Source organism: Schistocerca gregaria, chromosome 1 (genome assembly GCF_023897955.1).
Source record: "Schistocerca gregaria isolate iqSchGreg1 chromosome 1, iqSchGreg1.2, whole genome shotgun sequence".
Classification (NCBI taxonomy): Eukaryota; Metazoa; Arthropoda; class Insecta; order Orthoptera; family Acrididae; genus Schistocerca; species Schistocerca gregaria.
Genome location: NC_064920.1, coordinates 1004001778 through 1004145956, shown reverse-complemented (window position 1 = coordinate 1004145956; position 144179 = coordinate 1004001778). Strand labels below are relative to the sequence as shown.

Here is a 144179-nt window from a genome sequence, read left to right as displayed (position 1 = left end):
TTGGGTTATATTCATATTTACAAAATCTTCATCAATACAGTAGTGTTTTCACACATGTGTGCGACGAATAGTGTATCTGTTTGCGTAACATATGCATCATAAACTTTGCCATTGTGCAAGTGTCACTGACTTTAAGCCAATTCATGTTGTATTCACTTTCATCCTTTAAAGTTGATCCGAATTGCTGTTTAAGCAAAAAGAAATTCAATGATCATTGTCAATCACTTCCTGTAAATCAGTCAAAGATTTTTGCAAGAATCAATGTGAGTACCGTATATGGTTTAATTCACTCGTTGAATCAGTCATGTTTAGGTAAATACGCGCTTAATGACACGGTAGTTTATATTCCTGAAAAAAAATTCGGTCAGTAAACGTACTAATAAATGACTATGGGATCCTTCCATAAGAGGTGTACTTTAGTGAGTATCACGTAGTAAAATAAATATATGAATTTCCTGTAGGTAAAGGAAAATGAATGCGCTTTAGTTCCCATAAAGACAAGAAAATCGCTGTGTCCACGAAGACAGCTGCGTCGTACTGCTTCACACACAAATCTTCAAAAACTTATCCACTTTGCTGAAAGAGAAAGAAAAATCTCATACACTAAAGTATGTTTTCCTGTAATCGTGAATTGTACGTCGTACCGGTAGTCGAGTAGTTTTTGTTTCCTGGTCGAGAACATGAGCAGAGAGCGGGAGACTTCGTATCCGAGCAATTGTTTTATGAGAGTCGCATTTTCTTAACTCTGGTCCAGACAGAACGACATAAAATTGCATAACTTATATACTATCCCACTTACACAAATACATATGTCCATGTCCTCACAGTATCAAGTAATGAGTGCTAGATTTCACCTAAATTACTTCACAGGATAAAAACATTTTTTTAAATAGTGTTAATGTTAGTGAATTCATAAGTTCGTAACCATTAAACACGACCTTCGTAAATGTAGAATACGAATCTTACGAAGGCAGCCTGCATGCATGGTACTACACAATTAGCCTGTGTAAAGAATGAGATTCTATAACGACAGCAATTTTTATTCGCTACGTAAGCAGATTATTTATTTCGCTGTGGCTGATAAACATTTTTCCTCCACAATGACCTATGTACAAAATTTACGTTTGTTACGATGGAGAGCACACAAACTCTTTATGCCAAGCGTGAGATAACGGTTTTTTAAATAGGGCACATACCAAATAAGTTTTTCTTTCTCCTTTTTTATTGCCTACAGGGCGAATCATTTCTCATTAACATCTATCAGTATTCATACACACGTATCGTTTTCATTCATACAGCTTCATATAATTAATATTCACCTTTCTTCTCATAGAACAGCTTCAATATAAATCGCAAATCATCAAATAATACTACGTGGTGGCATCATTGGCTCACACACAACGAAATCCTCATCATCATCATAAAAACTACCTTATAAACTAAAATTCACATTCATTCTTTCACACTCATTTCAGCACAATCATTCACTCATGCTGGCGTATAGTATAGCATTCTGGTGGCTCTCAAATTCATCACAGTTATTAACATAATAAAATCTTTTTTCTTGTACATAGTTTCCTGTTCTAGAAAATGCCTGTTTAAGGAGTAAGTTTGGTCGCTAACTTCGTTGTCCTTGGCTAGTAGTCAAATTATTCGTAGCATAGTAAATATAACGTAGATTAAATAGTTCTTGGATTGCATGTAATGTTTAACGTAGATTTGCTATAGTTTAATGCGTTATGATTCTTTGCATTGACTAACAATTAACACTAACATTTTAGCTGTAACTAGCACATCCTTTCTCTTTCTCTTACTTTACATACTGCTTTAAGTGGTGGTGGGCGTAAAGTCCTTTAACTTTCTGTGTTGTAGGGTATGCTAATAAATAACATCCAGGGTGAGGAATATCGACGATCCGGTATGGACCTGAGTAAACTAATTGCCATTTCTTAAGCAAACGTTTTAGCCTCGTAGATTTGGGATGGGTTGTGAGCAATACCAAATCATCAATTTCGAACACACGTGTCGGTCTGACCCGTTTATCAAATTTTTTCTTCCGGAGCTCCGCAGTGTGTGCGTAATTCAGTCTTTTTAGAGTCCGGCCTGATGCCTTCCGGCGTGATGATGTGTCCAAGGAACTTAATCTGTTGTCGGGCGAACCTTGATTTTTCCAAATTGATTGTCACGCCTGCATCGGCGAATTTAATCAAAATTTGTCTTAGAAGATCGACATGTTCTTCCCAGGTGGCAGTCGCCACAACTAAATCATCCACATAGGGAGTGATTTGTGAAAGTAAATCTGGCCCGAGGACGTCGTCAAGCGCCTCGATAAAGATTCCTGCACTTATTCGTAACCCGAATGGCAAAACACGGAATTGGTATGATCGTCCTTCGCACAAAAATGCGGTATATTTACGTGATTCAGGATGTAGAAGAACCTGGTAGTAGGACGATCGTAGGTCGATATTAGTCAGAAATTTGGCGTTGTGAAATTTCAGGAGTTGTTCGTCCAGATTTACAGGGCAAGTATTTACCGGTATAATAATTTTGTTGATTTCGCGTGCATCGAGAACAAGACGCACGCTTCCATCGGGTTTCGAAACTGACAACAAAGGGTTGCAATACGGCGAGTGCGAATTTTCTATGATTTTCCAACGTAGCATTCTGTTAATTTCCTGCATAACCGCTGGTTTTTTAGACCACGGTATATTGTAGTGTGTACGACAAAATGTTAGGTGGGGTTTGACATCCATCTTGTACACATACCCACGTATGATACCAGGTTTATCTTGAAAGACTACTGAAAATTGTTGAAGAAGGTGAAACAGATTCTGTTTTTGCAAATCAGTTAGATGGTAGGCTTCGGCACACTTTTCCCACAGAGTTTTACTATCAGCATTGTAAGAAGAATTGCAATTGTTTGTCATAGAAAAATTAGTGATGGGCACAGATTGTACTTTCAAGTGACGTACGTCCCGATAAGAATTGTTGTTATTAATTGTTTTAGATAAAGGTATCAAAATTCTTTGCTTTTCAACCGTCAATTGACAGATACCATTCCCTATGTCAATCACTGCTCGATAATGATTTAAGAAATCGATGCCGAAAAGACATGGAACTGTTAAATTATCCACAACAAGGAAATGATAACGAACATACACGTTGGAAACAACAAAAGTTAGAAGAGCTTGTAATTTGACATTTTTTGATTTGTTTCCAGTGGCACCGATGATTCGGCAGTTCTGCACTGGAAACGTCGGAAGTTTAGAACCTTTATCTAGATCCAAGTACAGGGAACTAGAAATCACGGTTGCTGAGGCTCCAGTGTCGAATAACACTTCTACAATGGATTTCTCTAACGATAAAACAGCAGTTGCCTGAACCGTTACCTTTACTTTGTCGTTATTACTAGACTTATTATTCTCGGCAAGAAGGTCATGTTCCGTAGTGTGTCTGTCTTGGAATCTCAAAAAACAATTTGCAAGATTATTTGCGCCCGTGCTCACGTTCTCGACCGGGGGTTGGGCGCTTACGCCGGTCTGCTCATGTTTTCCGCCGCGTTATTAGGCGACGCATTTTGGTCATCACTTACCTCAATAATATTTATCCTTTGTTCATGGACATGTTTGGTATTCGGTGGAGTTTGAATACCGCAGTCCTGATTATTAGCATTGTTTGTTGGTACAAAGTGTCGTGCATTCGGAAACATATAATTGTAGTTGTGTGGTGTATAGTTCGGGTTTACCCACTGCGGGGGTGGATAACTGACTCTAGAATTTTGACAATTTGAATTATTCTGCTGATATGGCGAATTTCTCTCAAAATAACCAGGGTTGTATCTTCCATCCTGACGACTGTTTTGATTGTTGTTGTTTCGGTTACGGTTGTTGTTGCCTCTGGAGTACTGATTGTTGTTGAAACTACCATTGCGTCTGTTGCCATTACTATTACTTTTTCGGTAAAATTGACCATTACCAAAACTGTTGTAATTGTTGGAATTTTGGAATCGGGGATCGCAAGATTGCTGCGAATATTGTGTGAAGTTGGGCTGTTGTGATTTTTGCCCCTGATTTTGAGGAAGCGGGTTTGCATTCCACATGTTACCGCTGTTGTTATTTTGATTGAAATTATGGCAATTGTTTTGGCGAGAGTTGGAATTAGCATTATAAATATGTGGAGTGTTCCCTGAATCTCCTCTAAACACAAGGTCTACTTCATTCAAATAATCTAGAAATTTCTTGATGTTAGTTTCCGGAACACCAATTAATTGTGTCCGGTAATGCAGGGGTAAATGACTTTTTAAGGTGTTAATCACATCGGCAAGATCGGCCGGTTTTGACCAATAAAGTGTTTTGTCCAGGTATCTTTCAAAATATTGACGCAAAGTTTCTTTATGAGGGTTGTATGGTTCGGGATTGTGAACTTCACGTCGAAGTTGTTTTTGCTCATGTTCTGACCAGAATTCCTGCAGAAAAGCCTCTTCAAATTGCTTGAAAGTTAAATTTTGCCTTTTTATTTCAGCTCCCCATCTGGATGCTCGCCCCCTCAACAGATTACTTACAAAAAAAATCTTTTCTGCATCTGACCAGTTGTGCGGAAACATTCCGTCAAAAGACCTAATAAAAACAATCGGGTGCACCGCTTGGGTATCATCGGAACTGAACGTTGGAAAATAGGCATGTTTAATCATGTTACCGTCAACAATACCGGCAGGCACTATAGGGCCTGAACTATTGTTCCCTGGTGAAACTTCATGGCACAAGGGTGGTTGAGAATTACTGTTTTGTGCGATCACTGAGAGCGGCTCTGTTTGATGTTTTTCGCTCGCAAGTGATTCGCTGTTAGACTGTTGAACAAACTGCACAGTGAAATTAGGCGGTGAACTCGTTGTGAGTGGGGTTGTAGGCGGAACAGTAACTACGTTAGAATCGGGAGTTAATAACTGAGAAATTTGGTTTTTTAAAGTGTTGGTCTCGGTTTGCACCTGCGACATGGCCAGGTGTAAAATCTCTTTTGTAGCGGTTTCTACCCTTTGCTCAATGAGCTTGTTGCAAATACCACATTCGTGCACTAATTTTTCTGCAATGTTTGCGTTACACTCTAAAGAAAGCGATTCTGTTTTTTCCTCCAAATGGGAAATTTTTTCTTTCATTTCTAATTGTTGTAAGCATACTACGCTAACTTGTTGAGTAATACCTTCGATATCCATCGAAATTTTATTTTGTGAGGTGGTTTGATTTTGCACGAAATTCTGAACTAGATCATTGACCTGAGCCTGAGCGTTCGTGACCTGATCCAACTTGGTTTTACATGACTGCATTTCGGAATTTGTCACTGTTTGATATTTAACAAAGGAATTTTCGTGAGTGTTTACACGACAAGACAATTCGTTGAAACTTTCGGTCAATTGTGTCGTTTTTTAATTAAGTTCTGAGATTTGGTTAGCCTGTTTTTCCAGAGTAGATGTTACCTCAGAAGACAATTGATCGATTTTGCTGTTTAATTCTTTTGTACTCTGCTCCTGTTTATCAAATCTAGTGTCTAGTTTATCAAACCTTTCATTAAGGATGCTATCCATACTTCGCGTAAGAAGTTGTATTAAAATTCCGTACTGATTCGGATCAATGTTTGGATCATTGTTCCTTTCACTAGAGTTGTGCAAATTAGGATCGGAGTGGGAAATCCCTAGTTGGACACGTCTTCTATCGTTTTCCATAGGGTCAGGATTATTGGGTGTGTCACCTGATGAATTACTTTCGTTACTTAGTATTATTTGATGTGATACACCTGCAGTAAATTCCATAGATTCTGGGCTGGAAAAGCCTAGGAAAGGGGATGCTGATGATACAGTAGCATCATCATTATCAGTTTGCTGTTGCTGTTGTTCCATTTTTACCAATAATTAACAAACGTGAAATATACAAATAGTACACCCAGAATGGCGATGGCTTGCAAAGTACAAAAGATAAATAAAATTTAAATAGTTAGACGGTAATAACTATTACTTGATAGAATTTCGAAAAATGTCTGAATTATTATTGTGGTTGTAACCGTATTCGCGTAGCTAATCTGAAAGTGGTGACATGACGTAACAAACAGGATTGACTCATAACAATGACTTCTGCATAGCTTACTGTTGAATTTCAATGTTACAATAATAGAAATTCCATTGACAAAGGGTATGATTCTTGTTTAGGGAAAGGCATGGGAAATGGGAATAAAAGTTAGCATAGGCGGGAGGCGCACGCTGGACAATGGCATAGCAGAACAAATGCTTTTGCACTACTCACCGCGCTGCGTTGAAGCTTGCAGAAATCTTGTTAATCCTGAAACAACGTTAGCTCTCGTTTTCATATTGGGCATGAAAGAGAAAATTACAGTTTTTTAGCCAATGTACAAGACAATAAATATTACTACACGTATGATTTTACTTTAATTTGCCCTTGTTAAGTTCATTCCAGTAAAATCCGAAGATTGGCGTCCTGTAAACGGTCGCCAGTGTGATGTCCAGAATTAAAAAAAAAGGGAGGGTGGTAATTTTTTTGTTTTTGTTTTGTTGAAAGGAAAGAAAGAAAAAAGGGTGAATAAAGGTGAAGGGAAGTGGTTCTATTTTTACTGGAATGAACTTATTGATGGACATCACAAAAATTTATTTTACCTATATTTTTTTTTTACTCATCGAAGAAGACAACACAACACATATAAAAGAAATCATCACACTAATATTATCCACAGAATGATCGTTTCACAAGACACTTTCTAGCTCGACTGACTCTTAAGACTGAACAAGACTCGACTGACTCTACTCTCTCTCTGGACCACAGCCTCTTCACGTCCCTCTGGACCAGAGATTTCAACTGTGATTAGCACGCCGATTATTTAATTAATCGTACAGCCGCTGGGCGAGCGCTTGGCGCGTCATTTAAATGGGGTTAAACGCACACCGCGAGAGGCGTGGGCTAGCGGTGTCTTACAGGTATCGCCACAGTGTCTATGATGTGATGTACATAACATTCAGTGAAAGCAGTGATATCCCCCATCAGAAAAGCCAAACATCATGTTCATATTTGATGATGTTGCTGTGAAAAATTACGATAAAATTCGAAAATATGTATTTCTGTTTCGGTCATCATAGGGGGTGTTGTATTTTATCTGAGTCAAATATATACTAGAATATCAAAACAGTTGGTGAGGGATAACAGAAACCTCATTACAGCCTTCAAATAAGACAATTTGAATTTACAACATATTTACCAAGCATATGTAGAAACTGATATGTCATTCACTGAATTTGTAAAGATATGTGAAGATTGCTGGAATCACAGTAACAGCGCAGGATTCTTGCTAACAATAAAACAAGAAAACTAGTGATTGTAGGTACAGACAAAAATTTCAAGAGGTTCTTTATATTTCTCTATGAAAAGAGGTATACATAACACCATGGGCAAGTGCACAATCATTTCGACCACTCGACTTGAGAGGATGGGTATAGATGGACAGAACAATCGCTTGTACATGGATGGAAAAATTCATGCTCTCGGTCATTAAGGTGGGAATGTATGCACGGAGCTACTGATGCATTGTCAGACCCCATATGGGAGTGACCAAACATTAAATGATAAGGTTAATGTAATTGAAAAGAAAGTAAAAGACTAAACCATAAAGGTCGATGCAATAGAAAAGGATGTATATAAGGTGTAACCTGCACGGAACTCTGCATAGTATACAATAACATGTTGATTACGCATAAAGTCATTGAGGCATGGAAGGCTGTTCAAGAGATGTGACAGCTGCTGATGTTAGGACATTTGGAGTGGATCAAACACTAAGAGAAGTCTTTAAGCCAATTAACTGAATCTCTTGGGCATCTCTCTGCGAAATTACTTGATGATGACTTTCATGCTATTGCCAATTTCATTAACCATCACAGCGATGCTGAGATAGGCAGAATATTCGGCATTATCAGCGTAAAACCATACTTGGTGTGCTCATAAGTTTAACTGATAACACAAAATGACAGAGGCTAACAAGAAATTGCATCTGAAAATTAATGGTAGAAAAGAAATTGTGAAAATAAAATCCAGTGCATACAATATTGATGATTTAACCCAAGTTTTAAAACAGTCTGGAAAAGGGATCTAACTACATGCAAACATCAATACACTTAAATTCGAGATAAGGATGGTGAATGCAAAGATTGATTTTAACTAGAAAGGTTCAGTGGGATGACTACTGGGTTTCACAAAAGGATAGGTTTTGTAGAAGAATAATAAAATAATTTCTAGATCTGATCAGACAGTGGATCTTCGTCAGTACGATCCATGTCGATTGTAACATTGCAACGAACTCCTAACCTCAATGACAGTCTGAGTCATATCGTTTATGGATACTTCCAGTCAGCTGGATTGGAAGATAAGATTGTTGAGACTCCTACCAACGCTATATGAGTATACCTTCCGGTGACAGTTCAGACATTTGACTATATAGAGTTGCGTTTAGTGACCAGAATAATCAACTTATCGACTTTCATGATGAGGAAATCATTGTGTGACTACATCTAAGACAGGATGGACATAAAGGATAAAACTAGCACACTCAGCACAAGGCACAGCACTTCACAGCAGAACCGAAAGGTGTGCGAACTATAGTTTCTTAACTCAGTGGGTCTGTAACCCTGCTACAACGCCGCTCAGTATAGCGATTACAGTAGAATATGATGAGCAAATTATATGTCAGGAATACTTCTCGTGTAAACCTTATGCTTCAACCACATTTAACAAAAACAACGAAATTAGGATTGTCATTCAGCACCAAGACGCTTTAACCCTCTCATGCAAGAGTTTCATATATTTGTATGGGGTATTTAGGAAAAAGGATGGTTCTCTCACAGTGGGGCCATAGCTTAAGCAGAATGCTTTAACATTCCTATTTCAAGAGGTATGATATGAAATTAAGGGGGCTGAGACTGATTGCATGCATAATGAAGACATAGCATCATCCCCTAAAACATATGTCTCTAACATCTTTAGCTTTGGGGGTTTAGAAAATGCAGTATGTTTTTCAATGAGCGAGTGGGTAGAGTAGTGGAAGTATACAAGAGATTTACTGCCTGCATACCTCTAAAACTACTTATGGCATACATTGAGGACATGTGGCGAATTGTTAGGAATGCTAAACAGGAGCTTATTATGATACAGAGTGCGACAAATAACAACTCATACATTCAAGAATCCCAAGAGGAGAACGAGATCATCACCGACAAGGTAATACGGAAAATGACTCACATAATTGTACTGGACAAAAAGCGTTTGAAGCTTTTAGAAGTTCTCAATGCTGGTGCATATCCGCCATTAAGCTTCTGTTCATTATAGCTTTTTGAATACCCATGTTACTGATGGCAACCAGACAAACATGGGCTATTAAAACTTCTGTTTAATCGTAGACAACCAGACTCATCATACTTGCATTTCAGACTGACAGAAGGGAAAATATAACAAATGATTCCACTGTATTTGGAAATTACAAGTTAACTAATGTCAGAGTCTACTTGAAATTGGGATTCTGTCTGTATGACAATTTACTGCTGTAGTCAGATGAAAATGTATCTAGTCTAGAATTTGACATGCATGCATAGTTCTGTGGTTCTCACTATGAAGGTGTTGAAGAGGAAGGATGTCCACTCACCCCACGGAAATCCGAGAAGCTGCCACCAATAGTTGGAATAGACTGCTCAAAATAGAACGAGATAATTAAAATAGGACTGATAGAGGTACAAATTTGAATCCTCTGAAATTTTTCAGAACACACTGCACCATATGCTCTAGTTCTACATGACTATGTACTTTCTTAGTACTTTTTGTACTGATTCCACCCTGGTCACACTTTGATAGTTACATAATATGCAACGCTCACTATACCTAGATTGAGCCTTAACGTTTCCCTTTTCAGATTTTCCAAATGGTTCAAATGGCTCTGAGCACTATGGGACTTAACATCTGAGGTCATCAGTCCCCTATAACTTAGAACTAATTAAACCTAACTAACCTAAGGACATCACACACATCCATGCCCGAGGCAAGATTCGAACCTGCGACCATACCAGTCACGCGGTTCCAGACTGAAGTGCCTAGAGCCACACGGCCACACTGGCCGGCTAAAGAGATGTGGTAATGAGATTCATTTATTCAATTCTCACAGATATACAGATACAATTGAGTTCTTGAGATACAGTTTAATTCTTCGTTTCACAACAGTGGTACAGTTTGGTTCTTGAGATACAATTTGATTGTTCAGATACAATTTGATTCTTTTTCACGACACTAATACTATTTGATTCTTTAGATACAATTTGGTTCTTTTTCACAATTTTTTCTTCAATGAAGAGATACTTTTTATGTACAGATTATTACTAGTGCTAATAACTATGATTAGAAAAAACCCTCCCAGTCCACACAAGAGTAGCGCTGGTTGACCATTTATAATTTTTGGGGCACACAAGCATTAGCCAATCAGACTTGGGTCACTAGTGGCAGGTGAAACTTAAAAACTACTCCATTTACATGACATGCAGGTGCTGTTTACAGGTGTACACACTTTAAAGAGCTATTTACAAGTATGCATTCTGTTGACACACATTATTTTACATAAGTTTTGGTGTATTTACATTTTCACTGCACATATGGTGTGCAGTACCCACATGTGGGTGGCAACTCCCAATGTGCAATACGCATACATTTTGGATCTAAGACCCACAAACTCCACAACTGGCAACCCATTCGCCTTGTGTTTCATAAGGCCGATAAACTTCTTGTTCTGTAGAACAATACTGTAAGGATTATCGTGCACAACCATGCCAGTATGCGTGGTGTGTATATATTTTACACGATTTTTGGGCTATTTACATTATCACTGCACACATGGTGTGCATATATTTACAAGCACACATAGTGTACATCTATCTTACCTCTTTGGTATGCATATATATTTACACTAAAATGTTTACACTTTGATAAATGGATCATACCATTCCACATACAATTACTACTCTCTCTCTCTCTCTCTCTCTCTCTCTCTCTCTCTCTCTCTCTCTCTCTCTCTCTCTCTCTCAAGCAGTCTTCAGTCATAAGGATCATTGCAGCTGCATGACACATACTATTTGTCTGCCTCTGGGTGGCAACTCCCAATGTGCAATATGCATACATTTTGGATCTAAGACCCACAAACTCCACAACTGGCAACCCATTCGGCTTGTCTTTCATAAGGCCAATAAACTCCTTGTTCTGTAGAACAATACTGTAAGGATTATTGGACACATAGGAAGATATATAGAATCATTGGCGCGGCACCTGGTTACTACATATGATCACAGCCCTTCATCCTACAGATGAAACTGTCTGCATCTTTATGAAGTAGCTTTGGATCAGTGAAACAAATTTTCACAATGGGATCGGTACATGTGGAGTTTCGACGCCCCTTAGCGTTTTGATCCAGACACAAAGTTCCCTTTTAAGTAAACGTCTGCTGACCTAAATAAAAACTAGTTATTGGTGTTCAATAAGAAACAAACATTGGAGTGAGAATAACAGTGACGACAGCTCATAAGAGTGCAGCCAACAATAGTGATTTAACAATGCCCAAACCTTTGAAAGTTCCTGATGAAAACTCAATACTCTGAGGATCGGGTAACTCCATTATCGCTCCCAGTGGGCCATGAGCATTGCGAACGTCGTTTCAGATTGTTTTCATCGATAGCTAGAGATAAGCTTAACTGTGAAACTGGTGTACCTATGTATGGGTGTGAATAGTGCCCCTTCATGTCCATGAAATACTATACTTGCTACTTTTCTAAGGCTGTAAAATGTAAACAGGCTTGTTTGTATGTAACATAATTTTCTGCACAACCCATTTAAATTACAAAAAGCTAATTGGCTGAATAAGTGCATAAGAGCTAGATTCAATTGGTTTTTAATTAACATACATCATCACACCTTGAAGAGTGCCTGTTAGTTGGCTCATTCACTTCCTCAGAATATATTTTACTTTCTTCGTGTTTTGAAATATTTATTTTAGTTCTACCTTTGGGACCTTGCACGGATCAGTTGTCATTTGTATCGATTCGGATAACTCAGCAAACTCTTTGATAAACCACTGCGTTGGTGGTGTCTTTGATAAGACAGATGGTCATCGCCCATGGTGCTGGAAGGTTTCATGGAGAATGTCAGTCCATTCTTCACAGAGTCCTGCACTGAGGAGAGTATCGATGTCAGTCAGTGAGGCCTGACACAAACACATCATTCCAAAACATCCCAAAGGTATTCTATAGGATTCAGGTCAGGACTCTGTGGAGGCCATTCCATTACAGGGACGTTATTGTCGTGTAACCACTCCGCCACAGGCCGTGCATTATGATCAGGTGTTCGATCGTGTTGAAAGATGCAATCGCCATCCTCGAATTGCTCTTCAACAGTGGGAAGCAAGAAGGTGCTTAAAACATCAGTATCACCTGTGCTGTGACAGTGCCAAGCAAAATAACAAGGGATGCAAGCCACCTCCATGCAAAACACGACCACACCGTAACACCACCGCCTCAGAATTTTACTGTTGGTACTACACACGCTGGCAGATGATGTTCACTGGGCATTCGCCATACCCACACCCTGCCATCGGATCCCCATATTGTGTACCATGATTCGTCACTCCACACAACGTTTTTTCCACTGTTGAATCGTCAAATGTTTATGCTTTTTCCACCAAGCGAGGCGTCGTTTGGCATTTACCAGTGTGATGTGTGGTATATGAGAAACCGCTTAAACGTAAAATCCAAGTACTCTCAACTCCCACCTAACGGCCATAGTACTTGCAGTGAATCCTGATTCAGTTTGGAATTCCTGTATGATGGTCTGGATAAATGTCTGCCTATTACACATTACGACCCTCTTCAACTGTCAGCAGTCTCTGTCAGTCAACAGACAAGGTCGGCCTGTACGTTTTGTGCTGTACGCATCCCTTCACGTTTTCACTTCACGTACGACCCAAGTGACACCCAATTGCCTGACCACATTCAAAGTCCATGAGTTCCACAGAGCGCCCTCATTCTGTTCTCTCATGATGTCTAATGACTACTCAGGTCACTGATATGGATTACCTGGCTGTAGGTGGCAACAGAATGCACCTAATATGAAAAACGTATATTTTTGGGGGTGTCCAGGTACTTTTGATCACACAGTGTATCTAACCCTGATAAACCGTTCAGGCGTCATCCCAACCTACTACAAAAGAAAAAAAATTAAATATAGACGAAATAACTTGTTAATGATTCGTGAGGAGGCGCAACATATCTCGATGTAACGTCTCAGAAGATATAAGGTTTTTTAAAACACTGTATGAGCAATTCAGAAAACAATGAGCACTCGTGTACCTGATCGAAATGGCAAGTAAACTTTCCAACAATATAATATTATAACAATCGCACAGATCTTTTTGAGTTAAGCTCATAGATAATTATAGACATTAACAACATAGCACAAACATGAGTACCATACAAATTACTACTAATGAAAATTATACAGGTCAGTCATACTCTATCACATAATATTGACACCACATAACTTGTTACCCAGATAATAACAACTTTGTAATTGATTTTATATTATTTAGATAATTAATCCTTCTTCACAATTACAGTTAATTACCTATTCCAAAATGTGTAAAACGTTCTGCAGTTAATTATTTTTGTAAAGCAGTTGTCGACTCTGGCCGCAGATGTATTGATTACTAAGGAAACAAACAACAGTTATGTTCATCTTCTTATTAGCGATACCTCTACTAACAAAGTTTAAATATAGTATCTTGCACTAGATCAGAGTTCTTTGATAAGTAAATCTTTGGTTTGTAATTGTCAGTATTTTTTAATTCTAACCCCAGTGTTACCTTTCAACACATTACATAAATAGTAAACTTTGGTGAAATACTTCTCTGCTTTCTGTTTAAAGACTTGTCATTTATTTATTTATATTATATCGCTGACTTGAATGTGCTTGCACTTGTTATATATCAGATCATTAAAATTTCAACCTTTAATTATTTTTTTCTTTTCAAAGTTCGAAATTGGATTTCACTTTAGAGTAGTGGGTAAAATGATAATATGAGGACTTGGTCCTAATTTTAGCGAATCAGATCCTTATATCGTCAAATGTTGATGTGAGTGAGTGACCACAAATCTAATTATTTAATCCCCACACTGAACGAGACAGATTTGAAAAAAAAATTAAAGTACAATGTAAAACCTACACGCCACCACCACTTCTTAAGCTTATTTTAAAATCAAATTTTCAGAAGTCAACCACTTCAGGTGTTGACTTCTCACATACCCACTACAAATCTAATTGAATGTCACTCATTACTTATTACTAGTATATGGTAGCAGTTGGGTTTTCTGTCTTCAAATGGGTCAGCCAGAGCAATTGAATCTCTATTGTTACAAACAATGAGTATGGGCTAAATAGTCTGGTAATCACAATTCACTTTCGCTCTGTTTGTCCTTGTATGTGATCCTACGATCAAGAAAAACTCGAGAATGACGCTCCATTATTAAATAATTCCACAGTATACAACTAGTTACTACCTTGTAGTAACACCGTCCTCCACAAATCTACACAAATAGATTACACTCAACTTAGAGCATGCTTATCCCAAAATCTTCAAACTATATGCAACATCCAAATCCTTTGGCATGTGCAACCAACTCTTACAGGCAACAAAACCGGACCTCGTTATACACAATGGCGGACATTAAAACTTTCATTTACAGTCGTATTTACGACACACAAGTAGCTGTCTTCAACCTAACACAGCATCAGCGTACCAGCGACCCTACACTAAGCCTCTCACTCAAAGATCACTTGACCACAGGTCAACTACAAAACAAAAATACGATAAAATTCATCAGTTCCGCTGACTGTGCCCTATTATCATTACTGCAACACCTAACCTTGTATTTAAAAATCTAAATCCACTCATAACAAGCTTACGAAATCTTTCCAACATAATTAAGGGAAAATCTCCAACTGTCTTGCTGGTCTATTCGGAATTCTCATAGCAAAGTATCAATGGCGATATACCGGATGATCGAAATGTCAGTATAAATTTGAAAACTGAATAAATCACAGAATAATGTAGATAGAGAGGTACAAATTGAAACACATGCTTGGAATGCCATGGGGTTTTATTAGAACCAAAAAATACAAACGTTCAAAAAATGCCCGACAGATGGCACTTCATCTGATCAGAATAGCAACAATTAGCATAACAAAGTAAGACAAAGCAAAGATGATGTTCTTTACAGGGAATGCTCAATATGTCCATCATCATTCCTCAACAATAGCTGTAGTCGAGGAATAATGTTGTGAACAGCACTGTAAAGCATATCCAGAGTTATGGTGAGGCATTGGCGTCGGATATTGTCTTTCAGCATCCCTAGAGATGTCAGTTGATCACGATACACTTGCGACTTCAGGTAACCTCAAAGCCAATAATCGCACGGACTGAGGTCTGGGGACCTGGGAGGCCAAGCATGACGAAAGTGGCGGCTGTGTACGTGATCATCACCAAATGACGTGCTCAAGAGATCTTTCATGTGTCTAATAAAACCCCATGTCATTCAAAGCATGTGTGTCAATTTTCACCTCTCTATCTACATTATTCCATGGTTTATTGAGTTTTCAAATTTATACTGACTTTTTGATCACCCAGCACATAATTGTCTCTTGACCCACATGCAGTAACAAAACAGTAGTCTATTTATTTATTTATTTATTTATTATCAGTCCTGTAGATCATACAATTTGTACAGCAAAACATATCATGATATAGGAAAAGTCATTTTGAAAATAATGTTAAGATGGTGTATGATGAGAGATGATGGTAGTGGTGCATAACTCACATAGCAGAATATATAGATAAAATATAAAAAGGTGGTGACAGATGACAGTGGTGGTACATACTGCACATAGCAGAATACATACAAAAGATACAGACAGAATATGAATAACATACAATAATTAAATTATCTTACTAAGTAGAAATACCTACAAGTGAATAGACAGCTTCTTACAAGTAATTAAAATTTTATGATACATACTTCATATAGCAGAATACATATATGTGATACAGACAGAATATAAATAAGACACAATAATTAAACTATCTTACTAAGTAGAAATATCTACAAACGAATAAACAGCTAATTATAAGTAATTAAAATTTTGTTTCAAGAAATTCCTTTAACTTAATTCTCATTATTTTTGGGTTTTTGCTTGTTTTTATGTCTGTTGGGAGGTGGTTGTATATTTTAACACCCATGCACTTAACCCCATTCACATACAATTTTGTGTTGTGAGCTATAATTTGTAATTGGGTTTTGTTTCTGGTGTCATGTCTGCATTTCTGTGTAGGGATTCCAAGCGCTGTACTTTAAAACAAGCTAGTTCCATTACATAGAGGCATAGCAGTGACAGGATTTTAACTGTTGAAGCAGTGGTTTACAGTGTGCAGTTTTCTTTCTGCATTTAATTATTCTTACCACTTATTTTTGTAACTTGAAAATTATGAGAGAATCAGAGCTATTTCCCCAGAAGATTAGGCAGCAGCTCAAGACAGACTCAAACAGGGCATGGTACACTATTTTCAAGGTATCTACACTGGCTGTGTCTTTCAATGATCTTAAAAGATAACAGGTTTTATTAAGCTTTTGTGACAGTGCCGCAATATGTGGTTTCCAATTGAGAGTGTTACTGATGGTAAGTCCAAGAAATATGGTGTCCTGCCTATTTGTAATGTCATCTTTGCCAATAACTACAACTACATTGTAGGGGGGAAGGTTGTGTCTAGTGTGGAAGTTTATACTTACAGTTTTTGAATATTTATGAGTAGTTTATTTGCTTCAAACCAAGATTGTAATTCACAAGTAGTTTTAATTGACTGCATCGTGCAATGTGTCACCTCTACTGGTTATCGAGATATTTGAGTCGCTGGTATACAGAAAGGAGTTAGCATTTGGTATGTGCTCTGGGAGATCATTTATGAAAAATATGTAAATAACAGAGCGTAGAACTGATCCCCGAGGGACGCCATTTGTTGTATGTATTGTATCTGACCTGCAGTGCTTGGATGTCTTTGATTTTCTTATTTCTACATTATGCTTTCTTTCTCTAAGGTAGCTACAGAACCAATTGTGGGCTACACTTCTAATCCTATACTTCTGGGGTTTCATAAGCAGCAGCTTGTGGTAAAACATGTCAGATGTCTTGGACTAATTAAGAAATATACCAACAGCAAGTTTTTATGGTCAACGAAACTTGAGCACTTTTCTACAAATGCATTCAAAGCATGTGTGGTGGACCTATTTTTCCGAAATCTATATTGGGAATGTGTGATTATTTTGTTATAATTTAAAAATATTTCTAACCTAATTGACATACAGTATTCAAATACACTTCTGGAAATTGAAATAAGAACACCGTGAATTCATTGTCCCAGGAAGGGGAAACTTTATTGACACATTCCTGGGGTCAGATACATCACATGATCACACTGACAGAACCACAGGCACATAGACACAGGCAACAGAGCATGCACAATGTCGGCACTAGTACAGTGTATATACACCTTTCACAGCAATGCAGGCTGCTATTCTCCCATGGAGACGATCGTAGAGATGCTGGATGTAGTCCTGTAGCTTGCCATGCCATTTCCACCTGGCGCCTCAGTTGGACCAGCGTTCGTGCTGGACGTGCAGACCACGTAGGACGACGCTTCATCCAGTCCCAAACATGCTCAATGGGGGACAGATCCGGAGATCTTGCTGGCCAGGGTAGTTGACTTACACCTTCTAGAGCACGTTGGGTGGCACGGGATACATGCGAACGTGCATTGTCCAGTTGGAACAGCAAGTTCCTTTGCCGGTCTAGGAATGGTAGAACGATGGGTTCGATGACGGTTTGGATGTACCGTGCACTATTCAGTGTCCCCTCAACGATCACCAGAGGTGTACGGCCAGTGTAGGAGATAGCTCCCCACACCATGATGCCGGGTGTTGGCCCTGTGTGCCTCGGTCGTATGCAGTCCTGATTGTGGCGCTCACCTGCACGGCGCCAAACACGCATATGACCATCATTGGCACCAAGGCAGAAGCGACTCTCATCACTGAAGACGACAAGTCTCCATTCGTCCCTCCATTCACACCTGTCGCAACACCACTGGAGGCGGGCTGCACGATTTTGGGGCGTGAGCGGAAGACAGCCTAACGGTGTGCGGGACCATAGCCCAGCTTCATGGAGACGGTTGCGAATGGTCCTCGCCGATACCCCAGGAGCAACAGTGTCCCTGATTTGCTGGGAAGTGGCGGTGTGGTCCCCTACGGCACTGCATAGGATCCTACGGTCTTGGCGTGCATCCGTGCATCGCTGCGGTCCGGTCCCAAGTCGATGGGCACGTGCACCTTCCGCCGACCACTGGCGACAACATCGATGTACTGTGGAGACCTCACGACCCACGTGTTGAGCAATTCGGTGGTACGTCCACCCGGCCTCCCGCATGCCCACTATACACCCTCCCTCAAAGTCCGTCAACTGCACATACGGTTCACGTCCACGCTGTTGCGGCATGCTACCAGTGTTAAAGACTGCGATGGAGCTCCGTATGCCACGGCAAACTGGCTGACACTGACGGCGGCGGTGCACAAATGCTGCGCAGCTAGCGCCATTCGATGGCCAACACCGTGGTTCCCGGTGTGTCCGCTGTGCCGTGCATGTGATCATTGCTTGTACCGCCCTCTCGCAGTGTCTGGAGCAAGTATGGTGGGTCTGACACACCGGTGTCAATGTGTTCTTTTTTCCATTTCCAGGAGTGTATTTTTGAGAAGGAAGATAGCATAGCAATCGAACTATAGTTTGCTATGTCCGTTTTCTTTCCCTTCTTGTAGATTTTCTCTGCCTCGTGATGACTGGGTGTTGTGTGATGTCCTTAGGTTAGTTTGGTTTAAGTAGTTCTAAGTTCTAGGGGACTAATGACCATAGATGTTAAGTCACATAGCGCTCGGAGCAATTTGAACCTTCTTGTAAAGGTATAATTTTAGCAAGTTTTAGCTGGTTTGGATATGTTCCCTTTAGAAACGAGGTATTCATGATATTTGAGAGGGGTCCACTGATGTAATTTGAACACTTATAAAGCAAGAAGCAGGGTATCATATCATGCCCTGCAGAATAAATCTTTTCAACTCTTTTTTAACAATATCTTCAATTTCATACGGTGTTGTAGGAGACAGGAAAAAGGAGTTCTGATGAGTATTGTTTTTGAGAAGAGTGTGTACAGTGTTTGGAGAATTAGTCATGAGATTTGTGGGAAGAGTGTACAGTATTTGAAGAGTTGGTTAGGAGATTTGTGGAAATTTCTGAGAAATAGCTGTAGAATTTATTGGAAATTTTATGTGCATTTTCAGTCTTTTATCCTTCTATATTTAGTGCGACTTTATCCTCTATCCTTAACTTTCTACCAGTCTGTTCATTTACTATACCCCAGATGCTCTTACATTTGTTTTATCATTCTGACCTTTTTTAGCCCATTTGATAAGTCTCCTGTATGTGCTTTTGTAATATTTATTGTATGCCTTGAACTCTTTGGATTTGCCACTGTTCAATTCGCTCAGTCTGTGCAACAGCCTCATCTTTTCTGATGAAGTTTTAATACCTTTTGTGACACAAGCATTCGGTTTTTGGTTAGTGATAGGCTTTGTTTTCCCTGGGAAATGGCTGTTAAAGTAATATCTACAGAAAATTCTCATATTTTTTATTTGTAGTTGAACAACTAAATACACTTTGCCAGTCTTCTTTCTTTAAGCTAAGTACAACGTTATTTATATTACTGTCACTATAACTTCTACGCTTAATAACTGTTTTTCCTATTGTGAGTACATTGAGTGGTGGTTTAAAATGTATTGTTAGTACACTGTGATCTGAAAAACAAACATCTATAATTTTTACATTGCAATCAGTGTTAGTAGCAACTTGATCAAGACAGCTGGTTTATCTCTTTGGACATAAAACTTTCACATTTAAGTTGAATTAAACCATAAAATTTACTAATTGCGACTTTCAAGCTGTTTCTACAAGGAAATCAATGTTGAGATCACCATATATTATTATATATTTTGAGTTATAGTGCAAAGTTTCTGAGGAAGACAGAAATGTAACCACTAGATAATCTATATACACACATTAAATACATATTTAGGTTGTCAAGTACTACCCCAGATATTTCAATGTCTTTGTCTAAGCAATACACTTCACAGGGATGGAAAGGTTCACAGCTAATGCTATTTGTTATGTAGCTACAAGTTCCATCTATTTCCTAGAATAGTGGTGAACTAATCTGAAGTTTTGAATACATTGATAAGGTAATTCTGACTCTTTTAGCCAGTGTTCACTAATACACAGTAAGTGCATGTCTCACAAAACATTAGTATCACTCGTAAGAACTTCAAGTTCAATTACCTTTATTCCTCAATCCTTGTACATTGTGACAGTATATGTTAAGGTTGTCACATTCTTCTATGTGAGGAAAATTTATGTCTGCTGTGTCCTCTTGCGAAAGAGGTGACTTTACCATAAAAAATCTTCGTTATTAGCTGACACTTTTTTTTATTTTTCTTGACGATCTTTTCAGAGATATTGAGATCTTGCTGCTTGAAGCTGTTCTTCCAACTGTACTCTACAAACATGAATTTGATGCAGTAGAAGTATGTTATGATCACATAGACTTTTCTTGTCGAGCTGTTGTTTGATTAGCGATATCCAAACATTTGCATGTGTAATAATTCGCCGCAATTTTCTTGTGTTTTTGTAGGTGAAGTTTTCCTATCTGCTTCTTCATTAATTGCAAAGCTTTTTCTTCTAATACCGGTAGTGCAGTTTCATTAGGCACAGGTGCTTATAGTGCGATTGATGGCGTGGTGTTTATGAATAGTTTGTACATTTCTGTTAATAATGCGTTAGCAAGTATATGTTTTCTTCGGCGGTTTCTGTGCATTCCATGGCGAGTAAAGTAGCTTCTTTCTTCGGAGCTAACGTTTAAGAATTTGATATGTTTGAATGCTTTACAAATTCTTCCAAACCTCCCTGTGTGTGCAACTTATTTCAGTATTTACACATGAACTTTTTATAAAGTCTTGTCTGTATGGAATGCTAATGACGATCGTTTTTTGTTGCGAAATTCTTTCCAACGTTTGTTGCAATGCCCTGACTGAATTTTTGACTCATTTTTATATACATCATTAGCTCCAGAGATAACTGCACAGACATCATTTGGGTGTGGGTTGCAGTCTTCAACCATTTCCTGGAGGGGAGCCCCGGGTCTTACAGTTCCTGTAACTAAAAATTCCGATTGCTTATTCACATAAGAATAGTGGCCAAATCTCGACCATGGCTATCAGAGAAAATGCAAACTTTTGGTTTTGTTGCCTCTTCTCTCAGTAACTTGTTTTATCTTTCTGGCCGTAAATCGAGTTTTAAGCCATTTATTTCTAACTCCTTTAGAGTTGCTCTGTATACTATTTGTTTGCTTATGTTTTGAATCTTTCGGTGGACGCCAACATCTCTAAAAACACTTGACCTGTTTGCGATTTATCTTCAGTTTATTCATTACTGATTCAATACCTTTAATATAGCTTTTAGCCATTAAGACTTCTTCTTGCAGCGCATCTGAGACGAATTCTTTAGTACCAGCGCTATACTGCTTGATTGCACTATCTCGTCCATTGCACTGAACAAAGTCACATTCAAAATGCAGGTTTATCACTTGTATATTCTTCATGCACCATTTATGGATTCATAGATGTGTGAAAGAGCACAAACGAATACCACTGTAAACACGATTTTGACAGTTTATGCACGCTAAATTGTATACAACTGGCTTTTATACATAACACTTTACTGCTATTTGCGTACCCGACACCATCTTGTCCCATGTCCTACGACTCAAGCTCACATACTGCTTCTTTTCACAGACATAAATCTAGACAAACATAGGGCGCTACCATTATTCTTTAACAATCAATCTATAATTTCTTGTGGTTGTCGTTTCGTTGTATAGCGGATAGCTCGCCCAGGATCTTCGCCGCTTCTGAGTGAATTCTTGTATAGATAGTTTGCTTTACGACATTTTGCTGCCGTCAAAATAGACTGAAACGACCACGTTATTTACGTAACGACACGAAACTGTTCAAAATTAAATTTTGAGACTTATAGGGGAAGTGCCAATTAGTTCAGAACCACATTCCTCCTCGACACTGTCACTATGAGCTCTGGTCCGTGGACGAGTCACTTGAATTACCCGAGGACATAATTGTACTTTCAATATTACTCACTACATTCACTTACCTTTTCCATGCTTGTTTAACTTCGTGATGTACAACATTACTACACTTCCGTGGCGTTATTCGTGCCACTGCTTACTCCAACCGATTTTGAATTACTGGCACAGTGCAGCTTTTGTTATTTGTTGCCGCTTAATGTTTAATATGTACCCAAATCATTTCGATGGCTCTTAAGTTTTAGAGGTATGGTGGAAGCCTAAGAATCCTATGGCCACATTCTTTAGTTACTTCTTCCACACATGCTCTTGAAACTGCGATTTATTGTTTTCACTATTTCTATGAGTTCCACCTTAAATAATGCGTCCACACTTTTTACATTATGGCGTTTCAACCATTCAACAATGTCGGGTGTTTTCGTTGCCATCGTTTGAGCTTTAACATTAATAACTGAAGCGTACAGAGTATTGTCCATTACAATGACATACCGCCGATATAAGTTTTCCAATAGTAGCCCCTTTAACCACTTTAGATAACTATTGCGGTCCATCTCCTTGTGGTATTCATTTGTTTTCCTAGATTTGTAAACGAGAAGACAATTATGTTCAAAACCAGATGCAATTCCAGCATACAAGACAATTATTCTTGCGCCCTTTCACACGGGAACAGCAGAACTTCCACGTATGGTATCATCTGTTCAGACTTTTCTGATGGAATGACCGATATTTATACAGGTTTCGACGAGCCGCATGATGTCTTCAAACGGGGCTTTAACGATATTTCTTAGGAATCGGCTACGCTACCCTGCTATATCATCTCTCTTCCAATATAATTTTCTGTCCCTTAATTTTTTTGTACCAAAAACCGAGGACTCTGACATCAATTGGCTGCCACTGAATAACTCTGCTTCGAGAAGAGTAACACAGCTTTTTTATCGCTGGATGTCCTTTTCTCTCGTAACATCCATATATGTGGCGATAAATAGCATCTTGTTGAAAAAGAGTCCAAGTTTGTTACGCCTGGTGCTGTCCCTCTTTTTATACAGGGTGTCCGCAATTTGGATTAACCTGGCTCTTCCCCTTCTGTACAGTATTTCTTATTACAGATTTTGACGACAATATTTTCTTGTATCTTCGAAGCTGTAGTTTTTTCGACTATCTTCGTTAGAGGCAACAGAGCTACACCATTCTCAAAATATTCTCGCACCTAGCACATAAACTCACGTGTCTAACCAGGCAAAACATGAACAGATCGCCGAATTTTCTGTTTAGCAGCCACGCTTTTATGCACAGTTTCACTACAAGCTTCAGACATTTTGTAGCGCAAAATAAACTCGCCACACAAAGAAACGAAGCACAACAACGAAACGGACCCCAACGAGAACTGCTTACACATACATTCCGCATACGTCACAAAATGTGTCTGCACTATTCACACACAGCCTTTGTGGCATTTTGAACACAGCTTCGATGAAGTAACACCACTCACAACGGCATATTTAAGTACCTCCTTCTAGCTCTTGCACTCTCTGAACTGTTAATTTCTGTGGCGAGTATAAAGTAGAATATTCTTACGAGACATTTACCACACTGTTCAGCAAGATGGCTCTCCATCAGACAAAAATGATTTCCTTAAAACAGCATGCATCCTCAAATATAGCCCCCAAATCAAACACTTCATAATACTCCAAAATACTGCACAGGAATGTAACTGATCAAGAAATGTCGTCGTCTGCAACTGGCTACAGTAGCCGCCACCTGCAGTGGCAGAAAAATTTGACAACTGTAAACGGAAGAGGAAGCGCGTTCTCTGATTGGCTGTTGCTATGGTAGCAGCCTTAAACAGCTAGACGTTAATCACTTTGTTATTTAGATGTGAGTATGGGGTTTGTTAGTAGTCAGCAAAGCCTGTGGGTTCTTTGAAGACGGTCAGCCGTTACATTACTTGATCAGTTACATTCCTGTGCAGTATTTTGGAGTATTAAGAAGTGTTTGATTTGGGGGCTACATTTAAGGATGCATGCTGTTTTAAGGAAATCATTTTTGTCTGATGGAGAGCCATCTTGCTGAACAGTGTGGTAAATGTTTCGTAAGAATATTCTACTTTATACTCTGTCTTGAAGTATAATTTACCATGTGTAGTTAGCAGATTTTTTAATAGTACTGCTGTGCACACTGGTATCCTTCCACATGCTTAAGTGCAGTGGAATAGGTTTGCAGAAATTGGGGTTTATCAAGTCCATGGGGCTTAGACGCTGGTTACTGCATTATTTATAACTTTATTTCACTCCAGAGTGAAAGGTTTCTTCCGCTTGGATATTTCTGGATTGTTTTGGTGGTGTTAATATCTTGATTGCGTTAGGAGAAGAGTGTGTTGGATTATCACCATAAAGTTGTGAACTGTGTGATTTGTTCTTAATGGATAACGCATTAGTACTGAAATAAAGCGTTGCAAATTGATTTTCCAGAAACACATTTTTGTGCACATACTGTATTTAAATGTGCTACAGTAGCAAGCCATTTCCTTTGTTAAAGTGATATTCAATTATGTCATTCTTATTCAGCTTCAACAATCAATATTCAAATGCACAATGGGTGCTGATTGCATTGGTCCTGAGGTTTGACAATTAAAATTAAGTGATGTTCTTTATTAATTTATCACCCCTGAACATGAAAATACCAATTTTCCCATCACCCTCAGTTTTTTCTACAGTTGCTACTCCTCTCAGTCTATGGCAGTCTGTTTACTACTGGCTGCAAAATCAATGATATGTAGTGTAATTTACAAAAATGTGCAACACTTCTTGTTTGCAGGATGTTGAAGTACAGGGGTATGATGATGATGACGATGATGATTGGTTTGTGGGGCTCTCAATTACAAGGTTATCAGCGGCCATACTAAGACCCAATTTTTAAACAGTCCAATTTTGTCCACAGTCCAATCTAGACACTGTCACGAATGATGATGATGTTGAAATGACAGGGACAACACAAACACCCAGTCCCCGGGCAAAGGAAATCCCCAACCCGACCGGGAATCAAACACGGACCCGATAATCCAAAGGCAGCAACACTAGCCTGTAAGACCACGAGCTGTGGACAAGTACCGGGCGAGAATGAACTTCAAAGTTGACGTTCCATTATCGCCACAGAAATTAACAGTTCAGTGAGTGCAAGAGCTAGAAGGAGGTACTTAAATATGCCGTTGTGAGTGGTGTTACTTCATCGAAGCTGTGTTCAAAATGCCACAAAGGCTGTGTGTGAATAGTGCAGACACATTTTGTGACGTATGCGGAATGTATGTGATAATTACAAGAGATCAACATATAACAAAATTTGTGCAGAAAACATATTTTGCTTATTTTGGCATGAAGCTTGGAGGACATAGCAAGTCATTTGCTCCATACACTGCATATTATACATGTGTGGACCAATTAAGAAAGTGGTGTGAAAATAAAATGAAGTTTTTGAACTTGGCTGTTCCCATGGATGGCAGAAACAGTAAGATCATGTCAATGATTGTTACTTCTGTATGATGAAAGTAGCAGGATACAACAAAAGAAACATGAAAAAGATCTATCTGTTCTTAGATTTGGTGATTAGACCTGTCCGTCATGGTCTAGGGCTGCTGATCCCCTTTCCACCAATATCAATGAATGCATTTGACTTTTATGAACTGGATGTAAGTCATGAAGGTAGTGATCTCATTAGTCCGAATGTAGTGCTGACAATGACCCAAATCCTCTTACTCAAATGCAATTTCCCAACTTGATGAAAGATTTGGGGCTCTCAAAAGATACAGCACAACTTCGGGAATTATGTCTCAGTGAAAACAGTTTACTTGCATATGGTACAACATATTCAATGTAAAGAAATCATCTTATGGCTTTAGGAATTCTTTGTTGAACTCTGGTTAATGATGTTCTGCAAAAAATCATCAAATTAGTGACTGAAGTTGAAAAGTATGACAGAGAGCAATGGGAGCTATTTATCGATTCCTCAAAGCAAAGTTTAAAAGCAGTATTGCTACATACTGGAAATGAACAAGCACCAATTCCAGTGTACTTAAAAGAGACATATAGAACCATGAAAGTACGTCTTTAAAAATGTGAAATATGAAGAACACCACTGGCTCGTATATGGTGACTTCAAAGTGATTGACATTCTTCTCGGCCAGCAAGCAGGATACACCAAGATGCCTTGCTATGTGTGTGAATGAGACAGTAGAACATAGCCCTTAATGAACACTGTGGCCTATAAGGAAAAACCTGTGATTGAAGAACTTCATGGATGAGCATTTGGTTAATCCAAGGCACATTTTGTCTCCACTGTACATCATATTGGTGTTGAGGTTGAGAGAGAATGAAGATAGGCTGTTTTGGCCATGAGTCCAGATCATGAAAACATTGTCGCTGAACCTTAACCAGACTAAGGGTTTGGCATTTTGGGAGGCTAGGAAGGTCTCCTCTAAATGGCTCATAAAGAGGTTGGCGTAGGAGGGGTGCCATGTGGGTGCCCATAGCTGTGCTGCAGATTTGTTTGTATACCTTCCCTTCAAAGGAGAAGTAGTTGTGGCTTAGCGTAACATTAGTAATGCCTCTGAGGAATGAATTAGTGGGTTAAGAGGCTGAAGAATGTTGGGAAGGTTGGTGTTCAGTAGCGGTAAGACCATGGTCATTAGGGATGTTGGTGCATAGGTAGATGGTGTCAACAGTGATAAGTAATCCAGGAGGTGAAGGGGTCCCTACTCATCACTGTTGATGCCAGCTACCTATACACCAATATCCATAATGCCCATGCTCTTACCACTATTGAACACTACCTTAGCCAACATCCTCCAGACTCCTAACCCACTACTTCATTTCTTTATATGCCTTAATAACCTTATACTAACCTACAACTACTTCTCCTTTGAAGATAAGATATACAAACAAATCTGCAGCACAGCCATGGGTGCCGACATGGCACACTGCTATGCCAACCAGTTTATAGGACATCTACGGGAGACATTCCTAGCCTCCCAAAATGCCAAACCCTTAGTCTGTTTAAGGTCCATTGATGATATCTTCATGATCAGGACTCAGGACCAAAACAGCATATCTTAATATATTCCTTAACAATATCAACATTTTCTGTCCCATCCTCTTCATGCCTCCTTCCTAGAAGTTGACCTCCTCCTCTCTGATGGGTCCATCCACACCTCTGACCACTATAAACCCACCAAACACTTATCTACATTTCGAGAGCTGTCATCCCTTCACACCCAAAATATCCCCCCCCCCCCCCCTTACAGCCTAGCCACAAAGGGATGTGTATCTGCAGTGACAAGATTTCTTTTGCTCAGTGTGCTTAGGGTCTCACCACAGCCTTCACAGACAGGCACTATCCCCCTTACCTAGCCTGCAAACAGATCTCCCATGCCATTTCCCGTCACACCCCCAATGCCCCACCAGCCACATGGGAATGTCCCCTTCGTCACCCAGAACCAGCCCAGACTAGAACAACTGAATCACATCCTTTGCCAGGGCTTTGATTATTTATCATCATGTCCTCAAATGAGGGACATTATACCAAAGATACTTCCCACCCCTCTCAAAAGCGGTGTTCTGTCGCCCACCCAACCTCCACAACATCGTAGTCCATTCCTATGCCAATCCCAATCCCTTGCCACAAGAATCATATCCCTTTGGAAGACCCAGGTGCAAGAACTGCCCAATCCACCCATCCAGCACTTCCTGTTCCATTTCTGCCACAGGTTTACATCACCAGGGGTCAGGCCAACTGTGAAAGCAACCATGTCCTTTACCAACTCTGTTGCAATCATTGCACAGCTTTTCATATTGGTATGACTACCAACCAACTGTTCACCAAGATGAATGGCCACTGCCAAACTGTGGCCAAGAGCAAAGTAGACCACCCAGTGACTCAACATGCAGCTGAGCACAATGTGCTTGATTTCAATGGCTGCTTTAGTACCCAAGTCATCTGGGCCCTTCCAGATGGGAGTTGCCCTTACAATACATTTTCCGCTCCCATAATTATTCTGGCCTACACCTATCACACAGAGTCACCACCCCCTTTGCCCAACAGTTTCCACACCCTCTGTCCTATCGTCTATTAATCATGTGTTCCAGACTATTCTTTCGCTGGCCTCTGCCAATGCAACAGCCCATTTTTCCCTGCTTCTCTCGTTTCTGCTCCTTTTTCCCCACCTCCCTGCCCCACAACCTTCTGAGACTGTGCCTGTTGGCAATCTAGTCCCTGCACACTCCACCAGACAGCATTTCTCTGCTCCTCACCCATACACTACTATCCTTTCCCCATCACTCAAACCCCCCTCCCCTCCCTCCCAGTTTGCTGCTACCATTGCATGTGATTATTTAGTTGTACTCCAGCCTTTGCTTCTGGAGTTGGTGGTGATGGTGATGATGATGATGATGATGATGATGATGATGATGTGTGTGTGTGGCCGAAAGCTTTGTGTAACTGTCTTAATTGTGCCTGGCTGCAACTTAACGTGTCTTCTTTAGGGTAAGTATCAGTCCATTTTTTCCTACATTGTTAAAAATTAAGCCTTCTATCTCTAAATTTGAGCAAGTTATGACATGTTGAATATTTGAGATGGGAAAGAGGTGTTTTTATCAAAACTTCTTTCATGATTCTTAAACCAATTGCTAGTGCCGATTATCGTTATGCCACTCATTGCAGCTCACCCACTGTGCTTTTTTCTTGTTTATTATTATACCTACTCCTGCTTTACCTCAATCTGATTTTGTATTTTTAACCCTTTACTCACCTGACCAGAAGCCTTGTTCCTCCATGCTCCTACCAACTATGATATGTAGTGTAATTTACAAACTACCAACTGCCAGCAATACCTCCACTTCGATAGCTGCTACCAATTCCACACCAAAAAGTTCTTTCCATACTCACATACCTGTGACCATCGCATCTGTAGTGATGAGCAGTTCCTCTCGAAATATACCGAGGGTCTCACTGAGGCCTTCACAGAGTGTAATTAGATTAGATTAGATTAGATTAATATTTGTTCCATAGATCATGGATACGACACTTCGTAATGATGTGGAACGTGTCAGGTTAATAAAAGATGTCTGTACAAGAAATTACATTACACAAAATATTGCATGACACTAATGATTAAGTTTTTTTTTTTTTTTTTTACTTAGTTTATATCTAAAAATTCAGCCAATGAGTAGAAGGAGTTGTCATCTAGAAATTCTTTTAATTTATTTTTAAATGTTAGTTGGCTATCTGTCAGGCTTTTGATGCTGTTTGGTAGGTGCCCAAAGACTTTTGTGGCAGCATAATTTACCCCTTTCTGTGCCAAAGTCAGATTTAACCCTGCATAGTGAAGATCATCCTTTCTCCTGGTGTTATAGGTATGCACACTGCTATTACTTTTGAATTGGGTTGGATTATTATCAACAAATTTCATAAGGGAATATATATACTGTGAGGTAACTGTGAGGATCCCTAGATCCTTAAATAGATGTCTGCAGGATGACCGTGGGTGGGCTCCAGCAATTATTCTGATTACACGTTTTTGTGCAATGAATACTTTTCTACTCACACTCCTAATCTTGTACAAAAACAGATATCTCATGCCTTATCTTTCCAGTCACCCATCATCTCCCAAAGTCCCACCATCCGGCCACAGAGGAGCACCCCTCATGACTCAGTGCCACTCAGAACTAGAGCAAATGAATCACATTCTCTGCCAGAGTTTCAGCTATCTCTCGTCAAGCCCTGAAACGAGGAATGTCTAACCCACTATCCTTCCTACCCCTCCCACAGTGGTATTCTGCTGCCCACCAAACCTACTTAATTTCCTTGCCCATTTCGACACAAACATTGCTCCCAACCCCTTTCCTCATGGCTCATACCCCTGTAATAGACGTATGTGCAAGACGTGTTCCATACATCCTCCCATCAGCACCACCTACTCCAGTCCGGTCATAAGTATCACCTATCCTATCGAAGGCAGAGCTACCTGTGAAACCAGTCATGTGATCTACAAGCTAAACTGCAACTACTGCACTACTTTCAGTGTGGGCATGACAATCAACAAACTGTCTGCTCACATGAATGGACAACAAAACCATGATCAGAAAACACCTAGACCATCCTGTTACTCACCATGCTGCCCAACACAACATTCTTCATTTCAATGACTGTGTCACAGCCTGTGCCACTAGGATCCTTCCCACCAATAGGCGTCCATTTTTGATGAAGGCCTTGTTGGCCAAAAGCTCACTTTCTGAGTAGCAACTATTCTTTTCAAAATATTGTTGCTACTATCCTAGATTTTCCACAGAGTGATGAAGATTAGTAATGCTTCATTTAAATCATTAATTTATTAATGAGTAAAAGTGTGTGGAACTATGAATTAATGGTTAGATGTCTCGTTGAAAGGACAGATTGCTACATATCACACAGAAGAGACAGTCACATACAGGAACAATGAAAAAGAACATTAGAAATATTCCAGCTTTCGGACAACTCCTTCACATGTACAGAACACAGACATTCGCCCAAGCACAACTCACAAAAACATGGACACTGTCTCTGCATGCTAAGGCCCTATGTAGTGGTAGCAATCTAACCCTTCCATATTACTGTTAGTCCATGCTGGGCTTACCCCCATTGGATGCGTTGCTATCTACTGAGTATCATATAAATGTAAGGTAGAAATAACTTCTGATAACAGACACATTACAGTTAACAGAGACTTTAAGAAAGAGACTGGGGATTAGTATGACTGGAATGATACAGAAAAATCTGGTGTGGAATAATTTAGATAAAGTAATTGTACAATTTTTTACTAATCAGATTTCTTTTAACAGACCAATGTTGGAGCACAGAAACGTACAACAGGAAAACAACATTCACAGTAACTTTCAAGTCTTAGCTTTTTTTTTTTGTTCCAAAAGTATACATTCACTTACAAAACCACACAGATACCGCAATTTACACTCCTGTAGCCATGTCAATACGGGTTATTTGTTATTAAAAGCAGTTGCCTGAGCTCATGGAGTTGGGGAAAGGGGGGGGGGGGGGGGAGTGTAGGGGAGGACACACAGGTGAGGTAGAAGGAAAGAGGCACAGCTTTAGACAGGTAACTCCACAACCACACAAGCTTCTCCTTCCCTTCATTTACACTTTCTTACATTTACCTCTTACTGCAGCTCTTTCTGACCTACTCTCTAATCCATCTTGTGAGGGGTATAGTCATCTGTTCAAAGACATCTGTCCTTCCCTGCCCCCTTCACAGCTCCATCAATTCAGGCAATTGTTTTCAATTATCAATCTTCCCGTGGTGACACGAGTGTTCGTTTGGGTGTCCGTGTATTTTTGCTAGAGAAAGCAAGAGCCTAAAAGCTAGTGTGAATGCTGCTTCCTGTTGTGCATTTCTGTGCTCTGTGCATCAGTCTACTAAAGGTGAGTAGTTGCCTTTCCCTTATTTTACACATTGCTCCATCCAGGAATATCCATTATTGTTATTCAACATTATTTTAACACATTCATGCTGACACTGAGAACTGTCTGTCAAACTTTGGGAAGGTACAGGAATTCATGATTCCCTTCGTCTGGCAGTGATGTTTTTCCCGTTTCTCACAGTGGTCATATTCAACGGCTCTAGGCTGCTATTTCAATACAATGATCTTTTGTTTTGAAAATGGTGTAAGTCCATTCTTTTGAAACAATAAGGGACAACAAAAATAATTTTTTCTACTAAATGAAGTACAAATTGTGTGATTTTTTTCCCTCAGAAAACTGTCTTGTTGAAAGGTCACACAATTGCATTCACAACTGTTCGTTGAACCTGGCTGTTGGGCAATACCTCATACGTTAGTGTCATGCTGGTAGCATAATTGGTACATTCAAGTGAGAGGCACACTGCACCTGATGGAAGGGTCTAGCATCAGCCAATGGTGGTACACACTAGTGTGAATGAGTTAACCCATGTATTTTGAGGCCATGTTTCAGAGTTTGTTGCTTTTTGATTTCATATTCTGAAGATTTTTTTGCTGGACACCCTCAAAACTAGGACCAATGTGGAGAAATCTGGACATATTCCAGCCCTAGTTGTGGGTGCAAAGGCGAGCGCAAAGATACATGAATAAGAAAGGAACCTTGACTCATTTTAGCGACAGTTTGCATCCCGTCAAACAGGCAATGTGCAATCGCACAAATGAAAAATCAATAGAATATTCAGCCATTTATTTCTGTGGAAAGTAAATATTTGGTACAGAAAACTACATCACCAGTTACATTCATACGTAGTGTCATAGCTACTAAAAATTCACAAGCACAAATTTTAAGGACTATTAGTATGCTACAAGTTATTAATTTTTATCAGTGTTTTAAAACTAATTTTTTTTTCTATTTAAATTGTTATTTTCTGTCTTAGTATTGTGTGTGTGAATTTTTTCAGTTGATTTCAAACATCTTTATGATGTTACAGCAGGATATGTAGTCAACCTCAGGCTTATTTCAATTTCTCTTCAGACGAGTCAACCAATATACTGCTTCCTCATAGGCATATCTTGCAAGAAGACTGTGAATGTAGAAATTAGAGAGAATATATCTGACAGGGGAGCTTAGCAGCAATTGTTCTTAAGTGCACAACATTCATGACTGTAACAAAGAAACAGGGTCACACACCAGACAAGAAAGCGAGTTGATATTGCATTGTCATCCAGTTCTGAGTTAAGTTTCAAGTCTCCAGTTTATCAGGAAATTAGTTACAAATCTGTTTTAAAATTTGTACAAAAAACCAACCGAATAAAAATGCATTAAAACTGATTGTTCATTTACATATACACACATTTACAGTGTGGCACAAGGTATTAAAATTTAAAACCAATCAAAATTTGATATTTACTGCCACAAGTATGAAAATTCACCTCAGTAAGTATATACATTTTAATGTGCATTATTTTTAAAAATATACTTTATACATGTCTGCTTGAAATAAGATACCGTACTTTGTCTCTAAGAAAGTTGTCAACCCTAACCACGTTTCATGTATAACCGAAAAGGCTGAGTACGTAAATAAAATCATGCCAACCCAGTGAGAAAGTGAAAACATTCGTAAATGGTGAGAGCGAAAACATTCATATAGTGACATGGCTGCTGATACTAGTTTCATTTGACTGAACAAAGTAATAGTCAACTGACCCATCACTAGGCACGAGTACCCCAGCGAACTGTGATAGGACCACTATTATTTTCTATATACATCAGTGATCTAGTGGACTGGATGGGCAGTAAACGACAGTTGTTTCCTAAAGTTTAGTGACTGTGGGATGACACAAGGTGACTTGGACAACATTTCTAGGTCTGATGTATGGCAGTGACTAGATAATGAAAAATTTAAGTTAATGCAGATGAGAAGGGTAAAAAACAAAACAAAAATCACATAATGTATGAATAGAGCATTAGTAATTTACTAACTGACACAGTCACATCAATTAAATATGTAGGCACAACACTGCAAAGTTATATGAAATGAAACAAGCATGTAAGGACAGTAGTATGGAAGGCGAACGCTCGACATCGATTTATTGGGAGAATTTTATGAAAGTATGGTTCATATGTAAAGGAGACCATTTAGAGAATGCCAGTGCAATCCATTCTTGAGTATGGCTAGTGTTTGGGATCCTCACCACAATGGATTAAAGGAATACAACAAAGTGGGCTGCTAGATATGTTACCAGTAGGTTCCATTGACAAGTGAGTATTACCGAGATGGTTCGTGAGCTCAAGTAGGAATCCTGTTGGGTAGCTGTTCTTTTCATGGAAAACTGCTGAGAAAACAGAACCAGCATTTCAATCTGACTGCAGAACGACTGTCGCTGCCAATGTACGTATCACTTAAGGACCACAAAGATCAGAGAAACTAGGCTCGTAAAGATGCATATACAGTTTCTTTCCCTCACCCTGTCTGCAGGTGGGACAGAAAAGGAAATGACAGTAGTACAATGTACCCTCCACCACACACACCATATGGTGCCTTGCAGAGTATATAGGTGGACATAAATAGCAATACCGAAGGTGCAACCACAATGGAGAGGTATTGTGGAGCAGAGAGAGAAATCTGATTCCTGAAGAGGCGCAACAGTCTTGTCTGGACGATTGATCTGGCCTTGCAACATCTGCCAACAAGGACTTACTGTGCTCGTACTGCGAACAGGTAAAAGCAAGGGGGGGGGGGGGGGGGGGGCTACAGATAATTTTTTTCTCCGAGGGTATGCAGCCCGGCTCTGATTTAATGATGGGGCATCCTCGTGAGCAAAATAATCTGGAGATAAAATAGTCCCATTCAGCTCTCTGTACAGGGACTATTTAGTAGGTCATCAGGAAAAACAAAATGCGTTATGCATCTACACTCTGCAAACCACTGAAATGCATGGCAGACTGTACGTGCCACTGTACTAATTATGTCTTTTTCCCTGTATCAGTTGTCTTTTCCCCCATTTCATTGAAGTTTGGATCATGGCACAAATGATTGCTTAAATGTGTGTCTGTGCACCGTAATTAATCTTGTCATTATCCCTGCGGAAATGATATCTAGGGGATTGTAATAGAGGCCTAGATTCAACACGAAGATGGTAGTACCAGTGTTCACAGTAGGTTTGAGGGGTAGTTTGGGTTGATCTGCAAGTGTGCCAGTTCAGTTCTTTCAGCACCTTCACAAGACTCTCTTGGGTCAAACAAACCTGTTGTCTATTTCTGCTGCCCCCTCTGTATCCATTCAATATCCCAGTAGTACTATTCAGTACAGGTTCTACTCACTTGAGCAATATTATAGCATGGAAAACGGTTTTGTATGCAGTCTTTTAGACTGCTCGCATTTCCCTAGTGTTCTACTGATGAACCCCTGTCCAAAACCTGCTTTACCTATGCCAGCCTACAAACTTATGAGATAAAAGGTTGCTACTCACCATATAGGGGAGATGCTGGGTCGCAGATAGACAACAAAAAGTCTCACTCTCACAAAGCTGTTAATTAAAGTCAGATGGATGGCGAGAACCTAAGGCATGTTTTTAGTGCTGGTTCCCACCTGCGGAGTTCTGAGGAACATGTCTGGGGGAAGAACCCAGATGGTGTGTGTGATGGAACAAGCACCGAAGTCACAAATGTCATGTTGTAGAGCATGTTCTGTAACAAGATATTGCGAGTTGCCAGTATATACCATCTGCCTATGCCCATTCATCCTAATTGATAATTTGATGGTAGTCATGCCGATGTAGGAGGCTAAACAGTGTTTATATAAATTCTGCACAGGACAGGTTAGGGTCATGTTATAGGGACCCGAGGAAGGGTTGTGACGAAATGCTGGACGTGAGGAATTATGTGAAGGCTTGTAAGGCATGATTTTCAGGCAGTGGTGGTTTATCAAGTTCCATTTGTGGTCTGAACTGTTCAAGGCAGGGTTCAATGTCAGGTTTGTTGTTGGAAAGGTTTTGGGGTTGGGTTACAAAGTGATATTTCCGATTGATATTACACGTGAAGGAAAGGAGGTCCTTCATCAAAGCACCATGATCAAACACAGGTTTAGGGCTGAAAGTGAGGTCCTCAGATAATACAGGAGAGCAGAGTGCTTTAGATGAGATGTTAAGGACAGTACAGTTGTGACTGGTTCTTGCGATTATGTTATTCTTGTTCTGGGAGGCAGTGGTGAAGGCAGTGGAATGTTAAAGTTGGCCAAGCTCGGTTTGTAGGACAGGAGTGGGGGTTGATGGTGTCGTCGTTTTGGGAGCTGCAGGGGGACAGGAAGGGAAATACCAATGTTTAGTTAGTTTAGGGGAAGGTGGGATAGCTTTTTGTGGTGAAGTCTGGCACATTGTTGCAGTTTGAAGTCACTTTGGCAGGAAGAGGTAAGTCTGGTGGAGTGGAAATTTGCTGACGAGGCATATAGGTCACAGATTAGCCAGGTAGAAGCAAGAGATTGCTGTATTTGAAAGTGTAAAAGAGCCTGGTGTAGGGTAGAATTGCATCCAGAAACGGGACTTTCAATGTTAGGACTTTTGGAGTAACTGGAAGACAAGCAGATTTCAAGAAACGAGACATTGGACTTTAGTTTTGATAGTGCAAAGGCATGTTTTCAAAAGGAAAGGATGTAATATGAGATGGGATTCATCATGGCAACAGGGGCCAATTTGCAGAGTTAAAAACTGTGAGAGTGGAGAGGGGGGGGGGGGGGGGAGCAGAGGATGGGAAAAAGAGAAATGGAAGAAAAGCACGAAGAGAGTTGTAAAAATTAGACAAATTCATACCAAAATCTTTAATAATGTATATTGATATGAAAAATGGGGAAAGGAAAAATCAATCTGGGAAAGTCGTCAAAAAAGACTAAATTTTAGAAGTGGGTAAACCAAGTGAAAGTTATGGGAAAAAATGTAAACTACTTAGCTTGCCAATTAAGTGATGTAAGAGACAGCAACTGATCCCAATGATTTGCTAAAAAATAAACGCACAAAAACATGAAAATTTTGTATAAACTAGAGAAGTGGATGGTAGGGAAAAAACCAGCTGTCAAATTTGTAAAGAGAGGAAAAAAAATAAAAAATAATAAATAAATAATCAGCAATAGACAATCAGAAGAATGCAATGCAGTGTAATGAATTATTGATGCAAATTGGTAAACAATGGAATTATTACAATCTAATAAAAATGAAAGTGAAACTGTCTACGAGCACAGAAATCAGTACATAAAGTGTTAATCTTTGACAAACGAATGGATTAGCACGTAAGGTAAGAAACCTATGACAACTTGAACAAGACAGATGACAAAAAGAATGACAAGAGGGTTAAATAAGAAGGAATGATTGCCACATGGGCTAATATAACAACGAAACAATCAACAACTGATAAAATTATTTAGTTGGATCTACTCGCTAAGCAGCAGTGGAACACACTCTTAGCAGACTATTGTGATTGGCAAGCTTACAGAGCTAGTGGTTCCCCTTTAGGCACAAGGGGGAAGGGGAAGGAAGAAAGGTGAAAGAAAAAGACTGGAGAGGTGTAGGAAAAGGGGTTGATTTTGGAACAATCACACAGAACTGTGGGTCAGGGGAGACTTACCGTACAGATTGAGAAGACAAGTGCTTGTTGGGGAAAGCATCGGACGAGACCTAAAAACTTGAGAGCTTAAAGGTGTTGTATAGCATAACCTCTAACATGACTGTTACCTCGGCACCCGTTTCACCTCACACGCCATCTGTATTCTTCCCCCAGACACCAGTTTCTCAGAACTCCACAGGTGGGAACTAGCACTGCAACACGTCCTTTGTTCTCGCCACCCACCTGGCCTTAATTTACATTAGTATCTCCTTTCTCAGCTTTTCTTCACTGTAACTACTCTTTGCTTCACTCTGTTTCAGTTTTCTGCATCTTTCATGCCCCTCCCACCTCTGTTACATACAATGCACTTAGCTTCCCACTCATTAAGTCATGCACGATGTTTTAGTAGTAATCTCTGTCTTGCATCTGTCCTGTCTCCCACTTTTACGATCTTAGGTTTTCGAATCTCTTCCGATGCAGCCTCCAACAATCAGCCTTTCCTTCTCATCCCGTACGGTGAGCCTCCTCTGACCCACCGTTGTGTGTGACTTTCCCAAAATCTAGGAAAAGGTGTTTTTCTAGATCTCTAGTCCTTTTCCTTACGCTTCAACTCTTGCCTGAAGGAGCCACTTGCTCCAAAAGCTTGCCAGTCACAACAGTCTTGTGTGTGTTCTGCTGCTGCTTGGCGAGGAGACTATCTATACAGTTAAATAATTGTCAATAACTGATTGTTTTCATTCTCATACATACCAGTATTGTATGTTTGTCACCCAACCCTACTTCTGGCTACAAGTATCTGTAAGGGGGCTGTCATATGAAAATGAGGAATGGGGAAAAAGTAAAGTGTCCTATTTCAAAATTACTTCAAATGCACTAATTTGAAAAAAGAAAAAATAAATAAATACATCTTACACCACTGATTTTGAAATTTGTTTTGGCCTTGGGAAATTTAACAGCATTGTTTATTAATTTACTGATTAGGAGAGTCGAGGAGATGTATCACATAGTGCCCACTTTGGTTACACTTGTTAGACCACATCTTCATAACTGTTGCCTGAGGGTGTCTTAACAATATTGGCCTACCTCAGAATTCATGGTATGTTTTACATTTGCTGTCTATTCAGGAACTACATTCATGGGAATAGAACATGCTGTTACAGACAAAGGATTTGTTTTAGTATTTGGGGTGGTAACATCTTGCCAGAAACTGATTATAGATCTGGGGGAGACAGTCATGGAAAGCAAAATGCATCCTTGAGACCACTGTACCTAAGATTAAAGATACTTTTATCACCAGGTAGGGACACACACACACACACACACACACACACACACACACACACACAATATTAATTACCACCTCAAAGTTTAATTAGTTTCTGTTCTGTCTGCAGTTACTTATCTGCAGTCTTGGTACAGCCAAATTCCCATGCCACAGTAACAGCATGTCACTTGAATAGCCAAAACAAAATGACAGCTCATCTGGCTCCTATGAGTGACATGGGGAATTCTGTGTGTACCAGAACACACATTAATCTACAAACAAACTTTGAGGCAATAATTGCATAAATTTGTAATGACCTCTCATACAACTGTCGTGCATTCACTCCACAATTAAGACACATACAATTATTAGTGTGATTGTTTTATTCTAATTTGACAAGTCATATTTTCAGTAGGGTTTCCTTTAGATCCAAATTTTACAAACCCGACCTTTTATTCGGTGTTACATTTTTGAGCTGTCAGCAAGCTTATTAGATATATAGTATGTATAGCTATTTTTGTATTCTTTGATTTATTTTTAGATTTTATATTTCTCAGGACATTTTATGAAGAAAATGAACATCAGCTACAAGAACTACTACAAGTAGTTTTAGACAACTGTTCGAATGCTAGTTCCTGTGACTAAGAGTGAAGAAGAGAGTTTCTCAAGGAAGTGAAGAAAGTGATTCGGTGCAAGAGTATTTTTTAGGATTCAGAATAGCCAAAATCTGTGATAGCACCTCCTACACAGTTATCTGAGGTATGTGCAATTTTTTGTGTGTCCAAAGATGGTACAAAATGGGTGACGGATTGTCGTAGGCAAAGTGTTCGTATTCATTCAGAAATTATTATTACCAATTCTCCAGGTGTAAAAGGTATTAGAAGATAATATTGTTGTTGTTGTTGTTGTTGTTGTTGTTGTCGTTTTCAGTCCTGAGACTGGTTTGAAGCAGCTCTTCATGCTACTCTGTCCTGTGCAAGCTCCATCTCCCAGTACCTACTGCAACCTACATCCTTCTGAATCTGCTTAGTGTATTCATCTCTTGGTCTCCCTCTACGGTTTTTGCCCTCCACATTGCCCTCCAATACTAAATTGGTGATCCCTTGATGCCTCAGAACATGTCCTACCAACCGATCCCTCCCTCCTGGTCAAGTTGTGCCACAAACTCCTCTTCTCCCCAATCCTATTCAATACTTCATTAGTTATGTGATCTACCCATCTAATCTTCAGCATTCTTCTGTAGCACCACATTTCGAAAGCTTCTATTCTCTTCTTGTCTAAACTAGTTATCGTCAATGTTTCACTTCCATACATGGTTGCACTCGATACAAATACTTTCAGAAACGACTTCCTGATATATAAATCTATACTTGATGTTAACAAATTTCTCTCCTTCAGAAACGCTTTCCTTGCCATTGCCAGTCTACATTTCATATCGTCTCTACTTCGACCATCCTAAGTTATTTTACTTCCTAAATAGCAAAACTCTTACTACTTTAAGTGTCTTTTCTTAATCTAATTCCCTCAGCATCACCCGATTTAATTTGACTACATTCCATTATCCTCGTTTTGCTTTTGTTGATGTTCATCTTATATCCTCCCTATAATATCATTATGTTAATTAAAAGAAAGTAATTTTGTTCGAATTTTGTATAAAAACTGCTAAACTACTTTTTCTGAGAAAATATAAACGTTTCATTATTTCATTCAGAAGAAAGTTTTATATCTCAAACATGGTATTTTACTTGTCTTGTTTAATACACTATTGTTAAGATCCCAAGTAAAGTACTTCATGCACGATTATAGTATCAAAAATTCATTATCAGAGTTTCAGGTATATCATACCCACCTCACAGCTGGTGTAAATTTCTCACCTCATTCACCACAGGTTAATGTTCATAATATTTTCAACAATACAACTTAACATTTTAGAAGAGACTGAAGTTACTTATTCAGAACCTTAGAGCTTCTTTCAGTTCTGAAACAATACGCCAAATCTATCTTAATAATTCACATCAAGATACAAATATTTGATGTGCACATAGTACCAGCTATATTGCTGTAAATTGAACAAATTTCTGTGCAAGCAACTCATCTCCCCCCTCCCCCCCAAGACATATGTACTCCACCCAGAAGCAGCAACTCAATATGTTGCCAGCATGGATATCAATATGCCTTACAACTTGCCGTAAGAATGAAATTAAAGTATACCGTATTTATTCAAGATAATCACCACCATAACGAAAGGTTACCCACATTACAGTCATTGCTGGTACATATTTGTTACTGCCATGTCACTGTTAAATGAGACTTCAAGAGTAATCCTTTATGTAAGGGTCATGAGGCAGAACCGATGAAACTTTAAATGCAGATATAACCTTAGTTGTCATCTGCTGTCTTTCTGGGCAGAATTCAGTGTCCTCCCAAATTTCACCACCACATACTGATTAGTTTGCCCCGGGGAAGAGATATTAATGTAACAATGGGCCAACTATTTTCACAAAACAGTGATTAAATAAGATTTATTATTTTTCTAAGAATTGAAAGAAATACAGAAGCTTCACCAACTATACTTACTACTTAGATGATAAACTGCCACTCACCATTCACTTTTTTCAATGAAGAACACTGCTATATGTGTAAGCTTTCAGCCAGAAGGCCTTCCAAAACAGAAAACACATGCTCATGCACGAACGACCACAAGCCCTTTGGCTTAAAGCCTTTTCTTTGTGCTGAACTGCCACTCAACATCTCCCCTAAATGGTGAGTAGGAATCTTCTTTTCATAATACTGTTATTGCATCCATGACTTCCCATTTGATGAACAGTACTTACTGTCACATCAATTATTATTTGATTTTTCACCAAGACTGGAATCAGTTTCTTCTTTTTGTGGATGACAGTATGTGAAAATAAATCCAACAGATAATCATGCTGAACAATGTTTTTCTCAAACTGAAAAATTGGTATTTCAATCAAGCAAGGGATCTCCAAACAATCAGGAAACAATTGGGTATGAAAGAAAGAACCAAATGTGCTTTACATTTTCTTTATTCGAGATTCCGTAGTTATCAGAAAATTGAGTTACGAATGAAATGGCAGGACTTTTATTAACACTGATAAAATAACTATTTCTGACAGCTAAAATGCTTAGAAAAATATATAAGTACTTTAATTTCAAGAATTTTAATAATTTACATTCCCGCAATGCTTCTTTAAAATAAAGTGTTCAAAAAAAATAGTGCTCTATGTAAATATCAAATTACCTCTGGCTACTTCCCTTTCTTTACACATTACTGTAAATGCTCACAAAAAATATTCAATGTGCAACACCAAATCTATGTTAGTACAAACCACATGTTAAATCAATAAACTTATTTCTTGAAATCTAAAATTTGAATGCATTATATAATAAGCAGATTTACAGCTTGGACCTTCTGGTACATGCAAAAATAACTAAAATATGCACAATGAGTAACAACTGATGTTTTAAATTCATACATTTTAAAAAACTTCTCCATTTATTCTCTTTTCAACAGGAACAAGGCAAATAGTTTATAGATAATTTTGTTTCCAGCTATCAGGACAAGACACTCTTCCTACAGGCTCTAGATACTTTAACTTCAAGCCTGTTTCAGAGTAAATACAAAGGAAGCATTGTATAGGTAACAGTGGAAATTATCTGGATGCACCAGTCAGGATACTTCCTATATTTACAAGATTATTTCAGTTGTAAGCACCAATAATCATCACTATTGGTTACAAAAGAGGTAACATGAGTTATGGATGAAGACAGAAATATCGCTACATTGCAGCTAAGTTTCACTGCAATGAATGCAGTTATTTTCATAATGAAAAGGGGTATTCGTTATGTAACTGGAGTTCACAAATGCACCCTATAAATACTGGAAGAAGATGGGACTTTTTAAATGGAATGCTCACGTAAGTCCTCTGAATATATTTACTGAGTATATATATTACAAAACCCTCAACTATATACTACTGTTCAATTTTGATCTCTCCAGTTCCTTCTTACAAAGAATTAATATTCCGAAGAATTCACATTTTTTATTGCTTGCTTAATTTTCCACTTTTGTACACGAATGTAGTCAAGGGTTATTTACTGGAATGATTCTTTATATAAAATATCTTGTAATATCAAGAACAATAATTGCTGAACTGCTTTTAACCTCTCCAAAATATTCTTCATTTGCAGAGGAAGCAAATATTGCATTTTACTTCATATATAAATATAAAAAATTATGAAAAATATAGGGCAATTGTCTTACGTTCTGGTATTCAGAATACGGCCACTTTAACAATACTGTACAATTATTTGAAGTAAAATTCAAATGTTGAAATGGAAAGTGAAATTCGAAAATATTTTATGACAGCGTTTTCTTACTCTAGCAAATGAAGTGTTATTTGATGCCCTATACCTTTCTTAACAATTTTTAGCACTAATATACCTTTCACACAGTCTTAACATCTTCACTAGAGAAAGAACTATAACATTAAACTTACCAAAGGCCACAATTTAATTGTTATCATATATGTATGTCCTGTTCCTCTGAAACAATAATGCACCAAACCATGCCGCATTTCTCAAGCCATATGAAAACGTACTGTTTGCTAGGGTGAAACAGTCTATAGCACAACAGACCAAGTCCAAATTCAAAATATTTGCGCCTGTACGAATTACTGTACCAAGAAACAGCACATTAATATTTATCAGCCCTGAACAACCCTCTCAGAGCAAAGCAGTTGTTACACAAGGCTTAATCAATGGACATACAAAACCTTACATTTACATATTTTCAAACTGATCAACACGGCGTTTTGTATTGCCCTTACGAATTTCACGAAGAGTCTTGTATTTGTCACGGCCTTGGCGGACATTTTCTCTGTGTATCTTATCCAAAGCAGTTTCCTTAGTCTCATCACGTGACTGTGCAAGATCCTGTTTCAAAGCCTGTAACAAAAGCAAATGATACATTTACTTTTCATCAGAGACAAACTTCTGTATCATCTAATGCCTAGAGCTACTCACATATGCACACATCCCTCATGCAAACAGACACCCCACCACTATTCCAAGAACACAGTCATTAATTGACTTCACAGAAGAAGCAACTAGTGTGAGGGAGAAATTCAAGCATACCTTCAACTGATCATGGAGGCGTTCATTTCGTTCCGCCAATGTCCGTCGCTCCTCAACAGGGTCAACAATATTGTCATCCGTTGCAAGATCTCTGCTAACATCCCCATTTTCTGTTTCATCATCTTCATCATTTTCATTTTCTACAACATGGTGGTGTTGAGGTGTTGTTGTAGCTGCCATCAAGGCCTGTTTAACTTCCTCTTGTTTTCTGCGTGCCTCTTCTACCTCTTCCTGTGAAACAAAAATTTTACATAACACATACTAGTGAAAGGTGATTAAAAAATTAATAAAAAGGTACTTTGTGTAACATTGTAACCCAATGACTGCTCACACTTTCACATAACACAGAACTTTTAATATATTAAATTTTTTAGAAAAATCATTGTTTTAGAATTTCCATGACCTTCACATTAAACAAAAATGATCTACATAAACATAGAATTTATGGGCAAAAATAAAATTAGTGGTGAAAAATGTGAAAAAACACTAGAACCTACAGTACACTATTCTTCACCTATATGTTATACACTGCAAGTTTTAGAACTCCTAAGTCAGTCATGTGGCCACTTAGGCATGCAAACAGCAAAAATAAAAACATTTTGCAAAAGTAGCACAGTTTGTGTAAGCACAAAACATGCAATTCAGTTCCATACATGCTGCTCAAACTCACAACCAGAGCCCTTATCTCCAACTGCCTGGAGATATCCTTTCAGTGGGTCTTCATGTAAGAACTATTACTCAAATTGTTTTACTGAATGAACCAAATAACTTAATGGCAAGAAACACTCGAAACTAGGATTCTCAAACAAACTGAAGTTATCCAGCACAATGATTCTCATTATCGAAGTACTCTGATGTAGTAAAGCAAGGAACTGTAGTAGCACTTGTGCAAGTAATTGTGTGTTTTAGTAATTCTAATTATGCACAGCTGCTTTTGCCAGAAAGAAAGGTGTGTAATTGTTAAGACAGTACAATTAATAATGAACATCTGAATGCGGAGAACACACTAGAGTTTAATTAAAGATGGAGCAAATGGAAATTGAACTGTATAAGCTCATGCTGGTTTTCTTTAATAAGCAAATGAAAGAGTAAACAATTATCACTGATCATCCATCAGTATCCTGAAGCAACTATTTATTAAAAACCTGGTATTCCATCTTTGTGATTCTGTAATACACAACACTGCATAATCTCTGCATGTCTGAAATTTTGCACTTTCCATAAATGTTGACATATATCATATGATTAATAGAAAGAGTGAACAACTGTTGGACTCACAACAAGCTGTAAATGCTGCAGTCTATGGCCAACAGGAATTACATGCAATGCAAGGTAATTTACTTTCACTGGAACCATCTTAAACCACTGTATTATTTGATTATGATATCCATATACTGTACAACCCAGCACTCACATTCCTAGAATTAATGCTTATCCATCCTTCATTCCCATAACCCTTTAACTCAACCTCTCTTAGTTCCTGTGTCTTACCTACCTATCCTTATCTGCTCCCACTCCAGCACTGCAAATACTTTCTGCCTGTCCAACCAACAGATCTAGTCTTCCCTGGAAGGAGCAGGAGGAACAGACATTCATTGACGAATGTCACAAGTGTACGGCAAACACTGCCTGTCCCTTGCAAGGGCCAAGGCATGGCACAAATGCTTCAAGAGGGATGAGCATTGTTATCCAATAAGGCACAGTCTGGAGCACCACACTGCATTACCAATGACATCGTCTGGAGCACAGCACTAGGTGGTAGTGAAACAAGGGCTGTAGGGAAAATTGGAACAGAAGAGAATCTAAGCATCTGAAATATGGTGGTACACAAGAATGCTGAGAATCAGGTAGACTTATGGTACAAAATAAGGATATTCCTCAGAATCGGACGAAAGGACTATCTGGACAACGCTGACAAAAAATAAATAAAAAATGGGACAGGATGATACGACATCTGTTGAGACATCAGGGAATAACTTCCTTCGTACTACAGGGTAGACCGCAAAAATTCTTTACTAGATTGATATGGGCTAAATCAGTGCCAATTTACGAACTGTTAGTAAGATTTCGCTGAAATTTAATCAGAAGTGTCTCAGAATCTCTGGAGCCCTGTGTAAATTCATTGTGTGTGAATTATGCCCTAAATCCATTCATAGCTTTCAAGTGGTTAAATGAACTACATCCAATTCTAAGCCATGCTTTTTTTGTGAGTTAAAATCCAACTCTGTCAATTTCATTAATTTTCAGTGAACAAATAGACAGCATCGTACCACAATTAGATTGATGAAATTTTACTGCTAAGATGTGTGCGGTGTTTATGACAAAAGAATTTAGCAGTGCTATTACTGTCTGAGCATCTTTATCTTGGTTCATCCGTTTTGCAGTCAACACACTGAAAAATTTACTTAATTATTTACCCAAGTAAAAAGTTATAGTTATTAATTAAACCAGTTTAAAGGGAAACCAATTGCAGATTTGCTTTTTATAGGTGTGGCACACATTTTAACACCAAGGACAAACTTTTCTGCTGGATTAAGTTCTCAATTATTAAGTCAGTCACATAATATTTGTAGAACTGATTTGCTTGATTCATCATAGGGGGCAGAGTACAACCATGCATTAACTTGTGATTGCAGCCAAAAACTGAGGATAAGGCAAACTGTAAATGCTATCTGTCAGCATTAGATAAAGGATTGCTGAACACTAGTGAAGGAGATGCTCTAGGAACCTCATTACATACTGCATGGCATTATGGGCCCACTTCATAAACTGCAGATTACAGAGACTGCAATCGGAGAAAGAATTCTCAGCAGTTCGGCCATCCACTGTACTCACCACAGACTGTCTCTTATTTCCTTCTGTATCCTGAAAGTAAGAAACATTTCCAAAGCACTATGTAATAAGATTATGAAGAAGTGGCCATGTTAAAAAGTGTGTGAACAATTTCCTTTATATAGATAACCATGAACAACAGTTGATAACTTCAAGATGCTTTTCTCACACTGTGTTCTGGAAAGTTTTAGTTATCTAAGTTGGTAACACCTAAATACTATGAGGTGCACTGAAGTTCTAAGGTTTCCCATTGTCTTCTTCAAAAATAGTAGCAAAGAAAAACTTTTGCAGTATGTTCACATGGCACACCCAAAAATGTATTCTGTAAACCAATTTCTGAATACTACTTCTGGTTGGTCCTGTAAACACACTGACATCCGTTCTGGAAATACAGTTCTAACTGCCAGATTTCCACTTCCACTACCAATTTTTGCTCCCATATAAACAATGATTTTTAAAAATCATGCCTGGATTGTTATGTTACGCCCACTTAAAATGTTTTGGCTAATTTGGATGAAGTTACTTTATGCAGTGAAGAAGTGGTAACAGTAGACTGAGCATGAACACACTACCTCTAACATTCAACAAAGAAACAGCCATTGTGCTGTCTAACTCAGGAACCGTAGCTGCCAATTTTCAGACCGCTGTATTTAAAATGGTCTAGCAAGACATCTTCAGAGCTTAACAAGTGAACACAACAGCGAACAACAGTTCACAAAATTCAGTTTTTGTCTTCTGGGAGTTGTCACATGTAAACTTAGTCATCATTTGACTCAAAATATGTGGGCAGACTGTGTACATGCAACAGATTACAGCACTGTATTGCTTAGATGTGAGCAACTGCAGCAAGATTGAAGAGTTATTTTGAAACTACAAATGGCAAACATTTTACTACATAAAAAACATCAAGTGAATATTAAGTTTTTCTATTTGTCTGAGGTGACATGAGTTTAATAGTTCAAAGGACAACAAGCATTGATTCTCTCTGCTATCATTATGGCAGTCTGCTGGAAATGTTTACACAGGGTGATGGCATGAATGGGACTCTTTCTCAACTATTAGAATGGGTGAGACTGAGGCACCTCTCAATCCCAAATCAATGCACCAGTCTGCTCAGTGGAATGGCACACTAAAATGTAAGAACAACAACAATATAATTATTAAGGATCAGTGTTGAGGTGTGTACGATTACCATGTTTTGGGACAACAATGCTGTCATCTTATGTTCCAAGGGGCATTATGGTGACCAGAGTTAGCTATTAGAACTTGTGAAGACCAGTTTCGCCAGCCAGTGTAGCCGAGCGGTTCTAGGCCCTTCAGTCTGGAACGGGCGACCACAAAGGTTGCAGGTTCAAATCCTGCCTCGGGCATGGATGTGTGTGATGTCCTTAGGATAGTTAGGTTTAAGTAGTTCTAAGTTCTAGGGGACTGATAACCACAGATGTTAAGTCCCATAATGCTCAGAGCCATTTGAAGCAAGACCAAGTTCCTCTATGCATCATTAGAAAAACTCATGAAAATGCTGTTCAAGTGACGTTCCACCAATCTTTGTGGTTTCTCATGTGTGTTAATTGACCTTAATCCTGGTGATTTTTCACTATTTCAAATGATTAAACACAATCAGAGATTCAGAATTATTTGCACTGGCCATGAAATCGTGGTGTCTTCAGTGTGTGAGCTGTGTAGAGCTGCATGGAGATTACATTAAGAAACGACACATTCCAAATGTTTGTGGGATTATTTCATGAAAAAGAAAATCTGAGACTTTAGAACTGTAACACACCTCATACGCTTCATTTTCATTGTATGCTGAAAATAGGGTCTGCAGATATGTGATCCGATAACTTCTTAATTACAAACAGTCACTGCAAGAGGATGAATGCAGACTTACATTCTACTGCACTTGAATTTTGAGTAATACACAAAGAAAGAACTTGAAGTGACGAATCATCATTTTACAAACTAACATCTATTCCCTGTTATTAGCCATGTTGTCAAATTCAACATGCTGTATGTATATCCATGGTTTGATGTTACCAACTAGTATTTAACAATTAGTAAAAGTAACTAGGATGCCTCAGTACATACAGGGTGTAACAAAAAGGTATGGCCAAACTTTCAGGAATCACCCCCCCCCCCCCCCCCCCCACACACACACACACACAAAGAAAAGATGTTATGTGGACATGTGTCTTGAAACGATTTCCATGTTAGAGCTCATTTTAGTTTCATCAGTATGTACTGTACTTCCTCGATTCACCGCCAGTTGGCCCAATTGAAGGAAGGTAATGTTGACTTCCGTGCTTGTGTCGACATGCGAGTCATTGCTTTGGCATTGTTGGTGATGTCTTGATTGGGCCCCATGTTCTTCCACCTACACTCAATGGAGCACGTTATGATTTCATACGGGATACTCTACCTGTGCTGCTAGAACATGTGCCTTTACAAGTATGACAACATGTGATTCATGCACAATGGAGCTCCTGCACATTTCAGTCTAAGTGTTCGTACGCTTCTCAACAACAGATTTGGTGACCAATGGATTGGTAGAGGCGGACCAATTCCATGGCCTCCACGCTCTCCTGACCTCAACCCTCTTTACTTTCACTTATGGGGGCATTTGAAAGCTCTTGTCAACACAGCCCCGATACCAAATGTAGAGACTCTTCACTCTTGTATTGTGGACGGCTGGGATACAATAGGCCATTCTCCAGAGCTGCATCTGCGCATCAGGGATTCCATGTGACAGAGGGTGGATGCATTTATCCTAGCTAACGGAGGACATTTTGAACATTTCCTGTAACAAAGTTTATGAAGTCACACTGGTATGTTCTGTTGCTGTGTGTTTCCATTCCATTCCATGATTGATGTGATTTGAAGAGAAGTAATAAAATGAGCTCTAACATGGAAAGTAAGCGTTTCCGGACACATGTCCACATAACGTATTTTCTTTCTTTGCGTGTGAAGAATGTTTCCTGAAAGTTTGGCCGTACATTTTTGTAACACCCAGTATAACACAAAATTTCACTCCCAAGACAAACCTCACCTTATTAGATGCTGATAATGTATGTACTGTACATATACAGACATGACCATCACAGCTGCAGTAATATCTGCCTCCTTTGGTATTACTCACTGGACTGTGACACTACAAAGTTAGTACCAGCAGTAACAGAAGTAAAATTAGGGTGAACAATAAAGGAATAATTTCTAATGGGCCAGGGATAAAATAATTCCCATTTCCTTAATACAGTTTAAAATACCAGCAACAGTGATAGTCACAAATGCTGAGAAGCATGTCAGCTTTAGCAAGGATCAGTAAAGGAATAACATGTGGTTGCACTTTTGTGCTGGACCACAAAGAATGGCCAAATCTGAGATATGCCCAGGCAAAATTACATCCAGTATGAAACTAACAAGAGAAAACCTCCATCGCACCCTTCATATTTAGTGGTAAGATGCCGCGCTGCAAACCCCCCCCAAAAATATCCTTCTGGTCAGTGACTTGTCTATTCTCTTATTCAAATTTTTGTCTGAGTCATGGTGCAATGTGTTTGCAAAAGTTAAGTTTCAGGAGGGAATCTCCTGACATACTTACCTCTTATTTTTTTCATGCAAGTACTGCATGTTATGATTCTTGCCTTCCATTTTGGAAGTTTTGACTCTTGAATCCCTTTTGTAACAGTTGACATCCTTTTTTCCTGCTTTCATTTGTGAGAGTTCTATATGGGATCTGACCTGCTCTCACTATTCACCAGATTTACTTCCAATGGTAATATATTCTTATCACAAGACTCCTATAGCCAATGTATAGTATGACAAACACTGAGGCTACAGGAGAGAACAGAGACAGCAATGACCAGATGGAGAGAGAGAGAGAGAGAGAGAGAGAGAGAGAGAGAGAGAGTGTGTGAGTGTGTGTGTGTGTGTGTGTGTGTGTGTGTGTGTGTGTGTGTGTGTGTGTGTGTGTGTGTGGGGGGGGGGGGGGGGGGGGGGGAAGAGGTCAGGAGCCCAAAAGAGCAGCCCAACAACACAACTACACACCACGACACTGTAGTTCTTTTAATTCTCTCTATGTTGCAGACCTTGAGCTTTGACCATTCACAATGACTATTTTGCTTCTTTTATCACAGTTCAGTACACCTTCCCATTTTCATGCTTTGTGTGTCTTCAGTTTTTACAGGCTATCCACTGGGCCATCTTACCACTAAATCTGAGGGGGTACAATGGGGAGGTTCCCTCATAAGAATGGTTAGTAAAGGCAGTAGGAAGTTAAAAGAGTGAATTAGTGAAGGCAGAGAAGAATACGGCCTTGTGTTTGAACTGTATTATAATCAAATATCTTTAATAGAGCTTCTTTTAAAAAAAGCTTAACTTCTATTTTATAAATTTAATCACAACAGCATCCAAGTGCACTGTGAGAGATTTAATAAATCTTATGAAAGGCACTTCACAGTGTAAAAATGGAGGTCAAATACTAGTATATACACTGGAAAACAAAAATCAAACTGACATAGCAGCAGCTGAACAAACTATTAAGTTTTTTATCATCCAAAATCTGTATTTGTGTAAATTCTATTCCAATCCCAATTATAGTTCAGATACTAATGGCTGATTTTGTGGAAAACCTAATTTAATAATAGATCACTATGCAAAATGGTATACCTTTTCTTTATTCAGGGGCCCTGGCAACCTGACCTTTCTTTTTAATCTTCACCCTATCCCTATGAGGAAAGAATTAAGTTTCAAAACTTAAGAAGATAGTGTGTTGTACTACGTAAAAGGGTATCAGTAGTACTTAATAATTTGCCCCATGAAGCTACATTACAGGCCTCCAATTCTGTCTCTTAACTTTTTCAAAAATAAATTTCCTTTAACATACTTCCATTGTTTTTCACATTTATCAAATACATGTACCCAGTAACTATCTTCTGCATTTGGAACTAGGATCTGCAGTTTTTGAGTCTTTAGTTGAAATAAACCTAAATCATAATTATGTGATTGAACGTTAACAAAGTTTAAATTACTGTCATTAGGGATACCAATGCTTTCATTAACTTATGGAAGAAATCTTGCACTAGGAATGCAGTTACCTGGAGGCGTCTTGTTTCTTCATCCTTAGCCTCAACTTCATTTTGAATCCTCCTGACTTCTTCCTGTTTCGATGCAATTTCTTCTTCAAGTTTGGCTCTTTCTGCAGCTTCCATATTTTTGCTTTCTTCTAGTCTTTCCATCATTAACTGAAAAATGACAATTTAATAGAGTGCCTGGAGAAGAGCTGACAATTATTAATCTGACCATAAGTACCAATTACTGCCCACAATTGTCAAACATTTTTTAAGTCCTGAGGCTTACTTAATGACAAATTAACTTCCATATTAAGACATAATTAATACACATTTAAGTATTATTTCAATTAATCTTTACACACAGCAATCTTGACATTCTAATAGACACCAGCAACAGTATTCAGAATGCTAGATACTTGTGCTGCCTGAAAGGTTTTGATGAACCACCTATTACTATGATACTTCTTAATGGTCATATTGAGGCATTAAGAAATAAAAATTTTCAATATCTTGGAGAAGTGTTTGGAAATTTAATATTTAATAACTTTGAAATAGTGAGGAACAGAAATTACACAGTTCATGAAATAGTAAATTGGGAGTTCCTAAGTGCTGTGTGTTGTTGCAATGCAATGGCAAATGTTAGAGCAATCAGTAAATAGAATTTTATTTAGTTTATACAAATGTGTTTCATCAATACTTCAAATCTGATGACTACTGCCAACGAAAGACATTTCCTACAAAAATATATTTCTATCTCACCAAGGAATAGATAATGACCAATCCCCTTTGAAGTACTTTGCAAGTAGTGTAAACAAAAATGTTTGTATTACCACCCACTTCAACATAGCGCAACAATGTATATAGGTGACTGAATGCAATATAATTTATCTTGGAAATGAAGAAACCAAGTATAACTTAAAAATTGAACATACTTGTAATTCATTCTGTCTCATTTCTAGATCTTCCTTAGCTTTCTGTAACTGCTTCAATTGCTCCTCCAGACGCCGAATCATATCTTGTGCGGCCTCCAAATCTTGCTGCCTTTTTGCCATTTCTTCTTGCATTGTACGCAAACGTTCCTCATACTCTTGCTGTTTTTTCTCAGCCCTCTCTCTTGCTGCTATTTCCATCTGGAGCTTTTCCCTGGAAGATAAACAATTAGATATATGAAAGGGGAAAAAATTCAATTACCGTTAACTGATTCCGGTAACGGTAATAACCTTTGTTGTTGTTTGGCCAATTTTTCTTCACGAGCCTGAGACTTCATCTGCTGAACATCTATGGTATCTGGTTTTCTCCTCCTCATATACAATTCATGATTCCCCATGCATAATGCTAAGATACGTTTGTTAATACGCACACGTGGAGCAAAGAAGACAAAATCAGGTGCTTTTTTGTCAATTGGCTTTATTATAAATTTCCTGTCATTGAAAGAAATGTTGCGTATTTCTGACCAAGGAAAACCTATTTTTGGAGTCAACCTGCAAAAATGAAGAAAGTACAGTAATGTTTTAATTTATATTGTGATAGTGGCATTGTAAATTAAATTTTTTTATTGTTGATCACATTTATTTTTAAAAATTTCTATTCTGTCACCTTAAAAGAAGGCAGATCGAGGCTACTATTTTTACAGCCCTGGAGGAAATGGTAATTTACAACTAACAGTAACAGACAACATGGTTGGCAAAATGAAGATCTCATTTCAACAACCATTTTTACTATTATCAATAAGTATTCCCCAAAATTTGTAAGTGTTGTAAAACTTCAAACTTTATAATGTACATGCAAACAGTTTGTAAGTTAAAAATACTGTGTGCAACAAACACAACCTGATATGACAGAATAAAAATTATACCAGACCTGTGTCATACTTGCAACACCAACAACACAAAACATATTTTTTCCCCTTTTCATCACGAATCAGCAAAAGCCAAAGGAACAAATTCACATAGTGAAAGCACCACAGAAACACATACTTATCATCCTGCTCATAAATATTCAGTCCAAGTGCGTCAACTCCCAGCCAAAGGTCAGTACCCTTTTTGTTTCGAATCTCAAAGTAATTGACACCATACATTTCTAGATCTTGAGCAATCTTCAGATACTCCATCATGGCATCTTCCCTATAAAAAAGAAATTTTTATCACACTTCGTTTTAACATCCGCATTATATTGCACGGAATTAAGATTTGTATTACAACATGTACAGGAAGTTAATTCTTAAAGAATTGACATTTTGATATTTTCAGTATAAAAAAGGTGAAATAATTGTAATATCAATTGGAACAATATTCAATATGTTGATTAATAAATTCAGTGAAGTGTTATGCTGAGTTTCAAATTAAACAGAAAACCTTTAACTATGGGGTAAAAACAACAACAACAACAACACCACAAGTAGTAATTTTTACAAAATTACAGTATTTCCTACTTCAGTAAAGTCCTGTACTCACGTAAGCATTCCTTTATGTTCATTCCACCAAGTTGTGACACTCTGCTCCCATTCCTCTTTAGTCATCTTGTGTTGATCCATCACACTAAATTAAAAATAATCACTTATGAACTCTTGCAGTTAAACTCAACACATTCACTATTAAGTTTATGTATAACAAGCAAAGCACTTACCGTTGTGGCAACAGTCTGTCATTTGCCAGAAATCCTGGTGTATGAATTGCTTTATTGTAGTCACCATGCCTTGCCTGAACTGCATAAGAAGCCAGTAACACTGAAGTTTCTGGAGGACAATATATCTCATCTGATAATATAGCATTTTTCACCTGCCAAAGAAAAATTTACCTTTTTGAACATGTGGATTTTACACGAGGCATAACAATTTCACAGGATTGTTAACAATTATCTTTAACAGCTATGGTTTGAAGATTTCTGCAAATGTTGGAAATATGGACAAGAATAATATGCAGTATAAGCAATAAAACAGAAGACAAGCTATCTTAATCGTATGACATGTTATGTAAAACATGCCACACAAAACTAACTGCATGGTTTATCAATAGCAGCAGATGCACTAGCAGGTCCAGAGAATGGCCACACTGTCTCTGACAGCATTAACAACTTTTAGAGGATGACATCATGAAGAGAGATGTTCTCAAATTTTGTAGTACTGGCAGTATTGCCTTTAACCCCATGAAGCACAGCTATAGTAACCCAATTTCAACTGTCATAAATAATGTTTATCAATTTACAACCAAACTTTTGACAGACAGAAGGACCATGAAACAATTGCTGTGATGTAGCAGGAGGGAACCAGTGTTATACTTCCACATCACTTTTATATGGTAGGGGACACAAACGCACATGACTGTACACAATAGTGGTGAAGGAGTAGGTTGGAACTTTAACTTGTCACTGTAGTTCAACATATACTGGGTGTAACAGAAATGTTGCAACAAACTCTTTGGGGAGTTTAAGTACTTCATACGGATCAATAATTGAGAAGCAACCCATGGCCATAAACATCAGAGGTAAGTGGTAGCAGAGGTCAAAGATGAGAAAGAAAACAAGCATGCTTCATCTGAAACATTTAGTGGACACAATGAGTACATATTGTATACAAAATTAATACAATTATTTTCTTACAACAGATGCTTTACATTTGCAAGATGAGATGCCACATGTATGACTCCACAGCTTGAACATACAACAGTTTGATTGTTGCAGCCGTGCAGGTATGTTTGACATTTGACTGTGCAACTTCATGCATCTGCTGTAACATCAGAGCTGTCCTGATGCCTTACACCATGTGTAATAGTTATGTTCAATAAATGTTTCAATTATGTACTCTATCTCAAGAAATCTAAACGTAAAAACCAGGAAGATTTATTAAAGAATGTTGTCTTAAGTGTAGCCTTGCACTGCTCAGAAACATGGATTACAGGTCATGTGACGTGAGATGTTTGAGGCACTTAAAATGTGGTGCTTGGGGAATATAGGTAGCAAACCTGAAATAATCAAATTTGTAGAACAGCAGAGAAAAGAATTTTTAAGAACACTATGGAAAAGAAGAAAGATTTATTGGCTACATCTATCAACAATAGTTTTCTACTTAATTTATTAAGGCGTTATTCATAGGAGGAGGAGGGGGAGGAGGAGATCTAAGCTACAATACTCCAGACTGATCAGATACGGTTTGTAATCATGTAAGGAAATTAAGGTACTAAGAGGTAAGAGGAGTGGAAAAATATCTTGACCAAACGCGCAAAGCAGTTCCGAATTATGTTTCATAGACTGTCCAAGACAGATCTCGCATTAAAACAGTAAAATAAAGCAAAAAGGGAAACAAAGGGAGGATAACATAGTTCAAATTAATATTTATGGACTGCAATCTTTGGCATAATTTGTCTAATTTTTTGCTGATAATGAGACATTCAACAGAATATCATTAGAACCCACGCAATGTTACATCAAATAGAACATGATTATGAAAATTCCACAAACCACAATAATAATGCTTAGGAAGTCAAATTACAAAGAAGCAACATAACAAGCATTCAAGGAGCGACAAGAAAGTACATTTTACTACACTTTGAAATGATCATAAATGCGATTTCACTCGGGTAGGAGCTGACAAGGGGACCACACCTACCCATATCCATTGATTTTGTTCAAATTTATCACATGCACGGGGCCTGGCCTTTAGTGGGAGATCCAGATGACTAATAAGATGAGGCATGAGCCATTTATGTTAGTGTACTTTCTGGGTGGCTAATGCAACTGAAACAGCACAAAACTAATTCAAAGGCCATGGGTTCTAGTGCCTGTGTCAATTTTTTTTTTTTAATTTTCAATTTTCACATTACACTGAAAATAAATTGAAACAATGCTCAGTATACTGCTTTTATTAATATTTTTATAAAAACCATGAAAAGAAAAGGCAAAACAAAATTTGGGACTGTTTTAAGGCATACTCTGTAACTTTGTATATAAAATTAGAGGCTTATTATTTTATGGTTTATTTAAATGGATAATACCGTAAAAAAAGGGAAGCAACAATTTTCTGAACATCTTGCACATGTTATAAATGTCTCAGTATTACAACTACATGGTTGTTTTGCAGTTTCTATACAAAACAAACTTAATTTACATTTATAAATGATTCTATATTATCCCACAGTTCAGCAGTAAACCATGCATGGACATTATTTCACCAAATATTGGTGAAGGTTAATTTGTTATTTACTATGAATTTATTTTGATGTAGTCTTAAGTGCAGATTTAAGCTTTATCAATTTCTTTAGCTAACAATACAAAAAGGAAGCACAAGAGGATTCACATTAATACTGCATGAGGGCAGTTTTCATCTTTGTAAATGTCATTGGGTAATTGTGAATTTGCTTTCCCTCCCCCTCCTCCTCAAAAGTCAATAAACAGAAGATATTTCTTTTGCTGCACATAGGATTTTATCACATCAAATGCAATATATTGAGCATTATCTCTATTTGTAATGTACGTAACTTAAAAATTGAAAAATATTTTCCAAACAGAGATTCAATCCCATCATCCACATATTACCATTCAGGACTATTCCCACCATGCCAACCACTGCCTGGAAATTGTGCTAACTAATGTCTCATGCCTCGCCTGACCCACATCAAACCTTATCTTTCCCAAACAGACATCTGGAGCTCCCCTTCTGTCACTCCTCACCATACATGCCTACAACCAAACATTTGCAGGAAACCTGTGATGACAAACAGGTATGGTCCCCATGTGACAAGAAAAATAGCAAGTTAAGTGTAATGAAATTCATATCCCAAGATCACGGCCAAATTATAGACTCCATTCTGATCAGAAAATGAGTATTTTTCTTTAGAACATAGCATACAGAAAGTCTTATGCCACAAATACTGCACACTGGCAGGTTCTATACAATGTTCAGTCAGTGGTTTCACCGATCTCCGATTCTAGTTCCTTGCATCCTGCCACCAATCCTCACAATGTGTAAACTTCGCCCTCTTTACACTCTCAAATGAAATGTGATCAAAAAGTAGCTTGAATTTTTTTTCTTGAAGTATCTTTAGTTATCAACATCAAATTTGTCCCCTTCAAAGTAGACCCCATAGGCTGTAGTAACTTGTCACAGTGCTTTTTTCAATCTTGGAAGCACTTCTAGAATTCACTTTTCTTTATGATGTTCAGCTCTCAGCAATTCTGTTTTGATGTCCTCAATTGTGGCAAAACCGAGTCCACCACATGGTTCTCTTCAGTCTCGGGAACAAAAAGAAGTCTCATAGTGCCAATGGCCAGCACATACAGTGAGTGAAGCAACATAGGGTGAAGTGAGGTAAGTGTAATGATGTTTTGGCATAGTTCAACTTTGACACCAAATTGCCAACTTGTTATTGAAGATATGATTTTGAAATTTCTCATGCTTAAAGTTTGACTTATTGACTTTTAAACAATATACATTTTGTTTTTGAAAGAAAAAATTATATGGTCAAATAATTGTTTTCAAAATTGTGTGTTGTGAGGTTACACTTGCCCCATGGTTCGGGGCAAGTGTAACCCGCGTTGTTGTACCCACACAGAGCATTGTAAAAGACTTGGGGTAAGTGACCTGATTACCCAATTTCTACTGAATTTGAGGATTTTTAAATTATTAAAATATCTTAAATTTTACTCAAGATATGAACTTTTTCGCACACACCTCTGTATATTATGAAATACACAGAAAATGTTAGCTAAACTAAAAAATAAGTGTTAGCCCAAACCATAAAAAACAAACAGAATGCATCAGATGATTTATTTTTGTTTTAAGTCAGTAATTTATTAGTTTAAATTCTACAAAACTAATATTTTTTATTTAATGGGCAATTTAACAAAAATAATAAAATATTTAGCCTCAAGAGAAAAGAAAAAAAATCACTTTATAAGTTTTCATGGTAATTGAACTCAAGTTGATGGCAATTTGTGTTTAATGCTAACCTGCCCTAATTCAACTTCTTATATTCATACTTAGGCCCTAACTATTATTTAGTCACTGAACGTTTAATGAATCAAACGTAACACCAAATGTCAGGTCTCCCTTGTGACCCAAAGTAGGCTCAGGCAACACTGAAATGACATCAGAGGATGGAACTTGCGTGTCATCTCTTCTATCAGGCCAGTAGAATGTGGTGCCATGCTTTGTCTTATTTTTGCATCTGAGTAAAATCACTTCTTGATCTTTTAAGTCACTAATTTTGGTAACTTGGCCAATAAAATGAACTTTCTTAGATTTTGTTGCAAAAGCTACCAGACTAGATTGGTTACACTTGCCCCACATGGTAAAAAGCTGGGGTAAGTGTAACCATGCCTGGCATATCAAGAGCTTTATCAGAGTAAAACAAATCTCATATTTGAAATTATCATGCAAAAGTTAGTTTTTAACCAAAAAACTGTGCAGCTATGTTTAAAACTGCAAAAAATTACAGACCGCCAAATTCTGAGCATGTCACTCTCTCGCAGAGTGAAAATGTAGACGTCAATTCAAGTCCAAAAATTAATTACCAATTGCTGTCAGATTTGACAACTTGTGGTTAAATATAACAAAGAAAGGAGTAAATTAACATTGTGATAGGTCACAGGTAAAAATACAGCTTCTTTAAGGCACCATAAGCCGTGGTTACACTAACCCCATGGTTACACTTACCCCACTTCACCCTAATGGTTTTGTCTTTCGCTGAAAAATAGCTAACTAGCATTGAGGCATGAGTGGGACCATCATCATGACAATTTCCAAGAGTGGTTTTGCCACAATTCTGATTGTTTTCTTTTGAGTGCTTTATGCAAACAGTGCATAACTTAGTCCATTTTTCTATCCAAATTTAATGTGAATTCTTTGATCCATCTTTTTAGTACGTGAAAATTTACTGAGCACTCAAAAACACATCACCTTTTTGACTGTCAACAATAAACTATAATATTCTAAACAGCTAAAAATGAAAACATATCAGAAACAAGCATAAAGTTTTGAAAATCTGATGTACAACACCCAGGCAGTTCAACTTTATTCTCGGTCACCTTTTGGCAGTGGCCATTCATTCTGGTGGCCAGCCAATTGTCACACTAACATCACAAATTGGGTAATGAGTGGCAGCTTTCACAGGTGGCCCTGCCTTTGATGGCATTGGATACCTTTTACAGGAATGGAATAGGAAGTGCTGGGTGGGTGGATTTGGCAAGTCTTGCAGATGTTCAAATGTGTGTGAATTCCTATGGGACCAAACTGCTGAGGTCATTGGTCCCTAGACTTACACACTACGTGAACTAACTTATGCTAAGACCACACCACACACACACACACACACACACACACACACACACACACACACACACACACACACACACACACACACACACACACACACACCCAACAACAACAACAACACACACAAAGTTACTCCTTCCTGTCATCACTCCCAACGTCTCATCACCATCACACGCAGCATCCCACAGGTTCCGGTATGCATGCATCAAATGCCTAGCCCTAGCATGTCGCCCTCCCTTATGCAGTACTAGCCAGCAGATCTGCTGCCTCCTCCGAGCCACTAACTACCTGCCCCCAACATCTCAACCTGTCTCCTGACAAACAACTTCGTCCCAGTCCATCTTCCACAATGCAATTGCAGCACTGAGCCCAGCCACCTCTGCACCCACAGAAGTGGGTGCACACACTCATGCCTCAACAAAACTTCCTACGTATGAATATTTGAAATATACATGTAAGACACACTTAAGAAAACCTTTTATTTTTGTGGTTCCCGAACCTAAAAAGTTTATTATTCATGTTACAATGCATCCATAATCCAGTGAGGAATCTCTCTCTCTCTCTCTCTCTCTCTCTCTCTCTCTCTCTCTCTCTCTCTCTCTCTGTGTGTGTGTGTGTGTGTGTGTGTGTGTGTGTGTGTGTGTGTGTGTGTGTGTGTGTGTGTGTGTGTGTGTGTCAAAAAAGCATTGCAATTCATGTTATGCTCGCTCTCATTGTCGTAAAGAACAATATCATTTTAAAAATTAAAGCACTGTGATTTTTGTAAGCTTCCTCTTAATGGCAGCAACACAACTGACAATTCTTCGCCGAGATGTGTAGATGCATTTAGACATCTCAACAATAACCTATTTGATTAATATTATTTCAATATATTTAAGAATGTAAAATGCCAATGTTTCTCTTACCTGCAGGTAAAACAACCTCAATGTAATATCCTGTATTAACTCTTCAGCAACATCTTCTGGATAGAATTTGGCTCGGAATTTGAACTGCAGAGGATTTTCCTTCTTCACATCTTGGCTCATCACCTGAATGAAAATGAATATTTAGGGTCAGTTTTGAATAGGCAATTTTGAACTTCAGAAAAACCATTTTTTTAATCATCACATAACTTACCCATGACTTCATCAGGTTTTGCTGTTCTCCAAAATAAATGCATGCATTTAAATAAGAAAGCATAATTTGTTAAAGCAGAAATCTCAATATTGAAAGAGGCAGTAAATAAAGCTTTTATTCTAATATAGCACATGAACAATACAAAAATTATTTAACAGTTCAAGGCAAGACATAATAAACGAAGCTTTATGAATGAACAGTAGTATCTAATATAAAAATTACAAAAAATATTAGATAAACCAGATCTCAGCAGTGAAGTCAGTAAATATGAATTTCCAGTACTCTTGGATGAAGAGCATTGCCACATACATGAAAACTGGTTTAGGGAAGAAGAGAAAGATGAACCATTTTAATGGTATTTTTCAAACAAGTAGTAAAAAGTAGTTTAGTAGTTGCTCATATAGGACACATATAGAACAAATGAAATAAAGCAAAAAAGGTTGAGATTACGATAAACAGAAGCAAACTGACTTCCTACACAGGCACCTTAGAACAGCTCAACCAGTACTGTGAGCATTCTGTTTCCATCCAGGCAAAAACACACACCCCAGCTTGAGAGTCTACTGGAAGGACACACCAAGTACATGCTATCTTTGTTGTCTACCCCTATCATTCTTTTTCTGTTCCAGCTATCAATGATTCACACGGAAATGAATTGTTAAGTTTCATATTTTCCTACCATAGCCATTTCCCAACATTTGCGGCAGAAAATAATATGTTGCTTCACTCTTTCTAGAACATACACTATTATAATTTTAACAGTAAACCTCTCCATGATGCACAACACTTCTAATCCTGTCAATGTACCTGGTCAGGTGACTGCATGATACTCTCACAGTTACTAAATGAACACCCTACAAAATGTGCCACTCTTCTTTGTATCTTCTGTATCCCCTGCAGTTATCTTTTTGGTATGATCAATACTCAAGAATTGATTGAACAAGATTTATATAAGCAGCCCTTTCATGGGCAATTTACATTTTTTTAGGGTTTGTTCAGTGAGTCACAGTGTGGTGTCTGCTTTCTCTAAAACTACTTTCATGCTCTTGGCTAATGAGCTCCACATTCACATTTGCAGGTATTTTATGGTTGTTACCATTCACAATATGAGTGCCAATTTAATAACAATGGTCTTGTCTGCCTATTTATGCTCAATGTGACATCTCTCTAGGGTGAATTTAGTGCTAGTTCATGCACCACGTCTTCCTGTACTTCAAGACAATTTTGTCATTTCAGCTTTTCCACATACAACAGTGTTATCCAAGACAGACTCACTGATATTAGCTCATCCATTAGGTCAGTTATATGTAGTACTCCTTCAGGGTAGACCCGAGTTACTCTGAATATTTTGCTCCATTTAAGAATGGCATGTAGGGTTCTATACTGAAGTCAGTCATGAATTCAATAGCAAAATTGATCTGACATCTGTACATAAATTCTGTTCACTAGGCAAAAATTGAACTGTCAAATGCATTCTTGAGAACCAGAACAGGGCACCTAACTAGGAACCATTACCATGTACGAGGGTCAGTCAAAAAGTAATGCCTCCCATTTTTTTTCTACTTAAAAAATTAAGTTAAGTGAAAAATTTGAATTTGGCTCCATTCCTCAAACCACCTTCTGCAATCCACTGCAGTAGTAACTTTCTGTGTCAACAGGTGGCAGCACAGCAGAAGTTTGTAAGATGGCCGACATCGATGTTCGTTTGAGACAGCGTTGTGTGACTGAATTCTTGAATGCAGAAGGTGAAACGCCCATACGCATTCATGAAAGACTGAAGAAGGTGTATGGTGTTGTGACAGTGGATGTCAGCACTGTTAGACGATGGGTTCGTCGTTTTAAGGAAGCTGAAGGGCAAACACCGTTGACTGACGAAAAGCGGAGCGGCAGGCCGGTGAGTGCAGTGACTCCACACAACATTCAGCAAGTTGATGACATCATTCGTGGTGACCGTCGGGTGACTGCAGATGAAGTGTGTCGCATTATTTCTCTTAGTAAAGGCAGTGTGATCACGATTATTAAACAATTGGGGTACTCAAAAGTTTGTGCACGGTGGGTTCCAAGAATGTTAACCGATCAGAATAAAGAGGCAGCGCTTCCATTTGGAGGGAGATGAGTTTCTGAAAAAAATTGTGACCGGGGACGAAACATGGGTGCATTTTTTTGAACCCGAATCAAAGAGGCAGTCAATGGAGTGGCGTCACACAAGCTCGCCGAGGAAGAAAAAATTCAAAACTGTGCGATCGGCAGGGAAAGTTATGGCAACAGTTTTCTGGGATACAGAGGGTGTGATTCTGGTTGATTTTTTGGAGCAGGGATGCACAATAAATTCTGTTCAATACGTCACAACCCTCAAAAAACTTAAAGCACATCTTCAGCGAGTTCGCCCAACAAAATCAATGGCAGATGTTCTTCTTTTGCATGACAATGCAAGACCACACACCAGTCGTCACACCTCTGACGAGATTGTCAAAATTGGATGGGAAGTTTTGCCTCATCCCCCATACAGCCCTAACCTGGCACCATCAGACTTCCATCTGTTCGGGCCACTAAAAGAAGCTCATCGTGGGATTCATTTTGAAGATGAGGAGGCCGTCAAAACATCCGTGCGTCAATGGCTTAGGAAGCAGAGCTGTGATTTTTACCGTGCTGGGATACATGCCCTTGTTCAAAGATGGACCAAAACTGTAGAGATGGGCGGAGATTACATTGAAAAATGACAAAATGTTGTGGTTTTCAACCTATGTAATTGCATTTAAATTTCCTGACAATTAAACGTAGAAAAAAAATAGGAGGCATTACTTTTTGACTGACCCTCGTAGTTATGGAACTCTTGAGCTACGCAAGTTTAATAATATCACTACTTGCAAAACCCATATTTATTACAAGATGATTTAGTTTTCATCTGAAGCCATAGTACACAAGCATGAAACATTTCATAATTCTACAGCAGACTCACGTCAGCAATACAAGTACAGGGTGAATCAGAAAGGACTTTACAACTGGAACGGTATAAAAATTTATTCAGGTAACTTACAGAATCTGTAGATGAATTTTTAGCATATTACAGCCCCATCAGAAACTGTGATAAAGCTAATATTTTGAGGAATCAGCCTCAGTTGCACAAATTTCTGGTATTTACCAGATATCAGCTAAATTAATCTAGCCTGATTCTGAAGAAGGCTAGATTAATTTAACTGAAACCTAGTGAAGACCAGAAAATTTGCAGAACTTAGGCTGATTCTTCAAAATATTTATCTGTAGATGTGTCAGTTTGTATAAAATAACCTCAAGTTTGATTCGAGTAGTGCATAAGTACCCCATTCCTGCACCAGGAGCACCAGCATACTGCACAGCTAAAATGGGTACTCTCACTGGTGCACACTGTGTTTTGGTTTCATAAAACAAACTCAAGCTGTTTTGTATACATTTCATACCGAATATTGTAAAGAACCTCCGAGCAGGCCTACAATTTACTCCTGGCACAAGAACTTTGTTGAGACAGGTTGTTCACTATGACACGATAAATCATCAGGTCCCCATGTGCTTTGTCTAACAGTTTAGGGAGAGCTTTTGTCCACAGTCCACAAAAATCAAAGCAATTTGCATCTCGAACGATGGATACCACATGGAACTGTTTGGCAAGTACTGTGTAGATATTTATACTTTAAATATAGATTCACAATGGTACAGTACGTTAGTGATGCATGTAAGGTTGCTCGCAGGGAATTCTGTGCAGAAATGTTGCATCAAATAGACGATGTGATGGGACATTCCTGAACACAGTAATCTTCAATGATGAGGCAACATGCAATATAAGTGGTTTGGTGAACATCCACAATTGCAGAATATGGGGTGCCGAAAATCCACATGCAACCCTGGAGCCCATTTGCGAAAGCCCCGAAGTTAATATGTTTTACACCCTTAGCAAATTTAAAGTGTATGGCCTTTTCTCCCTTTGTTCTTCATGCAGAAAAATGTCACTGGTATTGTGAAGCTGGATATGCTTAAACTAATTCTACAGATCGATGTAGATGACAGATGTAATGATTTGCTTCAGTAAGACTGTGCCACCTTATTTCCTCATGGAAGTTTGAGGTTTCCTCAATAATCGCTTGCCAAGTCAGTGGAGTGACTGCCACCTCACTCCCCAGACATGACAACATCGGATTTTTTCCTCTGTTTCATTAAAGACTATGTTCATGTTCCTCTCCCACCGAACAATTCAGCCGATCTGAAAAACCTGCCATTGCTCACGTTATGTCCAATTTTCTGCAACAAGTGCAACAAGAAATTGATTATTGGTGTGATGTTTGCCATATCACAAATGGTGTAGGCACAGCGAACCAAAATGACACTACACTTATGTGTGTGCGCGCCACGAAGTGACATACCGATTTTGCAAGTTATCTGAATAAATTTCTGTATCATTCCAAAGTTGTGAAGTCCTTTTTGACTCAACCTTTATAGTTGTATGCATCTGTCCAAAAACCATTCTTTAAAACCATTTTCCAACTGGTTGAAATGCTTTATTATTGTTGCAACCAACAGACTTCTATGAGGGGAGTAAGCTCATACACATGATCTACATAACATTATCTACACACAATCTTACAGGCATCTCATCAAATCCAGTTGCCTTTCCTCTGATGAGCAATGTTACTTTCTTTTGAATTCCAGTCATTTCTCAATATTTGTCAGTCCGGTGTCCATGCAATGACAAAGGAGGGAATTCATTGCAAAATTCCCAATGAAACAAATTCTGTAATTTACCTTATGGTTGTGTGTTAATGTTCAAAATTCTCAGAAAAATTTATATAAGCAGTGGGGAAAGAGGGATAACATACAAGAGGTATAAGAACGAAGCAGGAACAGAACAATGTAAGACCAAGGATGAAACACTAAGATTAAGAAAGGATGTAAAACTGGCATGCAGTCTTTCTCCCCAGCCGTTCAATCTGTCTAAAGACAGAAAAGGTTAACAATTGGGCACACTCAGAGTGAAAGGATAGCAACAGTAAGTATCACTGATGACATCACTGTCCTCAGTGAAAGTGCAGAACAATTACAAGACATACTGAATGGAATTAACAGTATAGTTCGCACATAAAGTGGACTGGGACTAAGCCAAAGAAAAACTGCAATAACAAGGAGTAGTAGAATGAGATTAGGAATAAACTTACCAAAAATGGTGACCAACAAGTAGATCAGATGTAAAATAACAGATGGAGCAAGGACAACACAAAAACTAGATTAGTGACAGCAAAGATGACATTCTTTGACAACAGAAGTTTACTATTATCTATCATCGGAGGAAAAAATTTGAGGAGATATATTCCAAATACAGCATTGTACTGTTTGGCAAAGATAAATTTTTTTATTTGCGTAGTGGCTGTTGGGAATGCCAGGAAGCGTGCCATGCTCCCACTCCATTAGCACTGTCAAGGGGAGAGCAGTGAGGGGCCACCAGCCTCAGCTGCGTGCCGCAGTCCTGGCACCATTATTCTTTATGTGTACAGTAACACTATAGCCAGAGGCAGCTCAACACTGGCAGCACTGAGACAAGTGAATCAACTAGAGCTAATTTTCTCTGTTTGGCAACACCAATACAGCAGCCCAGTTATCGAGGACAAGTACGGAAGTGAACAGAGGAAGTGAGATGTGGTGCTGTAGGAGGCTGATGGACATTAAGTAGACATAAGGAATGATATTGTTTCGACAGGATCCTAAGAAATGAACATATGGGGAAAAAAAAAGACAAGAAGTGCCAGGATGATAGGAAATGTCTTAAGATACCAGAAAATAACCTTAAGGAGCAGTAGAGGATAAAACTGTACGGGAAGAATGAGTTTGGAATACGCCCAACAGTAACTGAGGATGTCTGACAAGCACCACCGAGATGAAGAGATTGGCACAGGATAGGAATCAGTGACAGGCCACATCAAACCTGCTAGAAAATGGAGCACTTATTACCAGTATGACTACCAACATACCCTTTATCCTTTACTGTGTTTTCACGATTCTGTGCCATCATATCATGTAACGCATGTAGTTTTTTGCCCTGATACGAGGTGGAATCCAATATTTTCAAGACTGGTGCTGCCATCTGGAAAGTAGGTGTAGTAGATCTCTGCACCACTAGACGGCGAGAGCTGTATATCTGACGAGTCAGTGTGCAAAGTGGCATTCAGTTGGGAGGACATGTTGCATGTCCACAGTGATTTCCCTAAAACTCTTGTTTGGTGTGTGGCGATGGATGGGTGATGGTGACCATTAGTCCAATGGTAAGGTTTTTCAACAGATGGCAGCACAGTTTTCAAACTCTATAGCACCTCGTGTATGACAATGCCAAGGCTTTAATAAACTGATTACACGATCTGAAGTTTTGATAAAATTGGAACCCACATCCCTATTTCACATTTTGTGCCACCCACATTTTGATTGACTCCCATTCTGCCCCACTAGCTTCTAGCCTGTGGCAAAATATTGGTCAGATCTTACTCTACCTCATGATTGTGTCTTCAATAGTTTACAGCAACTCCTGGTTTTGCTGTTTCAGTTTAGTGTGTTGCTGATGTTCCTCGTCTCTCCTCCGCTGTTCCTATCTGCCCATCCACATCCGCATTTCTAAATTTGCATAGAATGTCACACCATGTTTCTCGAGGGCTCTGCCTGTAATACGACAAACCAACTATCTTACATTTGTTAGTGGGAATGAGAAGTATTTCCACGAGACTTTACCAATATTTGGCCAATGTTTCTCAGCATGAGAAATCTTACGTTTTCATTGTTATTTTCTACATGTCCACTAGCACCAATTTTGGGCAATACTGTTAGCTTTATCTGAGTATCCACTCCTTTGAAATACTATTCAGAAGTGTCTCCGATCTTTGGCGAGACCTTCCTTGTTTGACAGTGTAAGTTCTATGGACCAGAGAGAGAGAGAGAGAGCTCTGTTAATGGATTTTCTGCACTCACTGTGGTCAAGCAATCTTCAAATTCCTGGCTCGTTTTGAACTGAAGAAAGTGAGGCGTTCGACTATGACATTACAATGTAAGGATTAGCACAGTAACTAGAAATCTAGTTTTTTCAGGTTCATTTAACCACATCTTACTGTCAGAGTATGAGTATGAATACGATGGGCTATGGCGGGTAGTCAATGGCCTCTTGTGGTGAACCTCTACATGGAGAAACAGGAAAATACTCTGCAATCTGCTGATTTCCAACCAATTGAACTAGTAAGGTATCACCCTGTGAGGCATACATTCTTTTGTTACAGTCATAAAATGTGTGCAGCCCGAAGAGTGGGCGAGTGCACTGTTGCGGTACAGATACCCAGGCAGTGTACACAACAGCAGCAATAGGTTGTTAACACTAGATGATATACATAACATTGTAACACTTCTTTCCTCATTGTTATATTAATACATCAACTATCTGAATGTCATTTTCAAGTTTATACCAGTTTACTATGTCAAATTAACTTTTTACAATTTCAGAGATTCCTATTTAGATGAGCCACCCACTATTAAAGCATGTCCAAATCTTATTGTTTACAATGTAGATTAGTAAACTATCTTTTCTAAAAATATAATCGGACCTGGAAACTATTATAAAAACTGTGCATGATAGACCTTTGTTGCAATTTAATCTCTTGACAGATAAGTTAGGGCAGGGAAAACAAACGAAATAAACTTTCAAGCATCAACTAGTTATTTGAGGTAAAACCAGTAATTAGGTAACATTTAAAAGAGAATAATGAATTTTAAATTTGGTGTGCCAAATAACTAGCGCGACTACAGTTGCACTTATTTACTCGTGCTGATAAATTGTAACTGCCAACAACTGCTGAACTCTCCACGTACACTTTTGTTCTCGCTACTTAAATTTCCAATTCAGAAAGAAATTTATTTCGAAATCAGTAACACAGTTAATCTTTCTTAACTAAATATACGATGTCGGATTTCAGAGAAATTCTTTATCTGGCGTCAAAATTATCTGGTTGCCCTTAAGTTTTAATGTCGTATTTTATTAAGAGGATTACTGTGGCGCGTTTACTTCTGATAAACCATCTAGCGATATTTTTAATGTACGAGAATCGAAACGAGGGGGCTCGCTGTTCACATGATGTAAATACTAGAGGGGCGGTTATAAGGATTCCAGGAGGCGTCCCCTTCTCCCTACTAATTCCTAACATTTGGCTCAGGCTATTTCAGCGTTTGTAAAGACAGTTATGTCGTTCCTAGTATTTAGTGTTTCCTTAATAAAAGCAAAGTCGTGCTAAACTACTACGAATACTGTGCCGTGCTTCTCTAAACAGTACATTAACTTTCACTTTTCGCAAGTTTAATATCTAGCATGTTTCAACGAAAACGATTGTTGGCCTAAACGTAGTATTGGTTTTACCAACAATGAGTATCTCTTCATTCGTAAGAGGCTAATGAGTTTTATATCCTTACCACAAAAACATGACGATAAAATTATACGATAATGGGTTTTCTATTCATTACACTACTTGGGACTTTTACAACTTATGATAAAAAGCGCGCTGACTGGGAATTAGAGCTACAATCAGCGTCCAACAATGGCCTTGCCACGAATACCGTAAAATGCTTATTATTAATGGAAATCACACCAGATTCATCTATTTTTAAAATCTGACTTTTACACTAACAATCCAAGTCCAATTTAATAATTTCAGAACACAAATGCAACAGCGTTTTGTATGTGCACTCAAAATTAAAGTTGCTTTTATACGAATTAATTAGAAACAGTCACTGCATCTAAGACTCGTGGTGCAATCCACAGTTTTGTATGCTCTGAACATAAGGTTTAGCCAATTAACGGTGAAAGACTACGTGCCAAAAATTTCACTTAAAGTTTTATATGAATTTGCCAATGTAAATTTATCAAGAAACTGGTCTCTCACTACATTATCTGAACAAGGATACACAATACAGTAGTGAAACTAGCTCAAATTTTCTAGTGCAAGCAAATGTTTCTTCATTAACAGTTTACACGGGCGTCCAAACAGTTTTCGGGTGACCACTGTTCCGTATCACTGCTCCAGCTTTTTTTGACCGATTTGGCTGTTACTAGCAGATGTTTCATTCAGAAATGGCGACAATGTGTGTGGACCCAATCGAGACCAGTGGTAAATGCAAATAATCTCACGACAGTACATTTTCCATCCGCAGACCTACTCACGAGGAAAGCTTCACATTACGTCTGCATGCAGCCCCCAAAGCCGGTTTTCGTAAACTATTTCTGCTTCTGGTCGGTCAGGAAAGCACCTCAAACTACATTTTGGAAATGCGATTGCAGCTGCCAGATTTTCCATGACAATCGAAATTCGTTCCCTTATTAGGGTCATCATCATGTTACTTCTTAATTTTAAGAAGTTCGGTTAATCCGGAATAGGTGTCAGCTGTGCAGCGCCTGAGAATATTTTTTTTTTTGTTAAACTGAGCATTAAGTTATCTACCTACTGACTGAAGAGAAACAGCGGTCTTACTGATTAAACCGGAAAACGAACATCCGATTTTCCGAGGCCATTTGAGTAAAATCAAGATCGGTACACTAGTACTAAACCACGCTAGCAAAGTCCATTCATGTAATCCCGTCAGCAAAAATCAGTTTCCGACATTAGATTTTCGTCTTCCGCAACGTAACGACCATGGTGACTATTGATATACTTATCTTTCGCATGAGGGTAGAAGAAACTTACCTGAAACTTAAAAGTAGTCATTCTTCAACTACTACTAGTTTAACGATTGCGTATCTCGCAACATTATTTCCAACCGAATTCATGATACCTCATTTAACCTAATTAACGCAGTTAGCAATCACAGCTGTAGCTTTACCTCCTTAAATAGGAATGTCAAGGTATGACAATTTTTTCAGTCAGTACCATAATGTAGTAGTACACCGCAAAGGCATTGCATTGTTCCAAGTCGTTACAGTGCGGCGATTTGTTAACTATTTCCTCTTACTCCCTGGGTTCAGAAGTGCGTTAACGGGATGTGTAAAAGTTTGTACACCCACAGGAATTTGAAATTTTAGGAGACATACTTTACATTTGCCAGAAACATATGGATAACAATTAGTGGCTTGGGTCGCGAACCTCGAGAAAGCCACTACTAGTCTGGCACTTGGTAAGCAAATTAAGATACTTTAATGGCACTACCTTGAAAACTTCAGTATGTATGGAAGAAAAACTGATGAGAAAACAGACAATAGGACGCAGATATTTTTATGGAATAATACCATGGGTTGTTCAATTCCAAGTTCACAGGAAGTCAAGGGCGTAACTGCCTCCAACAAGGCCAGGACTAGTATCCCCAATGCAGGGTTTATGTCAAGCATGAGATGAAGCCACTATTGCGGCAGTGATTCTTTCGCCCACAACGCCAAGCAGTTCAGAATGGCATAGACGAGATGATGTTCTTGTACGAAGCTATGAGAAACCAAGAGAATGTTCACGGTAGACATACTGTTGTGCTACATGCCTACATAAGCCCACAACTGCCTATAGTAGACGGTGTCCATAAAATCCGGGAACGCTTATTTATTGAACAAGAACCAAACACTGCACAGACATACATGTCATTTTAAAGAGAACCCCTGGAAGTTTTTACCCATGTATACCGATACAGCGTAGTTCGGTAATTTGCCGGTAGTAAGCGCTAGTCGCAAAGGTAGCGAGTTCAGGTATGGACCGAGCTGTGTGTTTGTGTGTGTGTGTGTGTGTGTGTGTGTGTGTGTGTGTGTGTGTGTGTTCGACAAAAACGAGTGTGGTACGGCTGTTCAACGGATGTTTAGAACCTAGTACGGTAAGAAGCCACCAACAAGGAAGGCCATTCATCACTGGACAATAAATTCGTTACGACGGGTTGCTTGTGCCCACCAAATAGAAGCAGGCGACAATGCCATGCTGGGGCGGGTATAGCAAGATTCGATTACCGTATTGAATTTAACGTCTGCCGGGTCACTCTTGGTTTGCATATCTAATGTTTGTAAAACTTTCAGAGTTTCTCTTCAAAATGCAATACGTATGTCATCTGTACAATGTTTAGTTCTTGTGCAATAAATAATTGAAAATCCCGGGCTTTATGAACACCCTGTTTCTTATGCCATGTCAATAGAGCTAAGAACTTCTAAAGCTTGGAAGTATTTTTCGTGGATCATTCTGAGCATTGTAAAAACGGGCATGCGCCAAATCATCAGTCGGATAAAAGGAAACCCGGAGTACTCAGAGCCGTTATGTCGGCAGCAGTTCAAGGAATGTGTGCCGGGCACGCTGCAGTGTCGCCTACTGCTAGCTTTCACGTCTTCTCTCCCATTTGAGCCAGTGCTGCGCTACATATGCAACTCCAATCTCCAGTCTAAACGTGAAATATTAATTACCGGTAGCAGTATCATATGAAGGCATGAGCGCTGTGTACGTTCATAAGAAACGTGAAACACACAGACGAGATGAAACACCTAACCTTCACACACGTTGTACAGGAAAGAACTACAGTAGGCTGCAATGAAAGTTTTCGCCTCTAGCGACGAAAGAATCACTAGAAGGAACCTCAGTTCATACAGAAACTTATTCTATCCGAACTTCGGAACCCAGCGAAGACTTGTCACTTCAATATATAAGAATCTGTCCCGTTTTCCTACAATTCTGCCTTACGATTACCGCGTTTTATCTCTAGTACCATTAAGGCAGGACAACTCACTTGCCTAATCGGGTGCATCTTTGGAATACCCCGAGTGTCATTAGCGGTCGTTCCTGAAACTCCCCCCCCCCCCCCCCCCAAAAAAAAAAAAGGTACGTAAAGTTATCAAACTCTGCCGTCCAGAACTTTGGGACTCAGCGCAACGAAGAGTTTCACAATTTTACTAGCCTTTTAGGTCATTAATCCGACTATTGTTTATAACGCAACAGTGGTTTACAAGGCATGGTCCTATTTGAGGTGGTATGCCTTTGCCTTCCCCCAACCTCAGAAGTGAGTGACACAGCCAGTTACTGGGGGACCTGCAGTTTAACGTGGATTCCAAACCATAACGGTTAGATTAAGACTAGCAGTTGGGAACACTCGTTTACCTTAATTTCAAAGAGCTGAAACATTTAGTTACTACAGTTTACGTCAAAACACGAAGACATCTAATAACACAAAGCATATTATTAAGAAATTTAACTTTACAGCACAGAGTGAAAAAGAACCTCTACGGAACTTCAATTTTCGTACAAAATGCTGTCTAAATTTGCATATGGTGTTTAGTGACGCTACCACTTAAAGAATCGATAAATTTAAACTGAATTCGAGCGTACTAATTCACCGAGAATCTAAGGAAGCAAGCCTAGTGCTGGTTAAAACTTGCTAACACCCACTCCTGAAGACGCGTGCTCACAAAGATGAGCAAGAAGGAAAATCAGCCGGAACACGTCACCAACGCCGGCGACTGTGTGACTGAACCGCTCTCAAAGGATGGCATATTTACGAGACTTTCATTACGACACTGCCAGCACAACCACCGACTGCAAGGTGATTCTGTCCGCATGCGTGCAAACACTAAAATAGAGGTGACGATACGCACAACATTGCGTCACGGAGGTTCCTCACACGTTACCAACGGATTAACGTAGCATTAGCACACTTTTCACGGTGAGTGGAAGGCGAAAAAATTCACAACTTCGACAAAATCTCAAACTTGTCACCAGCCAATATGATGGCATTTCCATGTTTCTAACTTTTCTGTTTCTTTAAATATTCTAGTTTCGCACGCATAATATACTGGAAAGTATCTGTCACTGGCGGACTTTAGTGTTCGGGATATTTATTATGCTACTATGGGTACAAAGTCATTGCTGAAATAAACCATACGTCTACAAATAGCACCGCTTACGTCTGGAAGGCTTTGCTTCTTCTATGTGCAGAATTACAGGGTTTATTACGTGCACTGAAATACAGCAGCATCTGTATCTTGAGTTAACACACATCAGGACAGCTATACCTAAACAGTTACAGCTCTAAGGAGCGCCAACCTAGCAACTTACGCATTATCACAATCTAAAATGCGCTCGGCGAGACTATTGTATGGCTCCTGGAGATTAGTAAGGTGTACGACCATTTTGTATGTTCAAGTACCTGCAGAAATTACTTTAAAAGTGCGTGTCCTGTGAGTTTACAGAAGTATTTACTAAATATATTTCGTTCTCATCGCCGAGCACCAGCGCAACTGAAACCACAAGTTTCCCGTTATTACGACATTTCCTTCAGTCGATGTTTCCCGCCCGAATGTATCGTTTGTGACATTCCCTATCGCGATGCGGCCAAGAAACTTATACGAAACTATTCGCATATATGGTGCATTAACCAAATAAGTCAATTTGGAAAATACTGTGTGTATTGCAATAAGCAGCCAAAAATACGTATGTAAGAGCTCCATATAGTGCCACCTAAGTCAATAATAATGTAAAATAAAGTACAACTACGTCATTTATTTACCCTGACCCACAAATGAATGTGTTTGGAACACTGCCAGAGGAACCGCTAGAGGAGTGGTTACTAGCTGACCTTGCTTCCAACAGGTAAGTGGGTTTACAGTAAGTTCTCTCAACATAAGCAAAGATTTGAGGAAGAGGACACTACTGATCTAATAATCTTACTACAATTTGCAATTTCTTACCAAATCGGGATCATCGTCATAAGAATCTCTCCTCGTCAGCTTACGAAACATCCTGGAGAGCATGTTCTCAGGCTAGCATGCGTCAAATTTAAAGAGTGACCATTATTAACAGCTCCATTAAATTCTAAATTACATTAATTACTTCTAAGCTACATCTCTTAAAAGGCCACTCTCACATTTAACTCCTACACTAGAACGGTCGCAGACGACTAATCAGCAGATGCTCCGGTGCGAACGCGTGAGAGCAATTACTGTAATGCTTTAAGGGAGAACTAGCACTTTAGCTGTGTGCTGCCGGCGCCAGGAGCGAATAAGCGTGGATAACTTAGGCCCAGGGCAAACAAATAATACGGATCATAGTGTTTCCCCAATTGTGAATAGCAAATTTTGTCCGGGTTTGTAACCTAAAGATTACTTGCTATCGAGTAATATCTTGTAAATATTTCTCGCAAATTTTTTTGTGCTGTTCAGTAGGCACTTTGACGAATCAAAAGTTCTGGAATGCTAACGGTAATATAGCGCCACGAAAACTTAACTAAGGCGCCTTAAGAATGTTTCTATCTGTCAGTCGCTTAGGGAAGGAAGACTAGGACAGGCAAGTTTTCGTCGCAAACCAATCAGCATTTTGTCATCGCACATGGACAGGGTGAACACTGTTCGAAAGCCTACGTAACTTAAAGTGAACACTGCACTGTTCCAGCATCATGACCAATCCACACTTAATACATACCATACTGGCCGCAGTCGCGATGTAGTTCCAAATACACACTGCAGTACTTTCCGCCCGGTACCGCCCAATAAGAAATGGAAAGTGCAAAACGTCAGAAGGTATGCTAACTGAATTAAAAATAGTCTCTGAACTTGTTCGAGTGAGAACCGTCTTGTCACTTGTGCGAGGCTTTAGCTGCAATGAAAAAACCTTGCCTTATGGAGCGTTCACGATGGCAAGCAACGGCCTGTCCATCAAATGTACCACCAAAGACTGGACGTAACCGAGCAACATCTGTTTACACGCTTGAAGAGTTATCAATTTATGGGGCAGGGCGTGTTTTTGCAGAGGTTACCTAACTTAGTTCATTCAAAATTTTGCTTTCAATCTGAGTGTAGCGTTAATAGATTGAGGTATTTTGCGCCACTTAGTTTTGAAAGTTGGGCTTACAGTCTGCGCACACAATCGAAATGAAGTGCCGGCTTAATTCAAAGAGGTGCTAAACAAGGCGGCGGAGCGTCGTGGCGGCTGGCGCCAGCCTAGGCGGCGTTGCCGGCGGCAGGTGTTTGCTCGCCGAACAGACACGCCAGCCCGTGCGCCACGGGGCCAAGGACTGCTCACACGTTCGAGCCGCAGATAAGGAGACGTGGCGATTTATCTTGGCGCCGCATCGGCCTCCCTAGCCTCCCCGGCAAGGTATTTGGAAGATACTTCACGTTTTACGCCAACCTAACAACGGCTCAAATAGTGCCTAATGCCCGGTGTTCCTTTTGTGAAATTTTTGTTATCTGGAATTCCGGCAGATACTAGACTGACGGCGATCGAAATGAAAATTTCATAAACCGAGCGTAGAATGCGTTACTGTCCATCAGATACCGCCTTAATTTCGAGGCAGATAGCCGGCGACTATTACAGATCGCCTTTAGTCAGCTTCACGAGCATGTGACGGTACTGGGTACAATCAGGAAGGTCATGTATCAACACGTTTGGTGGCTCCTGTAAAAACGAGAATGCATCTGAACATGCACCTCTAAGACAAACAGTCTGAGTCAACTAAAGTGCTTTTTCCAACCTAATCAGCCAGCCGTCGTGATAGCAAGTTAAGAAGGATGCGGAAAAATCTTAGTTTTGATTTAACACGTATCAATAGCAACAGAGCCGCAGCCCTACGTCTGATCAATTTCCAGAGACAGCTGACAAACACATATTGCTATGCAGAAGAGTGTGCGCTGATTTGGAACTTCCTGGCAGATTAAAACCGTGTCAGACCAGGACTCTGACTCCCGCCTACCTCTGGTAAATGCTCTACTGACTGAGCTATCCGAGCAACTCACGGCCTGCCTACAAAACTACTCTACCTCCGTCAGTACCTCCCAAGCTGCACAAAAGTTTTCCCATATAGTGTGTCATTTCTCTACAATATACTTACTTCATGGAGTACCAATCCCGCAGGTTGTGTGAGCGAACTCTTATCAAATTTTAAACCCATATGCACAGGCTGAAGTAGAGCTGAGAGGGAGAGAGTGGAGCAGTTTCCCGTCAAATGCTACGGACCCAGGTTGGAATCCCTGTCCGGCACAGTTTTAATCCGCCAGGAAGTTTCAGACTAGAGATTTCACGTGGCAATCCAAGAAGCATTTACAATGTCTTGGTATATTTAACTTATTCCTGCGTAATGTAAGTTGTGCGTCACCAATATGCCTATGAATGACTTCCTAACCACCCATTTGCTATAAATGCTTGTTCAAAGAGCTTTTAAATTTCTTTAATAGTTTCGGTTAATCACACCACTTTTACGATTGTAATTACAAAATCTTCAGAAGTAGTTATTTTTTGGCGAATATAGACCTACTACTGCCTTCAGTATTGTTGACAACGCAACTTAAACCGCCTGCTGCATGTGCCTCTGCGTATGATTCTTTATATACATAATTACTTCATATAGTTTACTGATGTATTTTTTATTTCTTTGTATCTACTGACGGACGGTCTGAAGTTGACCAGACTGGTCGAAACCTGTTTAAAATAAGTATATTGAAATGCTCAAGTGACTATCAAAAAACATTAAAAACGACCGGTCCCACACTTTTTTCCCCAGAAGTGTCAGCTTTTACCCAGAGATAGGAGGATATCAGATGCCAGAGTGCGAGCACTACTTTAACGTCTAGCGGCGCTAAAGTTAGGTTGACTAGCTAATACAGCTCTAGTATTCGTAAATTTATAGAACGAATTTTGATTTAGGTTTGCCAGAAATAAACTAGCGACAGCACTGTTACCCGCGTATGTTTCGGCTGTCTCGCCTCTAAACGGCGTTTTCTGCCCTCCCCGGACAAAACTGCATGTGATGCCCAGTACAGAGGAGTATTTCCAGCGTTATTATTACTTAGAGAAGCCAGTTAATGTGAGTCTAGCCTTTAGAAGCCTGCCACTCATGTTTCGTCAAATAAAGGTATGCAGTAGTTTTCGGGAGAAATTAAGTGGCTTACTCATCGATTGTGCACTCAGGCTTCGGCAGCCAGTGCAGTCCTTGCATTCTCCGACAGGGACAGCTCTTTACACACCACAACCTTCCGCTGCTGGGTTACATCCTTTCTGTCTCCTATATTGCTCAAAGGTACATTTTATTTGATCTGATCTTCCGAGCGCCGACTAGGCACTCCCTGGTGTGAATTCTTGAGTTTTCACTCCTAGGCGATTTTGACCGCCTATGTGCTTCCTGACAATATATGCACTATAGGTGCCAACAACGATCTTCTTTGACACACTAGCACGTGGTTATGCTCCGTATCTCTCTGCAATGATGCGTCGCTCCAGTTTACACTAGCCCGAAAATTCAGTGAATGTTTTGCTTAATTTTTGTCAAGCTTTTTTCAGGAGCCAGTACAATTTGGTAGCAGCAAAATAAATTCGAAATTCTTCGGTTCTTTTCCACACACCACAATGTGGTACAAAATATTCGTTAAGTAGGTTGCTTGTTATGTTATTCATACAGAGGAATTTTTTTTTGTTCAAATTCTGATGAACAACCGATACACAAAATTAATTGTACCCTACTGTACGGTTCCATGCGTACCAGCAGCGGCAGTCCACATAAAACAATCTTCCTTGGTTGTCTGTGGAAACACAGACAGGATACAGACTCAACTTTTATGACAAAACCATTTCACTAATTTACTCTGTACAGCCTGAAATTCAAAACACTAAAATTTCACAGTAACAACTGACAAGACGCATATTTGATTCATACCGCACTCTTCAACTTATAGAGGACGTTCAGGGGATTTATAACTGGAAATTTGGCGCACTGGTTTCTGATGAAGTAATTTCGACCGAAATATAAATTGCCCCTTTTTGTTACTATCTGAAGCACAGACAAAGCAACATATGTTAAGTACTCAGGAATCTTATGAAAAATACCACCCTTTCATACGACTTTAAAATAAAATTGTTAATTTAAATTACTCCAAGCCTGTGTTAAGATTCGATCTCGTCAAAAATAGAGGGATAAAACAACTGCACCAATTTACATATTTTGAGTGATATGATCTATTTCATGTTTTCTGTATTTTCACGTAACTAGGCTATAATAGTTCCAGATTTGAACTACGTAACTTATGAAAAACGCACAAAATTCTGATTCATCCTTGTTTTAATGGTAAAAAGACTAAAAAGCGGTCTAACATTCATTTTCCAGGCAATCAATATTAAGAATTCTGAATACGTGACTACCGTGTACAACATAGAGGGCGAAACTGCGTCGTCCTATACTCTATTAGAATTAAACTACGGGCGTCTTACATTGACAGCGAATGCCATTGCTAACAGCGCATTTAATCTCAAAAATGAATCCAGCCAATTAAATTTAATTGTTTTATGACTAACGACACAACATGGTGGTTTGATCTTTGTGTCCTAACCGAATCGTTAGTTATCTAGGTCTTTTTCTGCGCAGCTTTGAGCTCTTATCTATCCTCACTGATGATGAACCTCTACTTCTGGCATGGGCCGTCATGGAAAAATGTTTGGACTTAAGCAAGTTCCGGCGTGAGACTGACGTCACAGCCACACGCCCAGTGTATTTCTGTAACATCCCGTTGCCCGATTTATAATTTTATATCCACTGCGGCGTTACGTCCTGACAGCTAAACACTGCCAGTTCACTGTAGAATTTCGCTGCACAAGCCAACGAACAAGCTTAAGTCTCAACCAATGCAAGCACACACACTTTTCCGTCACCGTGGCTTTAATAGCGTTTATCATTTATTAACATTACTACTGTGTGCAAGTTGTGTAATTTATGAAAGCGGCATTTATTTACTTTGCGCTACAAATCTACTATATTTGACTTCCACCACTAAAACACTCAAAACCTTTTCTCAATATTCACTGTTGAAGGGAACCACATTAATGCAGTTTAGCAGAAACATAGTTCACAGCTTTTGGAAACGTATTTTGGAAACGTATGCTCTGTCACTGTAATATGGACTAAGCTCTTCAAAACCAGCAGACTCAGCTACTACTGTATTAACAAATTTTACTGAAACATGCTAAGTTTAAACTGAAAAATGGGTCTGTAATTTAACGCGGCGGAAATATCTGAATTTATTACATGTATCAAGGTAATTAAGTGTACTAACTATACTACAACTTGAAACATCCACTCGACATCTTATGCATAAATTCACCGTCCCGAAAGGCTAATTTGTCATGGAAACTTAGGCTGGTTGTTCACATGGTCGTGCACTGAAAGAAGTACTGAAAACATCTGATGTTTATACAGAGAACCTCGACCAGGTTAATTTGAATAATTTTCAATCTCGAGAAACGGTTGAAACATTTAAGATGAAAAGCGGTTGTGAATTTAATCTACAACTCCTTTGGCGGATGAGTTCCTTTCACCTCCCGCGTACTAGCAAAACCAATTCAGGTGGATAAATAAGTTTAAAATCCTATGACGAGTTAATTACCCAAACCGAAGGATTAAATTAGCATCTTATATTTTCGAAGGAATTTCTTAAAACGGCGGTATAGACAGAATTATCATTAGTATTAACTAAAATTTACCTACTGGGCCTATTTGAAACCTTACTCCATCATACGGAAGTTTTGTAGAGTTTCTGATGTTGACTGGCGTAACCATGAGTGGAAGACATTATCTCAATAGCAAGTCAGACGCACGACAGTGTGTAACATGAGGCTACAAAAATGAAAGTATGGCTGAAATTTACGGCATGTACTCATTTTTCAACATGCTGAGCAAAAATGGACAGGAACAAAATAAAGTACCGGAAAGTATTTTATAGTCACGAACGATGGCGGTCGAATTTAGGCTTGTTCTGTGCATCAACGTCACGCATTCTCTGGCAGCCAATGGGCGATCAGTAGTTTCTTGGGCGCTCTGCTGCGAATGTCGTAAGCAATGTGAGCATTAAACGAGATCGTAGCGAGTAACTCAGGGAATTTTTATTCCATCTGTTGCGAGTTATCGTTAATGGTGGTGGTAAGCGACAAATATATATCTCAGGCATGGGCAATCTTCGGTGATCCGGAGGCCTGATCATATACTTCCTTCAGCTCGTGAGCCACATCGTCATGACGTGACAGCAACACTCCTGGCGCGTTAGTCAACACTACAGCATCCGTAGCTTTAATGCTTATGTGGAAATGGAATCTTGAATAGCACCCCCTTCCAGAGACCCCACCCCAACAAATGCGTCAGAAATCTTTTTGAGAAAAATGAACATTTTTAGCACGGACAGAGGCAAGGAACGGATCGTGGGCACCAGTGACGGTCTATGGACTCGAGAAATGTTAACCTGTCGACCTTGCAGGTGCGGAGTCACCCGGTGACCGCATATGAGTCACGAATGACTACACGTACAGTATTGAGAAATCTTGCAGTAGCGATCACTGGAGAAAAACCGAGTTAGTAGTACGAATGTCTACACACTACAGATAACCAACGCTAATCACAGCATACGTGGACACATGGACCCACAGGTAAACGCCGTTTTTCATTTTTGAAAATGCCAGTTGGAGAGAGAACGAAGTATACAAAGCTTTTACGTTCTCTCTACGCAAAGGTGACAAGCTGATCACGAAAAGGTTATCGTACGCCTGTATTGTGTGAAGGCTAACTTGCACTCGAGTTCTGCAAGACGCTTACGCTCCTAAGATAGGCACAGTAACATAGGTTCCGCACAAGCTGCAAATAAGTGTTGAATTTCCTTTGATCCCGCTTGAAGACGAAAATGTTCTCATCGGAAAGTAATTTTGTACGTCTTACATCTTCACAATGAATATGACGAGGCGTGTCAATGAATGTGAGTACAAAACCCGAAGGCTGACTGATTCATTACATTGTTTCGTTTATACAAAAAAATACCTTATACAAAAAATACCGAATTTACAGTATGACTTACTCCACGCTAAAGTTAACTTTATTAATAAACATCTGTTAGTCGATGCTTAGATTCGATGAAGACCGTACCGTCTACAGACAGATCTAGCCAAGTAAAGCACTACTGTTCTCAAAGCAGCCTTTACTTTTAATTCCCATTCAGACTAAAATTAGAGATTTTAGGATATGAGTTAAAAACTTCCGGGAATAACTTCCATGGTACTAGGGGAGCCGTGGATGCCAAAAGCTGTAGGGCACAACACTGTTTGGAATATTATGTTGTTGCTGGTGCTGGTCGTTCCGAAGACAGGTTTCATGCAGCTCACCATGCAAGTATCTTGGGCAAGCCTCTTCACCTCCAAGTAACTGCTGCAAACTACATCCTTCTGAATCTGCTTACTGTATTCATCATCTGATTTCGCTCTACGATTTTTACCTCCTATACGTCCCTCCAATACAAAACTGGTGATGCCTTTATCTCTCAAATGTGTCCTATCAACCGATACCTTCTTTTAGTCAAGTTGTGCCACAAACTTTTCTTCCGAATTATATTCAGTACAACCTCATTAATTACGCGATCTACCTTTGTCTTCACTATTCGTCCGTACCACATTTCAAGGCTTCTAGTCTTCTTGTCTGGACTACTTATCGTCCACTTTTCACTTTCACACAACGCTACACTCTAGACAAATGCCTTCCGAAAAGACTTCCTAACAAATTTACATTCGTTGTTATCAAATCATCTTTAGAAACGCTTTTCTTGCCATTGCTAATCTGTATTTCATATCCTCTACTATGGCTACCGGTTATGCTACTAACCAAATAGGGAAACTCACCTATTGCTTTTAGTGTCATTTCCTAGTGTAATTCTCTCAGCATCACGTGATTGAATTCAGCAAAATTATATTGTCCTTTCTGCTTTTTTTGTTTGTGCTAAGGATTACATGAAATAATTTGTCTTCTTTCTCTCTTTCCAGTAGTTTACCATTCTCCCCTATGCTGTTCTCCTCTTCTGTCCATACTGCACCTATCTTCCTTTGTTTTCTCCAGGAAGCCCTTTGAACCTTTCACCTGAACTTTTGCTTTGAACTTACAAATATTTCGTCCTCTATTATTTCCATTTGTTCAGGTCTGCCTTAACTTCTGTTCCACACCAGTGATGATTTTGAGTTTCTGTCAAATAGTTGACAATTTGTTATTCTTTTTCATCTGCCCTTTTTATTTGTCCATGGAGTACATTTCTCTTCTTCATGGAGTAATATTGGTTCTATTTTTTTCATAAACTACTTTATTTCCATTTTCAGTTATTTTTGGTATCAAGATTTTTCTTTTCTTTACTATTTAGTTAATTGTTTAGCTAAGTCTTAATGAATGGAATTCTGAAGCTGAAGGGCATCCTGGTTTAACAGTGTTTCTACATATCTCTCCCACATAAACAACCTTTCGTGATTCTTAAACCACAAGTTAGTGATTATAATCATGCTCTGTGCAAAATTCTACCAGGCAGTTTCCTCTTTCATTTGTTCCCCAGTTTATTTTTTCTACTCTTCCTTTTCCACTACCCCCCCCCCCCCCCCCCCAATAACCAGATTTTCTTCTGTTAACTATCTGAACAATGCCTCTCATCTTAATTTCTTGATTCTGTTAACCTTTTGCAGAGCTAGTTGACATACATATTTATTGTTGTGGATGTCAAAATAACTTACCTGCCTCCCAAATTTTTTTATTCATTATTTGACACACACTTGCATTACTACTCTTATTTTGCATTTAGAATCCTTTACTCACCTGACTAGAAGTACTGTTGTTCCTGCTACCAATCTTCACCTATTCCCAAAATGTCTGGTCTCAGCCTAATCATTTCGCTTTGAAAATTTAAAATGCTACTTATTCAACTGAGGGATGTAACATCCCATCTGTAATACACCAGTCTTTCTGATGAATATATCCAACTAATCACACTAGCCAACAAAATTTTGCTTTTTCTGTTACTGGTGTAGGAACAGCTATTTTTCAGGTGTGCTGATAAAAGTACTAATAAAAAATGCAAGATTAGCTCATGAATTTTTGATAACCTAACATTGCCAATATAAGCTTATAGATTCATGTACCTTTGTGTCATCCTCAGAGGAAGATCACTGAAGGTGCAACCACTTCACCTGGCATTTGTGGTTTTCTGTTGGCGACTCCCTGATTAGTGTCTAGTATTAATTATCTGATCTCATTTCAATGTCCAAATTTTTTGGGGGGAAGCATTTTCCAATTGTTAAGAAACAAATCCAAGTGGGAATTTGGGAAATTTAAGGACATCTTGCATCTTAGTCTACTGTAGCACTGCAGAAGAGTTGCCACAAGATCCTTAGTTTTCTACCCTCCTCTTTCCTAGAAAATTTGTTGGCAACTGAACGAAGGCATCCCAAGCAAACTTTTCATCACCGTCAGGATGATGTTGAAATGCTCATTTTTCTACAGCTTGCATATTTGGGGACCCAAAGAAGACTATTTCCACCTCGCTACTAAATGGAAATTTCTTGTGCAAATAGAGAAATGCTTCTTTATGTTTGTCAATGGAGTTTAAGTTTTTTATTAGGATGAACTTTATATTAAGAGCAGGGAGAATTATTTTATTAGATTTGACAAGTGCTTTGAGTGTAACAGATCCTGATTGCAGTGATTTGAAACTTTGGCCACTTTTTATAATGAAGTGCTTTGGGCAGCTATACCGAAGGCTCACACAGCCACAGCATTTTGTGTAGGTGTGTAGTGGCTCAGGTAACGTGCCTTATACTATCAGATGCCTGGAAATTAGCCATTTACACTTTAAACAGTTCAATTACAACAACAACTGTTTCATATTTTTACATTTCTTTCATGACAGGACCCAATCAGACTCAAAGGTAACACTGCCATTACACAGTAGCACAGGTATGAGAGATGTTCGACAAGTCTATGAATATCTTACACTATTCACTTTTACACTGTCAATGTCCACCACTGACTCCCTGTACATCACTAGAAAATACACAGTTTTTTCTGCTTTTAAAAATGCAGAGTAATGGCATAAGGCAGTCACATTTACCATTTTACCAAAACAATTCCACTGTTGTACTCTTGATGCCAACAAATCATCTTTACCTTTTGGCAGTTCCAGATATCTCACTAGGTTATTAAGTTCACACTTTTCTTAATCTCTGTACATCCATTGTTACACACAATCAGAATTTTTCAAAAACTGGGCTTTGAAGGTGATGCTGCTGCTGCTGCACTAGTTTCACTACCACCCTCATGACTATCACAATCAGCTGGGACAGGAGCAGGTAGCCTGTACCGATTGAGCACTGGTATCATGGTGCATTAGGATATGTCAAGAAAGACTACTACTTGTAAATGCCATGTGTTAATGGTGTTATACAAAAGTTACAATTCACAATTCAGCCACGAATAAGGACTCAAGATATGCAACATATGTGAGGAGCCCAGGGCTTGTCCTGGGTCCCAGTTTCACAGCCAAAGTCCTCCCGTCCTCTTCCCCTTGTTGCTACGAGCCAGGCTAAAAATAACGACAAAATACACACAGCTATTATTGCCTGAAACTTCATTTTGTCTGTCATTAGGATTTGTAAACCCATAAGTGAATGGACTGACAATGCATGTTAATAAAATGTAATTAAATGTAACCCCCTTTAACTTGCGAACGAGAGCCAATTCAAGAATTTCATTGCTTTCATTATCAGCATGGCTGACACAGTTAAACACTTATTTCAGCCCTGTTACATTTTCACTGTTGGCTCGTGTAATCAAGAGCACAGATTAAGAGGTTAGTACAGATGCAGAAATTGGCGGGTCACATCAAAGACGTCAGCACACTGTAAAAAATAATTATAAAGAAGACATTCGAAACTCCAGTGTTCAAATCGGGTCATTCTGAAAATGGGCTATGAGCCCAAGGGTATTGCTCACGTGAGTATGTTGCTATAGATGCCTACGTTACACTACACTCAACTACAGCGTGGATCCAGAGCAAACGTTATTAAACTAGCTACCTATTGCCCTAACTGAAGATAGTGCGACGAGCCACCTCGTTCATGCCTCACAGTCTAAGTCCAAGCATTGTCATTTCAACTAGGGCGCAACGCTCACAATGTAGCAACAATCCAGTACAAGGCAAGGTGGTGGGACCCGCCCCAGTCACAAAAAAAGGAGAAACAGATGTGCGGCTGAGCGCCTAGCGCGTAACGGGCGCGCTTACTTTCCTTCGCGCTTTACTGCGGTGACGTCATGCTAACTACTCCCACGCTCACGTGACTCAACGGCTCCGGCTGCCGATACAGGGCGCTGGCAAGTGCTTCTCTTCAGACGACGCTGACATCACCGACGGACCGGCGCAGCTCTTTCGCGCCGAAACGTCAGCCCCACAGGAAGCCAGGGTGTGCTCTGCTGTTACCGTCTGCCGGACGCCATTTGGCAAGCGAGTCATGTGGCGTATTTCTACCAGGCGATATAACCAGCTGCAACTGAACACTTATTCTTACGAACTATCAAGCACGGCAGCTGCTTGTTCAAGTTAATACCTCCCGATGGAGACAGTATTACGTAGAAGTCTCATTCAAATTAATTTCCAGCAGTAGTAATATCGTATCATCTCGGTAAAGATAACCAAATGGTATTTTACTGCAGACTAACACTATCGAAAGGTTATCTTGTTGGTCGGTACGAAGGCCTCTTTCGATGAAACACTGATAAGTTACTATCAAACGAAGCATCGACTGGTTGCTGGCACTTCTAAAGACAATGACACGCACGTTTAACAATTAAAGACAACCGTATTTTCCATAATTTTCTGCTATTTTTTTTACAATCGGCTCCAATGTTGAGAGACTAATACGAAGCGGGTTCCTACGTTCTATACTACAATATGTGTCACTGTTCGTGATACCGTTGTAACGATCACTGCACCAGTGGTAAAATTGACTAGACACATGCTACATGACATGAGGTGACAGACGAGGTGACTTTTCGAACCTTAAATGAAGGCGTCTATAGAAGAACGCGTTAACACGAGGCAGACGAGTGATACTCATTGCATGCTTTATGTTGGTAGAATTTAAATGCATAAACAAGAAGTATTTAAAACAAAATTTATACAGGGGACAGTTTTAGCGGTACAAATGGAACCACTTGGTATCTGCATCTGGTGCACTCTAAAAGAGAACATGATCAGTAACCTTTCCGCAATTGAGGGTTAGCAAATTTTCTTCCGACGACTCTTTCAAACAGATCCTGCCACTTTCATACCATTTAGTTCCTTAGTAGCAAAAAAAAAGTTTTGGGCTTCCTGAAAGGAAACTCTCCGAACTTAAACCACGATCCCACTGGGTCAGCGATGAATACGGGTCGGTCTCTATCAGTGTGGTGCGCTGAGCATCGGATACAATGCAATTACCCCACGCGCTTGTCAATTTGGCAAGATTTCAGATTAACTCATTCAGTTTCAACCGTTCTGCGGACTGTTTGCTCCAACGTGGGCGTTGTAAAACGAGCGTGAGTCACTGCTCACACAAGCAAGCGCAAACGAATGAAGTGACTTCACACTGCCATCGACTTTTCCCTGCAGCTCAAAGGAAACGACGTTAATTACAAAGCTAAGACGTTACTCTCAAACTTTCAGTGTACCACGTATGATGCGTCGCTGCGTCAGGTCGAAAAGAACTACAGAACGATAGCCTTCTGAGGAACCATCGGGCTTCTGCTCTGACGACGCTGGGCAATGTGACGTGTATGTGGAAACAGTTTTCTTATGCAAACAGTTCGAAAGTACCAGTACACAATATCGATTTATTGATGGATGTCCGACATATGGCTACCATGACGGGACTGAATATTCCACATTCATCGATATTTATAAAAATCGATGTTTCAAGATCTAGACTCTGGCCTTTGAATAGTTAGTGGAAGCAAAATATCGAGCTTCGGTGTCGGAAGAACTCAGGTCTGACTACTTGTTAAAAATATCAATAATTCTTTCGTCCATTAATTCACTGAATACTTTTCATAACACCAACACGTCTTGTCTAACACTGACATGGCGAAAAGGGGGGGGGGGGTAGGGATTGGAGTGGCGGGGAGGGGGAGAGTATTTTGAACGAACTAAAACAACACTGGCTACTGTAGCAAAGCTTGGACTAATGCCTTTCATATTTCAGTTATTCCACGGATTCTAGGTATGAAGTAGTAAGCGTAATTCGTTGGTAGTCTAATGAAAAACTAAATTTGATTCAAGAAAAAAATATGCAAACTAACAGAAAAAGATCTACTACTGCTCAGTTGTGTGATCGCCTAAATCCGTTAGAAGTATGGAACACATCGGTACTGAAAGAAGTCGCAGTTACTACATCGTCAGATTCTGGAAGAAAGAAACAGGATTTGGTGTTATCAACAAAACAGACTAAAGAGAAAACCTCTCAAAAATATTTTACAGCCCGTAGAGAAAGCTGTGTGACATGTAATGTTTATTGCTGTTATCGGTATAACAAATGTGATACTGACGCATTTTTATGTTCCTTTTCACACCATTTTACAAATTCGTCATTTAACATGGAAGTTTTATGGTAGACATCATCTAACATCAGTATAGGGCTTTGATTATGAAACCTACATCGGCATCCTTGGTTTGTCAAAACCTTTACAAGCAGCGACCTTGAAGACACGAGTCTTAAGAGACTTTCAGTCATTACTACTGATGGTCCATAGTTATCGCGCCCTCGAAGCAGTGAACTTTAAACAGCGCAATTAAATTATCGGATGAGATAAGACTTACAGAAGGAATCGATGGAATTCTTAGAGAACGCATTCCCAGCATCACTAAAACTGTAGAAGCGTACTTAGCAATGCAATCTATTATCTCAGCGTAGCAATTCTGATATTAAGTAGCATACTATAATTTGCGATAATATTAAAAGAATATGCAACAAACGAAATTTCCATTTCTTACCTGAGTTTTACTGAAACTTTGAACAAATTGTTGAATAAGGTAAACAAGTCAGCTTATTAGATAGTAAAAGGTACTTCAACTTTATTGAGAGGTCACAGCTATAGCAAATTTTCGCAGAAACCATGTTTTACATGTACCACAATCTGGTAATTCAGCAAATTTTTCCAAATTTCTACAGCTGCTGTATCAAGTTCGCTCCTGATATGAGCGTCCTCTTATGAGTAAAGTGAGTTACGGAGACGAAATATTTGGTTGCACTTTAAGAGAAAATTAGATATTCCCCAAACCAGAGTTTAACAAAATGGACAGATACCGCACGCCTGTCAGAATGACGTGGTTACATGACTAAAAATATTCCCGAGTTAACAGTGACAAAGCAATAATTACCCTCTAATACCACTATATCGGGCGTACTGTATTTACAAGGTATACCTAGCTGCCTTAAAATATTTGTGGAAATTGTCTCCAGAGTATTACGCCGCTGCTGTCTTTCAAATTATACGTGACAAGTTTTGAAAAATCTTTAGGCCAGTACGTTTACGACAGTTTTACATTAGTAACCTAGAGACGAATACGGAACGTATCCAGTTAGATAAGATTCATCATGCAGTATATGAAACATGCATGGCAATTCCCATTTTATGACTACATACAACGCCAAAACTATTATTTCACTGTTCCAAGAGGAACAGGCTACGTACGAATGACACATGCGAAATTTACTTTTGAGAACACCTTACCTTCTTGTACAATTTTATCCACGTCAGGTCCCCCTTGCTGTCAGTGTACTGCAGTCCGAAGAACCAGACTTCACGCAGACCAATCGTTTTAACAACTTGGTCAAACAGTTGTTTCCCAGTCGTCGTGTGCTGGATGGAGAACTCCAGCTCCGCGTCCATCGTCGTCACGCGGACGTTCATCTGAAATACAGCAACGGGTCAGCTTAAAACATGTTTCAGGTACTTTTACCTCCAATAGTAGTTCCAAATTTACTTAGGCTATTATATGTAGTCCCCGGTCTCACGACATCCTGTAGATTAGATCTGCTTCAGCACTTAGTCTACAACAACTGAAGTGTATGGCAGAGGGTAGTTCCCACTGTACCAATTATTTGGGGCTCAATCCACTCCATTCAGGAAGGGGAGGACACGATAAGAATAATCTCACACCATGCACAGTTTTCGAGTGCGCTGATCTTCTTCCCAGTATTTCTACAGAATCTATATTTCTTGTAATTATGAAAGCAGGTTTTGTCGGGATCGTTTGCTCCTATCAACAAGCGACCGGTTGGTTTTTCAGGATCTCCGTAAAGGTTTCCCAAGGTCGAGCAAATCTATATGCAGTCTTGTCGTCCTCCGTTTAAGTTCGATATGGGCCCCACACACCTGACTTTTGTAAGCCTTCTCATTCCTAGATTCATTGCATTTTCTTGGTATCCTATCGATTAACCGACGTCTGCCACCTGCTTTACCTACGACTGAGCCTATCTGATCGTCCCGTTGTACAGGGTGTACATAAAGTCCAGGAACACTATTTATTGCACAAGAACTAAACATTGTTCACATGTCATACATGTTAAATTATGAAGAGAAACTTTTTTACAAACATTCGATATGCGAACCATGAGTGAACAGGCAGACGTCAATACGGTAATCGAATTCTTGCCATATCCGTCCCAGCATGGCATCGTCGACTGTAGCAGTCGCCTCCCGTATTCTCCCCCAGAGATCTGCTACATTACGTGGTAGAGGCGGTACACACACCATATCTTTAATGTGTCCCCACAGAAAAGAGTCACACGGAGTGAGATCTGGTGATCGGGGAGGCCATTTCATGAAACAGCTGTCCTCTGCAGCACGACCAATCCATCAATGCAGCAAATCCGTGTTCAGGTACCCACGAACTTCACGATGAAAATGGGGTGGAGCCCCAACCTGCTGAAAGATGAACGGAGAGTGAATGCATTTGAGGCATCAGCCATTACTGCAACATGTCCAAGTAGGAATACCCAGTGACAGTGCTCGCTCCGTACCTGAACTCGGTATGTTTGCGACTAGCGCTGACTATCGGCAAATTAGCAAACTACGCTGTGCCGGTATAGAAGGAAAAAAACTTTCATAGCTTCTCTTCAAAGTGACATATGTATGATATCTGTAAAATGTATGGTTCTTGTCCAATAAATAATTGAAAGTGTCCCCGGACTTCACGTAAACCTTGTATATCCCTACAAATTCTGACACTCAGGTAGAAACCAATTAATACGAGACTAATGCCCTTAAGCTGCAAAGTTTGTGTCGAAACCCATTTTTAAACGGTCTGGCAACTGCCTTTCATATTTCGTTGCAAGATACACTTCAGGATTTTTAGGGACGAGTTGCTAGGAGTTTCCAAACCAGCCGCCCTGATAAAAGTATCGACGCAACACGACAGAACCGCCCTAAGCACACTTAAGACTTTCTTGAAAAAGTGTGTGTGTGTGTGTGTGTGTGTGTGTGTGTGTGTGTGTGTGTAGCGGTGGCACACGCCCTCTAGCACCTACCACCATCAGTGACGGAGATAGTTACGCCCATGCTTGCTCTAACAATTGGGTCACCCGGGAACGCCTGACGAATGATTCAACCGCTGCCTATGAATGTAATGTTACTCATATGAGTTCGTGTCGTCGTCCAGTTTAATTTTTCTAATTTACCCAATCACCTACACCGCTAGGAAGTTCTCAAAAACACTCATCACTTAACCAACAGTTATTTCTGGCGCAATTTTGATTAACATTGAGAAATTCCTCCCCTCTTAACGTTTATTGGTTTCGAGGCACATGTTTGTTGAATTTACTGTGCTTTTTAGAAATCTAACCCATGTAACGTAAAACAACAAAAATATCAAGCTGCAGTCAGGATGCAACAGTCTTACTGAGCGTTTGTACTTTAAGTAGTGCGCATCTGCTTTCTTTACACCTTAGAACTATATAACTAATTGATGTCTAATTCATGTTCCTGTCTAACGACAACATGCATCTCTTATTCCCAATCCACATTACGTTAATCATAATAAAATCTGAAAAACGAGTTTCGGATTGTAAAGGTTTCTATTTATCTTAGCACTGGCTTTTTAGTCCCGTAACGATAGCTAGGAGATTTCGATAAAAATTAGTCTTTTGCACCAAGTTAATCTGAAAGAAGATTTTATGACGTCCACAAGAAACACTCGAACCCACACTGAAAATAAGCCTTAGGATGCAGTGCAAATGACGCTTTATAGGCCAGTTAAAACCTGGGCCTTGGGTATAGGCTCCAACTACAAACTGCTGGTACCAGCATTAGGGCGCAATACATGGTCTGCCATCAGTCGGCATACTAGAATCGCTATCAGACCACGAGGTAATGAATTATCAGTTCAATGCGTTCTTTTGAAATTTGAATAATTTTACCACTGGAATTCACAGCAGATACAAAACATATCTCCTGATTACCGCGGCCATATAAACAGTTGCAGGCTGCATCACCCGAAGAAAGAAGGGGTCAACCATTGCTAAAACTACCCAACATACGAGCACCCTTGGCACGTGTCTTTAATTTACAAGCCAGGTGAACTGCCCAGCTGAGCTAAAGTCGATCACTCACTCAATACCTGAAGCAGCTGCTTACATGGAAGCAGCAACAAAGTATATTCAGAGAAACCTTTCCAAATTTCTTCTACGGTAGGTATTTCCTTATTCGTCGTATCAGTTCATCGGCTTTAGTCTGCGGTACTGTATATTTAGGAGCAATATTAGCTCCTCAAGGTAACTTCAATAGGTCTCGTAACTTTAGGTTTTTGCTAAACACTGCCATGGTGTATTGACCGTTCCCTGGAACGCACCACCATCGCATATGAACCCTGTTTTGTGTCATGGTGATAGAAATCAATACCATGAAGGGCAACCCTTGTCAAGAAGAACCTAATGAGTTCTTCGACAGTTGGTGACACGGAATATTTTTTGGAAACTATGGTCTATCCATGCCTTCACAATGCTAGGGCAGGACCAACAAATTGTGATCCTTCTGAGGTCAGAGAAATGACAGACCAGGGTGCAAAGATTTCTTGAAGAAGATCAGACTATATCAGCTTGTAGACCACACTTCATAAATTTGGCAGCATGTTCTTTCACTCCATTACACATCGAATGTATGAATACTTTGATCTCCTAGTTACACTTACAAATGAAACTACAAGGCATCTTCCTCCACAAGTCACTGCGCAATTAAGAACCATTCATTCATTCTATTTGGGATGAATAAATCAATGGTTATCTTTATGGTTAAAGAAAATCTAAAATTTTCTGGAGACTAGGTCGTCATTCCGACCAATGAGCCCTACTGCGAATGCTGCTCTCTAATACGGGGTGAGTTGGCTGACGTTCGTAAGCCACTGGAAGTCGCCCTGACTACTATCGAAATATTGGTAGCTGCTGCGAATCTGCGTGTTTGAAGTACTCTCGAGTGCCGCGTACCTATTTTACTGATGGAGGTACCTCCAGTACCATCTGATCCTGTGGATCCTGTCTCCTCTGCAGACAGTACAATCCGCTTGACTGCGAGTGTCATGTAAATGGTAGATCTAGGCGTCCTGTACAGGGTGGGCGTGGACCAGGGAGGGCTCAGGGTGTTGTACTGATCACCCTATCCAACAAATCTGAGGTGCTGCCTTTATTGAAACAACCTGAGCCAGTTGGACTCACCTCACCTTTTCTGTGGAAACCTGTTTTGTCCGGTGTCAAGACGGCAGTTCGAAAGTATGGCGCATGATGGTACCCCCTTAGAGCAATAGCAGCAAGGCAGAGGAAAGGGCACCAAATGTCCTCCGTGTGTATGCCTGTGAGCCTCATTCAGCATGTTTGAAGAAGCTATTCCAGCAGCCAGTGAAAGACCAGGGAATAACCAACAGTGTATTGTACCGCACGTTTGAACAAATGCTACCTCTCGTCAGGGCTCTGAGGTCCTAACTGGGCCATTCCAGTGACTGGCAGAAAATACTGAGAATCGGCGTGGGGTTTCGAAGAAGCTCAGAAGTTGCATCCACTGTTCACAGAACTGACCGTAGCCCTTTGGTTCTGAGTCGAGCGGATGGACTGAACCAGAAACTTCAAAGGTTCTGTGAAAAGCTAGGCTGCAGCTTCCTGGACTTGCGCATTGGGGTTAAGAATGCAGTGTTCGAGACAAGGTTTTCTTTTATATAAATTAGGTGATTCTCCATCCAATACAGATAATGACAGCTGTAGAAAACGCAGAACTATCAGTGTACGAACAAAAGAAATGCCTCACAGAAGTGACTAACATCTTCATTGCTGACTGCCGAAGCATTTCCAACGAAGTGCCTGAGTTTGAAGCGCTCTGGAAAAGCAGTAGAGCTCATAATACTAGGTATAGACAACTGGTTAAAACCTTAAGTTGACACCAATGACAGTGTGTGTGTCAAATGGACAGGCCACAGGGGAATAGACGTGATGTATTTGTTGCAGTAGACAAGACACTCAAGTCTTGAGACAGAAATCGAACTTGCTCCCGAGATTTCTTGGGTAATATTCATTTTAAGTAGTGAGCAAAAAATGACAACTGGGTCCTTCTATCGCCCGCTATACTCTTCTCCAAGTCTAACCGGAAACTTGGCAGGAAACCTCAGTTCACCTGTACGTAAGTTCGCCAATCATACGGTAATCATCGATTGAGGCTATAATCGTCCAATCAATTGCGAAAATTAATTTCCTTAATGCTGGGCATAACAAGACAGCCTGTGAAACATTACTAAATGTCTTCTCTGAACCATATTTAGGAAGTCTCCTCATGATGGAAATATATTGCATCTAATGGCAACAAACAGACCTGACCACCTCGAGGATGTACAAATCGGAATTAGTGTCAGTGACCATGACGTGGATATGGCAACCATGGTTACCAAAGCACAAATGACAACTACAAGAAGCAGAAAGACGTGTTACATGTTCAGTAAAGCAGATAATTAGTGTTTTCATATCTCAATGAGGAACTTTTAAACTTTGAGTACAGGACAGGGGCATGTAGGGGAACAGACTGAAGATTACAAGAAAAATTGCCCGTACACTGGGTAGATTTGTATCCAGAACGTTCATAATGGGAGGGAACATAAATGCGTGAAGCCTCCAATGACTACCGAAGCAGAATAGTGTCAGAAGATCTTTCACAAAACCCAAATAAATTCTGGTCGTATGTAAAGACGGTAAGTGGCATCAAAGTCAATGTCCAGTCCCTAACGAATGGGACAGGAACAAATTGAAGGTAGCAAAGCAAAAGCTGAAATGCTTAACCCTGTTTTCAAATGGTCCTTTACAAACGAAACCCCACGAGAATTGGCCAAGTTTAATCCTCGTACCACTAAAAATATGAAATAAGTGTTAGTGTCAGTGGTGTTGAGAAACAGCTGAAATCGTGAAAAGTGAACAAAGCTCCAGGGCAAGATCGAATACCTGTCAGTTTCTATACTGACTTTGCAGCTAAGTTAGTTCCTCTTCTACCAATAATCTTAGATCCTCTAAAAAACAAAAAACGTGCCCAGTTCTTGGAAAAAAGCGTAGGTCACTCCCTTCTTCAAAAAAATGATAGTAAAAGTGATCCCCGAAACTATCGGCCGGTAACCTTGACATCGATTTGTTGTTTAATCTCTAACCATATCCTGCGCTCAAACAAAATGAGGTATCTAACAGAAGACCACCTCAATGCCGACCAGCATGGATTCCAAAAACATCGACTCTGCGAAACAACTCACTTCTCACAGAACGTACTAAAAGCTTTGGATCACGGTGGTCATGTAGATGCACTATCTTTAAATGCAGAAAAAGCATTTGACTCGGTACCACACCTACGCTTATTTTCGGAAGTCCTATCAGATGGGCATCATGTGAAATTCGTGACTGAGGATTGAGGACTTTTTGGTATGGAGGACGCGCCATGTTATCTTGGATGGAGAGCAGTCGTCAGCTGTAGAATTAACTAAGGGTGTGCTCGAAGGAAGCGTGTTGAGACACTGTTCATGTTCTATAGTAATGACCATGCAGACAATAGTAACCTCAGACATTTTGCAAATGATATAGGTATGTAATGAAATACTATCCGAAAGAAACTGCAAAAATACTGTCAGATCTTTAAGTGGTGCGAAGATTGGTAACTAGCTTTAGATGTTCAGAAATGTAAAATTGTGCACTTCACAAAACGAAAAAGGTATCCTATGACTGTAATATCAATGCGTCACTGTTGGAATCGACAAAAGGGCAGCACGAATGGTCAGAGGATTGCTTAATCTATTTGAGTGTCAGAGATACTGAAGGAACTGAGCAGAAAGACTAAGATATACGTAAACTATCCCGAGAAAGTCAAAGTTTCAAAAACCAGCTTTAAATGAAGATTGTAGGAATGTAACAACTCCTATCACTAACATAGGAAACGTGAGGATAAGATTAGAATAATTACAGCATGCACAGAGGCATTCAAATAATTATTTCTTCCGCGCACCATACGTGAATGCAACGGGAAGAAATCCTAATAACTGGCATAACAGAACATACACTCTGCCACGAGTTTAAAGATGTCTTGCAGAACGTATATGTAGACTAAAGGCATTTGGAGACGCCAATATTTCTAATGCCTGAATTACAGCCACAAAAATCTTACTCCAGTTCTGTATGCAACAACTCGATACAGAAACTTATTATTCAGTTCTTACTCCGGTGTTAAAACAACCTTACAAAAAAGTTAGAAATACACTGAAGCGCCAAGAAACGAATAGCCATGCGTATTTAAATAAGAGATGTGTAAGTAAACTGGCAGAATACAGCGCTGCGGTCGGAAACGGCCTATATAGGACGTGTGTCTGGCACAGCTGTTACTGCTGCTGCTGCTGCTGCTACAATAGCAGTTTATCAACATTTAAGTGAATTGGGACGTGGTCTTGTAGACAGCGCACGAGCTATGGGACACACAATCTCCGCGGTACCGACGATGTGGGGATTTTTTCCGTATGACAATTTCACGAGTTTACCGTGAATATCAGGAATCTGGCAAAACATCAAATCTCCGACATCGCTGCGGCCGGAAAAAGATCCTGCAAGAACGGGACGAACGACGACTGAAGAGAATCGTTCAATGTGACAGAAGAGCAACCCTTCTCCAAATTGTTGCAGATTTCAATGTTGGGTCAACAAATGTCCGCGTGCGAACCATTTGACGAAACATCCATAAGGGCTTTCGGAGCCGAAGGCCCACTCGTGTACCCTTGATAACTGCACGACAGAAAGCTTTACGCCTCGACTGGGCCGTCAACACCGATATTGGGCTGTTTGTGACTGGAAGCATGTCTGGTCGTATGACTCGTTTCAAATTGTATGGAGCGGATGGACGTGTACGGGTACTGAGAACGTCATGAATCCATGGACCATGCATGTCAGCAGGGGACTAATGTGGTGGAGGCTCTGTAATGGTGTGGGGCATGTGCAGTTGGAGTGATACGACACCCCCGCTTGGTCCAGATACTACTATGACAAGTGACACGTACGTAAGCATACTGTGATCACCTACATCCATTCAAGTCCACTTTGCATTCCGACGGACTTGGACAATTCCAGCAGAACAATGCGACAATCTACACGTCCACAATTGCTACAGAGCGGCTCCAGGATAACTCTTCAGAGTTTAAACACTTCCGCTCGCCACCAAACTCCCCAGAATTGAACACTGAGCACATCTGGGATGCCTTGCAACGTGCTGTTCAGAAGAGAGAGATCTCCGCCCCCGCGTACTCGTGGATTTTTGGACAGCCTTGCAGAATTCATTTTGTCACTTCCCTCTAGCACTACTTCAGACAGTCGAGTTCATGGCATGTTGTGTTGCGACATTTTCTCGTGCTCGCGGGGTCCTACACAGCATTAGGCAGGTGTACCGGTCTCTCTGGCTCTTCACTGTAATACCGGAACTAACGTCCTTAAAATAGTAACAATACCTGCACTGTACTAGGGACAGAAAGCTGGCTGAAACCAGTAGTAAATAGTAACAAAATTAGCATTCATATTGGAACGTATATCGCAAAGAGGTTGAGAACTGGTGGCAGAGGCAAGTTTATAGCTACCAAAAACATTAGCTCGGCTAGTGAAATCGGTTCAGATTTTGAATTGGAAATAATTTTGGTTAAGACAGGTGTTAAAGGTGCACCAAACATTCATATCTGAAGCTTTTATAGACCCCTGCCTCAGAAGCAATAGTGGCGTAAATTTCCTTGTCTAGTCATACTTCTAGGTGGAGATTTCTACTACCAGCTACAGAAGTGGCAGACTCAAGCGATTAGTAGTAGGGAGGCACGGAACCTTGTGAAATTGTTTCAAGTATATTACCTGAAAATTACCTTCAGCAGTTAATCAGAGAAGTGACTCGTGAAGATGACATCAGACTTTCTAGTGATAACATACCCAAACTTCTCGCCTCAGTTGACATAGAATACAGAATAAGCTATTACAAGGCCGTTACAGCAACAATAAATATGGCTGAAAATATGGATACCAACGAAACCAGAAACGTCTTTCTGCTTAGCATGAGCGATGAGAAAAGTTTCAGATTGCATGAGCGGTTGGCACGAAAATTTCATCGATCGTTAACAATGCTGAAAATCAATTCAAGTTTAAAATTATTGTACAATGTTCTTCCGACAGATTGGTGCCAAACTTGTAAGGGATAGGAAATACCCGCCATGGTTCGACAGACATCTAAGGAAACTGCTACAAAAGCAAATAAATAGCTTCACTGCTAATTTAAACGTAGTCAAAGCCTCACAGGCAGAGGTTATACGAAACCAAAATTAGCGTTGGGAGAGCCACGTGTTAAGTGTTCAACGATTTCGAAGCCAAATTCTGGACACGTACTTCACAGAAAATCCTACGAAGTCTAAGTTAAATCAGTGAACGGATCGAAGTGCTCTATCCAGACCTTCTGATTAAAATAGCAGTGAAATGGACGGTGACACAGAAGAGGCTGAAATTACTAAGCGTCCTTTTTTCACAGAGGAATATCGCCCTGTAGAGCCTCAAATCGTTGCACAAATGACAAAAGGTTTGACATCGGAAAGTGATCAAAGGGTGGAAAAGCAACTGAAATCGCTCCACGGAAGGGAGACCAATGGATCCTGACGGGTTATCAATATGATTCTACATAGAGTATGCTGAAGAACTTGTCCCTCTTCTAGCCGCAGTGTATCTTATGTCTTTGGAGGAGCGACGTATACCTGACGATTCGAAAAATGATGTCTTCAGTCCTGAGACTGGTTTGATGCAGCTCTCCATGCTACTCTATCCTGTGCTAGCTCCATCTGCTAGTACCTACTGCAACCTACATCCTCCTGAATCTGCTTAGTGCATTCATCTCTTTGTCTCCCTCTATGATTTTTACCCTCCACGTTGCCCTCCAATGCTAAATTTGTGATCCATTGATGCCTCAGAACATGTCCTACCAACCGGTCCCTTCTTGTCACGTTGTGCCACAAACTCCTCCCCAATTCTATTCAATACCTCATTACTTATGTGATCTACCCCTATAATCTTCAGCATTCTTCTGTAGCACCACATTTCGGAAGCTTCTATTCTCTTCTTCTCCAAACTATCGTCCATGTTTCACTTCCATACATGGCTACACTCGATACAAATACTTTCAGAAACGACTTCCTGACACTTAAATCAATACTCTATGTTAACGAATTTCTCTTCTTCAGAAACGCTTTCCTTGTCATTGACAGTAAAAACAGACCACATAACTATAGGACTATATCCCTGACGTAGGTCAGTTTTAGAATTCTGGGATATGTTGACCGAATATTTCTGTAGGAACCAACATAGGTTCCGAAACAACGATCTTGTTAAACCTAACTCATTCTGTTCGCCCGCGTGACCCAGAAAGCAGCAAACATAAGCGCCCAGGTAGACCCCGAATTCCTTTACTTCCAGGACGTATTAGATACAGTTTCGCACTGCCACGTAATTAACAAAATACAGGCGTACGAAATGTCTGACAAATTGTGAGACTGGATTGAACAGTTTCTAACAAACAGAACAAAGCGTGTCATTCTAAACAGAAGTCTTCAGATGTAAAAGTAGCTTCTGTGTTACAGGACCATCACTTTAACCTAGTAGATAACCTCTGAAGTTCCATGAGGCTTTTGCGGGCGGTGGTGTTTTACACACTGAAGTCCCCACGCTAGAAAATTGTAGCGAACTGCAAGAAGTACTGCAGAAGATCAACGCTTAGTGCAAGGAGCGCCGATTGACCCTCAACATAAAGTAAGTGTAACGTACTGCCAATACACAGAAAGACCCGTGGTTGTACGATTTAACAACAGCAGAACAATCACTAGAAGAAGCAGTTCCATAGAATAGCTATGAGTGTGTGTACACGGGCCAACTTCAAATGGAACGACCACATAAAATTAATCTCAAGTAAGGCATATGCCAGAGATTCATTCGAAGAATCCTTAGGAAATGTAATCCAACAACTAAGGGGAGAGCCTACAGAATACTCGTCCGTCCAATGCTTTAATATTGCTTCTCAGTCTGGGATCCAAACCAGCCAAGACAGAAAATGGAGAAGGTTCAACGAAGGGCGGCGCGTTTCGTTGCAGGTTAATTTTAAGCACCAAATTGTCACAGATCCAGCAACTCTAGTTGCAGGAGCTGGAAGAGAGGCCTTCTGCACCCCGGTTGTGTTTATTGTTGAACTTCAGTGAGCGTACGTTCCTTGGAGGGTCATCAAATTTATTACTTTCTCCAAAGTATATCTCGCCAAAAGATGACCAACAAAACATAGGACTAACGTTCCACCCATTGTGGGAGGAATACATGAAACTGGGAAGTAATGAATACATTTCGAGAATATCTCAATTCCCAGTGTCTGTAACAGTCTTTATTACCATGTTGTCAGATGGGTCAATAACTTGTCGGGGTGTGGGGGGAGAGAGAGAGAGAGAGAGAGAGAGAGAGAGAGAGAGAGAGAGAGAGAGAGAGAGAGAGAGAGAGAGAGTAACTTGCAGAACTGAATTTTACTACTGTGCGACGACATTTGGTGATCTGTCTCCGTGATCCTGGGATACTTAGGTGCACCATGATTTGCACTCTTCGAATAGCAGTTGGTTCAGCTATGGACATCGCATTCATATCAGCTCTTCACGTTTCGGAGTGGAAATCAAGAACACCATTATACAAATGGATCATGTTTGTAGTTAACATCCACGTTTTTAGTCTTCAGACCTTTACATTGTTTACATTTACGGACTTACAATTCTGTATGACATCCTTTAAGAAATCAGTCTTCAGTCCAAGAACTGGTTTGATGCAGCTCTCAATGCTACTCTATCCTGTGCAAGCTTCATCGCCGAGTACAATCTATATCCTTCTGAATCTGCTTACTGTATTCATTTGTCTCATTCTCAAAATTTCACACTCCACGCTTCACCCCAATACTACATTGGTGATCCCTTGATGTCTTAGAATGTGTCCTACCAACCGATCCCTCCTACTTACGTGGTGCCACAAATTCCTCTTCTCCCAATTCTATTCAGTACGACCTTAGTTACGTGATCTACCCATCTAATCACCGAGTGATGGGGAGCAGTGGTTAGCGCACTGGACTCGCATTCGGGAGGACGACAGTTCAAACCGGCGTCCGGTCATCCTGATTTAGATTTTCCGTGATTTCCTTAAGTCGCTTCAGGCAAATGTCGGGATGGTTCCTTTGAAATGGCAGGGCCGATTTCCTTCGCTCATCTGATGTGACCAATGACCTCGCTGTTTGGTCGATCTATACTCTATATTAAATTTCTCTTCTTCAGAAATGCTTTTCTTGCCATCACCAGTCTACATTTTATATTCTTTCCAGTTGTTTTGCTGTCGAAATAGCGAAACTCACCTACTACGTTTAGTGTCATTTCCTAATCTAATTCCCGCGGCATCACCTGATTTAATTCGACCACATTCCATTATCCTCGTTTCGCTTTTCTTGATTTTTATCTTATAGCCCCCTTTTAAGACACTGTCCAGTCCGTTCAAATTCTCTAGGCGGAATTACAGTTGCATCGGAAAACCTTAAAGTTTTTATTTCTTCTCCCTGGACTAGTTCCTACTCCAAATTTCTCTATTTTTTATGCTTGCTCAATATACAGACTGAATAACTTCGAGGATAGGCTACAACCCTATCTCACTCCCTTTTCAACAACTGCTTCCCTTTCGTGCCCCTCAATTCTTGTAACTGTCATCTGGTTTATCTAGAAATTGTAAGTAGCATTTCGCTCCTTGTAGTTTACCGCCGTCGTAATTAGAATTTGAAAGTATTCCAGTCAACACTGTCAAAAGCTTTCTATAAGTCAATAAATTCTATAAATATAGGTTTGCCCTTCCATAACCTACCTTGTATGAGAAGTATTGCCTCGAGTGTTCTTACATTTCTCCAAGATGCTTCTACCAGTTTTTCCATTCTTCTGTACAGAAATCGTATTAGTATTTTGCAAGCGTGATATAATCTACTGATACTTCAGTAATTTTCACACCTGTCAGCACATGCTTTCTTTGAAACTGGCATTACTATATTATTCTTGACGCCTTAGGGTATTTCACCTTGCATCTTGCTCAGCAGATAGTTTTGTCACAGTTGGCTCTCCCAAGGCTGTCAGTTCTAACAGAATGTTGTTTATTCTTGGAGCCTTGTTTCGACTTAGATCCTTCAGTGCTGTCAAATTCTTCACGCATTATCATATTTCCCATTTCATCTGCATCTATGTCCTCTTCCATGTCCATAATACTGCCCTCGAGTACATCTCCCTTGTATAGACCCTCTATGTACTCCTTACACCTTTCTGCCATCCCTTCTTTGCTTAGGACTGGTTTTCCATCTGCGCTCTTGACATTTATAAGGCTGGTTCTCTTTTCTTCAAAGATCTCTAATTTTCTTGTAGGTGGCATCTACCTTACCCCTAGTGATATATGCTTCTAAATCACTACATTTGTCCTCTAGCTATTCCTGCTTAGCCATTTTGCGCTTACCGACTCATTTTTGAGACGTTTGTATTCCCTTTTGCATGATTCATTTACTGCATTTTTATATTCAATGTATCTTGTATCTACAAAGTATGTCTATTGGACCCAGTCTTTTTACCTACTTTATCATCTGCTGCCTTTATTATACCAAAGCTACTCATTCTTCTTCTGAAACTCTACAGCCTCTGGTTCTTTTGCTTTATCCAAATACCATCTCCTTAAATTCTTTGCTTTTTGCAGTTTCAAACTACAATTCATAAACCAATAAATTGTGGTCAGAGTCCACATTTGCCCCTGGTTATGTCTTACAATTTAAAACCTAGTTTTTAAATCTGTGTAACCATTATATAATCAATCTGAATCCTTCCGGTGACCAGGTCTCTTCCACATACACAACCTTCCTTTCATAATTCTTGAATCAAGTGTTCGCTATAATTAAATTATGCTCTGTGCAAAATTCTAGCAGGCAGCTCCCTCCTCCATTCTTTTCCTTCACAGTCCATCTCCCTTTTTCTACTATGGAGTTCCAATCCCCATGAAAAACTGTTGTCTCCCTTAACTATCGGAATAATTTCTTTTATAGCATCATACATTTCTTCAATCTTTTCTTCTGCAGAGCTAGTTGGCATATAAACTTGCCACTGTGGTAGGTGTGGGCTTTGCGTCTATCTTGGCTTCAATAATTATTTCACTATGCTGTTCGTAGTAGCTTATCTGCGTTCCTATTTTTTATGCATGATTAATCCTACTCCTACATTACCCCTATCTGATTTTGCATTTATAATCTTGCATTCACCTGACCAGAGCTCCTGTTCCTTCTGCCACCCAACTTCAGTAATTCCCACTAACTTTATACTATCCTTTCCCTTCTTAAGTTTTCTGGCCTACATGTCTGATTAAGGGATCTGATATTCCACGCTCGATCCGTAGAACGCCAGTTTTGTTCCTCCTGATAACGGCTTCGTTCTTTTACCCATCATCAAATCACACAGAGCTGCATGCCGCCGGGAAAAGTTACGGCTGTAGTTTCCCGTTGTCTTCATTCGTTCACAATACCAGCACAGCTAAGCCGCTTTGGTTGATGTTACAAGGCCAGGTCAGTCAGTCATCCAGACTGTTGCCCCTGCAACTACTGCAAAGGCTGCTGCCCCTCTTCAGGAACTACACATTTGTCTGGCCTCTCAACAGATACCCCTCCGTCGTGATTGCACCTACGGTACGGCTATCTGTATCGCTGAGGCACGCAAGCCTTCCCACCAACAGCAAGGTTCATAGAGGGGTGGGGGGCGCATGTATAGTGTAGGGTAAGGTAATTTTGCAGTATGGGTAATTTTGCAGTATGGGTAATTTTGCAGTATGGGTAATTTTGCAGTATGGGTAATTTTGCAGTATGGGTAATTTTGCAGTATGGGTAATTTTGCAGTATGGGTAATTTTGCAGTATGGGTAATTTTGCAGTATGGGTAATTTTGCAGTATGGGTAATTTTGCAGTATGGGTAATTTTGCAGTATGGGTAATTTTGCAGTATTTTGTTATAAATTAGCTGCGATGTTCCCATTTAATGCAGTGTTTCATGATTTTGCCAACAGATGGGATGATAATGTATTCTCGACTGACACTACAGCTGCGCTCTCCCGAAGTCGGAAGTACGCGCCGACGAAACTTGTTTCTAACTGTCGTGTGGCACATTTCACGGTGGTTGTTTCCTTCATAGTTGTGAATCCATTTTAGGTGTGGAATAAGCAAGCAATGTACATTTTATTTGTACACAATAGGTACTGTGAGATCTATACTGATACATAAATAATTTTTTTGTGAAACGTGACGACAGGGAACTTAGGAAGTCAACGCTTAGCGTCAGGACACTGACTTACCTCATTTTACTCATTTGAACTACTGTCAACGTTGTTCTGACGTCAGTTCCACACCTTTCTGCAAGATATTTATAGCAAATATTATTGTAACAGTATTTCACACAGAACTGATGCGAAGAAAAAAGGTTCACCAAGGACAATGTTGTTCTTGCTTTATTCCCTACCTCAACAGCTGCCAAAAACAACCTAAGGAAACTGTTTACATTGTTGACTTGTTAACGTTCTTAAGATGACGACTGATGCAGTACGGTGAATGAACTGACCACTATTGCAAAATAGCCTTACCTATTTTAAAATTACCTTTAAAATTACCTTCAGACTGCAACATTTGCTTTAATAAAACGATGTTTGCTTGAAAACGCTGCCAAATTGTCTTAACATACCCTACCCTACATGATTCAGGACCAAAGGCCTTGCGTTCTGTTCTTACCTCGCTCTAATTTAATACCTTTCGCATCTCATTTCCAGCATATCGGCTGTGTTCCCGGGCTATACTACAGCCATCCGCGATACTGCAAAGCTATGGTAGATAGTTAATCAGAACTTTCAGGTGATAATAGGTATACTGTTTAAACTGTGTACGTTCATAAACTTCGTCGCAGTAGCAAGGTTTCAAGGCACTGAAAGTGCGACACCTTTTGAAGATGCAACTAGGTAGAATGGAATTTTTTAAATTCGATTCTGCAATACACTTTCAGCATTCCTATAACAGTGATCACAGGTTCGCCGGCATTCCTCATCTCTTAGATATAGCGTGTTGAGGACTAATCTGTGACGTAACTGAACACTGCCAGGAGATAAAGGCTTCAAAGATTTATGACTAATAAATTCCTGAAGGCCTACGCTTCAGTACACCACTTGCGTGATACGAGTAATTCACGTCACAGTCCAAACCTTAAGCTGCTAACGCTTGATAAATCGTGGACAGACTCTTACGTTACATGTTGCCATAACTGCCAGATGTTTGCTTCGCTCATCAACCTCAAGTTTGGTCTAATGCCGTTTTCTATTCATATCGCTCGATGTCTCATTGTCAACCTAACAGTTTTACTCCAAATCATCGAATATCAGCGTCATACTTTTACCTAGCCCTGCTACTGCAATTCTTTTCTTCCCCCACCCCATCAACTACTTTTCAGTAACGACTCCAAACTATTTTCCCTATTTCATGAAGTTCTTTGTTAGTAATTATTCCTCGAAGGACGCCCCCATTTCTTACTGTATCAAAGAATTTTACCTCGTCTTTTAACATAACTTTTTAAAGATTTCAAATATCTCCTGTTCTGGACGTTAGCAAATTTATCTTTAAAAACCTCCTGCTTCTCACAATTATTGCGATTACGTCATTCCTACATTTTCCTTCCTCATACTTCCTAGGTAGGAACATTCATCCACCTTATCAGTCTTGTTCACATTTAGCCTTCAGTCATCCACAATATCAATCTGTTGCGCCTTCCGGTGACTGCGTATTGTTTGTCACCAGCGATTCGTGACATTGTATTCCCATTTGCCTCATCAGTGCCTCTACTCCGTGCCTATGTGGCATGTCTAGCGTGAGGGAGACTATTACAACGGTCGAGAAGAAGAGCAGGGATCATCTACACACCCGACTAAAAGGACCAAGATAACTGTCGCCAAGTATTGCCTTGACTTTACTCATCGAATGAAATACCGGGAGTGTTTCAAAGTTCAAACGCCAAAATTCTGCGGCAGTGTACGGGTATATCGGAATTACGACATCGCAAACCCAAATAAAGGTAGGACGTTTCAATCTGACCAAAGCTCGGGACCCGGCACTAAGTTTATTAATATCTCGTCAGCCATCTCATTCACCAGAACTGAGAAACGCCGAGAGAACGTGTTTCACCGAATAACACCTGCTATAGCGATGCGACAAACAGTATTTCGGCCTTACATAGGCCTAGTATTATCTTACGCATTTTGTTGGGGCGATCTGTATTTTGCGAAAGCCAAGATCGCTTTATTTTAAGACTTATTCCAATTACTAGTTTCGACAAAATCGTGCTGTCATCTTCAGCTTGGCATTACGCATTGCGTTAATGTTCACATACCTGTATTTTGAGAATAAAGTATGGAGTGTAATGTACGAGGGTTGGAACTTTAATAGTGGCAACTATTTACAGCTCGTACAAAATAGATACACGTTTCAAAATTTTACTGACCTTCAAAAGTACTCAAGAATTGTGTATAGCCCGTTGCCAACTATGTAGAAGTCTTAGGATACTCTTAGCAGTGCCAGTTGTGTAGACAGTTCGAGCTGCGCGGTCTATTGCCCGACGAATTCATAGCGGTTCTGAAGCGAATACCGTGAAGTATTTCCTTCAGTTAAGAAATCGGGTTGAAGTCACGAGGGTTAACGTCAGGGGAGTGTAGTAGATGATACAGCACTTAGCAGCTCCCTCAGTCCAACACAGCAGTAACAGCTTGCACTGTACGTGCTTTAGCATGACTGTCAGGTCCTGCAGAAAGTATCATCACTTCTGTCTCTAAGCTGGTCATAGGTTGTGTTCCAAAAATGAACAGCTTAGAAACAGAAGTGGTGACACTTTGAGCAGGACCTGACCATTTTTCAGTACAATGCTCAAGCACGTACAGTGCAAGCTGTTACTGATTTGTTGGACTGATGGGGCTGCTAAATGCTATACCACCTACTGCTCTCCCCTGACGTAAGCCCTCATGCGTTCAACTATTTCTAAACGGAAGGAAACTACACGGCATTCATTTCAGAACTGCTGCAAATTCGTCGGGCAATAGACCGCGCCGCTCGAACTGTCTACGCAACTGGCACTACTAAGAGTATCCTACGACTTCCACATTGCAGGCAACGGGTTATACACCATTCTGGTGACTACTTGGAATATCAGTAAAATATTGAAACATCTATTTCGTACGATCTGTCAATAGTTGCCACTATTTACGTTCCAACCCTCGTATTTACACTTTTCAAATTGTCTTAAAATCAAGCGGTTTTCGCTTTCACAAAAAAAATATATAAATACTTTATTCTTGCTGGAGTCCTTGGATCCAGTACAGAACAGAATCATATGAAGACACCCGGAGGCGCACAATTGATAGCTGAAGTTTTTTCTAGCACTGCGTTTTCTCAGTGATCCCTCAGCACCATATCCATACTTTTTTTCCTTAGAATTAGCTCCTTGGCATTATTAATAGTTAGGAAGACGGTGGTTGAAATAACCGCTTTCGAAAACTGCTTTCGCCTCACGGCAAAACTAGAGAATTTATACGGTTCAGAGTCAAAGCAGCCTGACTAAGGACGTTGAGGATCTCTTTCGACACTGGGAAATTATCCACACCGTCGAAGCTATGTTCTTACGCAAGCTGCTTAAGGACGTCAGGCGGAAGCAGTCATACGACGCACGGACAAACAGCAAGGCGGCTCCAGCTTTGGTCCATGAATTAACTCCGGCTCAAAGGCATTTTATGACGTGACTGGTAGCTTCGTTTGCCCTTTTGCTGACAACACCATCCGAACTTATGACAGACGGTTAGTCCGAACTGCTGCAGATAAGAGACATCTGTATATAGTGCGGAACTGATTTGGCAGCTGTTTCAATGTACGGCAATCGGCACTAACATTTTCACCTGTGACGAGAAGTACAAACGTTTTGTTAAGACTGGTATATTAAGTGGCTGTTTAACTCATCCGAATGCGGCACAGATGGATGCCTTCTAGCCGTCGGCCTTCACTTGACAACTTTGAGAAAAACATGCGAAATGCCCTTCCAAGAATTCTCATCTTCGCAGGATACCTTCATTGTTTTTCCTTTGTGATTCGCTCGGCCAAGGCTGTTGGGGGCAAACTGGCACCGCAGAAGACAAAATGTTAGTGACAATACAGTTCCTGAAGAAACGGTTAACAAAATGACCGTCTCCGTTTGCAATCGTTTATGTTAATATTAACTGGTCGCAGCTTTTCGGTGCAGTCCTACTTTTAAGCAATAAGGAAACTTGCTTGAAATACAGCTGGATATCACACATACTAAATCAACTGTACCCTTTTAGAGCTGGCGAAGAGTTCTTAATATGTAAATTTGATGGAATATTCCATACTACCACCACCACCACCACCACCACCACCACCACCACCACCACCACCACCACCAGTCTTACTGAGGAGAGGTCCGCGGTGGCAGGATCGACTTGAAACCTGTTATATGATGATGTAGGTTACGATACCACGTATCGCACACTGCATCCATTCACCCGGGTGGCCCTTGTTTCCGAGTAATTTACGAAAAAAATCGGAATTTTGCGTTATTCTCAACAACATTTAAAAAAGTCGTGTTATACAGACTGGTTCCGTGGTGTAATGGATAGAATAATTGCTTCACACGAAGATCACGCGATCGAGTGATCAGGTGCAGTAAATTATTTTTAAATCTTTGATCATTTTTATTCAAAAAATTGACTGAAATGAAATAATTTATTTCCAATCCTGTGTCACAACTTAAATAGTAATACAACTTCATTTGCTTTCTTTTTGCTAAGTTTCTACTTGAAATCTTTGTTCGTACGTTTTTAATTAATTTCGAAGTAATTTTGTTTTATCACTGTTCTTTCATCCGTGTTATTGCGTTCATTATAAGTATTTCTCATTTTGCTCCAATTTCGTTTTACTTATAAACCTTTCTTTCATTAGTATCTTCATCTGAGTTATTTTGCCCATCGTACGATAGGTATTTCGGTTGTCTTAAACATTTGTATAATAATTACAATGTAAAAAATTGCACATCTGATAATGAAAAATTTATTTTTCACATTAATTCACGGTCAACAGATTATTTTGTCTTGTGTAACTGATAGATCGGAATTTTCAAATGTAATATTACAATAGATAAATTCACATTCACAAAAATTCTGACTGGAAAGAGGTAAAAAAAATTTAAACAAATTAAAAAGTTCATAGGGCGATTTAATTAATGTGACAAAGGAATAGAAATAAATTACATTTAAACCAATTAACTGAATAAAAATGACGGTCAAAGTCATTTTGAGAAAGATTTTAAATGAAAAATCTTGCTGGCCCTGACGAGATTAGATACGACAAAGCCCTGCATGTGACGCTATCATATACACTATAGGAACCAGACTTTTGTTTAACGTTATAGTGCAGCACGCAAAATTCCGATACCGTTCAATTACTCGTAAACGAGGGCCCACCAGTGTTAACGGCTGCAGGGTGCGATACCTGAGATCTTAACCTACATGACCATATTTTTTGTTTCAGAAAGTCTAGACCATCGCTCTGAATCCTTTTCATACTGGCTGCATGTGGAACCGCCTGAATCTACTTCTGCAGTCAAGCCTTTGCTCCTTTACAATGTCTACAATTTTGTTGTCTTGGTTTTCAGTCAACAGTGGTTTACTGAACTCTCCAAGATGATATATTCTGTGCAAAGCCTCTTCATCTTTGAATAATTACGCTCTCTTCATCCATCTGAACCTGCTGAGTATTCATGTCTAGGTGCATCTTTATAATTTTTTACGTTCCACACTTTCGTTACTCAGCATATGATCTTTTAACCAATCCTTCATTTAGTGAAGTTGTTCCATAAAGTTCGTGTCTTCTTGGTTTGATTGAGTCCTACCTCATCTGTTATCCAATCTACTCATCTGATCTTTCAGCATATACCTTATTTCAAAAATCATATTACTGTTACTACTTACACTTCTATTACACTACGAAATCCCAGTCTTCTCGGAACATAGCCACGTTGCAATTAAAGAGAAACTTTTGAATAAGTTGGCACACTTATGATCCGTGAGGGTCTTGCTTTTACGACTGGCATTAAATTTGCGTTTCCCTTCCAGTGTAGAGGATTGTACTTCATTCTGTCCACGTCAGATAATGGGTCTCACGTCAATGGAAACACTGCACACTGCCACCACAAGGTTCAAATTCCCACCAATATCCATAACAGTGCTCCACTCCAAGGCTATTTACCTCTAGTTAAAAGAGGGGCACCAAGTCGAAAACGACAGCTCTGAAGTAGTGCACTGAAGTTCAGTAACGCGTAAGTTTAATTATGCAGCAACATCACAAAAATTATGTCACACAGAACCACTTGCAAAGTGAAGCCCACCAATCGAGATTGTGATCTGACCTACATCAGTATAAGGTTCAAATAAGAAACAACTGCGACAGTAATATTTTGACACCAACTGAGTAAGGTCCGTTAAAAATTTATTCTTTGGTAACGCAACAAGCGGCTCCAGCCATCACCTGGCAACAGCTGGAATTCTGCGGATCACGTCGAGTTTCTTTGTGCTCCTCTCGTAGCTCGCCGTTCCTAATGACGTCATGTGTCGCGTCTGAACCTAGACCTCGTTACCTCATACGACGACCTCGACCACGTTTTACGTAAGATGAATAATGCTTTGAATCCTGAAGTATTACTCAACCACATGACTTTACCAATGAATGAAGGTTAACGTTAGTCTTCTGCCTATAATGGCACACCTCCACACACGATATGCCCCTATTTTTAACACATGTCATCCTCGCTCGTCTAGGAAAAGTATGTTTTCGAAGAAAGTACAGCAAGGAATCTAGCGGAAAGTTTCGGTTCTTTTCCTATGACCTTACGAGATTTAAAGTGCTATGCGTTCCCTGAAATGAGCTCCCAAGAAACTTTGAAAATAACGCTGCGAAGGTTTATCGGAATAACTTCTCAGCAAGCAGAACTATGTTGAAACAGAATTAATCCTCTGGGCAGTTAGACTTCCACAACTAGAGTAAACAGTAACCTTTCAAGAACTATGTACTAATCAGAACACAGTAACAGCAACTGAGTGTTTCCTACCGTTAATCAAAATTTTGAAGCCCAGTTTTCGATGTCTGGTATTGAAGAGCGACATGACAAGTTCTGAAAAGAAAATTACACCATTTGACACCACGTCTGACCGATTACATAAGTGATGCACGATAATGTGGGCAACATCTCCATTTCGTATTTAACAATGGAAGCTTATAACAAAACGTAAGTGCGAGGGACCCATCTCTAAATTCTTCGTTCAGATAACGGACCAGGAAAATTAAAAGGCTGTCATTAAATTTTTACTGAGGAAATAGGATGTGAGCCCAGAAAATTTTTGATTCTACATCTAAATCCATACTGCGCAAGCCACCTGACGGTGTGTGGCGGAGGGTACCCTGAGTACCTCTATCGGTTCTCCCTTCTATTCCAGTCTCGTATTGTTCGTGGAAAGAAGGATTGTCGGTATGCTTCTGTGTGGGCTCTAATCTCTCTGATTTTATCCTCATGGTCTCTTCGCGAGATATACGTAGGAAGGAGCAATATACTGCAAGACTCTTCGGTGAAGGTATGTTCTCGAAACTTCAACAAAAGCCCGTACCGAGCTACTGAGCGTCTCTCTTGCAGTCTTCCACTGACGTTTATCATATCCGTAACGCTTTCGCAGTTACTAAATGATCCTGTAACGAAGCTCGCTGATCTCCGTTGGATCTTCTCTATCGCTTCTATCAACCCTATCTGGTACGGATCCCACACTGCTGAGCAGTATTCAAGCAGTGGGCGAACAAGCGTACTGTAACCTACTTCCTTTGTTTTCGGATTGCATTTCCCTAGGATTCTTCCAATGAATCTCAGTCTGGCATCTGCTTTACCAACGATCAACTTTATATGATCATTCCATTTTAAATCACTCCTAATGCGTACTCCCAGATTATTTATGGAATTAACTGTTTCCAGTTGCTGACCTGCTATTTTGTAGCTAAAAGATAAGGGATCTATCTTTCTATGTATTCACAGCACATTACACTTGTCTACATTGAGATTGAATTGCCATTCCCTGCACCATGCGTCAATTCGCTGCAGATCCTCCAGCATTTCAGTACAATTTTCCATTGTTACAACCTCTCTATACACCACAGCATCATCTGCAAAAAGCCTCCGTCAACTTCCGATGTCATCCACAAGGAACTGCGGAACTTTCACGTACTGTGTGCAACATGGTTACGCACAGCTGAATAGCGTTCATAACGCATACAATAGTCTGGAGAAGGCTACGTGCTATCTAGTAGTAGGTGCCTAATGAGTTACGACAATGAAAGTACGAGACAAATTATTTTTTACTATTTAAGGTATTCTTCGCAACTCAAGTCGAGCTAGGAAAACCAATGACGTCGTTAATTGTTCCGAGAAAAAAAACTTGAGATGCCCCGCCCCCTTTTCCTACACACACACACACACACACACACACACACACACACACACACAGAGAGAGAGAAGAGAGAGAGAGAGAGAGAGAGAGAGAGAGAGAGAGAGAGAGAGAGAGAGCGAGCGCTTTTTGCAAACATGGCTTACCACTTTTCCGCCGGCAACCATGTTTTTCTAGAAGTCAGACGTGCACACAGAAGACAAGCTCGGCCAGAACTGAGCAAGAGCTCCACCCGAACATCAACCGGGTGCACAGGCGCGGGAAGAGACTGACCTTGCTTCGTCCGCTCCACCAATAGAAAACTGCCCCAGCGATGTTGGCCAATAGCGACACAGCTCTGGCGTGACTTCATCGTTTTTGAAGCGCGACAACCACCTGTTACGCCTGCCTCTAAGCCCTCGCTCCAAAGAATGCGAGAGGGGGGAGTCCTATGTTGTACATTTGGCAGCAACGAAATTAGTTTTTATCCTATAACTAAAATGGATTATTGATCCGATACCAGAAATAACTTCAAGGCACTTCAAATGTATGTACAATTGAAACTAACTGCAAAATGTTCGTAGTTACAGGAAATGAGACCGCAACAGGAATGGTTAACGAAGGTATGATTCATAAATAGTAAGAACGAGTGAAATATTCTGCCTCTTTTTCATGTATTGAGTCCCAGACGTCTTTCCGGAATTATATATGTTTCAGGCACGTAGATGTCACCGACAAGAGATTTGTTTTTCTTGAACTCTACAACTCACTCACTAAAAATCAACAACCGTCTGCTTCACTTGCTATTCACAGAATGTTCATTCACACTAAAGTGTTAAAGAACGTTTCTTACAGAAAAATCTTTAGCAGCAGTGCCCTTGTTACGAAGTTTCAATTCAAAACTTTGAACACGGCATTCAACATTTTGCTGCTGCTGAATTTCAGTATTTACCTGCTGGAAAAACGTTCAGCACAAGCTCTAAAACTAGTTTGATTTCCCTATTGTTTCCAACTTCCACTTGTCCTATAACCCGAAGATTTCCTTGTAAATAAGTTTTGAAAATACATTTACATTGCTTCTGAGAGATCTACATGTTATCAACCCTTTTTTTATCCTGGTTCATTACATAATTACTTCAACCTACTGTCACACCAGACACTAATTGTTTTCCTGGATACAACTGTAACTATTTGACTGACCAGTAGAACTAAACACTAGTTTGAATCTTCGTCTAGTCATTCTAAGGCAAAGGCAAATTAATTTTTTTTTCCTCAAGAGTATTTCAATTTAACATTCTTCCTTTAAAACTCACTTGCCACAAGCCAAATAATCTTTGTATTATTATGCAGAGACCTCTTCTCAAACCAGAACATATCACTGATGGCTTGGGACACTGAAGAAGCGCACTGTGATGAAAGTTATAGTACGTTAATGCAGAAAGAATTCAGGTCATCTGAGCAACTTTTTACTGTGCTGTTTCCAATTAGGGTCCAACCAATAAATTATGACCATGTTCATCACTTGTCACAGTTCCCATGTTTATCATTCTTATCAATAGTTACCAAACAGTATGAGGCTATATATCCCATGGAAGGTAGAGCACAATGTAGAACTCCAAACAAATCACTGACAAGACTTGTCATGAGAGTTTTACTCTCATGCCAACAAGCATGTAGAAGATGGTCTAAGGATTTTATAAAAGCTACCACACACAAACTCACATGACCATAAATACTTCCGGAATTAATATATAATAAAATTTCAGTAGAAATCCCTTCTTTCAGATTGTATGGTCACTTGTACATTAATGAAAGTGATCTCTGCTGATGGACTTTCAATTTAAACAAAGCAGTACTGCAAGAGTCCTAACAGTACTATTAGAAATAATGCAGGTAACTCCAAAATAGAACAATATTACGTAGTATTGTCATCTTTGTTTTCAGTTCAAGAACTTTTCTTCAACTCTCCAAGTTGGTCTATCCTATCTGATTAATTACTGCAACCTGCATCCATTTGAATCTGATTATACTCATGCCAAGGTCTATATTCACCATTTTTACCTCCCACTCTTCCATTATCATATGGACTATTCCTTGATGCCTCTGCATGTTTTCTAAGTGATCCTCTGTTTTAGTTAAGTTGTGCCATAAATTTGTTTTATTAAATTCAGCACCAAGTCAATTATTAGCTCTATCCATCTAATCTTTTGCATTCTTCTATAACATTTCAAAAGAAGCTATTTCCTTCTTGTCTGAACCACTTATCTTCCACAATTCTCTTCCTCAGAAGACTACTCCAGACAAATACCTTCAGAGAAGACTTCCTAGCACTTAAATTTATATTAGGCAAGTTGTGTCACCCAGGTATTTATTCCAATTTTATTATCTTATTTGCCCCTCACCTTCCTTCCATCTCCACCTTCCTGTTCCCTACCCTAATTATCCCACCCCCTCAGAAAGACTGTTGGTTCTTAGCTCCACAGTATTTATTTCCAGACAATAAGTAATGTCTACTGAGTTTGGCTGAAAGCTATTCAGGGGTTTAGAAGTTTATCTGTGCAGTTTTCCTACCTGTATCTCTAGCAAATTTTGCCCTGCAGCTTCATCTTTATGCAGCTCAATGTTTATAATGTTGTACTGCCAGAACTGTCAAAATGATATTTAGCAGGTACATCCAGTAATATATGTGAATACTTTCTGCAAAGTGTGGCACGAATACAGTTGTAAATAAGTAATCAAAACCTATTTATGCAGCAGTTTTACTGCATGAATAGCAAAAATGTAGGTGATGAACTTCAATCCTTCCATCACTTTTGAGAGTCGTCAGCAAGACCAGTGTTTTAAAAGTTTGAAATTGTGTGGAACGTCACTTTCAAGTCCCTACGTACACTCATTCTCAAATACTGGATAAATAAAGTTAGGGTATTTGCACACTGTTGACACTCCTTTTCACCACACCCCTTTTACAGGTAGATGCTTCTACTCCCACTGCAATGCTATAGCCAGTATGCAATCTACACTAAGGTGGCAAAAGGCATAAGATAGCAATATGCACATATACAGATGCAGCAGTATCTAGTCGTCAAGGTATAGAAGGGCAGTGCATTGATGAAACTCATTTGTACTCAAGTGATTCATGTGAAAACGTTTCTGACTATCAAGGGTGCACAATGGGAAGTAACAGACTTTGAACACTGAATGGTAGTTGGAACTAGACACTGAACATTCCATTTCAGAATTTGTTACACAATTCAGTATTCTGTGACTCCGTGTCATGAGTGTGTCAAGAATTCCAAATTTCAGGCATTACCTCTCATTATGGACAATGCAGTTGCTGACACTTCACTGAATGACAAGAGTAGCAGCATTTGCTTACTTTAGTCAATGCTAACACTGCACTGCAATGCTGCACAAAATAACCACATAAATCAATAAGGGACATGCCAAACATATCCATTAGTACAGTGTAGTGAAATTTGGCATTAAAGGGCAATGGCAGCAGACAACTGATGAGTGCCTTTGCTAACAGCTTGACATCACCTGCAGTGCCCCTCTTAAGCTTGTGACCTATCAGTTGTACACTAGAAGACCAGAAAACTGTGGCCTGGTCAGACGAGTCCTGTTTTCAGTCGGTAAGAGCTAATGGTAGGGTTTGGGTTTGAGTTTGGTGCAGACCCCACAAAGCCATGGACCCATGTTGTCAATAAGGCACTTTGAAAGGTGGTGTTTGCTCCATAATGGTGTGGGGCTTTGTTTACATGGAATGGACTGGGGCCTCTGCTTATGTTCAGCTACAGTGAGGCCATTCATGGACTACATGTTCCCAAATGATGTAATTTTCACAAATGACAATGCATCATGCCACCATCCAAAACTGCTCGTGACTGGTTTGAAGAACATCCTGCACAATTCGAGCAAATGTTTTAGCCACCCACATTGACAGACATTAATCCCATCAACTAATTATGGGACATAATCAAAAGGTCAGTTCATGGGAAAAAACCTGCACCGCCAACACTAGATGTAGCATGGGTTGACTCGTTGAGTCCATACCATGTCAAGCTGGTATCTTACACCTGGCAAAAGGAGATCCAACAAGATATTAGGAGATATCCTATGACTTGTCACCTTAGTCTATATCCTCCATCAGTTATTGTGCTGTCCAAATAGCAGAACTCTTAGTTTTTATGTCTTGTTTCCTGATTTAATTCCCTAAACATCACCTGATACACATGTGGAAAGCCTGAATAAGCACAGCCCTCTGCAAGATGTGCAGGAGGAGCGTTAATAGTGTTCTGGAAGGAATCAACATCATTATGGAACCATGCTGTGCAATGACCAGCTGTGCTATGTTCCTGAGTTGAGGATTTATGGCACAAATAACCCAACTGATGTGGCACTCAAAATTCTGACCGGATTTAAACCCAGTCAGCCAGGGAGTACAGTAAACTTTTTAACTACAAGCATACTGTGAGCAGTGTAGTGTGGCATACTGCACTGTCCCACTGGTAGATGCCATCATACCACAGGAAAATAAACTGCATATAGGAGCAAACAAGGTCCATAAGGATAGATGCCTACTTGTGTTTATCTGTCACACCTTCCACAATGAATGTCATGCAGAGACTGCCATGAAAATGTTTCCCAGGCTATAATGCTCCCTCCTCCAGCCCGGACCATTCTGACGATCGTTGCAGGGTGTTTGCTTTCACACGTTTCACACTATACATACCCATCTGTCCATTGGAGCATAAAACACGATTCATCTGGAAAGGCCACCTGTTGCCACTCAGTGGATATCCAGTTGCAGTATTAGTGTGCGAATTCCAGCCTTCGTCACCAATGAACAACATTAAGTATGTGTGCATGAACCAGGCAACTGCTGTTAAGGCCCATATGCAGCAATGTTTGCTGAGTAGTCATTGAGGAGACCCATTACTGATAGCCCTGTGGATTCATCTGCACCATCGGGTTACGTCTATTCACTCATACCTCTCTGAAACCGTCTTTCACATCTTTTGTCTATACATCACAGTTGCCTCGACACTTGTTTTACACAGCACCATTTTGCCATGCACAGTATACTTTAATCTTTTAGGCTTGTGAATAGTTTACTAACTTAGTCATTTTAGAAATGCTTCTGCCCTCCATCTGAAAACCAATGTTTCAGACACAAGATAAATTTATGTTTCCACATTATGACAATGCTTTCACTGTTTATCTGTGCCCCCGCCCCCTCACATGCTTTATATATTCTCCACATAGTGCTGTCACCTGTTGTCTGAGTGGACATTGCATGTTGATGTCTAACACTGGCAGGTACATTTATGTGACTGGACCATGTAATTCCACTATACTTCATTGCCTTTGGTTGCTTTTGTCGTTTAAGACTTTCCATTCCATTCAACTACACTTACAAATCCTTTGCAGCCTGACAATTGCAAACTACAAATTTTTATTTCTTTTCCCTGAAGTTTAATTCCTAGTTCAAATTTCTAGATGATTTCCTTTAGTGTTGGCTGAATGTACAGACTTAATAAAATTGGCGATGGGCAACAACCCTGCCCCATTCGCTTCAACCACTGCTGCTTTTTCATGTTCAATTGTTGAGCAGTAGTCAGATTTATGTTCAGGTTCTAAAAACCTTTCAATCCCTATATTAAAACCCTGTCTTCAAAATTTCAATAAATGTAGTCCTGTCAACAGTGTTGAAAGTTATCTTTATCTACAAATTATGTTCATATCTGCCTTTTTCCACCGAGATTTTAAGATAAGAAGTGGGCAAGTACTGCCTTAAGTGTTCCTACATTTCTCTGGGACCCAAAGTGGTCATCTCTCAGTAAATACTTCGAGTCAGTATTCTAAATTATCAGATGTATATACTGAGAACAAACCGAATGACTTTTGCAGATGAGAAATTTCTAAGCTCTAACTTTTGTGTCGTGGGTAATATTGACAGTTTCCTCTCCAAAATCTGAGAAGTTCCCATTCAGTAATCGATCTTGGTACCACAGTCTGAAAAAATGAGTGGTGCACAGAAGGGTGTAATAAGTTTTGTGTGTGTGTGTGTGTGTGTGTGTGTGTGTGTGTGTGTGTGTATACATTTTGGGAAAAGGGGAGGGGGGGTGCCCATCTGTAAATCAATGGGTCATCTTTAACAATGAGTAGCAATCTATCCTTCACCTATACTGTTGTCTACAGAGTTTGAAAATAATAACATCCATAAGTACAATACAAGAAGGGATAATGACTTACCACTGACAAGCTGTACTTTAAGTGTAAAACAGTCTCTCCACCTCCTAACAAGGACACCACAATTATAATCCACAGAATATGGAAATAACCAACCTACTTCAGCAATTAAAGATCCACATATCTGGGCTGGTTGGCAACAATGTAACAGCATTCACCACCATAAATGAATGTGTCATTTAAAATACATGCAGACCCTAGGGAAGTACTTCCACATACTTCAAGTTAATTTGCTGTCTCTAAGACAACACACTTCATTGCAAAATATTTACATTTCTCAGACTGATCTATGTGCAGCAGGACAGGCCTGACAACCCGTGTTTGTATGAAAATTAGAGAAATGATGTTATAACAATACAGACCTCAGTGCCCTTATTCCCACAGAAAGACTAGTATTTTTCTGTAAAAACTCTGCATCAATTGTGGCTTAGCAACTGCTAAAAGAATAATGACAGCTGTTAAGGACATTCAAAATGTTATGTCAATCTTGTTTTACCACTGAACTTCACTACTCTGGCTGGCCTGTAACAGTTAATAAGCAATGCCACCATGTACATAAGGCTACATGCTATAAAACTGCACTCTTACAAAAAGCCTCACTTTTTAAAAATCAAACTCACCCTCCTCTGCGCAGCTGGATCACAATGAAAAACTGAAGTTTAAATATCTTAAAGGAATGTCTCTCAGTATACACAATTGGAAACTTTCCCTGTTCAAACTTTTGCATGATACATTTAATGTCGACCATTCAGGTATAACAAGAATCTCCAACCCATTACTTCAGTCAAATATGTCAAGGATAATCTTGTTTTATCCCACCCAGAAAAAATCTTGGGAGGTACAAGAAAGGATGGAGCACAGTGTACTCAAGTTACACCAGTAACAGGCAACTGATCTTTTACAAACGAACTTATTAATTACAGCCTGAACTAGCCACAAAATGGTGGTTCAAGCAATACCTCCACCAGCTACTCTGCTAGATTACAATGTTTAGTTTCAAGGCTTAAAATTAATCTTACACTATTCAGTAATCTCCCACATTATCTCAAGGCACCTTTCTTACCATTGTAACTGAATTGCCATGCAGTGCTTTGCACAGTAGTTATGTAGATACCACAGCCATTTTCAAGGTATCATAGTGATTAGGGTCTAGACTCAATTTTTTACTTCCCACATCTTTGCCTAGGCCTAAGATTAATAGAAATGTTGGAGTTTTTCCATAACTCCCATACTTAACAAGTAATGTCAAAGCTGACAATCTTTTTCCTAGCAACAGTACTTGCTTACCTTCACCCACCTTATGCCAGCAACCATTAATCATTGCTGTCTACTAAAGTAGTAACCTTACCAATATAATCCTGAAATAAATACCTCTAGTCACCAATCAGGTAACGGAACTAAGGATTCAAGGCTGGCATCAATTTTTCATTCAATTCAAATTGACTGCTATGCAAAGCCATTCTTTCTACCTTTCACAATGGCTTTACATTTTTTCACTAACTTAAGACATTCTATTCATATAACTTCTGCAGAAACCACACCAATCCACACAGCCTACCAACTGCAAAAGCAATAATGGTTAAGTCCATAAAAGTATGGTAGTGAAATCTCTGAACTGTCTACTGAGAAGCAAAGAGTGATGAAACATTTTGCACTGAATGGAAAACTTGGTAGCCCAAATCGTAAGCTAGAAGATGCAAATAATCAAATAAAGTACTGATTTAAATATCTCTGCATAATTCACTTTCACACCTTATTGACTAAATTTCTCCTTATAGATGAGCCGAGAGTTTCAAATATTGTGTACATCTTTTATTCACTGTTTTAGCCATCAGTATTTGCCCACTCTGGTTCACAGACTTGTGTAGACACTTCCCATCCCATATATTACTAATTTATTGAGTACTCCAAGTCTGCAAGGCTGACTGCCACACATGGGGCCCGGGATCAATTCCTACCTCAGTAATTTTATCCATTCGGACTAGGTGTGTCGTCATCAATGCACAAGTCACCGAAGTGATGTCAAAATGACTTTCGCATGACATTCAACCTGAGGCATGGTCTCCTGGCTAATAATGCCCTACACTGTTTCATTTTAGTCTGTCTAAATCTGTGGCTATTCTTTTCATAATTAGGGACAGCAAAGCAAAAACTTTCCTTGTAACCACATTTCACTGATTACATCTATATTTGTCATTTCACCAGTTAGACAACTGGCAAAGGTCAGGGGCACGCAAATCACTGAAGCGCCTTCGAACTGAAGGAATTTGACAAGGCCATTGTGCCTCAAAATTATTACCACTTTATCTTAAATTCCAACTTGCTTTAAATGTATAGCCTACCATCTAATTGAGATTATACCCATATTTCAGGAGCATGTTGAACCACATTAACAACAATGTTTATACTTTTCATTTTAAATATTACAGGAAAATGCAAAGCCTCACAACTAGATTAATTGCACGAAGCATCCACACTACTAAAAAACAACTATAAAACTGGATGACTTTTTACAACTGGAAGTTATTACCTAGGTATTTATGTAACTGGATTTTCTTGTTCATACCCAGTTCAGAAAATAAGCCCCGGATATCTCATCAGCATTTGCCGTTGCACAGTTTGCAGCACATTATGGCTTTCCATTTCAAATAATGCTGAATATTTAACAACTTAATAGGTACAAGAACTATAACTGAATTTAGAATTAATTTTCATCCTGCAGTGGCATGCGCACTGATCCATGTGGGACCAGGTCTCAAACCTGGTATCTTTGCCTTTCACAGGCTATTCACGTACAACCCACCTTCAGAGCTTCAAGACTGCCAGTACCTTATCTCCTACCTTCCAAAGTCCACAGGATTTTTGTTGTACAACATGCCACACTAGTACGCTTAGAAGAAAGGAACACAGTTTTAATCTGTCAGGAAGTTTCAATGTAACTCAGTTTCGTACGAGGTTGCGCCATCATATGGAGCAACTTACCTTCCAGCAGGAGAGAAAAAAAAAAAAAAAAAAAAAAAAAAAAAAAAAAAAAAAGGAATTGTGAGAATGGCAACAGATTAGCATTTACTTAACAATGCTAGTTTTATGCAACTGGGAAATACATCATATACATTTGTACCCAACTTTCACCTAATCACCACCAAAAGTAAGATTAACAAGTTATAGATATCACAAATAACTATGTATGCTTTAGTCTGCAGCTCATTTACCTAAATCTGGTACAAACTACCCAATAACCCATACATTTATTGTCAAACTGATTTCCGGATTTTTATTGGCAGTATTCTTCTAATTATCTTTGTTTTCGTATTTTTGTCGGACACGTTACCTGCCAACGAAACAGAGCAACTTTAAATTTACAGGACATGTCAATTTGACTTAGGCTAATTCAAATATTACCTGACAAAAATCTGATCAGCAACTACAACTTTCCACCCTTAGCAAAACTCTGCAGAGAGTGGTATTACATCGGAATTGCACTGAATTTAAACCTTCTGGCACATTAAAAGTGTGTGAGACATGTTGACAGGTGATAAACTTGCTTGAGTTGGAAAATCCAAGGAAAGTGATACGAGAACTGACAATACTTTGCCACAAGCAAGACTTTTCTCCATCATAAAAACAAACTGCAATGTAAAGACAGAAAACTTAATAGATATTGCATATATCAACTATTTTGGCAGACATTAAGAATGTATATCACAAACTACAAAAAATGGAAGACAGGCAACCAGCAAAGCTGTAATACACGAACTGGGATAAGCTGAAACCAGCTTTAATTGTGAAATAAAAGTGTGGTAAAAAAGTCTTCAGGCAGACCCCTTTAAAATTCCACATCCTCTAGGCAGGATTATGATATTTTAGTTGGTAGATATTTTCCAGCACTTTGGTGGTGACTAGGTGAAAACTGTGAAAGTTGGGCACAAACGAATCTTATAATGTATTTCCCAGTTGCATAAATATTAGGATTATTAGGTAAATGCTAATCTGTTGTGTACCACTCACAATTCTTTATTTTGTTATTGCTTCCTAGAAGACTGCCAGAACAGTACTACTCCCCACACAGCAATCAACATGCTACATAAGAATGTTTGTCAGTCCCATGGTCTAACAACTTACTCGGGCAGCAAGCTCTTCGTTACAATGGTTAGCCTAAGAATTTTCAGCAACTGTGATGACTTTCTAGTCCCCTTGCAGAGATCATGGAAGAATCAGTCCTTTTCATATCAATGCTATTCTCTTGGTATCCACTGCCATAAATGGTGAGAATTGTGTACTGGCCCAAACCCTTACAGTGTTCATACTTTATTCACAGTACAATATGCAGTCCATCATATGTACAAGACTAGTTGATTGATTTGTCTTGTGTGATGTTTTCAAAAATTAATTAACAGATAAAAAAGTTAGGTAAATATTTACGAGATTTACATCTCTGGCTACACGAAACGCCCACAGGAGAATTTATATCAACATCCATACTCCGCAAGCCACCTGACGGTGTGCTGTACCTCAGTTTTGTAAGTAACAGTGGTTGTGGTTCTGTCATATGTTAACTTCCAATGGTGCATAGCGTTTTACAAAACTGGCCAATCCCAGTTCTACTAACATGACTTAAAGAAGTAACATTTTTGTTCACAATTTAGAAATCATTCATCCCTGAGCCTTATCTTTCCCATTTCACTCCCCAAATGCTTTTAGTGCAGTAAACCATGCTGTCGGTGCTGGCATCTGATAAAATCAATAAGCATTACTCTAATGTATCATTACCTAATTTAGAACTAGACCAATAGGATATATTTCTTTTATTAATTTTAAACACCCAGAGCATGTTTTATGCAACTAGTGTGGCTACCTGCCTGCATCACTACTTATTGCTATGAAAATTTGATAGTCATGATGCCAAAATTATAGCTTTTAAAATGAGGTCTCATGGGTCTTGGTTCTCTTGCTTCATGAGGCCACATTTTAAGTAGCATTATTAGAACCAACACTGGAATCTGATAAACATTTGGGAGTTAAGTGTTGAGACAATTGCTTCTTTCCTCAAGAGCTTTCATTCTGGAAGTGTAATACTTACTACCTATATTAAAATAACTTCGCATCCATATCATCCTTTAATATTTTTATTAAACATTACATCATGAAATAGTGCTATAATTCTTTTATCACATTACATTTCAAAAACGGTACTCACTGATTTCGGCATTTTTACTGGCTCGATTTGTCTGCAGGTGAAAGAAAGATCCTGTGGAAAAATGTCAATTCTTATTACACTTGACATACATGACATACTTCCCTATATCGTTAACAAAAATGTCAAAGCACTGAAAAAGTGTCTAGGTGAATGCTTAAAGAACTACAATTACGGAAACACACACAAACAAGAATTGCTGGTTCTCTGCAACAACAACGTTAACCATTTATTCAACATCTCACCAAGTAAAATTCAGAGTGGAAAGGAGAGGAAAAAAAGGTTACGATGGAGCCGCTAATATTAAAGCGAAAGCACTATTCCAGGACAAATGTTCGTGATGTTTGAAACATTTAGTGGTAAACAACATAAAAACTAAATAGAACCACCACTACATTTACATTTCTTTAGCGCCTTAAAAACTTGTCTGCAGACCTGTCATGTGACAGGGCTACTCTTAAAAGTTGCACGCTGTGATATTCTTGTCAGGGTTATAGAAATTCATGCCACCACTGTAACAAATCGCGAGACCTGATGCCCTGCCTTCAATGCATGGCCTACCTTTCGCAAACTATTTATCACGTTAAAATTCCTTGGTGCACAAATTTGACGGATATAACCTGCTAGTATAGTACAACAAATAGACCTTCACCTTCGAAACAGATAAACTATTTAAGAATGCAAACACACAACACTCACCACTAATCAACTGTCTTCCAACAGCGGTATCTTCACTCTACACCACTCCCTTTCACAACTTCAACTATCCGTATCACGTCACGTTGACTGACACCTCACACGTATAAAGATGGCGGTTCAAGGGTGTGGCGATCTTTGGTACGTCTCCACTGCTTACTACCAAAGATTAGTATGAATGTGATGTATAGATATTCGGTATAATCAAACACAGCAAAATATCATCAATTAATTACTCTCGCTATATTGTCTTAATACGTTTTCATACATTAGGGAAGTAGTGGAAGGTCTGTTCAGTTACAACAATTTGAAGTGATGTAGACGTACTATTTGGCATCTCATGTAGTTCACTGACTTATACAGCATATTGCAGACGTATTATAAAATAAATACTCTTCTACGGAACCAAAAAATAGAGTTTTGCTCTTCGTTTACATCCAGTTCCTTATAGATGGAGCATTAGCTAAGCTGGACAAAGACACTTTAGGAAAACACGTTTGACTTGTTGACACCAAATTGGCATGGGGCTGAAGTGACTCAAAGGAACTATGGAACGTCTAAATCAGAATACGCGAATGGGGATTTACAACGTGCTTCTTCTGAACACAATACCAGTCCTTTAAAAATTGTACAATTTCACTCGGTTTCTATGAAAGATAAAATGAAGCACAAATTTCAGAATGTTGTTGCCCATATGCAACGATCTGTCTGCGCAAATGTGTAAATCGCTTCAAATATGGTGTCTTAACACGACACAAGTTTCAATCTATTGCTCGCCCGCCATGTGTCGGCCTAGAAAAGAAATTTCAGGTTGTCAGAACATCAAATTTCATTTCATTTGTTCAGAAACTTTGGTCATGGGGAAACACCATTACGTCTGTGTTCGCTACCTGTGTTGAAAAAAAAGTGCAGGAAACAGAAAGATACATCAAAATGGTCTGAGGCAGAATAAGCGTAGACAGTTTTCGCATATAACTTCACTTCGCTAGTTTGTGGGCAAAACCAACGACTCAGATGGTTCAAATGGCTCTAAGCACTATGTGACTTAACATCTGCGGGCTTCAGTCCCCTAGACTTAGAACTTCTCAAACCCAACTAACCTAAGGACATCACACGCATTCATGGCCGAGGCAGGATTCGGACCTGTGACCGTAGCAGCAGCGCGGTTCTGGACTGAAGCGTGTAGGACCGCTCATCACAGCGGCCGGCAAACCAAGGACTGACATAGTTGTTTGCGGATGGATTTGGAAACATACGAAGGACATTTCATTAATAATGCACAGCTTGGTGTTACTGTGAACTGTTTGAAGTAACTACAATGATAATTTCGTCAGACAGACACTATGTGATCAAAAGTATCTGGACACCCCAAAAGCATACGTTTTTCATATTAGGTGCATTTTACTGCCACCTACTGCTTAGGTACTCCATATCAGCGACCTCAGTAGTCATTCGACATCGTGAGAGAGCAGAATGGGGTGCTCCGCGGAACTCGCGGACTTGGAACGTGGTCAGGTGATTGAGTGTCATTTGTATCATATGTATGTCTGCGAGATTTCCACACTCCAAAAAGAAACATCACTAGGTCAACTGTTTCCTATGTGGTAGTGAAGTGGAAACGTGGAGGGACACTTACAGCACAAAAGCGTACAGGCCGAGCTCGTCTGTTGACTGACAGAGTCTGCCGACAGTTGAAGAGGGTCGTAATGTGTAATAGGCAGGCATCTATCCAGACCATCACACAGGAATTCCAAACTGCGTCGGGATCCACTGCAAGTACTGTAACAGTTAGGTGGGAGGTGAGGAAATTTGGATTTCATGGTCGAGAGGCTGCTCATAAGCCACACATCACGCCAGTAAACGCCGAACGACGCTTCGCTTGGTGTAAGGAGCGTAAATATTGGACGATTGAACAGTGGGAAAACGTTGTATGGAGTGACGAATCATGGTACACAATGTGGCGATACGATGCCAGGATGTGGGTATGACGAATGACTGGAGAACATCACCCGCCAAAGTGCATAGCGCCAACAGTAAAAATAAAATTCGGAGGTGGTGGTGTTATGGTGTGGTCGTGTTTTTCATGGAGGGCGCTTGTTGTTTTGTGTGACACTATCACAGCACAGGCCTACATCGATGTTTTAAGCACCATCTCGCTTCCCACTGTTGAAGAGCAATTAGGGGGTGGCGATTGCATCTTTCAGCACGATCGAGCACCTGTTCATAACGCACGGCCTGTGGCGGAGTGGTTACACGATAATAACATCCCTGTAATGGACTGACCTCCACAGAGTCCTGACCTGAATCCTGTAGAACACCTTTGGGATGTTTTGGAACGTCAACTTCGTGCCTTGACTCACTGACTGACATCGATATTTCTCCTCAGTGCAGGACTCCGTAATACCGGATATAGACTGGGACACTCAGATGATTAGGACAGGTGGTAGGGACAGAGCATCGAGTGACATTATACTGAGTCCACTATCCGAAAATTACCTCGAGCAATTAAACAGAGATTCGACTCTTGGAGATAAAATCTTGGACCTACTGATAACAAACAGACCCAAACTTTTCGACTCTGTAAGTGCAGAACAGGGAATCAGTGATCATAAGGCCGTTGCAGCATCCCTGAATATGGAAGTAAATAGGAATATATAAAAAAAGAGGAAGGTTTATCTGTTTAGCAAAAGTAATAGGAGGCAGATTTCAGACTACCTAACGGATCAAATCGAAAATTTCTGTTCCGACACTGACAATGTTGAGTATTTATGCAAAAAGTTCAAGGCAATCGTGAAATGCGTTTTAGACAGGTACGTGCCGAGTAAAACTGTGAGGGACGGGAAAAACCCATCGTGATTCAACAACAAAGTTAGAAAACTACTGCGAAAGCAGAGAGAGCTTCACTGCAAACTTAAACGCAGCCAAAACCTCTCAGACAAACAGAAGCTAAACGATGTCAAAGTTAGCGTAAGGAGGGCTGTACGTGAAGCATTCAGTGAAATCGAAAGTAAAATTCTAAATACCGACTTGGCAGAAAATTCTAGGAAGTTCTGGTCTTATGTTAAATCAGTAAGTGGATCGAAACAGCATATTTAGACACTCTGCGATGATAATGGCATTGAAACAGAGGACGACACGCATAAAGCTGAAATACTAAACACCTTTTTCCAAAGCTGTTTCACAGAGGAAGACCGCACTGCAGTTCCTTCTCTAAATCCACGCACGAACGAAAATATGGGTGACATCGAAATAAATGTCCAAGGAATAGAAAAGCAACTGAAATCACTCAACATAGGAAAGTCCACTGGACCTGACAGTATACCATATCGATTCTATACAGAGTACGTGAAAGAACTTACCCCCCTTCTAACAGCCGTGTACTGCAAGTCTCTAGAGGAACGGAAGGTTCCAAATGATTGGAAAATAGCACAGGTAGTTCCAGTTTTCAAGAATGGTCGTCGAGCAGATGCGCAAAACTATAGGCCTATATCTCTGACATCGATCTGTTGTAGAATTTTAGAACATGTTTTTTGCTTAACTCGCTTTATTTGTTCATGAGGCCCAGAAGATATTAGATACAGGCTCCCAGGTAGATGCCATTTTCCTTGACTTCCGGAAGGCGCTCGATATAGTTCTGCACTGTCACTTGATAAACAAAGTAAGAGCCTACGGAATATCAGACCAGCTGCGTGGCTGGATTGAAGAGTTTTTAGCAAACAAAACACAGCATGTTGTTCTCAATGGAGAGACGTCTACAGACGTTAAAGTAACCTCTGGCGTACCACAGGGGAGTGTTATGGGACCATTGCTTTTCACAATATATATAAAAGACCTAGTAGATAGTGTCGGAAGTTCCACGCTGCTTTTCGCGGATGATGCTGTAGTTTGCAGAGAAGCTGCAGCATTAGAAAATTGCAACAAAATGCAGGAAGGTCTGTAGCGGATAGGCACTGGGTGCAAGGAGTGGCAACTGATCCTTAACATAGACAAATGTAATGTATTGCGAATATATAGAAAGAAGGGTCCTTTACTATATGATGATATGATAGTGGAACAAAAACTGGTAGCAGCTACTTCTGTAAAATATGTGGTAATATGCAAACAGAACGATTTGAAGTGGAATGATCATATAAAATTAATTGTTGATAATGCGGGTGCCAGGTTGAGATTCATTGGAAGAGTCCCTAGAAAATGTAGTCCATCAACAAAGGAGGTGGCTTACAAAACACTCGTTCGATCTATACTTGAGTATTGCTCATCAGTGTGGGATCCATAACAGGTCGGGTTGTCAGAGGAGATAGAGAAGATCCAAAGAAGAGTGGCGCGTTTCGTCACAAGGTTATTTGGTAACCGTGATAGCGTTATGGAGATGTTTAGCAAACTCAAGTGGCAGACTCTGCAAGAGAGGCACTCTGCATCGCGGTGTAGCTCGAATATATTGCTTTCCCCTACTTATACCTGCTGAGGAGATCACAAATGTAAAATTAGAGAGATTCGAGCGCGCACAAAGGCTTTCCGGCAGTAGTTCTTCCCACGAACCACACGCAACTGGAACAGGAAAGGGAGGTAATGACAGTAGCACGTAAAGTGCCCTCCGCCACACACCGTTCACTGGCTTGTGGAGTATAAATGTAGATGTAGATGTAGAAGAATGGGTTACCATTCCCCAAGAAACCTTCCAGCACCTGATTGAAGGTATGCCTGCGAGAGTGGAAGCTGTCATCAAGCCTAAGGGTGGACCAACTCCATATTGAATTCCAGCATTACCGATGGAGGGCGCCATGAACTTTTACGTCATTTTCAGCCAGGTGTCCATATACTTTTGATCACATAGTGTACTTCGAAGCTTGAGGAAGAGGCAAGTGATTTTGTTTTTCGCTGTGTATTCTAACATAAAACTGGTGAAGGATAGAAATGGACCCTGCACGGGCGTCAGGAATTGTGACAGTTGGAGACCAGAGGATGTACATGAAGATCGAAACTTTACACGGGGAAAACTCGATATAAATCCACAGTGCGTTAAGTGAAGTTTGTGGTCAGTTAACAGTGGTCCATAGTATAATTTCACGTTGGGCTAATCGTTTTCAGGATCATCAAGACCTGGAAAGCCGAAAACGTCAACAGATGAACGACGTGTGAAACATATGGCAGATGCTCTTGAATAAGATCGCAGTGTGACTTATGAGGAACTCTCTGAAGACACAGGGATTCCCCAACATCAGTACTCCTCGTTCTGACAAATGATTTGAATAAGAGAAAAAAATTTGCAACATGGGTCCCATACTGGTTGACTGTTGAAGAGAAGCAAAAACGCCAGGACATTGCAATATTGCTCGAACAACGCTTCGACTATGAAGTTCAAGGATTCTTGTGTTGAAATGTCACTGTTGGTGGAACATGTATTAGAGACTCTGAAGTAGAATTGAAATCACAGTCTAGTGAGTGGGGGGATTTCGATTTTCTCAGTCAAAGCTCAAGCAAATGATGGTTTTTGCTCGCTCGTATAGTGGCAATGATGTAGGCAAAAAACTACGCGAATGCATACAGGAAATGTTGCAACATTCTTCCTACAGCCCAGAATCAGTCCACCAGACTTTGACTTGTTCTTGAAGTTGAAAATGATACACGTTGACGTCGTTATCTTCTCTGCAAGAACTGTCTACCACTATTACCGGTTACCCTAGCCAATCGACGTATCAACGGAAGTAGTGTCTGGGATGGAATAATAGAGTTTCCAAGACAATGGGATTCAGTCATAGAGAAGCGGGAAGATTATACTGAAGGACTGTAAAGTGATGTAGAAATAATTAGCATTATTTATTAAATGTCCCTTGGGAGAGCCAGTCCTGACAAAACTCTGCCGTCTGGTGAGCAAGGTGTATGAAACAGGCGAAATACCCTCAGACTTCAAGAAGAACATAATAATTCCAATCCCAAAGAAAGCAGGTGTTGACAAATGTGAAAATTACCGAACAATCAGTCTAATAAGCCACAGCTGCAAAATACTAACACGAATTCTTTGCAGACGAATGGAAAAACTAGTAGAAGCCGACCTCGGGGAAGATCAGTTGGGATTCCGTAGAAATACTGGAACACGTGAGGCAATACTGACCTTACGACTTATCTTAGAAGAAAGATTAAGGAAAGGCAAACCTACGTTTGTAGCATTTGTAGACTTAGAGAAAGCTTTTGACAATGTTGACTGGAATACTCTCCTTCAAATTCTAAAGGTGGCAGGGGTAAAATACAGGGAGCGAAAGGCTATTTACGATTTGTACAGAAACGAGATGGCAGTTATAAGAGTCGAGGGACATGAAAGGGAAGCAGTTGTTGGGAAGGGAGTAAGACAGGGTTGTAGCCTCTCCCCGATGTTATTCAATCTGTATATTGAGCAAGCAGTAAAGGAAACAAAAGAAAAATTCGCTGTAGGTATTAAAATCCAGGGAGAAGAAATAAAAACTTTGAGGTTCGCCGATGACATTGTAATTCTGTCAGAGACAGCAAAGGACTTGGAAGAGCGGTTGAACGGAATGGACAGTGTCTTGAAAGGAGGGTATAAGATGAACATCAACAAAAGCAAAACGAGGATAATGGAATGTAGTCAAATTAAGTCTGGTGATGCTGAGGGAATAAGATTAGGAAATGAGGCACTTAAAATAGTAAAGGAGTTTTGCTATTTGGGGAGCAAAGTAACTGATGATGGTCGAAGTAGAGAGGATATAAAATGTAGACTGGCAATGGCAAGGAAAGCGTTTCTGAAGAAGAGAAATTTGTTAACATCGAGTATAGATTTAGTGTCAGGAAGTCATTTCTGAAAGTATTTGTATGGAGTGTAGCCATGTATGGAAGTGAATCATGGACGATAAATAGTTTGGACAAGAAGAGAATAGAAGCTTTCGAAATGTGGTGCTACAGAAGAATGCTGAAGATTAGATGGGTAGATCACATAACTAATGAGGAGGTATTGAATAGGATTGGGGAGAAGAGAAGTTTGTGGCACAACTTGACCAGAAGAAGGGATCGATTGGTAGGACATGTTCTGAGGCATCAAGGGATCACCAATTTAGTATAGGAGGGCAGTGTGGAGGGTAAAAATCGGAGAGGGAGACCAAGAGATGACTACACTAAGCAGATTCAGAAGGATGTAGGTTGCAGTAGGTACTGGTAGATGAAGAAGCTTTCACAGGATAGAGTAGCATGGAGAGCTGCATCAAACCAGTCTCAGGACTGAAGACTACAACAACAGCAACAATATAATTACAGTATCTTTTGATGCTCATAACACCTTGTATAACACGGAAAAATAATTTTATCAGGAGAGCAATTTTTTCCTCATGAGCATCCTTCTCAACAGGAAGAGGTAACAGTGAGCTAGAATGTTCTACTGCAATTTCGAAACAACCATTGAGTGAGGTCTTACCCAACAAATGTGATGCTATTCATGTTGTCCTGGAGGAGATTTCATGAAGATAAATAAAGCATCTCAATTCTGTAATATATCAATTCTGACAAGTTATGAATAATAATTTACAGCTTTATACACGCGTTAGAAACAATAGGTGTGGCCACTGAGTTATAGTTTAGTTTGCTTCTGAGTCGCGATTTTCAGTTCGTTGCTTGAATCAACCAACAACCTTTTACAGACTTTTGCGCCATTCTAAACTCTAGTATGGGATTTACTGTCTGTCTCGAACATTTTACTGAATGTACTGTGCCTATAGCAGCACTATTGTTTGGGTTAGGAAATGTCAATTTTAGTTCAATGTTTCTGACCGCTCAAGTTACAGCCAGGAACGGGCCTGTTTACAGTGAGTTATGCTCTCCAGCAGTTGCGAAGTAAAATAGAGGCCACAGGAGCGTAGAACCGCCGGAAAAAGTACACGAAGTGGTTTGCATGCTGCAAGTCACATCCAGAATGTGACCACTGGCCAGCCTAAGTGTTATGAGCACGTGATGCAGAGTGGCGTGTTTAGCATAACAGAGGCACACAGCGACATATAAATAGATGCTGGTTCACTGACAAAGCATTTAAGTGTGGCAGCTCTCCTGGACGGCGGGGAGTGTCACACCACCGCTACACACAGCAGCAGATAGACCGCCAGCTTTCTAGTCCATGGCAGGTCCCTGGTTCCACCCTCTGAGGCCAACGAAGGGTCCGCAGACAGCCAGCGGCAGGCCAAGCCATGGCTCGCTACCACGGCAGACTTATTGGCTCCCAACACACGCCGGAGGCATCCTGAAGCGAGGGCCGCAGATTCGGACGTCGGATCGCAGGCACTTGTATTCGCTCGTGATCTGAACCATGACATCAAATAAGCATGCAGTGGGCTGCCTGTGGCTCCCAGAGAGTGACGCTGATGCGCCAGGGGCAGAGACCACTAAATTGGCTGATGTCGACGCAACTCCTCGCCTGTACAAGGCTGACACACAGCGGGTCACTGCACGGGTCGCTTAGGCAGCCATTCCGCGCTAAGCCATTTTGCAGACAGCGAAGTGATGTCCTCAGCATTGTGGGACCCAGTGATGCAGACCGAGGGGAATGTGGCACTGTAGTTGGAAACACTAAATCACTTGGGAAGCTTAGATGGGTCTTAATATGGTGCCTCCTACCTCTTCCCACTACATGGCGGGTAATTCGACAGTTCACATATAATTCACTCGTGTTACCAACTGTCATTTTAACAAGTAAAACAATTGCAAGAATTCCTATGTCCCTGTAGACACTGCAGCAATATCCTCCATTATCAGCTTATCACAATTTTCTGGCTCCATTTGTCTTTGTTGGGTTGGTGCATAAATTCGTAGCATTTTTGTTTTGCATGTTGTTACTCTGGTTGGGGGGCTTCATTTATTGATTGCTATTTTTTATTTAAAGTTTACTGTTGCTGTTTGAGTTTACATATTGTCATTTTGTTAGCTGGAGATAGTGAGTGGAGCTATGGACGTTAGAAAATGGACAGCCAAGTGGAGAAATCAGAACATTTCCATTATATTCTTCGCTCGAGTTCAGTAGAGGCAACCAAAAAATTAGCGCCATATATGGGGATAATGTCACTGGACAAATCATAGCGAGAAAATGGTTTCCTCGTTTTAAGGAGGACTGTTTCGAAAATACTGGCTCCCCATGTTCAGGACGACCTTCAGGGTTTGATGAAGGTCGTTTATACACATTAGTCCACAATCATCCACGTCATTGTAATCGAGAGCTGGCAAATGTGATGAACTGTCATCATTCCACCATCGTGCAGCATTTGCATGCAGTGAGGAAAGTTCAAAAATCGATTATGTGAGTACCACATGCACTGAGACAAAAATCACGAAAATCAGCATCTCTGATTGCTCGTCATTAATTATCTCAAGAACAACAGTGACCATTCATATCCTGTATCATTACTGGTGACGAGTAGTGGTGTGTTTATCCTAACATAAGAAAAAGAAAGGAATGGCTGAGCGCAAACAAATCACTAACTCCCGAAGCAAAGACGTCCACGCTTTCATAAAAGATGCATCTGGTAGAACAACGAAGGTGTGATGTACTATCAATTGCTTCCCCGAAGTATAGCCATCACTACTGACATTAATTGTCAATGACTGAGATGTCTTGCAGGTGCAGTCAAAGATCAATGAGCAGGAAGACTGCGTGAAGTGATGTTACTCCGTGAACACACACGCCGGCATTCTGATCGACTGATAAAAGACACTATGGTATACAAGAGTTGGGTTGGGAAATCATTCCATAACACCTTATTCATCTGATCTTGCACCCTCAGTTTTTCACTTTTTTCGCTCTCTAATGAACAAATTTCAAGGAACTTCCTCTCAAGATGAAAATGAGTTCCAAACGTGGCTCGAAGCGTTCTTCGCCCTTTTGTCACACAAGATTATAGCCTATCACTGAACAATGTAAAAGTATGCTACCAATCCCGTTTGCAGGTCAGCATTATAATTGAGATTTCTAAGTGCAAAGCAAGGAGAACTGAGAATTTTGGTTAAGTTATCTGCATGGTAGTGCCACCTCAGTTCGATCAAATGATTTCTCTGTCAGTACCGTCAAACTTTTGTTTAAACCTCCAACTACAACTTCCAGGTTTGCATACACCTCATATCGGCGCAAATCTCCAGTTCACACTCTGTCTGCACAGATATTTGCGCAGACAGATCATTACATATGGATGGGTCTTTAGATATATATCTAAATTAACCACAAAGAGTTTATAGTGTGTTGCCCCTATGTATTCTCTACGAAATTACGTAGACCACAGGACGTCAAGATGTTACACAAAAAACCTTATTTCTTTTTTAATGCAATGTCATGAATTGTCAAAGAAATTATTTACAAAGAGTAGTTATCATTCAACGAGTAAACACATGTATAGTGTTTATCACTTATTCCGCTCGAAAGAAGACACGAAAATATTCCGTGTGCAACTTTTCCTGTTGGCGGCGTCTCTCACTTACCCTCCCTCTCACCCCCCTCTCCTCACAGCAGAGAGAAGCTCTTGGAATGTATGAATACTGGTAACATATTGTATGTTCCGGCCTGCTTTGGTGTGGGTTATAGTCCTTTCCAAACTCTCCTCCAGGGTTGCCTGACATGTTTATTGCAGTACGTGTGCTGCTTGGTTCATTCCAGCATAGAGGACTTTGCTCTGCTGCTCGTGCCCTAATTCATCATTTGCCACCAGCATATGCACAGACATTACCTGTCCAAGGCAGATAGTCTGCCGCTTGTCGTTTCAGTCTCTTTGTATTGTATGATCCACTCTTCTCTCTAAACTCTGTACAGCCCAGTGTATGGCAGTTCAAAGGGGACATACTGCAACAGTCTGCAGCATTACAGTGGAGCAGGTGATCACAATGAGCCTGTTGTGCACAAACAGACTGTGTTCCCTATGTTTTGAGACAGTGAGGGGTGTAGTTTGGTTGTGAGTCCCACACTAGCTTTATATTGTGAGACATCACAACTGATATTAATCTTTGACCCTTCCAGCCGTTCATGTTTAAGCTGCTGCCCTGTAGAGCTGCTCTGTAGAGACTCTGTTAGTTGGGAATCTGTAGCTTGCATGGCAGCCAACTGCTCATTATCAAGAAGAGATCAGATATGACATTTTCAGCTACCTTAATGTGTCATACATCTGTAGTGAACTGGCCAATAAATTCTAACTGCTGGGATTGTCTGATGGAGTAGTTGTCCTTATCCTTCTTGAAAGTGAATGTTATAGGATTGTGGTGACTGTAAATTGTGAATGCCTTAACCTCCACGTATGAGCTGAAATATTTTGCTGCCTCATAAATCGCCAGCAGCTCACTGTCATGCATACTCCACTTGACTTGTGACACTGTGAACTTGCCTGAAAAAATGCCTAAAAGCTGTCGGTGAATGTCTACATAACGGTGGATGGCTGTATCCACTGCTTGATGGCTTGTTTCAACTACTAGGTGCGTGGGTTGTGCTAATAGAACCACTTTTTGCAGACTAGCCTCTACTTGCTCGAAAATCCTCTGCATTTTTGGGGTCCATTGCAGTGACTGTTGGCCAGTCGCATTCTTACCTATTAGTAGTGCAGTCAAGGGCACCTGTATCTTGCCGTCCTTTGTAGATGTCTACAATAGAAGTTTATGATCCATGGCCGTGAGGAGTTCTTTGCGCAGTGCCAGAGACTTTGAAAAGACCAGAATGTCCTCACCAGTACTTCATCAATGAAATACTGCTACACCTGCGCAGCTCACTGTATTATTACTGTGGTCTTGGGTATGTCATTTTCCGCTACCAGTGTCTGATTGCATATTTTTTTGCAGTCAGTCACTCCGAAAGCAGATGCTCCTGCCAGCACATTAGTTATTGATATTTGGATTAGTTATTGATATTTGGTACTAGATAGCAATCTGGGATAATATGGGCATTTAATGTGTGGTAATCACCACTGGGCCTTCATGTGCCACCTTTCTTTCTGACAACACCCATGGGCTATCAGACCTTCGTTTCATGCTCATTCACAATGTGTCATCAAACTCTGCTTTTGCCACCACAAAATGGCCTGGGCTAACCTTCTCAGCCACCATGAGACTGGTTTCCCCAGTATGGTTCTAGTATAATCCACCAGATTGTTTAATGCCCCTTACATGTGAGCTGTGGTACTATCACTACACTTCTACACCACCCAACTGTGTGTGAAGCCTGTGGTATTTATAGCATTTCGGCATAGGAAACCTGTGACAAATTCTCTTTCCTTCTTCCTGTGAGTAGTGCTGAGAGTGATCTCAGTCTTTTTATGACTAACAAAGTCTGCTCCCTGTATGGGGTCTGCCATCTGCCCTAACACGAATCACCACATAAAGCTCTTTTGAAACCATAGGTCTAATTCCACTTCATGACTTCTGTATATCAATATTGGTAAACTATTTGCTGCTGTGAGGCATATTCATGAAGCTACAACCACATCACTGTCTTCATCAACTGACATCATGCTGATATCCCACCTAAAACATATGAGGTAGTAACGATTTGGCTTAGCATCTTTTATGTATAGTTACTGTGATGGTGTTGGTGTTGGTGAGCTCATTAAATTACTCATCCTGTGGGGTTCCTCGCCATGCTCACCACACTGTATCAGTCACCCTTGCTGGTTCTCACAGCCTGCAGGGTCTACTGCCAGCTGTTGATACTATTTGGGTATGTGCACAGTGTTGTACAACTCATAGCTCTCGCCAAAACATTGAGTGGGGTTGCACAGTGGTTAACTCACTGGACTCAGATTCAGGAGGATGACCGTTCAAACTCACGTCCAGCCACCCTGATTCAGGCCTTCTATGGTTTCCCTTAATCACTTAAGGCAAAGGCTGGGATGGTTCCTTCGACAGGGTATGAGCGCCGTGCTTCTCCATCCTTCCCTAATCCGAGCTTATGCTCCATCTCCAACGACCTCACTGTCAGCGGGGCATTAAACACCAATCACCACATCCCCTCCTTGTTGAAACACCGGTGGTACTAACACAAGTAGTAGGACAAAGTCAATTCGGCCCCAATCTCCTTTGTTGCCAAATTTACTCAAGATGGCGTATCCAAGATGGAGTTGAGAGATGTGGCAACATCACAATGACATCATGCTGGGAAGTTCAAATTTTGGTGGGAAAAGAAGTCAAGTGGGCTATCTCCACTAAGCTAACCTCCTCCCCTCCAAATCCCAACTCCCAGAAAATGGTGGGAAGTACAAATTTTGGCAGAAAAAGGTCACTTGGGCTACTTCCACTAACATAAGTCATCCGTCCTCCACCTCTTCATTGGAATTGGCGGGAAAAGGACTCAGCCTGTGCTGGGCTGCTGGGTAGGATGGACAAAAATCTTTATTTTGCATGAAGTCTTTATTTAAACAATCTGAGGCAGTAGCTCCATCCAGTTGTTCACCATGAAATCTGGAGTCCAAATGACCTAGTACACAGTACTACCACCAGAGGGGCTGTTGTCCCATGGCGGTCTAGGGGAAAAATTGAGGGAAAAGGACTCAACCAATCCTGGGCTGCTGTATGGGAAGGATTGTGCTTTATTTATTTTGGAAACAATTATTTAGCGATGGATTTCACACAGTACATTTATTACACTGAACAAAACAATCCCTCTGCCTTGCTTAGGGACACAGTATATAACCTACAGACCTTTAAACTGCTCATAAACCACCAAAATAATGCAGTACATGGATGTGCAGACAGGAAAACAACTCGGAAATTGTCAAAATAATGCTTGTAAAACACTTTGCAGACACGCTGAATAATTGGAAACTGCCGAAATAATGCAGTACACTGATGTACAGACATCAAACAACTCGTAAATTACTGAAATAATGCATTCCTACAGACCTGCTCGCAAAATAATGCAAAAGACACACAAAAAACTCGTAAATTGTCAAAATGTGGCACGTAAAACGCCCTGCAGACAGGCTCATTCTAAACTGTCCAAATAATGCAGTACACATCATACAGACCTGCTAACAACTCGTAAACTACCGAAATAATGCTGTATAACACTCTGCGAACACATCCAAAACGATTAAAGAGCCGAAAGTATTGCAGTGTACAAACACTCATTGCACATAAAAACCGTTTTCGAAGTATCACCAACCAGGACGTATCAGCGAACAGTCCCCAACAAAGGTTCCAATGTGCACAGGCGCTAACGCCGCCGACGCGAGTCACCGCTGGAGAGACTAACGCAGAGGCTCTCAGGCCACTGCTACCTACAGCCAGGAGGTGAAAGTCGCATCTGTTTTCGGGTACACAGTTAGAATTCTTCGGGACTTATACTGACATCACATGTCTATGTAAATAAGAGCCATGTCTCCTTCTGGACGTGCACATATTCACCTAACCACCATGGCTGAGGCGTACCTGCCAGTCCGGAGCAGAGAGAGATGTATGCATATTGGCTCCCCCTCACAGACACAGCTAAAAAGGTTATCAATGTTATACTGACGTCACAGGTCAAGCTATAGAAATCTGTTCTAATGCTTCCCAGAATAGGACATGGTGCACTGTTACTAGTGATCGTAATGGGACATGTGATCTGCACCTAGCTGTGCACGCGTATACCTGCCCAGTGTGGCTGACACATCACCACAAAATGTACAGATAGCGACTCACCATCGCAGGTGCATCTAAAAGGTTCTCAATGTTATACTGACGTTACATTGCTATGTAAATAAGGGCCAAGTCTACCTCTCAGAAATCGTAATGTGCCATAGAAATAGTTAACGGTATCTTTTGTAGGAACTTTCATGATGTCTCAGCTTGGTCGCATGAAAATTCTTGTCCTAACAGAACCTGTTTACCAAAATGGCCCATTATAACGCCGAACGCATTTCTCCTGATGGTCCTAACGTGGCACCCCGTCCATCACGTGTAAACCCTTTTGGGAATCATTAAGTCCTGTTTCAACAAACATCTCTGAAACGCAAACATTCTCACTGCTACATAGAGGCTCCCATGTCCCAGCACAAAGGATGTCTTGTGACTGAATGGAGCATACTGATAGGCTCTTACTGAATTTACCCGTCAAATTACTCATGTCGCCAGTGTGAGGGCATTGTCCACCTTTTTCTTTCTGCAGATGAGACTTTCAGTCACAAAACTAATTTGTACAGATCGCCATATTGCACTAACAGTTAAACCCTGCAAAAGTGGTCTACAGATCGTCAAATAAGGAAAGACACTAGCTCAATTACACTGCTCTGTCACTGAGGACGGAAGCTTGAATATTAGAGCGTGGCAATATATCATAGCATCAGGAATGTGTGTGTGTTCTGACATTTGCAAAGGAAATTACTATGTTCAACCTTAAGGGAGGTATGGATTTAATGTGGAATACTGAGATAGGAAAAGTAAAAGTATTCATGACATATTCTATTTCCAGAACTACAGCCATCAGCAGGGTGTATTTCTGATACTTTGTTCATTGTCGAATGTCGTCCAATTGAGACTACGTTCATAATATTTAATTGTAAGTACAGTGATAAAATATATACGTGGCGAGTTTTCTAGGACGATTCTAACTTTGCGTGCTTGGTGGGAATAATTCATGTTTCAGACTAACGGTGGGAGCTGTCTGAATGTAGAGGCCTGTGGGGATGCAGGAATGTAGTTGACTTAACTATGCTGTCCTCTAGACAGCCGAATAGAAGACAAATATCTGGTATGTGTTGGATAGCTTTCATAGCAAAGGGAAAATTTGAGAAGATTCAATATGGACGTGTGTTTGCGCTGGACCATTATTCCCTTCCATATAAATTGTGCAGTTGACTGCTACTGCAAATTTCATGAATTTATTTTGTTGAGGGAACAGTGATAGTGTGTGTGCAACAAGCAGGTGAAAGAAACATGGAAGACACATTTGCTGGTTCTCTAGATACGACAATCGTCGTAGTTGACTTTGTAAAATATAAGAATGAATTGGAATCTGTTACATCACTGACATCGGTATTCGCGAGTGGAAGTATCAATTTCCTCTACTTTTTTCGAGGTCTCACATAAAGGTCTTCACAGATGGGATAAGGTTCTAGTTATTCATTGTTTTATAGGATGCTCTACCTTGGTAAAGTTTCAGGGTTCTAGAGAGATAATTTCCATTCTGTATCTTTGGAATTATACTGTGCGAGTGATACTGCTATGCAAGTGATATTGCTGTGTGCTAGATATCGAGAAGTACCGCATAAATGGTATGATATTCTGGCAAACCATATGAAATTACATATATTTGTGCAATCCCAGAGTTTGGAGATGGGTGCAGGAAGCAAGCAACCAAGCAGGTTGGGGCCAGAAACAATAACAGCTTTGTGCAATGGAAAGTGAGCATGTCTTTGTACAGCAGTTCAGAGAGCGACTTCGGTCTGCTGAGGGCGCTCTGGTCATTCATCAGGAGCAGATGTCTTGTGACCGTTGGCTGCGGTGGATGACCGTCCAATCCTGTGGGAAAATACCTAGCGCTGCAAGGAGTATACTTACGGTGCTATCTGTCTTCGCAGTATATGTACAAGTGTCTGGTGGTCGATAGCTATATGCATGATGCAAATGGGGCGATTTTGTATTGTGCAGGATACAAGTTGTATGTTTACTACATCGACTTGGTATGCAGTGATACATTACCACATTGGAGATCGATTTCATGCTCTAATATTCAAGCTTCTGTCCTCAGTGACAGAGCAGTGTAATTGAGCCAGTGTCTTTCCTTATTTGACGATTTGTAGGCCACTTTTGCAAAGTTTAACTGTCAGTGCAATATGGCGTTCTGTAAAAAAATAAAATTTTGCCTCTGAAAGTCTCATCTGCAGAAAGAAAAAGGTGGACAATGCCTCCACACAGGCATCATCAGTAATTTGGCGGGTAAATTCAGTAAGAGCCGACAAGAATGCTCCATTCAGTCACAAGACATCCTTTGTGCTGGGACATAGGAGCATCTACATAGCAGTGAGAACGTTTGCGTTTCAGAGTACTTTGTTGAATGCAGGACTTAACGATTCCCAGGAAGGTCGAGGTGCCACGTTAGGAACATCAGGAGAAATGCGTTCGGCGTTATTGTGGGTCATTTTGGTAAACAGATTCTGTTAGGACAAGAATTTCCATGCAGACAAGCTGAGACATCATAAAAAGCTCCTACAAAAACTGCAGTCAACTATTTCTATGGCACTTAACGATTTCTGAGAGGTAGACTTGGCCCTTATTTATATAACCATGTGACGACAGTATAACAGTAAGAACCTTTTAGAAGCACCTGCGATGGTGAGTTGCTACGTGAACATTTCGTGGTGATGTGTCTGCCACACTGGGCAGGCATATGTGTGCACAGCTAGATGCAGATCACATGCCCCATTAGGACACCTAGTAACAATGCACCCTGTTCTGTTCTGGGAAGCATTGGAACAGATTTCTATAGGTCGACCTGTGACGTCAGTATAACATTGAGAAACGTTTTAGCTGTGTCTGCGAGGGTGAGCCGCGATGCAAACATCTCTCTCCGCTCTGGACCGGCAGGTACACTTCAGCCATGGTGGTTAGGTGACTTGGTTCTTATTTATTATTTACTTGGGTATGTGACGTCAGTATAAGACTCTAAGAATCTAACTGTATACCCGAAAATAGACATGACGTTCACCTCCTGGCTGTAGGCAGCAACGTTCTGAGAGCAATGGCTTGCGCCTCTGCGATAGTCTCTATGGTGGAGGCTCGCGTCAGCACTATCGTGGCGTGTGCACGTTGGAACCTTGGATGGGGACTGTTCATTGATACATCATGGTTGACGATAGTTCGAAAGCGGTTTTTACGTGCAATGAGTGTTTGTACACTGCAATTAAACGTTGTGAGCGTGTTGGCAGAGCGTTGTACACCATTATTTCGGTAATTTACTTGTGTTTGCAGGTCTTTATGCTGTGTACTGCATTATTTGGACAGTTTAGAATTAGTGAGCGATTCTGCAGAGCATTATTTTGACAATTTATATGTTGTTTGCATGTCTGTTGCTTTATTTTGCGAACAGGTCTGTGTGCTGTGCTACATCTACATCTACATCTACATCTACATGACTACTCTGCAATTCACATTTAAGTGCTTGGCAGAGGGTTCATCGAACCACAATCATACTATCTCTCTACTATTCCACTCCCGAACAGCGAGCGGGAAAAACGAACACCTAAACCTTTCTGTTCGAGCTCTGATTTCTCTTATTTTATTTTGATGATCATTCCTACCTATGTAGGTTGGGCTCAACAAAATATTTTCGCATTCGGAAGAGAAAGTTGGTGACTGAAATTTCGTAAAAAGCTCTCGCCGCGACGAAAAACGTCTATGCTGTAATGACTTCCATCCCAACTCGTATATCATATCTGCCACACTCTCTCCTCTATAACGCGATAATACAAAACGAGCTGCCCTTCTTTGCACCCTCTCGATGTCCTCCGTCAATCCCACCTGGTAAGGATCCCACACCGCGCAGCAATATTCTAACAGAGGACGAACGAGTGTAGTGTAAGCTGTCTCTTTAGTGGACTTGTTGCATCTTCTAAGTGTCCTGCCAATGAAACGCAACCTTTGGCTCGCCTTCCCGACAATATTATCTATGTGGTCCTTCCAACTGAAGTTGTTCGTAATTTTAACACCCAGGTACTTAGTTGAATTGACAGCCTTGAGAATTGTACTATTTATCGAGTAATCGAATTCCAACGGATTTCTTTTCGAACTCATGTGGATCATCTCACACTTTTCGTTATTTAGCGTCAACTGCCACCTGACACACCATACAGCAATCTTTTCTAAATCGCTTTGCAGCTGATACTGGTCTTCGGATGACCTTACTAGACGGTAAATTACAGCATCATCTGCGAACAACCTAAGAGAACTGCTCAGATTGTCACCCAGGTCATTTATATAGATCAGGAACAGTAGAGGTCCCAGGACGCTTCCCTGGGGAACAC

At 40.0% G+C, this 144179-nt stretch overlaps 1 protein-coding gene across 2 annotated transcripts; it reads right to left on the bottom strand.

The window, feature by feature from the left end:
• Nucleotides 1-41748: 41748 nt before the first annotated feature.
• Nucleotides 41749-125402, bottom strand: LOC126278637 (moesin/ezrin/radixin homolog 1). Of its 2 annotated transcripts, XM_049978867.1 has the most exons (12): nucleotides 125230-125402; nucleotides 124534-124584; nucleotides 89681-89860; nucleotides 60949-61071; nucleotides 54403-54554; nucleotides 54231-54314; nucleotides 53754-53900; nucleotides 52998-53258; nucleotides 52710-52920; nucleotides 51802-51948; nucleotides 43877-44107; nucleotides 41749-43687 (listed from the first exon to the last, which is right to left on the bottom strand). In XM_049978867.1, the coding sequence occupies exons 2-12, from the start codon at nucleotides 124543-124545 to the stop codon at nucleotides 43523-43525; spliced, it is 1713 nt and encodes a 570-aa protein (XP_049834824.1). In that variant the 5' UTR covers nucleotides 124546-124584; nucleotides 125230-125402; the 3' UTR covers nucleotides 41749-43522. The 2 variants fall into 2 exon arrangements, with proteins under 2 accessions (XP_049834824.1, XP_049834823.1); XM_049978866.1 differs by lacking the exons at nucleotides 124534-124584; nucleotides 125230-125402 and adding an exon at nucleotides 113252-113420.
• Nucleotides 125403-144179: the final 18777 nt, after the last annotated feature.

Excerpts from the sequence above, each read along its gene's own strand:
- LOC126278637 (XM_049978866.1), bottom strand. The coding sequence starts at position 113,272 with ATGGTTGCCGGCGGAAAAGTG. Across the intron at positions 54,315-54,402 it reads GACAGACTGTTGCCACAACG|TGTGATGGATCAACACAAGA; the intron begins GTAAGTGCTTTG and ends TTTTTAATTTAG. Across the intron at positions 53,259-53,753 it reads ATTTATGAGCAGGATGATAA|GTTGACTCCAAAAATAGGTT; the intron begins GTATGTGTTTCT and ends TCATTTTTGCAG.